At 36.8% G+C, this 144179-nt stretch overlaps 1 protein-coding gene across 1 annotated transcript; it reads right to left on the minus strand.

Moving 5' to 3' along the window:
* Positions 1 to 11589: 11589 nt before the first annotated feature.
* Positions 11590 to 85426, minus strand: LOC131147650 (nicotianamine aminotransferase 1-like). The gene is made up of 7 exons (XM_058097162.1): positions 84909 to 85426; positions 59944 to 60283; positions 59635 to 59853; positions 59237 to 59296; positions 44956 to 45111; positions 44776 to 44869; positions 11590 to 12095 (listed from the first exon to the last, which is right to left on the minus strand). The coding sequence occupies exons 1-7, from the start codon at positions 85175 to 85177 to the stop codon at positions 11977 to 11979; spliced, it is 1257 nt and encodes a 418-aa protein (XP_057953145.1). The 5' UTR covers positions 85178 to 85426; the 3' UTR covers positions 11590 to 11976.
* Between the last annotated feature and the right edge of the window lie 58753 nt (positions 85427 to 144179).

A 144179-nucleotide genomic window follows, 5' to 3' on the forward strand; every position in this document is an offset into this window, starting at 1 on the left:
CCGAGTGTAGGGATCTATTCCCGAGTGTAGGGATCTATTCCCGAGTGTAGGGATTTGTTCTCGAGTTGTAAGGCTTGCTCCGGTGATGAAGGAGTATTTTAGTGGATTATGGAATCCTTAACTTGGTGCTAAGGCGTGGATGTAGGCTTGGTGCCGAACCACGTAAAAATACAAGGGTTGATTTTCTCTCCACATACTCTTTGCTTTTGTTTTGTGCATGATTTAAATTTCATATATTATGATATAATTGCTTGCATCTTTCCAAGACTTTTGTTTTGTTGAGAAAATCTTGATTACACGAAAAGAGTCCATTCACCCCTCCCCCTTTGATTCTATATACTCCCGACTGGGATAATTAACACTCCTACTCTTGTTTTGAAAATATTTTTGGAGAAATCATTTTTTGAATCTTTGTGCATTTATTATATATTCTTTTTCACATCAAAGATCAACTACTCTCATCTAGTCTCATTTATTTTAAAAATATTTTTGAGAGAAATACCCAAACTCCTTGAGCTTCATTCTTATCTTGTGAGAGTGCATTAAGTTCTTTCATTGTACTAACTAACTTTTGAAGAAGCATTTCATTGTACATAAAATATTCATTCTCATTTTTATTTTTGTTGTTTGGGTTTTGAACCGTGCCAAACGAGGGTGTTGACTTTTTGAGTCCAATCCCTATTTTGATGCTGACAAAGCATAAGTATCTTACCTGTGCACTGAGCTTATGAACAGGGTTAATTCTTCGCACGCATGGATGGTAAGGACAAAAGGAAGCCATAAGGACTACAAAGATCATACTTCATGATGGCTTAACAAGAGGCAAAAATAATAAAGACATTTTTGTGTTGTATTATAATGCATTTAATTTTATTTGATTTGTAATTTATTATGGTCTGTAATAACTGCATCATGCATGATAGGTTTATAAGCTCAACATGACCGTAGATTGACCATAGGGAAACAAATGACCATAGAAAAACTTTGGTTTACCTTTGGTTGACCGACGCAAGGTTTTTAGGCTTAATTGAAAAGCCTAGACTGTAGACTGACCCTAGGTCCTTACACTTACACTTAGGATAGTCCCCATTATCACATATAATATCAGAGAAACCTATTGAATTGAAACAGGACTTAAAGAACTAAAATTGTAAGGTTTCGGGCGACCAAACCTTTATGTTCAAAACACTTCGATCGACCGAACCGTTAAATGGTCAAAAAGTTGACCTGACTTCGGGCAACCGAAATCAGACTGAACTGAGTGTCCACGGCCGACCGAACTCAAGTCCTTACTTTTTTCACTAACTCAGGCACCCGAACTTGTAGTTCATTTTTATCTCAAGTGACTGAACTTCGAGTCAGGTGACTGAACCTCGAACAGTTTAGAAATCACCTTAGACTCAGCCACTCGAACATTTCACCAAGCACCAGAACTTCAAATATACCTTTTCTTTATGTGTTTGTTCGTACGACTGAACCTATAGCTCGGTCGACCGAAACTCTTAGACTGCATAACTTTTACCGCGGGTAATTGCGATTAATTAAGGGTAAATTGATTTTAAAATTCATTAAACAAATTTAATAATACCCTTTGTGTCCTAACGGTTATGTTTTTTGTGAAAGCTATATAGAAGGGCTCATTTGCAAAAAATAGTGAGTGATTAGGGATTTTGATTAAGGAAATTTTCTCTAAAAATTTTGAGAGCACCCTCTTCATATACAAAACCAAATACTCTTTCTTTTATCATTCATTTGCAAAATCTATTTGAGTAAGAGTATTCTAAAACCATCCTACATTGTTTACCAAAGCTATAACTCTTTTTGTTTTGATTGTTTGATTATTGTTTGATTCCTTTGCAAAATCATATTGATTGTTGTATTCCAGGTATGGTCTGAGGGGGTTTAATCTAGCTCGAAAGGATTAGGTTAAGGTCAGCCCTGTGAATTCGACCTAGGGCCTTCTCCACCCCGCAAGGAGAGTTTGTAAAGGTTGAGGTCAGCCCTAGGAATTTAACCTAGTTGTAATCGGTGTCGCTCCACCTGTTAAGTGAGCAATAGTGATAATCATTGGGCTTGCAAGCTGAGGTGGGGACGTAGGCACAGTTGGTCAAACCCTGTAACATATCGTGTGTGCCCTGTTTTACATTTTCGTAACTTATTTATTGCACATGTATGTTATATTATGAATGTTACGCATGATTTAATTTTCGTATCTTACATTTATCTGCGCATTTTGGTTTATAAGTATATAGACAGACCCTTGTTTGTGGAACTGAAATTAACATAGGAAGTTTTAAATGCCCAATTCACCCCCCTCTTGGGAATACACCAATTCCAACAGAGGGCATATTGCTTAGAGAGGTCGCTCCACCTACAACGAGTGTTGTAATAGGTATCTCCGCCTGAGTGAAGGAGTGTTATATGAGGTGGATCCACCTTGGTTGAAGGAGTGGTTAGCGGAAATCCTCAAGCGGTTGTCTTGAGGCGATGACATAGGCGGGAATAGCCGAACCTTGTAAAAATCGTTGTATTTGTTTTTTCTATCCCTTATCTCATTTAAATTTCTACACTTGTATGTTTGAATATTTAGAGCATTTGAGATTGATTGAGAAACCCTATGCTTGAGATATTGTTTGTTTGAAAAATTAGGTAAAATAGTTAACCTAGATTTTTTAAATATCCAATTCACCTCCCCCCTCTTGGGATTTCACCAAAACTATCATATTATATTTGTGTTCACAAGTATTTTTGTTAAATGTATAGAATGAAATTTTGTTTTCTAAATTTTATGTTTGAAATTCTCATTGAATTTTAGTATGCTTTATATTTGCATTTCATTATTTTAAATTAATTTCGTATTTAAGTTATTCCACATTGAAGCATAGTCCTGCTTAGTAATATTTTTTTAGTGGTAATTGACTTTAACAAGTGGTGCACAATTCATATTATACTAGTAGAAACTACCCCGTGCTTCATAGTGAAATGATACAATAAAAATGAAAGGTCAAATACATATGAGGTAAGTTAAAAAAAGAAAGATTACAAATTTAAATTATATTTAGGTGACATTTGAATAATTAAGTCTATATTTGGGAGAATAAATCAAGGATAACAAACAACTTTGAGTTTTGAACTTTGATAATGGAAACTGATTATGAGAGAATCCAAATATTAAAATCAATCCTAAGAATATAAAATTACAACAATATATCATTTTGCATGGAAGTTGAACGTAAATACAACCTTATTATTAGTAAAGGTGCATAGGAAAAATATATTCAGAACATACTATTTCATTAAACATTACCTTTAAAATACATAATACAAACAATATTTAGGTATAACTTTTTTTGTGTTTTTAGTGAGATTAATTGTCACATATATGTATTTCGATAATTAAATTTATAATAATATCATAATTGAACAAATTATATATATATTATTTATTCAATATAACTGACAAATATTGATAAATTTATATAAATAATATAATATTTATTAAAATTACATGTAGTGTGTAAAACTTTAAAAATATTATGGAGTATACATATGACATAAATTTATTTGCGGCGGATCAATTTAATGTAAAATTAATTTAAAAAAATACAGATATAAACCATACTAATATTGAATGAGGATTTAAAATGTAAAATTTGAGTAAAATTTGAATATTTTATTTTATAACATATGGAAAGTTGAACACTTATTAAATTACATGTGTTTATGTATTTATATATAAATATATTTATATATAATTGTAATGTTTTGACATTAGAACTTTTTAGTGGAAGGTAAGTGAGAAAAAAATAACTTATATATTTCTATATTTTTTAATAATATTAATTACAATTAATTCTATAATTTTAGTGGAGAAACATTGTATTGTACTGTATATATTATATTGAATATTTTAAAAATATTTTCAATCATTTATGTTAGTTTAATGTATATAATGTATGTAATGTTAGGGTAAAAGGGGATGATCCAAAAACACAAACACAACATGGAGAACATAGAAAACACAAAAGAAATACGTGGTTCGGCCAAACTCGGCCTACGACCATGGGAGAGTGGTAATCTCACTATATGATAAATAAGAGAGATAGAAAAGAGGAATAACACAACTCAACTTAACTCTCCGCACTAACCTCTCTGCCACACACACTTAGCTCACTCGGTTCTACTCTCTGTATATTATTCACATTCACTCACAACTTATATATATTAGAGAGGAGCATTGAGATGGAGCAGCAATAAAGGAATTATGCATGCTCGAGTCTGCGCATGCACAACAATGCTGCAACTTCCCAAGTAGAAAATAATTGCACCCACATAGGTGGGTCAACAAATCACCCCCTCCAAACATGTGGGGGCAACCAAGTGTCCGCTACTCTGATGTTGCAACATTGTGACCTCACCCAAGTCTCTAGGCATCCGCACCCCGTCGAGAGAGTGCTCGCATCCCTTTGCTGAGGTGCACATGCAGGGATCAACTTCTGGATGATTTCAATAGATCTAGGAGACCCATTGAATTTGAGCATAACTCTAATTTCTCTCTAATTACTGTCTTTGTCAACATATCTTCTGGGTTTTGATTGCCAAGGATCTTCTCAACTGCTAATACCCCTTCGTCTAGAAGAGATCTGATGAAGTGATAACAGAGTCCAATGTGCTTGGTCTTTGAGTGGTATGCTGAATTCTTCACCAAGTGTATAGCGCTCTGACTGTCACTATAAAAACACTCTTCACCTGCTTGAAACCCAACTCTATCAACAAACCCTATAACCATATCATCTCTTTGCTAGCTTTTGTCATGGCTACATACTTTGTCTTTGTAGTGGATAGAGCATCATTTTTCTGTATCTATGATACCCAACTAATGGCAGTAACACCTACTATGAATATATGTCCAGTAGTGCTTCTTCTGTGATCTATCTCACCAGCAAAGTCTGCATCTACGTATCCCTGCAATGTTAGATCACTTTTGCAAAGCATAAACATTTGTTAATTGTACCTCAGAGATATCAAAATATCCATTTTACCGCTTCCTAGTGAATTTTTCCTGGATTTGACGTGAATCTACTAACGGTTCCCACTGCATGACTGAGATCTGGTCTTGTGCAAACCATGGCGTACATTAAGCTTCCTATAGCTTAAGCATATGGCATTTTGTACATTTCTTTCTTCTCTTCCTTTGACTCTGGATACTGAGTCTTTGATAACTTGAAATGACCAGCTAATGGTGTGCTAACTGCCTTAGCATCACTCATGTTGAACCTTCTAAGAATCTACCTAATGTACTCGGCCTGAGACAACAGCAAGGTTCCCTCATTTCTATCTCTAGTGATTCTTATCTCGAGCATCTACTTTGCAGGACCCAAGTATTTCATTTCAAATTCAGTGGACAACTTCCTTTTCAATTTTCTGATCTCGTCCATGTCTGATCCTACAACTAGCATATCATCAACATAAAGTAAAAGAATTACGTAAATTGATTTATACCTATTGAAACAGCAACAATGATCGGCGTTGCATTTGCAATAGTCATTCTTTCGCATGAAGCTGTTAAATTTCTTATACCACTGCCTTGGAGCCTATTTCAAACCATACACTCTTATTCGACCTACAAACAAGTTTTTCTTTACCTTTCTCTACAAAACCTTCAGGTTGGTGTATGTATATCTCCTCCTCTAGATCACCATGGAGGAAAGCAGTTTTTACATCTAACTTCTGGAGGTGTAAATTCTCTGCTACAACAATGCTCAAATTTGTCTAAATGGTTGTGTGTTTCATGAATAGTGAGAAAACTTCTGAGTAGTCAATACCTTCTATTTTTTGGAAACCTTTGACCACGAGTCTTGCTTTGTATCTTATCGAACCATCATACTCTTCTTTTATGCGGTACACCCATTTATTTTGAAGAGCTTCTTTTTCCTTAGGTAATCTAGCTAGCTCCCAAGTCCTGTTGTTGATGAGGGATTTCATCTCATCTTTCATGGCAAGTTCCTACTTGCTAGCCTCATCCATCTGACATGCTTTATCATAGCACTCTGGTTCACTTGCATCAGTTAGTAACAAGTAATCCAAATATCTCCTATTCGGTACATGCAATTGGGAAGACCTCCTCAGTGTTGGAGTAGGAGTTGGAGTTGGAGTCTATGGTGCTTCAGAGCACACCTCTATGATAGATTCTCCTGTCTGAGAATTATCAATAGTCTATTGTGCCATGTTGTTGTTAGTGCAATCATTCAACTCTACAATATCAGGGTTATATAGTACGAGATTACTTGATGATGTCGCGTCTTTGTACATAACCTTTTCATTGAAAACAACATCTCGACTTTTGATTATTTTCTTGTTTTGATCATCCCAGATGCGGTAACCAAACTCATATTCACCATATCCAAGAAGTGTGCATTTTTTAGATTTTGGATCAAGCTTGCCCCTAGCCTGATCACTAATATGTACATAAGCAACACAATCGAAAACTTTTAAATGTAAAAGTTTTACCTCCTTTTTGCTCCATACCTCCTCTGGTAACTGGAACTGCAATGGTTCTAATGGACTTCAGTTGATTAGATAAGTAGCTGTGTTGATTACTTTTGCCCAAAACTGCTTTGGTAAACCTACTTGTAATCACATACTTCTGGCTCTCTCAATCAAGGTTATGTTCATTCGTTCTGCTACACCGTCGTGTTGGGGTATACTTGGCACAATTCTTTCAAGTCGGATCCCACGATCATAGAAAAACCTTTTAAATTATCTATCTTCATATTCACCACCATTGTCTGATCTCAGCTTTTTGATTTTCAAGCTTGTTTCATTTTCCACCATGGTCTTCCATTTCCTGAAAACATCATACACTTTAGATTTATGTCTTAAGAAATAAACCTTTATCTTAATGGAATGGTCATCAATAAAGGTGACAAAATAGGATTTCCCGCCAATGGATGAAACTGGGATCGGTCCCCAAACATCAATGTGCACCAGCTTTATTTTTTCTTTCTTTAGAGTTCTGACGAATGTTTGAAAGCTGACTCTTTTCTGTTTGCCGAGGATGCAGCTCTCACATTGGTTATTATTAGCTTACTAGAAACCTCGTATTTTGCCTTCTGAGTTCATGCTTTTCAAACCTTTTTCACTCATGTGACTGAGTATCTGGTGCCATAGGTTTGAATCTTCATTCCCTGCAGCAACGGAAATTGACATGCAAGCACTTGTGGTCATATAAAGAGTACCAGTTTTCTTACACGCAAACATGTCATTGCACCTTTGGAAATTTTTGAACTATCGCTACCGAAGGTTGTAGTGTAACCTTCACTTGCAAGTTGTCCAACAAATATTAAATTTTTCTTGAGATCAGGGATATATCTGACATCAGTCAAACTCCAGGTGGCACCTGTCAAATTTATTTTTGCTTCTACTTTTCTTGCAATTTCACAAGGTTTGTCATAACCAGGATAAACATTGCCAAGATTTCCGAGTATATGCCTATTAAGCATTTCATTGTTGCCTGTTGTGTGAAACGAGGCTCCAGAGTCTAATACTCAAGACTCTCCCTTCCTTTCCAAAGAGCATAATAATGCATCTCCTTCTCCTGAAGAAGAGGTGACATTTGCTTCGATCTTATTTTTTGGCTCCTTTTTCGAGGATTGACATTGATTTTTGTAGTGGCCAATCTTGCCACAATTCCAACACTCAATCTGCTTTTTGTTGTGAGTGTTGTTGAAATTTCCTGGAGCTCTTGATTTGGATCATCTGCTTCTTGATCCTCCACAGTTTTGAACTCTGTTTTGATTTCTGCCCTTGGTCTGTTTCTCACCTTGTGAGACCAAGGCACTCCCTTGGAGGTTAACGGTTAGCTTTCTCAGGGTGTCAGTATCCTGTAGTGAAGCCATCACTTCTTCCAAATTCAAGGTTTCCTTACCAACAAGTAATGTTGTGACAAGACTATCATAAAAAAGTGGTAAAGATGCCAGGAGAAGAAGTGCTTTATCTTCTTCTTCAACTTTTACACCAAGACTCATTAACTCAATCATGATCTTGTTTTAGTCATTTATATGGTCAAAAATATTTACCCCTTTCTCCATTTTTTGTTGATAGAGTTTCTTCTTTAGAAATAGCTTGTTTGTTAAAGATTTTGACATGCATTTCTGTTCTAATTTTTTTCCATAACTGAACAGGTGATGATTCATCTAGCACAAAATATTTAACTTCATTTGATAGGCATAAACAAATAGTACTAACTGTTTTCATTTCCATCTCTGCCCAATCATCATCTTTGATATTTTCTGGCTTCTTCGCGATTAGAGGCTTGATCAAGTCATGCTGAATCAAGATATCCTTGACTGTACTCTGCCGTAAACTGAAATTGTTCCGACCGTCAAATTTCTCCACGCCGAACTTGGATAAATTGTCATCCATTATAAAATAGCAACTTAGAGGATGATTTAAAAAAAAAAGGAGTGAAAAGACCACACCTTTTTTATTTAATAATAATAAAAGACCTCTCCTTGTGACTTGCTGGGGAAGATTTCTCCCTTCCTGTTTTCACCTTTCTCTGTCTCTGCACAAAGAACACTCTGCTCCGCCTCTGCACAGAAGAAAAAATGGAGAACTTCGCAAGCCCTCACCAGATGCTGCAATCACTCGTAGTTGAGAGATTCGACACAATCAACACGATCAGCAGCTACACGCAATCTTCGCGAAGAAGCAACTCATGGAGCTCGTATGGCGGCGCTTGAAGTCACCGTTCACGCCCATGCAACTATTGTCCCAGCTTCATCTCAACAACGCCGAACCTGAAGGTAAGCACAATTTTTTTAATCATGCTTCTCACCTTCTCCAAGCTCTAATACCAGCTATTAGGGTGAAAGGGGATGATCCAAGAACACAAACACAACACAAAGAACATAGAAAACACAAAAGAAATACATGGTTTGGCCAAACTTGGCCTACGTCCATGGGAGAGAGGTAATCTTACTATATGATCAATATAAGAGATACAAAAGAGGAGTAACACAACTCAATTCAACTCTCAGCACTAACCTCTCTCCCACACACACTCAGCTCACTCGGCTTTGCTCTTTGTATATTATTCACACACACTTACAACTTTACAAAGCAGTGTACATATATATATATCAGAGAGGAGCATTGAGATGGAGCAGCAATAAAAGAATGATGCATGCTCGAGGTTGCGAATGCACAACGACGCTGCAACTTCCCAACAAGAAAATAAATGCACCCACATGGGTGGGTCAACATGTGAACAAAAATATAACACGGTATATATATTTTTATGTTTTCAAACAATATGAATTAAAATTAATTCTATATTTTTAGTAGATGTAAATATAAACAAATGATAAAGAAAGTAGGAACTGATAATTTAAATTTATTTTGTAATATAAAAGTATTAAGAAAGAAAGCAATAGAAAATTGTTAAGTTGAGATCATTTTTCAAAAAATTATTTAGTGGAATTTTCATTAATGTTGGAATTTTTAAATTTTGTTGATTTTAAAAGGAAAAGATTTTTAGAAATCATTTTAAAAATTTAGTGGGGCTTGGGGACCAAAGAGAAAAGGAAAGTTTAAGAAAATTATTAAAAATAATTTAAAAAATTGGTGGGGCTCACGTAGGGCCCCTCAGCTTCTGCTGAGAGAGAGGAGAAACAAATCAAAATGCTAAAAAAATTATGACAAATTTAATGAGCTCAACATTTTGATAATTGTAAGATTCTTTTAAGGCATGTTTAGAAGTTGGAAAAAACTATGCAGAAAAAAATCCAGTCGATAAAAATTTGATTATGTAGCATTTGACTCTTCTTAGTTTTTAATTGTATTATACTAAATTTTATTTTTGATAGTAGTTGATGTAAAAAGAAAATACAAAAGAAAACAATTTTTTTTTTTGTTTTCTTTTTCTCAAATAAATTTCTTTTTATAAAGTGACATTTAGATGCCACCTGAAACTAGATGACATGAAGGAAAAAAGAGATAATTAAAAAAATTATTTTTTTATATTTAATTATCAAGAAAAATAAAAAAATAATAATACCAAATCAATTAACAAAGTAATTTTATACATCATTTCCGGAGTATAACAATATTAATAAACACCATCTTTGGACTATAAATAAAATGCCTTTCTGTGAAGTTCACCAGCCAAAATATAAATTAATGTATGTTGATTGATTGAATATTTTAATAATAGGATGGTCATAATAAAATAATTTATATATATATACACACATGTACTTGTCATGTTAAAGCAAAATAACACTAATATTTTTTTTGCATGATTGACTTCTTTATGAAAAATTACAGTGTCACATCCTTGAAAGATTTTTATAACATTCACACCTCATTTTATTTACTTCATAGAAATGCTCATTTTCATTTCGTGATCTAATTCCATATTTGGGAGATTAAAATTCAAAATTTTCATTTGAATTTGTCTAAATTTGAATAAAATGTAATACAAAATTTAATAAAACTTTGATCTTGAATATATTTTTATGTGCATTTGAAAAAATGATAGCATAAAATTTTATTTAGTCTCATTTAAATCTATATAAATCCAAATTAAATGCACGAATTTGTGGAATGCCTATTCCTATGAACAGATTAGTTTTAATATGTTAGTTACAATTAGTTATACAAGAAATTATATTGTTGCTATAAAACAAATAATAATGTGAAACATTTTATGAGTCTAATAAAGAATAGACAAGACCCTCAGGGTGTGGTTCAGGTGGTAGTGCGGGCTGCGGAAATGTCTCTCACGAGGTCAGGTGTTTAAATCCTCCCGGACTCGTTTCCGTCCCTGGACTCCTGAATTTACCCTCTCTTTGGAGTTATGGGATCAACTTCAAGGGGCGCAGGATTATTCACGTGGACTGTAAAATGAACGCGTGGATACCTGGTGCATAATCCAAAAAAAAAAATAGACGAGGAATAGCCATTCTCAAATTTCATCATGGAGATGAACCAAACGAGGTGTTAAGCTGCATTTGGGAGCATGAATTAGGTCTTAGCGTATGGATTTGAACAAAATTCAATATAACTTTGCATGCCAACTTTTTCAAATCCATATAGACCCAAATTCAAGACCTCTCCCATAGATTTAGTTTTATGTAAACAAACACAAATCCAAATCCAAATCCATACCTTGAAATCTAATACTAGGGTTATGTTCCAAAGCATAGAATTTGGGTCTAAATTTTTAGCCGTGTTTCCCTCGACCAACGTGCAAACTAATACCAATATACACATGCACACCTACCAATAAAAATTTTCTCAGAAGGCTTTAAAAATCTCTGTACTTTGCATATAGCGTTTTAGAAAATTTCAAATCATTTGATAATTTATGCAAATTTCGCTTGATTTTCTGAAAAATAAATAAATAAAATAAAAGGAAACAAAAGCCCACAAATTTCATATCATTTGATAATTTGACACCTTCATGGCTTTTGGCTCAAATCTCAGGAATAAGTGCAGAGTCCAGGAAGAGGGAGGAACAACTCCAGTTGTTGAGCCTGGGTCTAATGGATAACAATAGGGGGGGAAAACTGATAACAATTCCTGTTACTAAAAGAAATCATGGATATATGCATATTTATTTTACCAACATTACAGGAACCAAGGAAGAAAACCAAGTAAGATCTTAAGAACTATGCCAGTAATTCAAATAAAATGTCCAACCATGGACGAACAAACACATTGTTATCCAACACAATAACTTCGAGATCAACGAGCAGTTGTTGATCACCATCTTATCATTCCAACAAAGAACTTTCGGATCAACGTACATTTGTTGATCACCATCTCATTATTCCAACACAAGGACTTTGAGATCAACGTGCAGTTGTTGATCACCATCTTGTTATTCCAACACAGAACTGTGAGATCAATGTGCAGTCTTGAATCTTGATCGCCACCACATGCTTCTTTTATTTGAATGAAGAATAGGTCTTACTGCCTCTTGGCATGCCTTTGGTAGAAGGACTTTATCCTCTCAAGTCCCTCTTTAAGAGATGATGGCTCAATGGCAAAAGTTATTCGAAGCCAATTCTTCATTCCCATAGCACATCCTGCAAACAACCATACAAGAGGAAATGGGATCAGGGATGCACATCAACCATTACACCAAGGGCCGGACCAAGAGGACATTATTAATGGTAAAAACCCAAGGGAAATTAAGGGCCAGTGGAACTTTTTCCAAATAGATGACAGTAATGGAGTAATAAACTGGAATTACGAGGGATGACCACTATTTTAGTTTGCTTTTATTTTATTTTATTGTTTTTGAAAACTTTTGCCTAGGAAGGGAGGAAGGGGAGGGGGTGTCAGGGATCAAGGATAACCTCAGTACACAAAAAAAGAGGATTGAAATTGAATTACTGGGAAAACGAGAAGGACCCCTACTTGAGAAGGGCTTTGTAGCATAATGATAAGAGCTTCATTAGATTTTTTTTTTTTTTTTTCTAAACACTGAAATATCTGACTCAAACCAGTTGGACACTATTACCATTCTTTCTGAAAATTGCATAAGTTCAATACATTCCCTTAAGAGGACTTTTTCACTTGGGTGAGTGAAATTTATGGACTTGAATCTCAGCCATAACCATGGTAAAATTGAGATGAAATTGTCCAAATTTCTGCTTTCTACCACACCCTCAAAATCAAAATGGTAGAAGATTTCCATTTGACAATTTCCATCGGATTTGTTTTCCATGAATATTTGAAATTTTTCAAAATTTCAAAATTTCAGTGAAATTTGTCGAAATTTTGGCTAGAGTGAAGAGAGTCAAGAAATTTCTCTCTTATTTTTTCTTTTCTTTTTCTATTCAAACTATAGGATCATTACAACAACGTTTTGAATTATGGCTTTAAAATTTTTGAAAATATATGAAAAACCAATCATAGGTATATGCTAACATTTAATTTGACCATTTGTCTCTACAATAAATAATATTTAATTGATTTACAAATTTCATTTAAAATAATTTAATATGTTTAATATGATTATTATATTATTGTTATTGCACCGTATACACCACGTAACTGTCTTAATGTATTTTATTTATAACATTCTAGCTCTAAATCTTACATTGTTATGTCTACTAACTGTTTCTAAAGCTTCATAGAAGAATTCCATGCTTTGCTACTGTTTCCATCATTCTTCATAAACTCGAAATCAAAAACATCAACATTGAAATTTCCATCGAAATTTCCATACTTTTGAAGCCTTGAAATTTTAGTTGAAATTGAAATTTAAGACCTTGGAACTAGGTTAGTGTGTACTTGCTTGTGTTTCAAGGTAATCCTTCAGAGCTACTCATATATTAATTTAGATCAAAAGACATTTGTAAAGTTCAACTACAACTACACATATTTTTGCTATCCCACTAACCCAATTTATAGTCTTCAAATGGACTGGCATTGTTCCCTCAGCTACATGATAACATGGAACACAGAAGTAATTACTGATACAATAGAAAATCAAGAACAACATCAACTGCATGTTTGATAAGTAGAAATGGACTGTATTGAAATTGTCACTTGAATTTTGCTTGTTCTTCATTCAATTTTTTATTCCATTTGATTTTCACCTGATTCTATTACACAAATCAAACATGATTTCAATGTCTTTTTGAGAACATTGCTATATGATCAGAAGAAGCCCTAAATTTATGAAAACAAAACAGCAACAATATGCATAGGGATCGATGCAATACTAATTAACACAAGAAAAAATAACAAATAATTGAAAGAAAACAATGAAAATTAAATCTAAAAAGAAATAAAAAATTAAAGAAGAGGAAAAATTAGGGAAAACACAATTAGGTTCTCAATTTCAATAATGCAAGTTATCTTCAACATTACATGATGGTGTTTTACTAGGATTTTCTCCTAAAAACTAAATAAGAAAATAAAATACGGAAAAAATTAAAATATTTTAAACCTGAAAATTGTAGAATAAAATCTGACAAAAAAATCTAAATCATGCTCATGCCTATGCTAAACACGAAAATCCTGCTGAGTGTGATCCCCATCATTTCCTTAAGGCTGAAGAAAGCTCGCCTCTTGCAAGGAAAGACAGATGTATTGCTCTAAGATATCTAGGTGCGCAATATGCTCGTTATCTAAAATACTCTCAACATCATTTGTTAACAATACCTCTTTGGCAGAAGAGACAGAAAAACAGGACGATCGAATGGAGAAACTGCTTCCCAAGAAGAGATGTACAGTGCACAAAAGGAGGCTCGAATGTGCCTTAATGAGGTGTTGAGTCCTCAATATTGAAGATAGGGCTTATTATCATTTCAACTAGTTTAAGTACAAAAGCATTAGGGCCAACACAATGGATAATGTGAAAAGGACTAGATGTGCGGGCATGCAATTTCTTTAAATATTGCTAGGGGCAATGTTCAAGTGTACAAATACTATCATAGCCACCCTCGTGCCTATGGGGGGATCAACAACTTATATTGTGCCTACAAAAGCATCAACAACTTATCTTGTGCCTATGTATAATCTTTCGCGAAACATCAACATGAAGTTTGTGTTGAGTGGAAGTGTTGAGAATACCACTTGTGAGTTTGTCCCACATTAGAAAAACTAAGTAGACAATGTGTGTTTTATACACATGGTTGGGCCCAAGACCTAATAGGCTTAAACTTTTGGGTCAAGTTGGTGCTCACCCATGTATATCAAGCACACTCATGGACTTCCCCAATCCTAATAGTTTGCAATTGGGCTTATGAATGCAATTGGCTAAAATGGACAAATAGATGCAATGGGACAAAGCCATAGATGCAATGGGACAAAGCCAACATCATGGGAAAAATGGACAATCTCAAAAGGACTCTTGAGACTGATTCACTAAGTTATTATTGTCAATTGGATTAAATGCCTTCTCATATTATATAGCAAATAGAAATGTCAGTTACAAGGCTAAAAATCAGCAATTACAGCCATGTAGGAGACTAATTAAGGCAATTACAATCAGCCTATTAATTATAGAATATCAACTACAATCAGCCTACTAATCACAAAATATCTACAACAATAATATAAAATCATGCCATAATTAGAGAGACTAATTATGGCACCGTATCTGACTGACATCCCCCTTCAAATTGATGCTGGCCAATCAAGAGGCATCAATTTGCCCACAAGGAACTGATGGCGCTGTCATGTCATAGCCTTCGTGAAGGCATTTGGTATCTTGAGGTGCGTAGAAACATGAGGCAGAGATATAATCCGAGTGTCCAAGGCTTCTCAAATAGAATGACAGTCTACTTCAATGTGCTTTGTACGCTCATGATAAATAAGATTAGCAGCTATTTGAATGGCACTAGTATTATCAGCATGAAGAGGAGTAGAATCAGATTGAGAAAAACCAAGCTCAGCTAGAAGCCCACGAAGCCAAACAATCTCAGAACATGCAGCAGACATTGCCCAGTATTCAAATTCAGTAAAGGATTTAGAAACACGAGCTTGTTTCTTACTTTACCAAGAGATCAAGGAATCACCAAGAAACATGCACCAACACGTGACAAACCGCCGAGTATCAGGACATCCGGCCCAATCCGCATCACTATAAGCGACAAGGAGAAGCAGAGAGCCAGTTGGAATGAATAACCCAAGGCTAGCTAACCCTCGAAGATATCGAATAATACAGCGAACAACAACTAAATGAAGGTGGCAGGGAGTTTGCATAAACTGACTAACTTGGTGGACAGCGAAGGAAATATCAGGCCGAGTAATAGTCAAATAGTTCAAGCTCCCTACCAACTGTCGAAACACAGTGGGATCAAAAAGAAGATCACCCTCCTCAGTTCGATATTTCACATTGACCTCCATAGGAGTATCCACCAAAGGCGAATCCTGAAGACCGGCTAGCCCAATCAAATCTTGGGTATATTTGCGTTGATTCAAGAATATACCTAAAGAACCCGTGTGCACTTCCAAACCCAAAAAACACGTATGAGGACCAAGATCTTTCATATGAAAAGAAGCCTGAAGATTCTGCTTAAGATGATCAATCAAGTTTGAGTCGGCTCCAGTAATGACAATATCATCCACATAGACAAGTAAGACAACGAGACCAATCGGAGTCTTGCACAAAAACAAAGAAGAATCATATTGGCTTGAACAAAGGAGAGACAAAGCAAAGTAGACCTTAAATTTTCAAACCACGCTCAGGGAGCCTGTTTTAAGCCATAGAGAGGTCACTTTAACTTACATACCGCGGAAGACGGAGAAGAAAACAAACTCGGAGGACTAATGTAAATATCCTCTTTGAGATCACCATGAATAAAAGCATTTTTTACGCCCATCTGGTGAAGTGGCTAGCCTTGGGAGGCGGCAATCGAAAGAATTGTACGCACTATAGTCATCTTCACCATAGGAGCAAATGTCTCCTCATAGTGCACCCCATATTCTTGCCTGTTCCCAAGTGCAACTAAGCATGCCTTGTACCTGTCTAGAGTCCCATTAGAGCGGAGCTTAATCATGAAAACCCATTTACAACCAATGGCTTTAACAGTAAAGGGGCAAGGAACAATATCCCAAGTATGATTGTCCTGGAGATAACTCCGCCTATGATGCACTTAATGTCTTAATTCTTTCACACATAGCCGGTCCCAAATCCGGGTAAAGGAGGAGGGCTGCGTCAGGTAGCTGACAGCCAGCGTAAATTTTGTTAGATCACTATGATATGAATCCTTACCGAATATTTGCTAAGGCATCCCCTACCAACGAGGTGTTGCACTTAAACCACCTGAGCATAGCAAAAAGTGGGCGAGGGTGGGCTAGGTTGTCAGCCCGAAGCGACGCGCCGTGTCGGAGCCCGGGCACGGTGTCAAATATGCGAGGTTCCTGCATCATTCTGGCCATGGGTAGGTAAAACTTTAGTTCAGGAAACTAGAATTAGAATAGCAACTTGGAATATAGGGACACTTACGGGTAAAAGCATGGAAGTTGTGGATACAATGATTAGAAGAAGAACTAATATAATTTGCCTTCAAGAAACTAAGTGGATGGGGGAGAAGGCTAGAAAAATCGATAAATCAGGATTTAAACTTGGGTACACTGGAAAAGAAAAAAATAAGAATGTAGTAGACATTATTATAGACAAAAACTTAAAAGAAAACGTTGTGGATGTAACTAGAGTAAGGGATAGAATTATAAAAATCAAGATGATATTAGGACAAGAGATAATAAATATCATTAGTGCTTATGCTCTTCAAGTTGGCTTAGCAGAAAATCTTAAGAGACAATTTTGGGAAGATATGGATAGTATTATACAAGGCATACCAGGGACTGAGAAAATATTTATAAGAGGAGATTTGAATGGACACGTTAGAAGAGATAATAAAAATAATGAGAGGATACATAGAGGATATGGATATGGAGACAAAAATGAGTCTGGGGAGATGATCTTAGACTTTGCCATATCATATGATTTTAGTATAATGAATACTTGCTTTAAGAAGAGAGAACACTTAATAATCTTTAAAAGTGGACAAAATAGAAGTCAAATAGATTTTTTTTTTTTTTTTCAACTAGGAGGGTAGATCGTTTATCATGCAAGGATTGTAAAGTTATTCCAGACAAAAGCCTAACCACACAACATAGAGTCTTAGTGTTAGATATATGTATTAAAAAATGGAAGAAAAAAGATAAAATAAACCTGTGTAGGAGAACTAGATGGTGGAACCTAAAAAGAGAAAATATAATAAAATTTAAAGATAAAATGATCAAAGATGGGGATTGGACCATAGAGGATGGGATAGATACAAATACTCTTTGGAATAGATTAGCTAGCTCTCTTAAAAAGATAGCAAAAGGTGAATCAAGGGGAAAATTCTCGAATAGCAAAGAGAGTTAGTGGTGTGATAAAGATGTACAAAAAATCATAGAGACAAAAAGAATTTGGTATAAAACATGACAAAAATATAGAAACAGAGATAACTTTGAAAAATATAAGGAGGCAAGAAAAGATACAAAAAGGGTCGTTAGTGAAGCTAAATATAGATCTTTTAATAGTTTGTATGATAGATTAAGTACAAAATAAGGGGAAAGAGATATATTTAAACTTGCTAAAGTTAGAGAAAGGAAGAGTAAGGACTTAGGAAATATAAATGTATAAAAAGTGAGGATGATATTGTCTTGGTTAAGGAAGAAGATATTAAAGAAAGATGGCAAAGTTACTTTAGTAAGTTGTTTAACGAAAACCAAATAGAAGGCTTAAACTTAGAATTGTCAAATGAAGAAAAGACTAAAAATATAAGATTTATTCACAAAATTAGAGTTAACGAAGTTAAGTTTGCACTAAAAAGATGAAAAATGGGAAAGCTATGGGACCAAATAACATCCCAATTGAAGTTTGGAAATGCTTGGGTGATAACAATATTATATGGTTAACTAATTTATTTAATACAATTTTAAAAACTAAGAAAATGCTAGATGAATGGAGGAAAAATACTTTAATACCTATATACAAAAATAAAGGAGATATTCAAAATTGTAATAACTATCGTGGAATTAAACTTATGAGTCATACGATGAAACTATGGGAAAGGGTAGTTAAACAAAGATTAAGGTTAGAAACAACGATCTCAAAAAATCAATTTGGTTTTATGCCTGAGAGATCTACCACAGAAGTTATTTATCTTTTAAGAAGATTAATGGAAAAGTTTAGGGAAAAGAAGAGGGACTTGCATATGATATTTATTGACCTTGAGAAAGCATATGATAGGATACCTAGGAAAGTTCTATGGTGGGTTTTAGAAAAAAAAGGGTGTATGTTGTAGGTATACCGATGCCATTAAGGATATGTACGATGGAGTAATGATTAGTATAAGGACTATAGATGGAGAAACTAGAGAATTTCCAATTACCATAGGTGTACATCAAGGATCTGCTTTGAGTCTTTATCTTTTTGCTTTAGTGATGGACCAATTGATTAGGAGTTCCATGGTATATGTTGTTTGCAGATGATATTGTATTAATTGACAAAACTAGGTACGAAGTAGAGGCTGAGTTAGAATTATGGAGAGAAGCTTTGGAATCTAGAGGCTTTAGGATAAGTAGAAATAAAACAGAATATATGAAATGAAATTTTAGTAATGATAGGAGGAATATTGGAGACAAAGTTAAACTTGATGATGAAGAAATAAACAACACTTGTAGATTTCAATACCTTGGATCTATTATGCAAGTTGGAGGAAAAATTAAAGATGATGTAATGCATAGAGTTAAAGTAGGTTGGGTTAAATGGAGAAGTGTTTCAAGTGTGCTATGTGATCGTAGAATACCCTTAAAATTGAAAGGGAAGTTTTATAGGACAGCTATAAGACCATCTATGCTATATGGATCAGAATGTTGGGCGACGAAGAAACATAATATCCAAAAAGTAAAAGATGCCGAGATGAGAATGTTTAGATGGATGAGTGGTATAACATTAAAAGATAAATTAAGAAATGAACATATTCGTGGTAAGTTAGATGTAGCTCTTATAGCAGATAAGATAAGGGAGATACGACTCAGATGGTATGGACACTTGCAACGTAGGTCACACAGTGCACCTGTGAGGAAGAGTGAATTACCGTGGGGGGCAGTAAAAGGGTAGGGGTAGACCTAAAATAACTTGGGAAGAGATAGTGAGTGAAGATTTAATATCCTTGAATCTATCAAAAGAAATGGACAATGATCGCATAAATTGGCGGAAAAGGATCCATATAGCCAACCCCACTTAGTGGGACAAGGGCTTGGTTTTGTTGTTGTTGTTGTTGTGGTTGTTGTTTATGATTGTCTTGGAGATCCTAAAGTTCCTCATCCATCACTTTTTGCCAACATTCATGTTTAACAGCCTCTGAAAAAGCATGTAGGAATGGAAATATACGACAAAGTAGTGTTAAAAGAAGTGTGGTAATCATTATACCGATAAGGAGGACGTGATACCTGGGTAGATCGTCGAGGACTAGGCATGGAAGAACTCATCAGACTTGTCTCGGATGTCATGTCAATCTCAGAAGAAGTCATCGAAACAGTTTCAGATGAAGGGTTAGTCTCAGGAAGAGGCAGAGTTGGTCGACATTAAGTATACACAAGTCTAGGTTTGAACCGGTCAAGAAGAGATGACAATCAATCAAAACAAGGTAGAATACTAATCTCAGGCAACGACTCAACATGTGTAGGAAAGAACATTGATTCTCAAAGAAAACAACATTATGAGACATATGAAATTTGTTAGCACAAGAATCATAGAAAACATAACCTTTGTGGAAAATACTATAACCCATAAAGGCATATTTAACAGATTGAGCAGAGAGTTTGTGACGTTCATGATGAGGTAAATGAACAAAACAAACACATCCAAAACTATGCAGATTAAGATAGCTAGGATGCTGATGGTACAAACAATAATAAGGACAATCAAAATTCAAGACCTAAAAGGGCAGTCTATTAATTAAGTAAACTGCAGTAGATAATGCCTCAACCCAGAATTTAGACGAGATAGATGATTCAAGAAATAAGGTGCGAACAACATCCAAGAGGTGTCAGTTCTTTCGTTCCGCCGCCGCCCCATTTTGCATAGGAGTATGAGGAGAAGAACGCTAAGAGACAATTCCTTTGTGACGTAAGAAATCATGAAACTCGTGGGACATGTACTCTCCACCATAATCAGGCCTCAACATCTTAATACATGTAAAATATTGGTTCTCAATATATGATCCTCTTAAATTTGTGCTCAATTTAATGGCCTAGTTTATGCCATACTTCACTCAAAGTATTAACGGCCATAAAAGGCAAAGATAAACTACTAGGAATAGAAAACTACAGTGAAAAGAGTCTGCCAACTTTAGGCCCCTTCGCGAGTATCTTCCCCGACACTTGATCCTGCACAAGAAAACCATCACGAGAAAAATGGACATAACAGTTTTTCTCAACTAACTCGCCAACCGAAATAAGACTATTAGATAGTCCAGGAGATACATAAACATCTTTGAATGAAGGATTGATATCTCCTATTTCATTAATAGCTAAATGACTCCCATAAGCTACCAGAATTTGCGACAAACCATGATATGGATGAACATTGCACAATGCATTAGATGATTTGGTCATATGATTGGATGCAGCAGAATCAATAAGCCAAGACTTATGCGAAGTATTACCTTGAAGCCCAAGGCGGAAAAAGTTGACATAATCATTTGCTGGACCATTTTAGGGGTAAAACTAGAGGATCCAGTGGCAGATGAAGAAGCTGAGGACATCCCTGGAGTAGAAGAGGTGTTTACTGTAGCCTGATAAGCAGTGGCGTGACGATTTGGAGGCCGAGTGGGGCATTCTCTGATAAAGTGGCCTTGTTTCTTACAATAGTTCCACACTTTCTTTGCATAGTTGGCCACAATATGACCATACTCCTAGCCGAAACAGTGGACCTTGCACATATCCTTTCCATTCCCTCCCCTGTAGGCTGCATAGGCAATGGGATTCAGGCTAGCATCCTTCTAGAACTCAGCTTGTGTGAGAAGGCGCTGCTCCTCACGAAGTAGTTTTCCAAAACAAACATCCAAAGAAGGTGAAGGATCTCGGTTCATTAAATTTAAGCAAGTAGCCTCAAATTCAGGGCACAATTTCATCACAAATTGATCTCTTTTGCTTTGCTCATGAACAACTTGAATAGTAGAGGTAGATGCAGCAGGTACCTTCGCATAAACCACATCAAAAAAATCTCCCCATAAATTATGAAAACTAGAAAAATACTCCTGAACAGAGAGATTGCCGTGAGTGTAACTAGCTATCTCATATTCAAACTAAAATCGACGTGCAGTATTATCCTGGTGATAAACCTTTAGCAAGTACTCCCACATAGTTTTCGCAGTCTTTTAGGCCATTAAATTGAGCAAAATAAGAGGATCAACCGACCCTAAAATCTAGGACATCACACATGCATCTTTGACCTTCCACTTGGCCAACTCCTTAGGCTCCATAGGTGCAGGATCAATACCATCAATTTGGCCCCACAATTCTTTCCCCGTAACAAATAAACGAAACTAGAATTCCCAGGCAGAGTAATTTTTTCTAGTAAAACACACACCAAAGGAATCACTAGAAGACCTGATGATACCCCCAAAGGAATCGCTAGAAGACATGATGAAACCCAACAAAAAATTGAATCACAAAAAATAAAACCTGATCCATGTGTCAATAGCCTTCGATGGGACCTCTAGAAACTTGAATCGGCAAAGATATGCACGAGAAACTCTCCACAAATCAACACCACCAAAGATTTGTGACGAACCAGAAAACCGACAGCCACCAGAAAGGATAACAGAACACCACTGATCGACAACCACCAAAGATTCTAAAGCAAATAGAATCAACTGCCCAATCCCAACCCAACAGAAACTGCTGAATAGCAGTTTAAAACCCACCTACGACCCAACAAAAACTGCCGACAACCCAAAAATTGCCGCTACCCACAAAAAAGACCCAAAAAAAATAATTAGAACAACCCTAAATGAGATAATGCTCTGATACCATGTCAATTGGATTGAATGCCTCTCACTATGAGGGTTCTCGTATTATATAGCAAATACAAACATCAGTTATAAGGCTAAAAATCAGCAATTACAGCCATCTAGGAGACTAATTAAGGCAATTACAATCAGACTATTAATTACAAAATATCAACTACAATCAGCCTACTAATCACAGAATATCTACAACTATAATATAAAATCATGCCATAATTAGAGACTAAATATGGTACCTTATCTGACTGACAATTATATGCAATAATAATCTCAAAACCTAGTCCTAGGTTCTAGGTTTATATCCCATTATGCATCTAAGCAAGTCCTCCTCGCATCCACCATAGTTTGCCCATTGCTTTGAGGATTATCCACCTCAACCTTTGGATGGAAAGCAATTGAAAATATTAGTTGGATGTCAAAACCTCCACAAAGCCTTCAAGAACTAGCTAATTAACTTCACATCCGTATTAAATTATTGAAATGAGTACGGAATCAAGACAAACATTGGGATCCTCTTTCTCAAAGTCCTAGGAATCACATGGATCTAAAGGCTCATATATGTAAGCGTGGCCATTGTGTTGAGTTCCTCACCTTTAGGCTCTATGATTAGGGTACATTGAGGGCACTATGCAGGTTGTGTCCTTTAGCATGATAAGGATGACATTCAATGGATGGACCGGCTGGCCAAGATATAATAGGGGCCAAGGTATAGAAAAAGAGAATAAAAATATTGCATATTCAATTGTGTATTCTTTACATACTCGGGTCCCGATTTAACATGTACACAGAGAATAAAATATGGAAATATAAAACTCAACCCATACAATTAGCCTAAATATCGAATCTAATTAGGGCCTTAATCTTCTACCACAATCTCCTCCATATCCCTTCCAAATCATTCAGGATTTCCACACTCCCCCTCAAGTTGGATCATAGATATTGATCATGTCCAACTTGCAAAAAACTCTTCAAAGCTAGATTTCTGTAATCCCTTAGTGTAAATATCTGCTAATTGTTCTCTTGTAGGGATATAGGTCATGCAACTTGTCCCTTTCTCAATTTTATCCTTTTTAAAATGCTTGTCCACTTCTATATGTTTAGTCCTATCGTGCTGAACAGGATTATGAGAAATACTAATGGCGACTTTGTTGTCGCAATAGAGTTTGATGGGGAGCTCTACTGTGATGTGTAGTTCTTCCAAAAGTTTTTGTAACCATAGCCCTTCACACATCCCTTGTGCAACAACTCTGAATTCAGCCTCGGCACTGCTTCTGGCTACCACACTCTGCTTCTTACTCCTCCATGTTGCTAGATTTCCCAAAACACAAGTACAATAGTCGGTAGTAGACCTTCTATCTTCTGCTGATCCTGCCCAATCCGCATCTGTGTAAATCTCTACCTTCTTACTGTCACCTTTCTTAAAGAATAGTCCTCGCCTTGGAGAGCCTTTTAGATATCTGAGAATCTAATATACTGCTTCTAGGTGACTCTCCTTTGGTGAGTGCATGTGCTGACTGACCACACTTACAGCACAAGCAATGTCAGGTCTTGTGTGAGAGAGGTAGATCAATCTACGTACTTGTCTCTGATATCTCTCTCTATCCACAGGCTTTCCTACGTCTTCCGTTCTTTTTCCTGCCTCGATAGGAGTATCACTTGGTTTACAACCAAGCATGCCAGTCTCGGTCAAAAGGTCAAGTACATACTTTCTCTAGGAGACACTAATTCCCTTTCTTGATCTGGCGACCTTCATTCCCTAAAAATATCGCATTTGATCTAGGTCTTTTATTTCAAACTCTGGGGCTAAGACCTCCTTCAATCTCTCCACCTCTCCTATGTCATCTCCAGTGAGAATGATGTCATCGACGTACACAATCAGGATGGTCCTTCTTCCCTCATTGGACTGTTTGAAGAACATAGTGTGATCTAACCGCCCCTGTCGGTATCCTTGATTCTTTATCACCTTTGCAAATCTATCAAACCATGCCCTCAGTGATTGCTTAAGTCCATACAGGGATTTCTTCAATCTACACACTCTGGTTTCTTCTCCCTCCTTGCAAAATCCTAGTGGTAGCATCATGAACACTTCTTCTTCTAGCTCACCATTCAGAAAAGCATTCTTGATGTCAAACTGATGGAGTGGCCAGTCCAGGTTTGCTGCCAAGGACAAGAGAACCCGTATAGTGTTCAGCTTTGCTACAGGTGCAAACGTCTCGGTGTAGTCAATACTGTATGTATGAGTGAACCCCGTTGCCACAAGGCGGGCTTTGTATCGTTCTACTGTGCCATCAGCCTTGTATTTTACTATGAACACCCACTTACAGCCCACTAGTTTCTTCCCCCTTGGCAAAGTCATCACCTCCCAAGTTCCATTCTTTTCTAGTGCCCTTATCTCTTCCAGCACTGCCTCTCTCCACTCAGGAATCTCCAAGGCTTCTTGAATGTTTTTAGGAATCTAGATTCTGTCAAGGTTAAAAATAAAAACACGACACTTGGCAAAAAGAGCATTGTAAGATACAAATTTTGAGATAGAATGGAGAGTACATGAACGAGGATGTTTTCTAAGAGCAATGGGTAAGTCATCTTTTACCTGGTCAGGATTGGAGTCAGACTCATGAGGAGTTGGAACTATCACCGGTTCCGACTCTTTTGGTGCTTTGGAAGTGAGTGTCTCATTGGACTTTGATTTTGGCCTCCTTGAGTAGACAAGTGTTTCCCTATTTGTTTGTATTTCCGCATCTCCCCCTGAGTTCAAGTTTCCTTCTGTACTAGGCGAAGAAGCGGATATAGGGTATGGAGTGGTCTCGAAAACAGTAATATCGAAGTAAACTGAGTTTGAGGGTCAAGCTTTACTCAAGGACTCCCCCTGAAGCGAACAGTAGGGTGTATGTTTGAAGGTGATATCCAGGCTAACATAGAGTTTTTGGGAGATCCGGTCATAGCATTTGTAACCCTTCTATGTGGGAGAGGAACCAAGAAATATACATTTAAGTGCCCGGGGATCCAATCTTTTTCGCTTGGGCATGTGAATGTGGACAAATACAGTGGACCCAAAGGCACGAAGTAGAAGATGTGAGCCGAGCCTAGAATTGGGAAAAGTCTCTTGGAGTTTTTGGAACAGAGTTGCAAAGGATAGGACTCTACAAGGCATTCGGTTAATGAGGTATCTGGCTGTCAAAATTGAGTCACCCCAAAATTTTGTTGGCATGTGAAAGGTGAACAACAAGGCATGAGCAACTTCAAGGATATGTCGATTTTTCCATTCAGCAACCCCTTTTTGTTGAGGGGTGTCAACGCAAGAGCTTTGATGGATAATACCATTCTCTTGAAAATACGTGCCCCAGGAGTGATTGAAATACTCAATACCATTATCAATACGAAGGATTTGGATTTTTGTGTGAAACTGGGTTTGTATCATAGAGTGAAAATTCATGAAGACTATCAGTCAATAAATATACCCAACACAGACGAGTGTGATCATCAATAAAAGTAATAAACCATTTTGTATAGGTCCTATTAGGAGTACGAGAAGGGGCCCATAGATCATTGTGAATCAAACTAAATGGCATGGATGGTTTATACTGAGATCTAAGAAAAGTAGTACGATGGTGTTTGGCAAGTTCACACACTTCACACTGAAAATCTAAGGCAATTTTATTCGAACATATTGAAGGAAATAAGTGTTGCAAATACTGAAAACTAGGATGTCCCATCCTTTGTGCCATAACAAAAGTTCACTTTCCCTAGGACTACATGTAGAATTACAAATAGTAGGAGGACATGGTCCATTCACATTAGCTTTGTTGAAGTAGTAGGGCCTGTCACATTCCTTAGCATTGCCAATCGTCTTCCCCGATGATAGGTCTTGAAAGACACAATGAGAGGGTAGGAATTTAGTTGAACAATAAGATTGTTTCATTAACTGACTAATAGACAGCAAATTGCACAATAAATTAGGAACGTGGAGGACAGATTCAAGAGTAATAGATTCAGAAATACGAATACTCCCTTTGCCAGCGACAGGGGATAGAGTCCTATTTGCAATTTTGACTTTTAAATTACCGGCACAAGGTGAGTCTGTTGAAAATAAATGATGAGCATCGGTCATATGGTCAGATGCACCAGAGTCAATAATCCAAGGGGTAAAATGAGAAATGGTACTAAGGGCTATCGAAAAAGTACCTTTGTGGACTAAAGAACTAGATGACATAGCATTAGAGGACTGAGCCGAGGCTTGGAAATTGGAAAATAGCTCATATATTTTTGCAAGTTGGTAGGAATTAAATCCCCCACTAGAAGCTGTTGGGCCGTGGGCTTTTGTGGGTATGTTTTTTTCCTCGGTTTCAGTGGAGGCCTGATGACCATGGGCTTTATTGGGCTGTCTAGGATTCCAATCCGCGGGCTTGCCATGTAAAGTCTAGCAGGTGTCTTTAGTATGGCCCCTTTTTTTGCAATGCTCACAATAGGACCTTCTGGACTGTTTTGGGCTAAATCTAGTATGAGGCCCACGGATTACAAGAGCTGATGCCTCGGGCCTAGACTGGTTTTGCTCCTTCAACATCACATTCCTCCTACTTTCCTCACGCCAAACCTCAGAGAAGACTTCTCGGATGGAGGGCGGTGGCCAGCAACCTAGAATCTTGCTCCTCACATCGTCAAGCTCTTAGTTCAGCCCTTCCAGAAACTCGAATACTCTCTCATTCTCCATCTTCTTCTTGAAACGTGCACTGTCACCAGTGCATTCCCATTCCTCTTCACAGCTGAGATCGAGTTCTTGCCAAAGTCCAAGCATCTTGGTGTAGTATTCCGTGACTTCCCGATCTCCTTGCTTTGTCTGTCATAGCTGCGTCTTCAACTCGAAAATTTGGAAAGCATTTTCAACATCAGAGTATTGTCTCACACACCGCATCCCACACGTCCTTTGCCGTCAGGAGAAACAGGTATGTTTGCCAATGGCTGGCTTCATAGAGTTTATCAAGCATAATGTTATCAAGGAGTTCTCAAACCGCCACTTCTGGGATGCCACTACATCGGTAGGAGGTGGTCGCCGAGTCTCGCCAGTAAGAAAGCCGAGTTTTCCTTTACCGCCGATAACGAGCTTGATTGACTGTGCCCATTCTCTGTAATTCTTACCATTGAATTTTTCAACAATAAAATGAAGTGGGGAATTCTCGAATACACTGGTCGAGCCCATGGAGGAGGTTATCTCCGACACTCCTTCTTGGGTTGCCGACTGGTTGGACTCATGGCTGTCTCCTTTTTGGGCAACCACGAATTGCTTAGGGTTTCATAGTAACCCGAGCTCTGATACCATGTAAAAAAAAGAGAATAAAAATATTGTATATTCAATTGTGTATTCTTTACATACTTGGCTCCATATTTAACATCTACACGGAGAATAAAATATGGAAATATAAAAGTCAACCCATACAATCAACCTAAATATCATATCTAATTAGGGCCTTAATCTTCTACCACAATATCCTCTAAATCCCTTCCAAATCATTTGGGATTTCCACACAAGGTCTTAAATTTTGATTTCGACTAAAATCTCGAAGCTTCAAAAGCATAGGAATTTTGATGGAAATTTCAATTTCAAGGCCAATTTTGAATTCGATTTAAAAAGAGAGAATTAGTAGTAAGGCATGGAATTCTTTCAATAAATTTTATAAATGGTTAAAAGCCATGGTAATACAAGTTATAAAATGAAAATATTATAAATTAAATACATCAATAATTAATATGTTGTGTATGAGGTGTTGTTGCTATAATATTCTATTCAGATTAAACTTATTTATGTAATATAAATGAATGACATAAATCAACTAGATATTATTCATTATACAAATAAAGATAATTTAAACATAAATATAGGGTGGGGGTGGGGGGGGGGGGGGGAGGGGGTAGAGCCCAATGCACAAAGCTCCCACATAGGGAAGGGGCGGACACCGCGGACCACTATAGGTCTATAATACGCAATCTTACCTTACATTTTTACAAAAGGTTGTTTCCACACCTTGAACCCTTGGAGGTCATGGGTTCAAATTTAGACATAAATGGTTAAATAAAAGATTGTTGCTAATAACTACGTTTAATTTTTCATATATTTCAAAAGCCCTTATAACAATTTTTTATTTCAATTTTTATTTTAAAAAAAAGGATAAATCAAGATAGAAATTTCACTTTGCATTTAAATCTCACATTTGAATTCCGAGAAATTATCATTCGATGGTTAAAACTTTGACAAGTATCACAAAAATTTCAAGATTTCGACAAATTTTGGCTGATTTGTTGAATTTCAATGGAAATTATGTCAGATGGAAATCAATTGCCATTTTGATTTCGAGGGTGATGGAAAGCGGAATTTTCAACAGAAACTTTGACAATTTCATGGAAATTTAAGACATGATAAGGGCTAACCCTAGTAGAAGTCACGAGGCATTGATCAACACTTTGACTAGCTTTTCGGGTAGATGGAGTAGGGAAGTAAGAGTTTCTAGAGAAGAGTCATACCACGGGGTCCTATCAAAGAACACACATTGATTGACCAAATACTCCAGCATAAGGAGTGACTCTACCCACAGAGAATTCCTATAACATTGCTCTAACTCCACATGCCTCCAAAGACTCGGGGAAGTGCAATGAAACCTTTCTCTTCAACTTGTTCCTCAACCCACTTAACAAACTTACGCACAAGACAAGTAATTTAATCACCTGCCCAAGGTTAGTAACTCATCTAGTAGTTAACCACTATAATTCGTAGGAACATAATTCTCTCAGAGTCTAACCTTTATCTCCTCCCACCATTGTTTTAAATTTCATTAATTTCGTACAATTTCAATCGAAAGTTAAGATATATTGGTCATAATTTTGGATTTTTACACATAAAATTTGGGGCTGTTCATTTTTGTTATAAATTATCACATATATTTTGATATTTCCTAAAGTTTCATTCATAATTTCACAATTTATTACAATTTTATGACGTTTCTATAAATTGAAATTTAATTTTCATTGATATTTCCATAAATTGAGACCCTCGAAACAAGGTCTTAAATTTCGATTTCGACTCAAATTTTGAAGCTCCAAAAGAACGGAAATTTTCTATGTCAATTTCAATTTTGATTTGAAAAAATAACGGAAACTAGTAGTTAAGCATGAAATTCTTTGTGAAACCTTAGAAATGGTTAACAAATATAATAATATAAGTTTTAAGACTAATATATTACAAATTAAATACATCTATGTTTTGTATAGGGTGGAAAAGTTGTAAAATAGTATGTGTATCAAACATGTTTGTAAGATAATGTACATTAAATAGATTCAATTAATGCAAATGAAATTCATAATTCATTTAAATATTATTTATTATACAAATATTGATAATTTAGACATGAATGGTTAAATAAAATATTACTTTAAGTTTATTTTTTCATATAATTTCAAAAGCACTTGTGGTAACCTTTTGGTTCAATAAAATAAATTAAAAGAGAAATTTCACTTCACTCTTGAATCTCTCGTTTGAATTTCGACAAAATTTCATTGTATAGTTAAAATTTTGACAAATTTCGCTAAAATTTCAAGGTTTCGATAAATTTCAGATGATTCGTTGAGATTTCGACGGAAATTATGCAAGAAAGAAATCGACTGCCATTTTGATTTCGAGGGTGACGGAAATTTCAACAATTTCGTGGAAATTTAAGACCATGCCTCGAAATTTGCCCCAAAATTGAATGTTAGTCCTTGACACGCACTCAAAGCAGTTCTCCAACCCCTATAACCAATCTAGGAAGGCAGCAGGATCTAGCCTAGTGTCATAGGAAGCTGCATCAACTTCAACCTCATTGATGAAATCATCTAGCCTAGGTGAGGGTTGAGCATAAACCATAGGTTGGGGTATATCCAGCCAAACCCATTGATGATGGTGCCCTACAGCTACGATATTGTCAATGGGAAATTCATCACTATTGACCCCAGTACATCCTCAAGTTGAACTCAAAATGTAGTAACTCTGGAGGGAGGAAAGGCTGAAGTCCGACCAAGTTCCACATGATGATTTTTGAAAATTCTCTAGTTCAAGCTCACACATGGTGCCTCCACAGGGGCATTGGGGTGTACAGTGTACAAGACCAGGAGGTTATAAGAATGCAAAAAGTGGTGAGCAAACTGGGCAAACTCAAAAACCTGCATCATTTGAATTTGTTCAAAATAAGCTTCAATCTTTTTGCCTATTAAATATATCATGTACATACCCTTGAGCGAAAGTAGCTGAACGAAAAAATAGACATATACTTGACAAGTATGGTTTTAAATTTTCATAAGCATGTTCCCAAAACTTACTGGATTCATGCTCTCTTTACTACGCAATATGCCCTCCAATGCCACATCTATTTTGAGCCCATCCATGATATTTGGTTCCTGCTCCAATTCCTACTCTTATTCCTTTAGAGAACAATTCCACACCTCTTCCTAATCCATCAATTATGGAACTAGAGATACAAAGTTGAAATGCAAGCCAAAGGAAAGGTTTTGGGATAAGTAGAAATAAGACAAAATATATGAAATGTAATTTCAATCATGGTAGGCGGAACATTGGAGAAAAGATTAAACTTGATGGTCAACAAATTAGCACTAGTAGATTTACCTTGGATCTATTATGCAAACTAAAGGAGAAAGCAAAGAAGATGTAATAAGTAGGTTAAAGTACGTTGGGTAAAATGAAGAAGTTCTTTGGGCATGTTGTGTGATCGTAGAATGCCCTTAAAATTAAAAAGAAAGTTTTATAGCACGTCTATAAGACTAGCCATGCTATATGAATTAGAATATCAAGTAACTAAGAAAAACATATCCAAAAAGTAAGAGCTGCTAAAATGTGAATGCTTAAGGTAGATGAGTGATATAACACTAAAAGATGAATTAAGGGGTGAACATATTCACGATAAGTAGGCATAGCACCTATAGAAGATAAGATAAGGGAGGGGCAGATTAGATGGTTTTTGCCATCTGCAACGCAGGCAAAATAGTGTTTGAGTCAAGAGTGAGCTGCTTACAACCAGCGGTAGTAGAAGGAGAAGGGGTAGACCTAAAATAACTTAGAATGAGATGTTGGGAATTAAGAACAAATTCCCGAAACTTGTGAGAAACAAAATAGAGAAAGAATACACGCCAAAGAAAAATTAATCACACGCACAAGACAGTATTTACGTGGTTCAGCAATTTTGCCTACGTCCACGAAGTTGCAGGGATTTTACTATTATCAAGAAGAAAACACAAAGAGTGCGGCGGTACAATGCTCTCCCTCTCGCTCTCTCGCGAAGTGTGACCGCATACCCTAATCACCTCAAAAACAATCATTTTATACGCTGCGCACAAGGTTCTGAATGAGCTACAAAATAGGCCCAAAAATTTTTCCCTCCCCCGAACCCCCATGAGTACGGCTTGGGCCGTTTAGTCCATGGAGCGAAGGCTTGGGCCATAAAAGCCCAAAAGCCCAAAAAATCTCTTATTAAAGAAATCTCTTATTAAAGAAAGATCGGGTCATCATCCAAATTTAACGCAACTAGGCTCCACAAAAGCCCAACATGAGATTGTGAGGAAGGATTGAATAGCCCTTAAGTTGTCTAAAGAAAATGCCCTTGATTGTGTGAATTGACAAAAAATGATTCATGTAGTCGACCCCACTTAATAGGACTTAAGTCTTGGTTTATTGTTGTGCTGAAAAATTGGTGGAAACATCATTACCACCATGCAGCCACTGCTTTTGCCCCATGCTATCTCCCTTCTCGGCTCTAGAGATCTATCTCAACTTGACTTGGACTTCCCAATTGCTTACCAAAAAGGTACCAAAACTTGTACTCAACAATCATTAGTAGCTTATCATATGGTTAATTATGTTTAAGTTCTTCAACTTTCTGTTACCTTGCATTTTTTCTCATCTATTTCTTTTGTTTATATCCCATCTTCACATGTTGAAGCTCTTGTGAACCCTAAGCGGAAGCATGCCATGGATGTAGAAATGGGCGTCTTGACTACTCAAGGAACAAGGGACTTGGTGGATTTTCCTCATGTCTACGCCGTCAAATATCTTCCTAATGGTTTTATTAATGGCTTAAAGCTGGATCAGTTTCCAAGGAGTATAGCACACCACGTTTTTTTTTTTTTTTAAATTTATTTTTGAGAAAAATGAAATGCATTAAGGAAGAAATACAAAGCAATTAAAACCTAAGAGAGTACAAGAAATTCTTAAAATGAACAAAAATGTAAAAGAAAAAAAAAAGGAACGATAAATAACTAATTGAGAAAGCCCCTCTTTAAACCTCTTCCATCATAATTCATGTAACACTGTAAGCTTGCAAATTCATTGAGGCAAGCTTTGTTTTCTCTTGGACCAAACAGCCATAAACCCATCTCATCCAAAAGTTGTTGTGCCACTAAATATTTTCCATTAATCTCCTCCAATAGCAGAGGCAAATTCCCATTTGTACATTGTGCTCTTTACCCAATCCATCTTCCTCAAAATTGGCATTCCCTCCAAACCTTTCATTACGGATGGTGGCAATGGGACATATGATAAATCTCCAAGTCAATCAAAAGATTTAAACACATACATGCATTGTTCCTAAAACTCAACTATGAATAGACTGTCATCAAACTCACCGGCCACATCACTATCCATCATCTGACATATCTTCCCATTGCTTTTCTCCTTACCTTGCTAATTGTTCATCTATCCCCCCCTTTTAAACATTAACACCCTCCTAACCTCCTTCACTACCATCTGACCAGAACTAATCTTACCACCCCTTGTCTTGCCACAGCTATTTCCCTTATAGTATACAGTTCATCCACAACATCTAGCTTACCTTGAACCCCATCCCCACAAGCTTCCTTTTCCTTCAGTCCTTCCCCATTGATGCAAATTGAAGGATGCAAACTGGGCACTTTCTGATCAAAACCATGGTTTTCACCCACTAAGGAATCAAATACATCACTTAAATGCCCAGAATTGCCTGAGCCATATCTGACGTTTACTAGAATCTGACACCAAGCTCCATAGACCCAATACCCCTTGCAGTAAAGATTTATCTTACCACTTCTTCTAAGTGGAATAATCCTATTCGGTTGACTGTTTCTATCACTCATATGCAAGCATTGAGAAACACTGATGACACAATCTTTTTGAATAGGTAGACTCTCTTTAACTTCAGAAGAGCCACCATTGGGCTCAAACCTTGAGTCACCGACTTGGGCATATTATGGGCCTAATTACTAGTAGAAAGAAATGGCCAGTGTCTGACTTTCATTTTTTTATAATAAAAGAAAATTTCTTTAATAGAATGAGAATGTACATCTAGGAGAATAAGACATCTCCTTAACAAAGTCTAATCCACAGAGAGAGAAAAAAAAACACAAAAAATGGCAATTGCACTGAATATTAGAAAAACACACCCCCCTTAAAATTCCATTGTCCCACACACCAAAGAGAAGCCAAATAATGTATCTTTTAGCAAACCAACACATGAGCCGACTTCTTCCCTAGAAAAGTTCGCACATTAGGCTCCATCCACAAGCCCCAAAACAATGCGAAAAAAAAACACATTTCCAAAGCGCTGCCCTTTCCCTTTTTCTGCCAAATCCAGCAAAAGCCACTGCTAAAAAGTGCTCTGCTGTCTTCGAACTCACCCAACATTTTCCTAAAATACCAAATGGCTTATTCCAAACACTCCAAGCATAATCACAATGAATGAACAAAATGCAATGATGATTCTGAACAATTCAAGCAGAGAACACACATGTCTAGAGATATAGCCTTCAAAGGTCTCCTAACCTGCAGCAAACTATTGGTACTAATTCTATCAAGCGCAACCAACCAAATAAAAGCCTTAATTTTAAAGGGGACTGAGGCCTTCCATATAAAACTATAGAGTGGAAGAGAAAAATTCAACCTATGCAAAAAATCACAAAAAGATTTGCACAAATAAACCCATGAAGGATCCAGAGACCAAGACTGCCTATCCACCTGTAAAGAAAAACAACAGTTATTTAACAAGACTAGCAAAGAGGATAGCTCTCCCATCTCCCTATCATTTAACGATCTGCAGAAATGGAAATCCCAAGAAGGCAAAAGACCACCTGAATCAACAACAAAAGAAGAAATGGACTCAACCTACCTGAGCTTAAGTGAAAAGGGCGTGGAAAAGAGGTGGACAAAACACATTCCCCAACCAAAGATCTTTCCAAAACCAGATATTACTACCTCTACCCACCAAAAATTAGTATGGGAATGAAGAGGGAATAAATCTGAGAGAGAGCTTTCCATGGACTCTCTGAGGAACATCTAAATCTCAAATTAGCATCCCTACTATTCTCGTCTAATCCACACTTACTTTCAGCAGCCAAATGCCACAAAAAGAAATTCTCTAGTGGAAACCACTAAAGCCATCTAGCCAAAAGGGCTGTGTTTTTGGACATCAGATTTCCAATACCCAAACCACCCTCCTGTTTAGACCTACGCACCACTCCCCAACTAACCAGATGATCCTTACTACCCCCTAACCCAAGCACAAAAAATTTAAAGGGATACTAGAAAGGCCTGGATAAGAGTAATTCTACCACCAAGAGAAAAAAAGTACCTTTTCACCCATCCAATCTCTTAGAAACTCTTTCCCCAACAGGATCCTAAAAGCTAACAGATCTAGGATTACCCCCCAAAGGAATCCCAAGATAGGACAACGTCCAATCCAAAACACTACACCCCACCTCCACAGATTGCTCCAACATTCTCAACAGCCATATTCATAGTTGTGATACCACTCTTACCCATATTAATCTTAAGCCCAGAAAGCTTCTCAAAAACATGAAGGAGACCCAAAATATTCTTAAAGGATGGTTTATGATCCTCTAGAAAAAAGATAGTACCATCAGCAAACAGAAGGTGCAAAACCTTGACCCTCTCTCTGCCCACTTCCAAGCCTTTCACTAAACCTCTATCCACTGCCCCATCCACTATCCTACTCAAAGAATCAGCCACTAAAACAAACAAGAATGAGGAACGAGGGTGTTCTTGCCTAATCCCTCTCATAGTCATAAATGAATAAACCAAGATTTAGACTCACCATTTACTAATACCGAGTAGCTCACATTAATCAAACAGCCTCTAATCCAACACTGCCATCTCTCCCCAAACCCCTTCCTCACAAAGACCTTACCTAGGCACTCCTCCCACTTCACTCTATTATAAGCTTGACATCCACAATTTACCTCCCCCCCCCCCACAAAAGCATTTTGAGCATTAGAAATAATCCTATCGAGCACCATACTCAGCCTATTAGCTAACACTTGAGGGATGATTTTATAAAAATTGGAAACTAAGCTAATAGGTTTATAGTCTGATATTTTAATAGATTTATTCTTGTTCAGCACGAGAATTATCAAAGTGGAACTGATACTCTTGCTTAAAATATCATTCCTGTAAAATTCATTCAAGACCTTAAGAAAATCATCCTTAACCACCTTCCAACAATCTTGGAAGAAAGTCATATCAAAATCATCCAGTCCTGGAGCTTTATCCCTCTCCCTCCCAAAAACCGTGGCCCACACTTCCTCTTCTACAAAAAGTCTTTCCAACCAACCCACCTCCTCGTCAAATAAAGGGTCCCATTCTGATCCTTCAATCATAGGTCTACTAGCATCCTCCTTGTACGTAATTGATTTTTTCCGAACCTACTTTGAATCAAAGGCACCTTTTAGGGTGTCCCTGCCCCTTTTAAGGGGTCGGTGAGCCCTATTCTCTAAAGACGGCCTCTCAGCCATTTTCATTCCTTATTCCTTGCATTTTGCATTGTGTTTCTTTCTTGTAGTTTAGTTTCTTTTCAGTTGAATAAAACTTTCGAAACTCCCTTATCTATTTTTGTTTAAGTGTCGAGAGATTAAAAGACCAAGAAGTTCTATTCATTGAGCACCAAAATACAAAACATTCCTTCTTTTCTTCTAATTTCCCTTGTTCCCTCTGCATTAGCGGTTTCTCAGCTTCTTTCCATACTTACCCTCACTCAAAGCCTCACTTTCTTCACTCATCCTCCATTTCTCCAAAAATCAAAAACAAAGGGGTGCGGTTCTCCACTGTGTGCACATTTTACTCCTTTGCCTTCTCAAATGTCATTTTCACAACTCAAAACATCCATGTTTTGTCTAAACACCATAAAATCAATACAAAATCAATCAACTCCTCCTTCATGACATGTTCACTTGTATAACACAGAAAATCATCAAATTTCAATCACAAAACCTCACATAGAACACAAAACATGGAAAATTCACACAAACATCAAACTCAAACCATAAAACTTGACTTTCATTGAATTTGATTCAATTTTTTCAAATTGAGATTCAATTAAGTTCCAAATTTCAAATTTAGCCCAATTGAACCTCAATTCTCACAATTAGGGCTCTATTGACCATTTAAATGCAAAATTAGGGTCAAATTGAACCCCAATTTCAAAAATTTAGGCCCAATTGAACTTCAATTTTTCAAATTAAGCTCAATTGAATCTTCAATCCCAAAAATCAAACCCTGAACTAAATCCGCATTGCAAACTCGCCCATTGAACGCAAATTAACACCATATTTGTCAAATTAAAATCTAATTCACCCATTTTTCACACACTACGCACCCATGATTCATCACACAATTCACACAATTTCAAAGATATAATCCCCAATTTCACCCAATTCCATTTTTAACACATTTAATCACCTAAAAGTCCTTAAATCACTCCCTTAACCTCCTATATCACTGTTTAATCACGTACACAAACACTAAAATGCACGTTCACACACCCAATTTTCCCCTTGAGCTCACATCCAAACTCTCATACACTCGCCCACACCATATTCCCCACCTTTAACCATAATATACTCCATCTAAACTCCTTGCCACATGGCACCATCTCATTTGTCTCTCTCAAAACAATCAAGAAATAATTATAAAATAAAATTCCATTTGGAGATTCGCTCCAACCAACTTTTGATAATAAAAATCAAATGAAAAAGAAAAGGGGAATTTGAAGTCTCAGGGGGGGAAATTGAGGGGGGCTCATTTTGGAATTTAGGAGATCCACGTAGAAAACCATTCCCTCTCTCTCTCCCTTCCTCACTCTAAAATTCCATCTCTCCATTGAAGGGAAGCTTAAAGATGATCCAAGAAGAAGAGCAAGAAGGAGAAGAAGAAGAAGAAGACCCAGCTTGCAAGAGGAATTAATTTACAGCAGTGTATGAAGGTTTGAATTATAGTCTTCACTCTTCATTTCTTGCTTTTATTATTAAGATTATATGGAATGAGTTTTGAATTGGTGCAATTTGCGATGATTGTAAAAAATAATGCATACGTAATTGGAGTTTGTGATAAAATTACGCCTACAAGTTGAATTCAAGACTTATATGATTCCTATGCATGTATGTTGTTTTGGTTGGAAAATGAAATTAATTCGAGGTTCATTTTTGAAGTGCAAATCATTGCCATATTGTAGAATACAGCAGAGGGAAAAGAATAGAAATTAGAAAGAAAGAATAGAAGAGAGAAATGAGAGAGACAGAGAGAGTAAGAAAGTGAAGGAGAGAGAAAACAAAAATGAGAGAGAAGAGATGAGAGAGCAAGACAGACTCTTAAAGAGAGAATGAGCTGAGACAGATGGAAATTAACATGAAAATACAGAAGAGAGAGAGCTAGACAGAAGCGAGAGAATACAGACAGCAATGAAAAAAACAGAGATAAAGAGAGCTGAGATGAGAGAGAGAAGAGAGAGGGAGAAAGAAAGGAGAGAGGGAGCAATCAGTTGCAGGAATAACAGAAGGAAAGAGAACTAAGATGAGAAAGAAAATTAAGAGGAAGTGAGAGAAGAAGAGAAAGAGAGGAGCGAGAGAAACAGCCAGAAAATAAAATGACCACCAGAGCTCCTGCAGTGGCCAGCAGGGGGGTCGGCAATGCTGAGGCGGAGGCCGGTGGTGGCCCGCTGCTGGGACATGGCAGCAATGGCACCCCACCCCCCTGTTTCTCATGCATGGAACGAAGAGAGGAAGGGGAAGATACAGTTAGGTGACACATGGCACTTGCCACGTGTCACCATGTGTCACCATTCAATTCATCCATCAAAAAAATGTTTTCCCATTTTTTTGTCCGAGTTGACCCAGTGTTGACTAGGTTGACCCATTGACCAGTTTGACCAGGTCAACCCATTTGACTCTTTTTTTGAAAAAAATAATTATTTTTGATTACTAAAAAAAATTTAAAAATTGATTAAAAATCATAAAAATTTGAAAAAAAATAATAACAAATGCAGAGAAAATTTTAGGGATTTTTGAGTCTCAAAAAATTAAAAATATTTAATTCATTTTAATTTAGGAAAAATAGGTAAAAATTGAGAGGAAAATCCTTTAAATTCATAAAAATAATTTTAAAATACAGAAAATTGCATAAAAATTCAGGGAGTTTTCAAATTAAAGAAAATAAAAAAAAAATCATAAATTTAAAATTTAAAAATAAGAAAATTTGGAAAATCCATTTAAAAATCATTAAAAATTGTAGAAAAAATCCTAAAAAAAATAGATAAAATTAAGAGAAAATTTTCTAGGACCTTTCTTGTCTATTCTTGATCATTTTTCATTATATTTCGTTTTTGGATGGTTTTTTTTCCATACATGTTTTAGTGTGTTTCTTGATGTTTGAATGCATGATTGCATGTATTTGTTTGCTTGCATGTGTGCACACCCATATGAGGAGGAACCTAATAAAACGGGGTTATGTAGTCCTCCATCATCTCCTGAGGGGTAGACGGTCTAGCAGAATCATTTTGGGTTGGCTCGATGGTGATTCTATTAGAGTCTTTGATTTTTGTGCACACTATTCATGCATGCCTTGCATGTATGCTTGCATGTGTGATTGTATGCATATTTGCATGTGTGTATTGCATGTTTACTTGTAGCTATGATTGTATGTGTGATTAATTGTATGTTTGTTTGATTATGTTACCTCTGTATCTTGCAGTTGTGCTTGTATGTTTGCTTGCATGTCTCTTTGGTCTTCGCATATGTTAGTATGCTATTTAATTTGAATAAACCAACATCCATAATGAACTTTCCCCTGCCCTTGGGGGTTATGTCTTTGAATGCCTTTGAGAAGTTGGAGGTTGGGGGGGGGGGGGGGGGTGTGTTGTCTTATGCAAGGCCTCCCAATATCTAAAGGTCAAGTAAATAAGACATTTGAAATGGAAAACCACACAATAAACAATCAATCCTCGTGGGGATCGTTGGGAGTTGTATCTTCGCACATCTTTAGGGATCATGAGGTGAGCGTCGTTTCTATCTTTCGTAGGGCTATCCAATACTTAAATACTTCGTAATTGAATAAAATGAAAGAATCAAAAGTCTTGATTAGTTGAATTTGAAGGCAATCTAAGTCCAATCAGGTATCATTTGATGAACACGTGCTTAGGGGGTGTTAGTACCTTCCCCTCGCATAACAGACTCCCGAACTCGATTCTGGTGAAGCAAACCTTAATTATTGGTTCTTTTTGCCTTAGGTTTGACTTAGAGACCAATTAACTAGTAGTAATTAGGTGATCTAACCACACTTAGGTAAATAAATGGTTAGTGGCGACTCCTTGGACTTTATTGACCCTATTTATCGCAGTTACCATCGTACCCTACACTTTTGCCCCATACTTTGATACCTTCCTCCATTCCATTATACATTTTTTTCATTTTTCACGATCGCCATCCCTCTACGTCGAGGTTTCTGCAAAACTTATTGACACTCCTCACAATACAAAATAGAATAAAACTCAGTGATTTCAGCAACAATTTGACTCTAATTAGTTATAATGACCCTCCTTATCCACTTCCAACTCCCTAGTCAAATTCTCCCTCATTTTCCCTATCGCTTGTCCTATGAAAAAATCTAGAATTACAATCACCATCTCTAATCCATTTAAACTTCATTTTTCTACCTCCAACTTCTCATTTCCTTGAAAATCACTTCTTCCAACTCATTCTTCAAAGAAACTCTTCTCATCTCTTCCTCTCCCGATAGAGTATTAGCTTCTTCCTTCCTAACTCAACCAACTCCACTAAGATACTCATCTTTCTAGACCTCAAGTCTCCAAACACCTCCCTATTCCAATCTTTCAATTTAAGACTTAATACTACCCAAGAGCTAGTGCAAATACTGCATTGTTAAGAGTACATGGCCCACCCACATCATTCCCCTTGGATCTATAAGCTTATTTCACTCCATCTCCTCTACATGACCATCCTTCAATGAAACAATAGCCGCATCTAAATGCAGATAACTAACAGTTGACAAAGCATGACCAAGCATCACAACCTGGAACTCACCCCAATTGTAAATCTTGTTACTTCCTGGCTTCCTGCCATCCAAACTTTACTTCCCAAGCAACTATGTTCAATAGACATTCAACATTACAAGCAACCATCGCATTAAATTCATTTGCCATTGCAAGAAACTCTTGCACAAATCCTAGCCGCCTATTTCCTTTAGATTCTTCGAGAATAAAAACCGAAAATGCAGACCTTTCCATCCCAGCCCTAACTTCAAGAACTTTCCCATCTTGGTAGTTCAAACTATCAATTAATACATGACACTAACAATTTGCATACTCTAGTATCTCTGCCCCAACCTTCCAAACCACCAATGAAAAGCCCTCCTAGACCGCTTCACTGATGAGAGAGATAATATTACCCATCCATTAACATTAGGGTTACGTTCAAGCACAAATAAAAATTTTCCCTTTCCCACTTTATTGAGTCTCAGATCGAAGGTTTCCCTTTCAATCTTAACTAATCTTCTATGAAGCCAGCCCCTCATGGCCTATAGCTGCCACAAAATCAAACTAAACCAACAATGAGTGTAGGGAGAAGAGGGGTGGAGCGGCTACAAAGGGAAAGGTCTCATAAAGGCATCCTCAATTTGAGCTACATATTCCTTCAAAACCTCTACCATATTTTTCATTGCTCAATTAAATTTTTTTGGTATGTTGATTTAGTTGAACATTTAATTTTGATTGGCCTATATACCATTGGATACAAAGAATGCCTTCTTATATTTGGATTTGCATGAAAAGGTGTTCATGGAGCAACCTCCAAGGTTGTTGCTCAGGTAGAGAGCAATAAGCTATATAGGTTTCATAGAACTATTTATGGTCCTAAGTAGCCTCCTTGGGCCTATGGTGACTTCTGCTAGTACTTCCACTAGTTTACCATCATCATCACTAGCAGTGTCAAGCAATAGCTTCGAGAAAATTTTCAAATCAAGGGCTTGGGTACTCAACATAACTTTCTAGGCATTGAAATTATATTGTGTAAGAAAGGGTGGAACTTATCTTAGTGAAAATATATCTTGAACGAGCTAAGTGAGACTTGTGTATTGGCAGACACTCCTATGGATCACAACATGAAATTGTGAAGATAAACATCAACAGTTGGTTGGCAAATTGATTTACTTTAGTGTCATTAGCTCTAACATATCATTTTTTGTGAGGTTCTGAGTCAATAATGGAGGATCCTAAGCAGCCATACTAAGGATGTTGTCTGTAGGATTCCCGAAATCTAAAAAGCTCTCCTAGAAAAGGTTGATATGCAAATGTTATTGAAACTATGACATTGTGGGATGCTATAATGCAGATTGGGCTGGTCGAAGGCCTATTAAGATACTACCTATTTGTAGATGGTAGGTTTGTTACGTAGCATTTCAAGAAACAAATTACTGTAGCGGGATCATTAGTAAAGAATAATACTAAGCTATGATTCATTCAATTAGTAAGCTTATATTGTGCAATCTCTTATATCAGGTGTTTCTTTATATGGAAGCCTATACATATGTTTTCTAATAATCAAGATGTCATTTAAATTACTAACAACCTCATGTTTCTTGAAAGGACAAAGCACATTGAATTTGATTGTCATTTTGTAAGGGATGTTGTGATAAAAAAAAGGTTATGAGGGCTCCATTTGTAAAATTTGAGAATACACTTCCACAAAGGCTTTGTTTAACAAAGCTCGGGTAAAGTGATATTTATACAACTACAGCTTTAGGGGCACTATTAGAAAGGAATATATTATCTTCTAAATTGGGAGGTGTGTACAAGCATATTTTTGTCCTTCGTATTTTTTTTATTGTTAATATAAGGAGGGCTGACTCGTAGATGAACATTTTTACGAGGACTGGTTGTCTCTCTCTCACAAAACAAAAAGAAAATAAATGCAATCAGGCTACAGTGCTGATATTGTACTAAGGACAACTGAAGTACTAGGTGCTAACAACATTCACTGCTATCGATGCTCCGAGCAAGTATGCAAAACAATGAGGCCCTATGTTCAAGTGCTCACAGTTAGGTTCGGTGTAGTGCTAACAAGTACAGTCAGGCTGTGACTACAAAAATAATTGAGCAATAATCACAATTATCAAGGTTAACTCTTTTTTTCCTTTTGTTGATAAATCTAAAGTAGATCAAAGATGGCAAAACTGTCTTGTTATGGATAATTTGGGCCTAGCTCATGGTTGGGCTTGGGTTACATAGGAAATTGGCCAGTATGGGTATCAGCTTATATGGGTAGGGATAATGGTTTGGGCATGGGCTGGGGGAGAGTAGATTAAGATTAATATAAAATCTAGGCAGAACGTTCTGGGCTACATTCGGTTTGAATGTAGATGAGGAAAAACAAAGAGCTTACTGTGGAGGTGCGTAGTGAGTGGCTGACAGTGCAGCTGCTCATTCTGGCAAGGTGAACACAAATCAAACATAACAATAGCGGCACGACACAGATGAGTTTTGATTTCTGGTGGAGAAAATATAGCAGTGACTGGCAAAGATCTGCTAGTGAAGATCTGAGTTGGCTTCTCGTTTGAAGAGAAGAACAGCAGCTATAGAGTTTGTGTTCTGACCAACCACAGAGATCTGACAGCAGCAGGAGCAAGTTTCTTTTTCTTCCCCGTCCACCTGCTACCTATCTGTTCTAGCAGCATTTTTTTTTTTTTTTTTTTTTTTTTGCAGAGGTTCTTTTTCTTCCTTTTGGTGTGTGTGTGGGGGGGGGGGGGGGGGGGGCAGCAGTTTGCGTCTTGGCTTCCTTCTTCACTAGAAGTGTTGTGAATCAAATGAGCTTTCTGTGTTTTTGGATTTGTTGGGCGTTTAAAGTTTTATTGCTGATGCATGCAGGTGGATGGTGACTGTAAACAGTGGCACCGGTGAAGCAGTAATGATGGATCAGAACAAGACTCTTAACTACATGTTTGGTAAAGAGGAATGGAAAGGAATCGAATTTATAACTTGATTTTGTCATGCTTACCATTCAAATTTTCATTGCGTTCCTTTCCTACTCCCATTCCATCCGCAAACCAAACATGATGTGATAGTACCAATTTGATGCAAGACTAATTGGAACAAGAGAAAATAACATAAAAAAGAAAGAAAATAAAGAAATTTATCAGGAAAAAAAATTTAAGGAAAAGGGAAAATTAGGCAAAATCAAAGTTCATAATTTCAAATAGCATAATTATCTCAAATATTACATATTGGAACCTTTATATAGTCTTTTCTCCTTTAAGGTTACAAAATTAGGAAATAATATCAAACCCATAAAAGATTGAAAATAACATAATAAATCCGACAAATAAAATCCTATATTATGTCTACACCTATGGTAAACACAAAAATCATACCAAGTGTGATGCCCATCAGTGCCCCTCCCCCAACACATGACAAGGAGGAGAAAGAGACTGGGGGGAACACTAATTTGTTAGCAAGTAACTAGGAGAAAAAGGAAATAAACAACTAAATTGTTATTATTATTTCTTTAAAAAAAAAAAGCATCCCCAGGCCACAAGGCTTCCCGCTTTGCGAGGGTAAGGGGAGGGTCATCACAGTGTATGCAGTCTTACACTACTTCTAAGCAGAGAAACTGTTTCCTTGACTCAAACCAATGACCAATCGGTCACAAAGGAGCAACCTTACCATTGATCAAAGCCCACCATCATAAACAAAGAACTAAATTAACAAATAAATAATGCTGCTACCAATGAATGCATCCAAAATTCAGGCCTCCATTTTCATGGATTTGAAAAGGCAGAACAAAAGAAGTGGATAGAAGCAGATGACTTCTGTGCTTGACAACCTACTTTCAATAATGTATATTATGGATTCCTTACCAGGCATAACAATCACAGATTCCTCCTTAGCCAACTTAAGACAGAAATTCATATCATCATTGATGTCTTCTAGTAGCGAAAGGTTTAACTTCACCTACAATGAATCGCTGTTATTGAGAATATATTTTAACTACTTTTTTTGGAGCTCCAAATATTTCTAACTCAATGTTCAATATTTACCATAACAAACATGGATCCTTCTGGTTTGTGCGGGCAAGTGATGCAAGGGATTTCCTGGATCCTATCATAACAGATATCTGAATCCTCCCTTAGTAAAGCAATAATTTTCGAAAAGAAATCTTCCTGTGTCATCTCAAGAATTTGAGGAACTGCCCCCTGTCAAAAAAACCACATCTGTGCTTTGAAAAGAGAAGGCAAGATAAGAAGTTATAATCAGCATGCTTCATAATACACACAAGGAATCATATACACTACTGCCAAGAAAACACTTCAATATTTTGTTACAAGGTCAGAGCCAGACCAATTACATCCAAATGATGTAGATAGATACCTTTTTATCTATATATTACATGCCATACTACAATCACCATGTCTACTGTCTTTCATTCTCATCAAAAGATTCAACTTTTTTTCCAATAATTACATTGTAGCTTGCATTGGAAATTAAAACCCTGATTACCCCACAGTTTTGGATATTACTGAAAGTTCTCTGCATATATGATTGATGCAGTTTTTCTGGAAAATTCTAGTACGTTTGCAAATGAAAAGCGTGGAGGGAAGGGCTGTTCAATAATGATTAAGGTCCCATATGAAACTTGGAAAACATTAGGGTGAGTAAATGAAAATATGAAAAGTGAGAAAATGTAAGCAGAAGCTATGAATCTCTTCTACATTAATTTGTTCATATGTACATCCCAATATATAATACGATTACCTATTCTAAACAAGGAAACAATTCCCTTACTGATTAATATCAATCCCCCCATACTTACCCACTTTCCTAATTTGTGTATTATTTACAATGATACTTGGGATTAGGATTTTAACACTCCCCCTCAAGTTGGATCATAAATATTAATCATCTCCAACTTGCTAATAAGATCATCAAAGCTCTGTCGTCCCAACCCTTTAGTGAAATATCTGCAGTTTGTTCCTTGGTAGATACATAAGTCATACAGATAATTCCTTCTTCAATTTTCTCTTTGATGAAGTGTCTGTCTACTTCCACATGTTTAGTCCTATCGTGTTGAACTGGATTGAGAGAGATGCTGATAGCTGCCTTATTGTCACTATAGAGTTTGATAGGAAAGTTCACAGGACCTGTAATTCTTCCAAGAGTTTCCATAACCACAATCCTTCACATATCCCTTGAGCGACTGCCCTGAATTCAGCCTCAGCACTACTACGAGCCACCACATTCTGTTTTTTGCTTCTCCAAGTTACCAGATTTCCCCAAACGAATGTACAATAACCTGTGGTGGACCTTCTATCTTCCACTGATCCTGCCCAATCTGCATCTGTAAAGATCTCTACTTCCTTGCTTTCACATTTCTTAAAGAAGAGTCCTCTTCCCGGGGATCCCTTGAGATATCTAAGGATCTTGTACACAGCATCTAAGTGGGCATCTTTTGGTGAATGCATGTGTTGACTTACTACACTAACTACAAATGCAATATCTGGTCTAGTATGTGATAGGTAGATTAGCTTGCCAACCAATCTCTGATACATATCCTTTTCTACTGGTTTTCCACAGTCTTCAACCCTCTTTACTGCTTCCATCGGGGTTTCGCTGGGTTTGCATCCCAGCATGCCAATTTCAATTAGGAGGTCAGTAACATACTTTCGCTGATAAACACTAATTCCCTTTTTTGTTCTCACCACTTCCATGCCCAAAAAATACCGCATCTGTCCCAAGTCTTTAACTTCAAATTCAGTAGCTAGAACTTTCTTCAATCTCTCCATCTCGACAGTATCATCACCAGTAAGGATTATATCATCAACATACACTATTAGAATTGTTCTCTTACCTCTTTCAGACTGTTGGAAGAACAGTGTATGGTCTGATTGCCCTTGTCGATAACCTTAATTCTTTAGTACTTTTGTGAATCTGTCAAACCATGCTCTAGGAGATTGTTTGAGGCCATACGAGGATTTCTTGAGTTTACACACTCTGTTTTCTTCACCTGTTTCACTAAATCCTAGTGGTATAGTCATGTATACTTCCTCTTCTAATTCTCCATTTAAAAAAGCATTTTTAATATCAAGTTGTTGTAGTGGCCAGTCTAAATTGACTGCCAAGGACAAGAGAACCCGAACTGTATTTAAGTTTGTCACTGGTGCAAATGTTTCCGTATAGTCAATGTCGTAAGTCTATGTAAAATCCTTTGCAACAAGTCTGGCTTTATATCTTTCAATTGTTCCATCAAATTTATATTTCACTGTGAAGACCCATTTACAACCCACTGGCTTCTTCCCTTTCAGTAGATTTGTCAACTCCCAAGTTCCATTTTTTTCTAGGGCTCGCATTTCTTCCATGACTGCCTCTCTCCATTTAGGTATTTCTAGAGCTTCCTGAATGTTCTTTGGCATTTTCATCCTGTCAAGATTAGAGACAAACGCACGATATCCTATAGACAAGCTTTTATAAGACATGTATTTAGACCAAGGGCATTGAGTACATGACCAGGTTTGTTTTCTGATTGCAATAGGTAAATTGATATCATCAAGTATAGGATTATCAGAAGAAGACTCAATTACCAGATCGGGATTGGACATGGGCTCATGGTTATTCGGAGCCATCACCGGTTCCAACGCTCTTGGTGCCTCAGGTATGAGATTCTCCCTATCCTTTAATTTCGGCTTTCTTGAGTAAACAAGTATGTCTGTGTTGTTTTGCTCTCCTGTATCTCCTATGTCTGCGTTGTTTTGCTCTCCTGTATCTCCCCCCGAGGTTAAGTGTTCTGTTGTGTTTGGCAGGTCATGAAGAAATGCAATGGAAGACTTGATAGATGGGTTAGGGAATGAAGCAACAGGAGGGAATGACTGGACAGGAGGCTCAATAGGTGGTTTAGATGACGCAAATTCAGTAGTAAAGAGGTCAAAGAACTGATCTTCACTCCATTTCTCCCCCTGAAGAGAGGGCTTCGGGAAATAAGGAGTGGTTTTAAAGAAAATGACATCAAGACTAACAAATAGTCATTTTGAGACTGAATCATAGCATTTGTAGCCTTTCTGGGTAGGCAAATAACCAAGGAAGAAACATTTAATGGCACGAGGATCCAATTTATCGCGATGGTGTGCATGAACATGAACAAAAGCAGTACACCAAAGATTTTCAGCGGGAGACTGGAGGGGAGTTGAGAGGTAGGAAAGTGTTCCTGGAATTTCTGAAGAGGGGTGACAAAGGAAAGTGCTCGACTTGGCATTCGATTAATGAGATGTGAGGCTGTTAAGATGGCATCGCCCCAAAAATAATGTTTCATATTGGTAGTAAACATTAATGCCCGGGCTACTTCAAGTATATGTCTATTTTTTCGTTCAACAACCTCAGTTTGTTGAGGGGTATCCACACAAGAACTCTGATGAACAATCCCATTTTCTTGAAGATAAGTTCCCAGAATAGTATTAAAATATTTCGTACCATTATCAGTACATAAAATTTGAATATGAGTCTAAAACTGTGTATGAATCATGGAATGAAAACTGATGAAAATGGAGCAAACTTCAGTTTTGTATTTCAATAAGTAGACCCAACAAAGACGAGTATGGTCATCAATAAAGGTAACGAACCATTTTGTATTGGTGCGATTGAGGGAACGTGAGGGACCCCATACATCACTGTGAAACATAGTAAATGGGCAAGATGGTTTGTATATGGATGATGGGAAAGAAGTATGATGATGTTTTGCAAGCTCACACACTTCACATTGAAACTCAAAAGACATTTTATTTGAACAAATAGAAGGAAACAAACATTTTAAATATTGGAAATTGGGATGACCTATCCTTGAATGCTATAACAAAAGTTCACTATTTCTAGAAGTAGATGCAGAATCACAAATTGCAGTACTACATAGTTCACTCAAGCTTGCCTCCTAAAAGTAGTAGAGTCCCTAATACGCTTTAGCAGTGCCAATCGTCTTCCCCGATGACAAGTCCTGAAAAACACAACGAGAGGAAACAAATTTAGCAGAACAATTTGAGTCTTTTGTTAACTGACTGATGGATAACAGGTTGCAAGATAACTTGGGAACATGTAGGACAGATTGTAAAGTTATAGAATTAGATATGTGAATACTTCCTTTTCCAGCAACTGGTGAGAGAGAGCCATCTGCAATTTTTACCCTCAAATTCCCGACATATGGTGAGTGAGATGAAAAACATTGATAAGACCCCGTCATATGATCAGATGCACCCGAATCAATTATCCATGGAGATTTGTAACAGGATGCAGTATTTAAAGCTAACAGATAATTACCTCGGTGAGCCAAGGAACCAGAGGAAGACTGACCCGATGTTTGAATTGCCGAAATCATTTTATACAGCTGATCCAACTGTTCAGGACTGAATGCACTACTTGAAGAGGTATTGGTGTTTTCTCCTTGTAATCTTTCAGTTGACCCGTTAGTGCTAGCCTGGTACCCACGATTTTTTTGGTATTGTCTCAGCTTCCAATCTGCCGGTTTTCCATGTATCTCCCAGCAGGTATTTTTTAAATGACCTATTTTTCGGCAATGTTCGCACCATAATTTACCTTTTTGTGGTCGTTGACTAGGCCCCCCTAGGCCTTTTGATACAAGGGCCGAAACATCCGGCCCAGCGTGCCCATCTAATTTTTGGGCGAATACAGGTACGAGGAGGTCCAGCCCAACACGATCATTTTTGGGCCTCAGCATTACACGCCTCCTGTTCTCCTCCTTCCAGGAATAAATAGTGCTCTACCCATTGTGACAGTTGGTGATGTATCTTCTTCCTTTAAGGATGTTCTTGTATCACCTAATCTCTCTGTCAATTAAGTTTCTGTTGGCCAGCTTGTGGACAAAAATTATGATGTACAATTTACTCATGGTGGTTGTGTTGTTGAGGATCAGATGTCAGGGCAGTTGATAGCGAAGGGGCCTAAGCATGGACGTCTCTTTTTTCTTCATCTACCTGTTCCACGAAGCCTACCTTCTTTCTCTGTACTGTCTTTGTTGTGTTATTATTCTAGAGCATCAAATGAAGCCTGGCATAAGTCCCTTGGTCATCCTAATTCTAGGGTTCTATCTTATTTGTTGAAATCAGGTATATTGAATAATAAAGAGCATTCTTCTTTCACAATGTTTCCTAATTGTGCAACTTGTAAACTTGGCAAAAGTAAGACTATACCCTTTCCTTCTGAAGGAAGTAGAGCCACCCACAATTTTGAGATCTTTCATAGTGATGTCTGGGGTATTAGTCCTATTATTTAGCATGCCCAATACAAATATTTTGTGACATTTATCGATGACTACAGCAGATATACATGGGTGTATTTCTTGCCGCACAAATCAGAAGTTTTTCATATGTTTAAACTGTTGTTAGTTCTTGTTGACACTCAATTTTCAGCTGCTGTTAAAATTCTTCAGTCCAAATCGGGTGGAGAATATGTCTCATGAGTTCCAATCTTTCTTGCAATCTAAAGGTATTATCTCTCAACATTCTTGTCCATATACTCCACAACCAAATGGAGTAGCTGAACGAAAGAATCATCATCTTTTAGATGTTGTCCAGACCATGCTCATTGAGTCTTTGGTTCCACCTACATTTTGGGTAGAAGCACTTACCAAAGAAACCTTTCTTATAAATAGACTTCCTTCCCAAGTTTTGGATTTTGAGTCTCCATACTTCAGGCTTTATCATCACAATCCTACCTATACAAATCTTCACATTTTTGGGTGTGTATGCTTTATGCATCTTCCCCCACCGGACAGAAACAAACTTTCTGCCCCATCCATTTTTGTGCCTTCATGGGATATAGTGTCACACAAAAGGGTTATTTATGCTATTATCCAAACTCTAATCGGGTTCGTGTTTCAAAGAATGTGCTTTTTTTTTAAAATCAATGGTTCTTTCCTATGTCATCCTCACCGGAGTCTTCCGTTGCTTTCTTGCCTTCTTTTGATGACACTTTTAGTGCTCCTAGTACTCATGTTGAAAGGTTCCAGCCAGGCATGATATACCAGCGGAGACCTCCAGTACTGCCCACTTCTGCTCCTGTCTTGCCATCTACTCCTTTGCGCCGCTCTTCTAGAGTAGCTTGTCCTCCTAATTATTATGGATTCCCGTCACATATAGCAGGTACTACTACTTCTGCATTGTCTTCCACTCTATCTTCTATTGCTATTCCTATTGGTTACTCACAGGCAGTCAAAGAGAAATGTTGGCAGCTGACCATGCAGGAGGAACTATGTGCTCTTGAGGCTAATAAGACTTGGGAAGTGGTGGATTTTCTTGCAGGTGTGACTCCACTTGGATGTAAGTGGGTCTATTCTATTAAGGTTAAGTCTGATGGTAGTTTGGACAGGTATAAAGCCCGCTTAGTAGCTCTTGGAACTAATCAAGAATATGGAGTAAACTACGAGGAAACTTTTGCTCCGGTGGCCAAAATGACCACCATCCGCACAATTTTGGCTATTGCCACTTCTCAAAATTGGGGTTTGCACCAAATGGATGTGAAGAACGCCTTTCTTCATGGGGATCTCAAGGAAGATGTTTATATGCGTCCTCCTGCAAGTTTACTTTCCACCCCTACTTCGACAAAGTGCAAGTTACGTCGCTCCTTGTATAGTCTCAAACATGCCCCTCGTGCATGGTATGAGAAATTTACTTCTACCCTATTCAAGTTTGCTTTTCTCAAAAACAAGTATGTTTCATCTTTGTTTCTTTGCACAACTGAGATTGGTGGTGTCATTCTCTTGGTGTATGTTGACGACATAATCATCACAGGTACTGATTCGGTTCTGATCTCCCAATTAAAGCAATATTTACAAGACTCTTTTCATATGAAAGATCTGGGATCTCTTACGTATTTTCTTGGTCTAGAAATTACTGTTGGTTCACATGGTATTTTTCTGTCAGAGCACAAGTATGCCTAGGATTTGGTGGCTTCTATTGGTCTCCGGGACTTTACCCCTCTTGGTACTCCCACAGAAGTTAATCTTAAGCTGCACAAAGAAGAGGGTGACTTGTTATCAAACCATGTAGCTTATCGTATGTTGGTCTATCTTACAATTACTAGACCTGATATTTCTTATGCAGTCCAACAGGTTAGTTAGTTCATGGCTTCTCCTTAACACCTTCATATGGATGCAGTTCAACAAATCATTCGCTATGTCCATGGCACAACTTCGCGGTGACTTTTCTATCCTGCTGGTACTTCACTTGATCTTGTAGCATATAGTGATGTTGATTATGCCGGAGGTAGTGACACTCAACATTCTACTACAGGTTGGTGTATGTTTCTTGGTCCAGCTTTTATTTCTTGGAAAAGCAAGAAACAAGACCGTGTTTCTAAGTCCTCTACTGAGTCCGAATATAGGGCCATGTCCCAAGCTTGCGCTAAGATACATTGGCTCCGAAGGCTATTAGCTGAACTTCGCTTCTCTCTAGGTGGTCCTACTTCTCTTCATGCGGATAATACTAGTGCCATCCACATTTCAGCCAATCCCATCTTCCATGAACGCACTAAACATATCGAGGTTGATTGCCACTTCATCTGTGAGGTGTATAGCAATCTTCAAGTGGCATATATTTTCACCAAGGCTCTCACACGGCAACGGCATAATTTTCTTAGAAACAAATTGATGCTAATGGATAACCCGCATCAATTTGAGGGGGGATGTCAATAGAAGGCCATAAATTATGCTTTGTTAATAGTTATTAATCTAGGTTGCCTATACTTTCATAAATAGGAGAGGAGATTTAACTTAATAATGTATAGCTTCCTAAAATCACTCTATGTAAATTAGCTGGCTTACCATATATAGCTTCCTAAGATCACTCTGTAATTAGCATGTACAGATTTAAGTTTCCTTGTATAACTGGCAATCTTGCCTATACAATGAAAGACCTTCTCAAAAGAGAGGACAATTCGAACCATTTTGTTATTCTTGACAAGACTCAATCAAGATATGACACATAACTCAAAATAGGAACTAGTTGTTCTAACTTCTCTAGTGATGGATCACCAAGATGGCTCTCACACGGCAACGGCATAATTTTCTTAGAAACAAATTGATGCTAATGGATAACCCGCATCAATTTGAGGGGGGATGTCAATAGAAGGCCATAAATTATGCTTTGTTAATAGTTATTAATCTAGGTTGCCTATACTTTCATAAATAGGAGAGGAGATTTAACTTAATAATGTATAGCTTCCTAAAATCACTCTATGTAAATTAGCTGGCTTACCATATATAGCTTCCTAAGATCACTCTGTAATTAGCATGTACAGATTTAAGTTTCCTTGTATAACTGGCAATCTTGCCTATACAATGAAAGACCTTCTCAAAAGAGAGGACAATTCGAACCATTTTGTTATTCTTGACAAGACTCAATCAAGATATGACACATAACTCAAAATAGGAACTAGTTGTTCTAACTTCTCTAGTGATGGATCACCAAGATGGCAATGGATTTGGGGTGGTGTAATAGCAATAGCACAAGTGATAGAATGACGCACGGGCTCAAAGTGGTAAAGTCCACTAGCTTCATGTCCACCACCAAGTGTTCCTCGTCTTCAAATCTTGAAAGACAAAAGAATTAATAAAAAATGATATGGAACAATTCATGGAATTGGTAATCTTGCTAAATGACATTAGATTGAAGGGAAACTTGGGGATATACAAAACATAAGAAAGACACTTAGAAGTGAGATTTATTGTCCCTATTCCTAATAGCAATAGTGGCTCAATTTGCTAGGGTTAGGCTTTCAGAACATTGGAGTGTGGAAAAGAAATTAGTTATGCGTGTTATATGTCTCAATTTATATTCCAAGGACTAGCACAGAGATACTGGATGATAGGCAAGTTTTGGGGTTACCTATCTGAGCATTCAATGGGAAAAGATGCTTGTTGGGATTCTTGATAGTGCTAGAACTTGGATTATCCTCTAAAATAGATACAATGCACTACTCTCGAATTGAGTCTGAAAGTGTGGAATCTATGGTGGCTACATTGGCAATGTGTGGTGGTTTACCATAAAGATGCCAACATTGCTCAATTGAGTGACCTCGTCATCAAATGAGTGCACTAGTAAAGGGGACCTATACCATATCCATCCCTTCCAACACAACCACTAGAACTTTAGTGATTGCTTGGAGAGAAACCAAAATCAACTTGTAATAAAAGCACTCTTCTCAAAGCTAAAAGTTGAAGCACCAAAAGTTGTGGCTAAAGAATGCGTATAAAAGGAAGCATAAAACAAGAGAATAAATATCTTCGAAGGATAATAACTTTGCATTACCAAGAATCTAGGACCAAATTGCCTCAAACTCAGGTTTCAAATCCACCAGGACCCAAAGAGTTGTCATTTGCTTCCTTTGGTTTCGCATCTCACAAACATAGGCGGTTATGGGTTGTACGATGTTAAGTTCCTCATGGATGCGCTTCATCTCAGCAAAGTACTCTATAACACTCCTGTCTCCCTATCATAACTAGAAACACTCCAAGGATGGATTGTACATATGTGTAATGTTACTTGAGTATACAAGCCTGACAAAATCCCAAATCTTCTCACATACATCCAGGTGCATGCACATCCATGCAATCTAGGATTCCATTAAGTTCCATAATAAGGAGACAATCAATGCATCTTCTACAATCCATACTTCTTTCCTTTTGTCATTGCTAGGCCCGAACGGAAACAAGTGTTCAGATTCACTTTGGCCTTTCAAATAGATCTTGACAACCTTAGACCATTGCACATAAATTCTTTCCACCCAACTTCTCATTTGTTATTTGGGGCAGCGACGAAGAAAACATATTCTTGGGATTCATGGACTCCATCCTAAAACTCACAAACTTTGACCAATGATAACAAAGTTAACAACCAAAAGAATGGAACCATGGTCTTAAATTTTGACAAAATTGACGAATCTTTCATCAAAATTTGTGCTTTACATCCCCCTCGAAATCAAAATGGCAATCAATTTTTTTCTTTCAAATTTTCTATTCGAAATTTATATGAATCATTCAAAATTTATCAATTGTTTTAATTGAATGTGTTTAATATGATTATATTATTGCTAGAGCACCTTAAGCACAACATACCTATCATCGATGTATTTAATTTACAATTTAGTTCTAAAACAAGCATTATTATCTCTATCAATCATTTTTAAAATTTCATAATAGAATACATGCTTTACTATATCATTTTTTAAAATCAAACTTAAAAACGATTGCAAAATTGAAATTTTCATATTTTTGAAGCTTCGAAATTTTAGTCAAAATTAAAAATTTAAGACCTTGATTGAAGTAACCACGAACAAGGTGACCCTCACAAACAAGTCACAAATAAACCAGCATAAGACCGCCACAGCCCCAAGAAGCTAACACACAGCCACAAGAAACCAACACATAGCCCTGACGGTACCAAACAACCATTAGCAAAGTGCTAAGGGAGTAAGGGTGGACAATTGAAAAAAGTTGAATCTTTGAACAAAATACATGACAAACAACTTGATAATATAATTTATAGTATGGACGCATTTAGGTGGAAGAAATTGAAGCAAAAATACTTCTCAAAGAACTCTCCTGTGCCAACATGTGGAGTCGGAGCTGCTGGCTTCTGGCCAGTGCGTGGCAGCACATAGGACACTCTCCGTCTGTGACATTTTACAGGGTAGTAGATCAGCATGTTCTGGGGTAGTTATGTGGTTGTTGTTGCAATCTATGAAGGGCTTCTTTGAGTTTCATACAGGACAGCAGTGTCCAGGAATTTTCCAGTTTCCTGGCAACTCCTGGACTTGCTTCTGGTATTTGGAGAAGTGCAGATGATCCTCATACAGCAGCAGGTTACCATAGGATTATGAGGTTTAATATTTGGTTTGGTGGCGTCTATGCACTTATGGTTTAGGTCAGATCTTGCTCTAATACCATGTCGAAGAATTTGGTGAATTGGAAGACCTAACCACAACAATAGGTCTCATCCTCTATTTATAGTATATATCAAGTACATTAAAATGACCACAATACCATCACTAACTCATGCCTGCTAACATAGCAATAGCACATGCTAAATGACCAAAATAACCAGCAAGAACATCATTTGCCTTTCAAAGTGTGATAATTAACATCAATCTGCCTTTTATTGTTCATTTATTTTATTCTTCTGATGGTGTCGATTAACATCCTTCCCTCATCCTTAGATTTATAACACCAGAACCACACATCAGCACTCCTTCGCCAGCACTACAAATGATTATTCAATTAAATACCAAAGAGGATCCCCCCAAAGAACTGGCAATAGGAACGTGACAACCATTTCAATGGAAGGAATGTTTAGAATGGTCCAAGAGGTACAAACATGCAACCTTATCCACTTCTTTCACTCGTCTCTTTCGACTGAGTTCCAAGAAAAATAGAGTTATATCATTCTTTGTTGGGGATTTGAGTAGCCCATTGGTTTCTTGGAATCTCCATTTTAGGAGACCTCTTAACAAAGGGAGTTGATGGAGTTGCCTTCTTTGTTATCTTTATTGAATGGGAGTAATCTTTCTTGAGGGAAGGATGCTCGGTTTTGGTACTTGGATCAGTCGGGAATGTATTCTTGCAAATCTCTTTTTTTGAATTCTTGACTCGCTCCAATTCTTCTTTCCCACTATCATATCATCTAGAAGAAATCAAGGCTTTCACTTGGTTGGTTGTGCTTAATAAAATTAATACTAATAACTTGCTGCAAATCAGGAGAGCTTTAAAGGCTCTCTCTCCTGATGTATGTGTTCTCTGTTACATAAATTCCAAGACTGTTTTTTGCACGGTGAATTTTCTTGGAGGATTTGGAACAAGCTTTTTGGTATTTCAGGGGAGCTGGGTATGCCCTTCTTCTATGGGAGAATTGTTAGCTATTTCTTTCGCAGGCTTTGGAAGAAGGAAGGAAAAGGCGGTTCTATGGAAGTGCGGAATACTTGCAGCTTTATGGGGGTTATGGTTGGAGCGTAATGCATGGATATTCTCTGGGAAGAAATTAACTGGGTGCTGGTTTAGGAAAAAATTCAGTATTTTACCTCACTATGGTGTGCTGGTTTGGGACTTTTTAGAGGAATTGGTTTCCAGGAGTTACAAAGAGATTGGAGGAACCTATTGGCTGTTGATCTTCTCTTTTTTTTTATATTTATTAGTTGTTTTTTCCTGGATTGTTCCAGGCCTTCTTCAGGAGATGTCTCATTCTCCCTAGTGCAAATTATCTTCCTATTCATAAATTTTCTTTTGCTATAAAAAAAAAAAAAAACTTGAGAAAGCGCAGATCCAACAAGGTCAAATGTCTCAAATTCCAATCCAAAACCATCCTACAAATTATTTGACTTAAAAGGGCCCATGGAGATGGAAATTATTTGTTCCATAATAACATTCTTTTGGGTTCTTGATAACGTTACACACTGCTAAATCAGTGGGAAGAAAATCCACAACCATAGCGACCATTTTACGAACCGCTACCATTATGTAACAGCTGCTATAAACTGCTATAGCTGCGTCAGCCTACGACAAAAAAATATTTTTTATTTTTTTTACTTTTTCTTTTTTTTTTTTCCCTCTTTCTTGAGTCATTCTCAATAAGCTACGAGAAGAGGGAGTGGAGAAGTCTATTATCAGAACATAATTCTGCAAAAAATAATTATTATTTTTATTAATATTCACAAAAGATGCATTAATTAACAATTTAGTATGGACACTATTTTGTTAAAAAAAAATTATTTTGATAAAATTAGTATTTTGATTTTGATTTTCCATATTTTTCAACGTCAACCTTCTTTTCGTTCTAGTTTTTGTCGTGTTCAAGTTGTTAGTATTTTATTTATTTCATGATAAATTTAATAAATTTATATATTATTATTTTAAAGCTCAAAGCTACAGTTATACAATATAACTTGTTGGTCTAAATTTATTAGATTTTGGTTACTTTAACAAATAAAATAATACAACTTGTTTAATTTATTGTATTATTTGTATGACTTACGCATCTACTAGATTAATGGACTGTATAATATATTTTATTATATTAATTAATTTATCACACATATGATTAGTGAAAAGTGAAAAAACATATATAATTTTTGTGGCAATAGCAGTTCAAGACAGATCTAAAATTTATTGTCTTTACTAAACAATATAAGTTGAATTGAAGGGCAAAAAATGCAATAAAAATATGCAAATAATTCAATATACATAAGGTTATGTGCGCTTGAAAAACATTCACGGCTATTACACCCACTTTCCACTATGTGAGATCTGCTACACCTGCTTCCTGCTACACCTATTATGTTATGCTATACTACCACTGCAGCTATTTAAAACCACAGTTTCAATTCATGAATTCTGGTTAATAGTTGTTGGACGTCCCACACTATTTTGCTACTATTTGATGTTTTTGATCAATTGAGTAGATGGAACATTTTCTATTTTAACTTTTTAAGCAAATAGATTACCCTTAGGTTTTAAAAAATTGGATCTTCTAAATCTCCCACTATAGATATTTCCCTCTGTTATCTATCACTACTTATGTCAATTAATTTTGCATCATTGACGGTACTTTTTTCATTTTCATGTGTATTGTTTATGGTTAGTTGTAGTTTTGTATCTTAGGTTTAATTGTTTCAGAATTCTAAGGTCTAAATTGTGACATGTTTGTTTAGCAACAATTAGTATTGGAACGTGTTCATGGTTTTCCAGATATTCCAGATATTTAATGATATTTTTGACAAAGATATACAGGTTAAACAGAGTTCCCACTCTATGAGCTCCTGCTGCAGCCTCAATATTTCTTAATTATTTTAAACACCTAACCCAATGACTTTGATTGCTTCCATTTCAAGTATCATACAAAATAGTTCAAAATTTTCACACATGCAAGAGAGAGAGAGAGAGAGAGAGATCCATCAATCAGTTTTGGTATAGCAGCTAATGTGGTAGGCACAGGTGCATGGCTGCAAATGACATTTATACCTTGTCAAATAAGAGTAACTTGCTACTAGTCAAATGGCACTTTCATTCATTCAATTTATTAAATTCCAGCCACTTGTTTATTTTCACTTGTATAGGCATTTTTTTCAACAGAAAAAACTAACCATTCATGTGCCATGCATGTGACAGCAATCCATTAAATTTAACAACTTTTAGCATGGAGTATTTAAAGAAAAATGTTCAGGGAATATAAGGGTCACTTCCAGTAGTTCAGGAAGGGCATTTGTAAAAGAAGGTGTGGTTTGGAGGTGTACAGATATTTTTCCCTTAATTCAACAATAGCTCATTTAATAACAAACCTGAATGAAGGTTGCAGGGTCCACAGAGATATCAAGATAGTCTTTAATACTCTTGACAATCTGTGAAGAAGAAAGTACAGGAAAAACATTTAACTATGTTAAAAGCAATAGGATTGTCATTGCAATTCTTCAACATGTATGTGCACATTTTCAGCATATTAGTCACTATCAGGTTCATGCAGATGACCTACATGGGAATACCGATTTTCATTCCAAAATAAATGGAATTTGTTTTAAGATAAAGCTTGTTAAAAGAAGGAAAATCTCAGGAGTTTTTTGGCATTTAATTGCAGAAAATGAGAAGAACTCAGTTACTGCCATCTGCAATATTTACATGACCAAGGCAGCAAAACCTGAGAATGTAGAAATGAATGTGAAAGATGGAGAAAGGGAGAGACCCCAGAGTTTTTGAGGATGCCATTGGGATCACATGTTGCTAACCAACCAAGGCGCCAACCAGGAACAACCCATCTCTTTGACATAGAACCAAGTGTGAGAACTGGCACAATGGACCCAAACACGCCCATTGGCACAAAAGGATTGCTCCCAAAAGCAATGTGGTCATAAACTTCATCAGCAACAACTAGAATTCCAAGCCTTCTTGCAGTCTCTGCTACCTGTACAATTCAACACACCAACAAACATCATTATTCAAAGCACAAAAACTTCAAATTACAAAGGCCCGTGCAAAGGGAAAAAGAACTTACCTTTTTCAGATGCTGGTATGTAAAGACATTCCCACAAGGATTGCTTGGGTTTATTATAACCATTGCAACAGTGTTCTCATCTGCAAGTGCTTCAACAGCATTAAGATCAACTTCCCAACTTTTTTCTGGGATAAGATCAAAATGACGAACTTCAAGGTTGTTATAAGCTGTGCGAGCTTCATAATATGGGAAGCCCGGCCTTGGAAGCAGAATATTGGCGCCTGGACTAGCAAGCACTGCCAGCACCACTTCAATTGCTTGTGTGCAACCAGTAGTGACATATATGTCATCTGGCGATAATTTGTATGCAAGATCACGAGAAAGATATTCTGCAATAGCGCTGTCACAGAAATGGAAGTATAAGCATCTAGAAAATAGAAAAAACTGAAGTTTTCACTAAGTTCTTTCCCTTATAGTAGAACTAGGCCCACCTCATCTAGTTCATAATGATAACAACCCATGGTTTTAATAATTAAACTTTTCTTATAAGTTCCAATCCATGTGTTACAATGCTGCATGAAATAAATTGGATTGGTTTTATTTCATTTTATATTTTGAAACATTTAAAAATTTGTAACGGTTAATCAAGTTCAAGAATTGATGTTTGTTAAGGTTGGTTGCCATATACATCAAATATAAACCTCCTCATGTAAGAACTTTATACAAAAAAACAAGGTGGCCAGGCTTGGGCTCTGAGAAAACCCTCGAATGCTCAAGTCAGTAAAGATTGCAGGAAAAAAGGCTTATGGAAGACCAAAAGTTAGGTTCAATCTACTTACCTTTTCCTCCTCCATTTCCATCCTATCCTTCTTTTGTCGAGCTTCCCTATAGCTACTTAGAGCTCTACCACTCTTCTACCACTTGTAATCCCTAAAGCCTCCCAAAGGCACACGTGTGCCTCAAAATATTGTCTATTATCAGTTGCCTCCCAACCCACAATTCAATGAATGATTAAGATAACGAGTTTCAATTTCGATATCAACAGCAAAGAACCGACTTCATAATCCCAAGTGGTCCGAATTAAGTGGTGATCAATCCCTTCACTTGTGTCCTCGCTCTGTTGGCTTTATTGGTAACAAAAGTACCTTTTGGGTGCATTTTCTAGGACTAAGAGTTGCGTGGCACTACATCTTTGATGGGTGACACATGGCGCTACCACAAACAATGGTGCTTGACAGGAACTCACAAAAGTCTATACAGTTGTCCTTGGCAATTTGGCAACATTTAGAATCTCAATGCATACGCATTGTTGTGTATAAGAGTGTTATTGTTTGGGATCCCCATGCCTATCAAATACTACACGTGTCTCCTTACGCAAGGCGCTTTTTGGGTACTTAAACCCCAAATAGCTCCATTCGCCATTTTCCATTCACAGTTTCCTCCTTGCATACTTGCTCTCTCAATTCATGTATCATAGGTGCTCCTCCCCATTCATGTTCACCTTAGGCAGTCTCATAACTTTCCTTGGAGTCTTAAGCTCATCTTGCTTCTTCAAATTCTCAAGTTCAAATTTAAGTCTTTCTCTCTTTTCCTCTGTAATTTGGGTTCTACCGATCCTATTTTCGCGCTTTTCATGCATTAAATTCCCATCCTTTTCTTCTTCTCATGGCTAAAACAAAGAAGAGTATGTCATTGATGCCCCTCCACCCTTCCTCTATGGCTTCCCCATCATCAAGCACACCTCCCTATAAAATGGTGTCTTCTAAGGCTAGAGAGTTGCAAGGTCTAAACACATCTTGCCTCTTCCGAGCAGGCCTCCCCTCCTCAACGAGGCTAAGGCCTTTGCAAACCCAAGGGAGCTCTTTCATAGGAGCTTTAGGACCCTTTGTTTGAACCAGGCTTTTTAAGCTCAAAAGTCCTTTTCCACATCACCCCAACACTTCTACGTCTCCTCCATCTTTCTCTTTAGGCTCCCTAAACCCCAAAAGAGAGCTTGCTTTGCTTGATCGAGTGAAATTTTAATCTACAAAGTTGCTTTACAAGTCAGATTCATCTTCTATTCCCCTTTTGAGGATCTCAATCAGCACTTTCAATTTCACTTTTCTGGAGGTCCTCAAATCACAATGACATCACTTGCACTCACCTCCTTTCAAACTCATGGAAAACCTAGGTTGTTATGATTCTTCATGCGTTAGGTAACCTAAAGCTCTTCCACTTCCCCTACTCTCTCAAACAACATCCCACTTTCTTAAGTTAATGATATTTTTCTACCAAGACCAATAAAAAATTTATGACCAACATTGTCTCCTTCCATTCATGACTAGAAGCATCTATTTGCCCTCTATGAGGAAGAGTCGCCAGGACCAAGGGGTGGGAGCCCTTGAAAGATATAAAGTTCATCCACACCGGTCCAAAGCCGACAACTAGAAAATCAAGGGGTTGTCAAAGTAGCGCATCCCCTCTAATGTTCTAATTAAGCCAAATCTTGTCCGAAGTGGGCAAGGTCTATGTAAATCTCTCTATTTTGGTTCATATATTTCTATATTTTTGTATTTTAACATTCCCATTTTCGAGCTCACTTGTCTTATTGTGTTTTTAGGTTCTGTAACCTCCTCCATCTTCCCACTTATTCAAGAGCTCAACAAAAACGAAGAAGAAGATGAGACAAGTGCACTAGAGATGTCTTACAAAAGGTCATCGTAAAGAGGAAGTGGCTGGCTGTAAAATAACAAGAGGGGAGTGGCTTGAATCCTGAGCCTTCTCCAACTAAGAGGCTTTGGAGTCGTATGCCCTTAATCCTAATTGTCAAGGTTGTAAATGTAATTGATGCACTAGCATATTAACATTGCCTTCATTTTGAGCATCACATGTACCCTTCCCCAATAAGGCATAACTAGTTGCCCAATAGGATTTGTAGGTATTTCTCCCGCCAGCTATGCTGCTCTTTTCCTAGTTTCTATTCTAGCTCAATTTACATTCATGTTGATGTCTCTCTTGATTGATTCTAGTTTGTTTTGCAAGTTGAGAGGTCTCTCAAGACCAACGACCACTGTTGAGCCACTTATGGCTGCTAAGCAAAGGATTACTCACGTAATGGGTGTGGGCAACAAGGAGAAAGCAAAGGTTAGTAAATGAAGCAAGGCAAATAAGGACAGCTCTTAAGACCAATGGCCACCGTGAACAGCACACAGCCTCTAAGAAAAGGATTACTTACATAATGGGCGTTGGCACCAAGCCAAAAGTGGATGTCAATAAAGGGATCAAGGCCATGGAGAAGGCTATTGCTACCAAGGTGTAGAAAAAGCAAACGCTTAAGGAGGCATAGCCTCAGTTTAGGAAGTTGGAAGTCCATTTTTGCCTCCCTAAGAGAAGAATCGACCTAGGCAAAATAGGATGGCATTATGAACTCCGAGCTTCCTAGGCCTTCAAGGAGGATGGGGCACAACTGCCTCATTCGGGTTGATGGCTTTGACTTGTGTAAGAAGCCAGTGTAGAATGCCATGTCCTCCGAGGAACATAGTTCAAAGTGCTTTAAGTGCCTTCTCAATGGATCTTAGAGAAGATGTCGAAAACGAGACCACCACAACCAAGGTAGACCTTTTGGTAATGGGTTCAAAGTTTTTTTAGAGCCTAACTTTAAAACCCCTTCTATTTAAATGATTTTTTCCTCTTTTTTTGCATGATATAACTCAACTTTTGAATATCAATTGAAATATATGTGCTTAATCTCTCTTTTATTTTACAAAAGCGCTTGGCCTTGGTGAATTTACAAGTTTCAAGACATCTTAACTAATTTAATTCCCCTTTTGGGCTCATGGCCCTTGGGAATTTACGAGATTCCAAACATCTCAAGTAATTTAATCCTCTCTTCAGGCCCAAGACCCTTGTGAATTTATAAAGTTCAAAACACCTCGAATGATTTAATACCCTCTCAATCTCATCACCCTTGGGAATTTACTGAGATTGAATAACCCCTTATTTACATAATCCCAAGTTTGTGCTCATGGCCCTCACGAATTTACGAAGTTCAAAACACCTCAAATAGTTTATCATTCTAAACACAAATTTTAATGAAGAATAGAGAACAACTATTTACATTAAACTTCCAACATATATCTACATCTAACATGGGTGATTTGCAACCTAGGCATGTTGCTTCACATGAATTCTTCTACTCTATGTCGCTGGAAATACTTGCACAGGTTCTCTGAAGTCCAAGTTCTCAATACCATCTTCCCTCCTAGCATAGTCAACATGTAGGTTCCTTGGTAGAAAGTTTCAAGGACCTTGTACAGTCACTTCCCATTTGCATGAAATTTTCCATCTTCCCTCCAATACAAGATTTCGATACACTGAGACTTCTAAAGCACTAAGTTTCCTTATCAAAATAAGCGATATTTGACTCTCTAGTACCCACTAATTGCAGCTTGGATGGATACCATCTCCTTGGTTTTCTATAAGAGATCTAAGTTTGATCATAGATCTTCATCATTGGTTTCCAAGCCTGAATGCATTGAGATGGCAAACCAATTTCCAACTAGTATGGTGGTACTACTATCTCCATCCTGAAGGCAAGGTTAAAAGGTATCTCCTTGATTGCAATCATATGAAAGAGTATCATAGGGAGCTTATCAACCCATTTCCTAGATGCTTCTTCAATACTAGTCTTCAATGAATGAAGAATCGTTGATTGGTTACTTTAGATTGAAGCTAGCTCACTGATGTTTATGAAATAAAAATATTCAACTCGGAATAGAACTCTTTGAACCTGTCACAACCAAAATGTTTTCCATTGTACATCAAAGTAGCCAACAGAATCCCAAAACCTGCAAACTATAGACTTGCACATAGTTTTGCATGCCCTTTTGAAGGTTGGAACCAAAGCTTCAACTTCTTTTACTTGGTAACGTAGTCCACCACAACCACCAAGAACTATCTCAACTTGGTCAACTTTTTGAGTGGATCGAGTAGGTCTACCCCCATAAAGCATAGGGCCACAAACTCGCAATCGGTGTGGTAGCAAGAGTCCATGATATGCGGGCATGTCATTGGTAAGGACTGCATTTCCGAACAAATTCATGAGCATGTTGTTCAGTTAGCCAATTATACCTTTGAAGAAGGATGTGAAGTCCTTCCTCTGGGATGATTACTGCAAGATCCCTCGTGAACTTCTCATATTACATATTTAGCTTCCTCTAAAAACAGGCTCCGCTCATAAGCGAGAGTGTGTGAGTTTCAATACAACTCTTCCCCACTAGTGTGTATTGAGTTACTCTCCTTACTGTCTTTCCAGCTTCTTCTTTATGAGTAGGAATGCTTCCATCTTTTACAGAAATGGTTATTTGATCTTTCCAGCACAATGATTGTCCTATCTATGCCACATCTTGACCTTCTTCCATGCACCTTCGTAGGCAACTTTCAATTATGACAGACGTTTGGACCACGGATGTGGCTGTTGTTGCCAACTTTGAGAGGGCATCTGCCTTGGTATTATGTCCCTTGGGTATTGCTAACACCTTGAATATCTAAATTGTGTTATCCCTGTAAGGCTAAGGTTGGTAATGCTTTATAAGCTCTTTCGCTTCAAAGTTCCCTAAAAGTTGGTCGACCACTAACCATGAATCACCGTAGACTTCCACAACACGCGCTCTTATCATTCAGGCTAGTTGCAACCCAAAAGAAAGACAAAACATCCTCTACCTTAGTGTTTATGAACTTGAAGTTGAAAGAAAGTGCTAGCTCCAAGGCACATCAATCTAGCACAATAAGAATCACATATATTGCTACTCCATTTATACACAATTTCCAAGCTAGTTGGTTCACACTCTCCTTATCTCCAAGATGGTACACTTGCCAAAAAATAAATAGGAACTTGTGCTTTCATGGCAAGATGAGATTCACGTTGTATATCAAATTGTCAAAATTTCCATCGATATTTTTGCTTTCCATCATCCTTGAAATTGAAATGACAGCTGATTGTCATCTTACAAAATTTCCATCAAAATTCAACAAATCATTCAAAATTTATTTGAAATCTTAAAATTCTAGCAAACTTGACAAAATTTTTACCAAGGAATCAAATTTCCTTGGAATTCAAATGTAATATTTAGATGCAAAGTGAAATTTATCACTTAATTTATCTTCTTTTTTGTATGGAAACAAAAGATTATTACAAGGTCTTTTCAAATATGAAGAATTATACTTATATATTAGCAACAACATTTTATTTAACCATTCATATCTAAATACCTTTATTTGTATAATAAATAATATTGATTTGATTTATGAATTTCATTTTTATTAACCGAATATATTTAATGCACATATTATATTACAACTATTGCACCTTATACACAACATACATGTATTTAATTTATAAAATATTAATCCTAAAACTTACATTATTATGTCTATTAACCATTTCTAAAGTTTCATAAAAAATTCCATGTTTTAATATTAATTTCCATTGTTTTCCAAATTGAAATTGAAATTGACATCAAAATTGAAATTTCCGTACTTTTGGAGCTCCAACATTTTATTTGAGATGAAATTTAAGACCCATTCTATTAACTTCTAACTTCATGCACATTCTGAGGTGCTTTCATGTTGATTAGGACCTGTATTTTCTTTGGATCACCTCAATTCCCTTTTTTTCTCACCACAAATCCAAGGAATTTTTATGACAACGCACCAAAGGTACATTTGGTTGAGGTCAATTTCATCTAATAATTCCTTGAAACTTCGAAAGTTTCAACCAAATTCCCTATATGCTCCTCCAAGCTAGGACTTTTAGTGGGTAGTCATCAACATACACCTCCATATTCTAGCCAATGTGGTCTCTGAAAATGAGTTCTCAAACCTTTGAAAAGTTGCCACGGAATTTTTCAAGTCAAAGGGCGTCACCTTATAACAATATGTTCTCTTCTCAATTACAAATGAGGTATTTTCTTCATCTTCAAGGGCCATTCAAATTTGCTTGTAACCACACAATGCATCAATGAAACTCAATAAGCCACGCCTTGGTGTTGCATCTACCAAGTAATTTATCTTACATAGTAGGAAGCAATCCTTTGGGCAAGTGTTCTTTAGATTAGTAAAATCAACACACATTTACCACTTTCTAAATGCTTTTTTGATCAAGATGACATTAGATAGCAGTTCTAGGTAGTGAAATCAACGCATGTTCTTCCTCATGCAAAGACTACTCACAAATTGTGCCATGTTGATCCCAATTTTTAGGAAAGGCAAGCTTCCTTGCATCATAGCCTTCTCCTTTCCATGTGGTCGGGAGTTTGTCGACTCTAAGCCACTTTTTCTTGATTTGGAGTGTTGTGTGCATGCAATACATGTACATTCTTTGAGAGTAATTTTAGTTGATCTTGCATGGTATCAAATTGTTGTTGTGTGAAAAGGACATATCAGGTATGTAATATGTTTGTTCTTCTTGGTAGAAGGGCTCTCCAAAATGGGAGAAAATTGAGACATGTTCTCATCCATCTTCATGAACAACTTTCCCTATGTTATTCCAACAATATTGTGAATGGACCATGACATTCCCACACCAAAGCCAATCTGTTAAGATGGTTTTTGGTACACATTAGTCTTTGTGATTAAATATGGATCTCCTTGTGTAAAAACATCCTACATACACAAAAAATAGGGTGACCAAAGTTGAACTCTACGAAAACCCTCCAATGCTTAAGTTAGTGAAGGCCAAAAACTAGGTTCAATCTACTAACTTTTTCCTCGTCATTTCCTTTTTATCCTTCCTTTGTTAGGTATTGTGTTGTTTAGAGGTTCAAACCACTCTTATTCTACTAGTAGTGGGGCACTTCATTCAAATTGGGGCAATTGTTTAGAGGTTACCTTTGTAGGTCCCCCAATGCCTCCTAGAGGTACCCAAAATATTGCCCATTATCAATGTTGACTAACACAAAATAATCTTGTCAAAAGTGTTTTTTCCATCTACTTAGGTGGCAGATTGTTTGTAAACATAAGAGTGAGAGAGGCTTGAGCTTGGGCAACTAGTGCCTAAAACATTTCCTTAGTAAGGAAATGGTTAAGCCAATTCCACTTAACCTCCCCCCCCCCCCCAAAAAAAAAAAAATTCTGATCTACGAAATCAGGCCTGGAATGGAATCAAACTTCAGGAATGGAATCCCTTTTCTATGTTTGGTTCGCGAAATGAAGGGTGGAATGCGATTCCACCTAGAATGGTGATACTATCATTTGAGGGAATGCTGATTCCTCCTTAAACTCATGGAAATCACCATTCCATTCCTACTTCAATTTTTATATGACTATTATGACCTTTAACAAATTAAATAATACCAAAAATACCCAAAATCTAAATAAGCCCAATTTCACACCTCTCTTGAAGAACCCTAGCCGCACCCTCCACCATCTCTATCTCCACCACAGCTCTGCTCTGGCCGCAGCCTCCCCCATCGCTAGCCGCAGCTTCCTCCATCTTGTAAGAACTCTCCCTCTCTCTCTCTCTCTCTCCCCTTGAAATCTACATTTTCACCCTTGGCAGCTGATTCTTCTTCTTCTCCTTTATGCTGCGGTGCTTCTTTCTTCTTCTTCTTCTTCTTCTTCTTCTTCTTCTTCTTCTACCTATAATAAAATGTATCACGAGATGCAGTGTTCTGTGATTTTTAGTAATCTTGAGAATGTTTTTTTGATAGTTGTAGTGTAAAAGATAATAAATATAAAAATGGGTGTGACTAATAAATTTATCAATTTGTTAATTCACTTGTCTTAATTTTTTTCATTTTAATTATATAGTTGTGTAAAGACTTGGAATGATATTAGATAGAAATTCAGATTGTAATTTTTCTTACCTTCTATTATACAATCCATGGGCAGTGGGTGGGCAGAAAGCTGTAGGGTAAACACACATTCATTTGTTTTTTTTTTCTCTTGTGGTCCATTGTTCTATTTACTTTTACTGTTGTATCCTTTGGTAATTTCTTTTGGGCAAGAAATTTTGATATATTGTAAGATGAGACAACAATGCTGAAGAATGGTTTGGTTGCTTTTAATTCAAGCTACTTTTGACTAGCTTGATGTTGCTTTTTAATTTCAAACTGTGCATCTCTTATAAGGGTTCTAATTCATGTAATATTTCAATTTTTTATAGATTTATTCCATGAATATTTTATATAATTATCCTTTTTTCTTTTACTTATGAATTTATTCTTAACTGAGAATTTTCCCAACAATGTAGCTGTTGGATTGAGTGTTTATATATTTATTTGGGAAGCCAGAAGAAAGAATTCGAGAACTCTCCCCCCCCCCCCCCACCATTTCCGAAGAAATCGAACAGTTTTTTTTTTTTTGGATTTTATTCCGTAGATTTATTTAGAATTCTGAGGTTTTTGTTGTGCTCCTTTGGTTGGTGGGACAAGTGGGAGAATAGGACAAGAAAATTTTGATTCTCGGAGGCTTTCCGGAGTTGATTTAAAAAATTGTTCTCTTTGTTCAAAAAATAGGGAAGCCAAAATGTGTGTGTTACTTTGTTGGTACGTTTTAGAAAATTATATTGAAAACAAAGACTCTGGTAACAATTCTTTTAAATAAAGGTTAAAATTTTGTTTTAATTTCAAAATGCAAGCACTTTAAACAACTTGAAACAGCCTTAATAGGTGAAATTTTCCACATTTGTTTACCCCCTTCTTTCTTGGAAGTGAAAAGGTACTGATTAAAAGAGAAAAAGAATGTGAAGGTGGTTTACAAAATTATTTTTGTCTAAATCAAACTCATTGTTTAGATATCTTCTATAATTTGATTATGTAATTTGAGTGGAGGTGGTTTTTGGTTTACACTTTTGATTTGATGATTCACCTTAAGAAAAATGCATTTGGCTACCTCAACTTAAGATTAGGAAGAGTGCATTGTGATTGGGTTCATTTTTTTGCATTTCTTTCAATCGGTTTTGGCTAGTTTGACAATCGAGCACATTCCATGATTGTTTTTTTTTTTTATTCCATTAATTTCTTAAAATAAATACTAGGAGACTCATAAATTAAGTATGTCAAAAGAGTAAAATCTTAAAATAATTTGGTCCTCATTTCAACTTATTATAGTAATGAATTGAATCATAAATAAATTAATATTAAGTACAACATACTTTTGCTGCCTAATTATTATCATTAAATTTGGTATGCACAAGTGTGGTTGTGTTCGCCATAATAAGAAAAAATATATGCTAGATAGTAATAAAATTGTTGGTATTTTATGCAGTAGTAATACAACAACAACAACAAAACCAAGCCTTAGTCCCACTAAGTGGGGTCGGTTATATGAATCCTTTTCCGCCAATTCATGCGATCATGGACCATTTCTTTTGATAGATTCAAAGATATTAAATCCTTACTATCTCCTCCCAAGTTATTTTAGGTCTACCCCTACCCCTTCTAGTGCCCCCCACAGTAACTAAGTCACTCTTCCTCACAAGTGCACTATAAGGCCTACGTTGCAAGTGTCCATACCATCTGAGTCGTCCTTCCCTTATCTTATCTTCTATAGAAGTTACACCTAACTTACCACGAATATGTTCATTCCTTAATTTATCTTTCAATGTTATACCACTCATCCATCTAAGCATCCTCATCTCGGCAACTTTTACTTTTTGGATATTATGTTTCTTCGTCGCCCAACATTCTGATCCATATAGCATAGCTGGTCTTATAGCTGTCCTATAAAACTTCCCTTTCAATTTTAAGGGTATTCTACGATCACATAGAACACTTGAAGAACTTCCCCATTTTACCCAACCTGCTTTAACTCTATGCATTACATCATCTTCAATTTCTCTTTCAGCTTGCATGATAGATCCAAGGTATCGAAATCTACAAGTGCTATATTCGGTGAGGATTCATATCATAGTGATCTGACAAATTTTACGCTGGTTGTCAGCTACCTAACGCAACCCTCCTCCTTAACCCGGGCTTGGGACCGGCTGTGTGTGAAACAATTAGGACATTTAAGTGCATCACAGGCGGAGTTTTTATGCAGTAGTAATGGATAGCTTAAATAATGACAACCAAGATTTGGTGAAAATGGAGATGGAAAATGCTACAACATTATATCTGTCCAAAATCTTCAAAGTGGTTAATCTATTATTTCACATTATGCTTCATGTTTATAAAGCAAGCGCACATAGAAATTCCTTAAATAGATGTTATTTTTTAGATTTTGAGTTACACCAAGATTATGTACGCCATTTAGTTTATGAAAGTGACACAAAATGTAGGAACCAACTTCGGTTGAACATACACATGTTCAATGTGTTGTGTCAAATGGTTGAAGGTATGGGCCTCAAACCCACAAAACACATGCTTGTGGATGAGCAAGTAGCTATGTTCTTACACATTCTTGCACACCATCAAAAGAATAGAGTTATTATGCACAATTTTGGGAGGTTGGGTGAGAGTATTAGTAGAAATTTTAATAATGTCTTGAATTGTGTGGTTTGATTGTACAATGACCTCTTAAAAAAGTCAAAGCCAGTTCCAAAAGGCTCAGTAGATGGAAAATGGAGATGGTTAAAGGTAAACTTATAAGTTTAACTCAACGTTATTTTTTAATGTTACAAAATTTTATACAAATAACCAAACTTTATAGTAGAATTGTTTTGGAGCCTTGGATGAGACTTATATCAATGTAAGAGTACCCTTGAACGATAAGGCTAGGCATCAAACAAGAAAGAATCAAATTGCAGCTAACATTTTGGCAATTCGCTCACAAGATGATCAATTTATTTACATGTTGCCTAGTTGGGAGGGTTTAGCAAGCGACAAAAGAGTACTACAAGATGCTTTGTCTAGAAGAAATGGACTAAAAGTTCCTTAGAGTATGCTGTACAACAAAATTATAACAACAACTTTGGATTTTTTTTTTAGCATTCTTCTTTAGCTATATATTACAAGTGGATTTGGATGGAATTATGAGAGAAAATGTATGACTGCAGACAAACCTGTGTGAGATGAATATTTAAAGGTGAGAAGTTAATTTACTTACAATAAAAAAAAATTTTAATTAGTTTAACTTATTAGTACTTTTCTTGTCAAGATTCATGTTCTATAATTTTATTTTACAGGAGCATAGGGAAGCAGGGACGTACAAAAATAAGTCATTTCCATTCTTTGAGGAATTATGCATCATATTTGGCAAGTATCATGCAACCAGAAAAGATGTAGAAGGACCAGCTGATATGGTTAAGAAGATGGATAAAGAACAGGAGCATGGAACCACTATTGGAGAAAATGAAATTAATGCTAAGGATGGAGTAAATGCATCAGCCGCATCTGAAACTTTAAATGGTTATCCAAATATTGCAACTTCAAGGAAGAGGAAAAGGAGAAATAGTATTGGAAGTGATGATGGTGAGTCGAATTTGATTAAAGCTACGACAATTCTAGCTACAGAAGTGAAAGAAAGTTGTGTGGTTTTTTCTAATGCATTAACAAAACACAAAGATGAATTATATGCTAGCAGATGGGAGAGAAATTGAGAAGTATCCAGACTTAACTTTAATGGAGCAATGGAAAGCTGGGAGGATACTTGGTCATGATCCAAAGTCCATTGCCCTTTTCCTTGCCATACCTGATCATAACAAGCTTGACTGGATAAGAGGGATGCTTGGAGGCCAGATATGATGTTTTGGTGGATGGTTTGGATGTTTTAAGTCACTTTTTTTGGAAGTTATTAGTAACTTATATATGAAACTTGGGTCATGGGTGGATGATTTTTAGTCACTTTTTCATGGAAGTTACAACTTATTAATAGATGTTCGAAGTTTAAAACTTGTTATCCTAGATTGTTCTTCTGGATACTATTATGTTTTTTAATTTAATATATTTTCCATGATGATAGCTTACAGTAATTGGCAATAAAGATTTTAGAAGATGTTCATTGTAAGTGATGTTTCATAGTTGATGTTTGTTGTAGGTTTAGATAAAAAATTGTTTGATTAGCAAGATGATAATTTATCATTTACAGGTGGAATATCAATTTTTAAGAGAAGATGTTGTCATTTTTTATAGAAATTATACAATCATGGGTGATAATTTATCATTTACAGGTGGAATATCAATTTTTCAGAGAAGATGTTGTCATTTTTTATAGAAATTATACAATCATGGGTGGGATTAACAAGATGATGTTGTCAAAATTTAAAAGGAGATGTTGCCCATTTTTTTATTAACAAAGATCGTGGCATAATTTACATGTACAATGCTAAAAATTTAAATTAAAATTACATGAAACTAACATGTAACGTATATGTAATATGATAGTTAAACTTTGTGATCAAATCTTTTTTGGAACATAACTCCTTTAAACATTTCAATATAGTCTATACTTATTGTATGAAAAAAAATTAAATTATAATTTAAATTGAAATTATATAATTAAATATTGCCAAAATAAATAATTCTGCACTAGTGGCACTTTTGGAAACTGGCTTATTTTTTATTCCATTCCAATCCTTATTCCAGGAAAAGTAAACATGGGAAAGGAATAAAAAGTGCATTCCAACAATGATTCTATGTGGCTAACCAAACACAGTAATGACATTCCAATACTAATTCCACTCCTACTTTAATTCCATTCCTACCAAAAAATATCTTTTAAGTCTCCTTCTTTCTCTAACATCATGAGACTAAACCCAATTCTAACACCAACTACCGCCCTCTCAAAGCAACTAAAACAAAGCTCAATAGCTAAAACACCTTTTTATTCTTTTTTAACCCAGCTTGAATAAAGGATTAAAGATGTGTTGAGATTGCAGGTGTGGAGTCGTCGACAACCGCACCAACCCAGCCGTGTTCTTTGACATTGGAGACCGGCGGCCACCAACCTCTGCTAACTATGTTGAAATTGCAGCTACCTTCCTTTGAATTTTACTCCCCCATCTGTGTATATATATATATATGTTGGTGGAAGTGTGCAGAGTGTGTGTAGTGTTGTGCGTATAGCTGAGATTGTGCAGAGAGTGTGTTGTGAGAGAGAGAGAGAGAGAAGAGAGTTGGGTTGAAGGCAGTAGCCTCCTTCTCTTTGTATTGTTCTCCCAGTTTATAGTAAAGTGGTGTGCTCCGTGGACGTAAGTCGATTCGACCGAACCACATAAATCCAATGTTCCATTTTGTTTGTTTATTTTCCCGTGTGTGATTGTTGCTTCTAGATCCACCCCATCAATTGGTATCAAAGCAAGGTTGGAGCAAAATCGCCAAATCAGAGAAAAATTCCCGAATTGGAGCCTCTGTCCAGTAGCCCAAAACTCAGTTTTGAGACCACCATCGAGTTCCTCTAGTCGAGACGAAGCCAATGGTGGTAACCGAAGCTCGAAACGAGCTCAGACGGCACTACACGCGCCTACACGCGCCGCCAACGTCCAAACAACGTTTCCACACGCCACCACGCGACTTCACGTGCCAGAAAATTATCAACAAGTCATTCCATGGCAGGCCACACGCCGGCTTTGCCCGGCAAAGCAACGGAAGGAAGAAAACGACATGACGTTAGCACCACGTCACCCGTCCACGACAACGCAAGGTCAGGCAGGACTGCTCGTCAGCGCCCCGGCAACGCGCCGCGTCAGCACCCAATCAGCCCCACATCAGCGCCAAGTCACGCCCTGTCAGTGGCCTAGTCAACCGCCACATCACCTCGGGCCCATGCCACATTAGCTGCCACGTCAACAGCTGAGACCCACAGTGGGCCCCACAATAACGCACCAGCTAGTGGGCCCCACAAGAGTCGTGTCAATTGTGGGCCCCACTCTATCACGTCAGCAAACGGCGTCACTAACGCCGTTAGGAATATTCCGTCGGTCAGAAGAATATTTCGTTATAGTTGACCAGATTTGACCAGGTTTGACCAAATTTTTTACCGGGCTTTTTGGAGCCATTTCGGGTCCGTTTTTCGAAGTTGAACCAGTGCTAAGGTTTTTGACCATTCCGAATCCAACCATGCTATCCGTTTGAGCTAATTCCATCTCTAGATCAGCGAATTGAGATGTCGAACGAAAAGACCTCACAGATCGAGATGTTTGACGACACGAACTTCGATTTCTGGAAAATGCAAATTAAAGACTACTTGTTTGGTAAGGAGTTACACTTATCATTGAAGGAGAAGCCAGAATCCATGAAGGAGAGCAAGTGAGAGTTGCTTGACAAAAAAGCTCTCGGAGCTATCAAAATGACGTTGGCAAAGTCTGTTGCCTTCAACATCAAGCACTTGACAACCACCAAGTCCCTGGATGTGCTATCCAATATATATGAGTAGCATCAGCCGCGAATAAGGTACATTTGATGAAAATATTGTTTACCATGAGTATGTCTGCAGGTGAAAGTTTTAGCAGATACCTGAATAATTTCAACGAGCTGTCGAATCAACTCGCCTCGGTTGGAATTACATTTTACAGTGAGATCCGTGCCCTACTGATTCTCAGTCAACTGCCTGAGAGTTGGAAAGGTATTGCTATTGCGATCAGTAGCTTCGCAGGAAAATTGAAACTAAAATATGACGAGGTCATCAATATGATTTTGACGGAAGAGATCAGAATGCAGTCGAACAATGCCTCCACTTCAAGTTCAGCCTTGAATGTGGAAAGCCGAGGAAAAGGAAGAGGGCATGGACGATCAAACAATCGCGGCAGCTCTAGGACCAAGCGGTCTAGATCCAGAAATCCCAGAGATTCCCAAGGCACAAAGAACGTTGAGTGCTAGAACTGTGGAAAAGCCGGGCATTTCAGAAACCAGTGCAAAAGTCCGAGAAAGGAATCTGAGGCAAAGACAGAAGCAAATCTCGCCTCTTCCTTAGGAGAAAAAGATGCATTGATATGTTCTCTAGAGAGCAAGCACAAGTCTTGGGTCTTAGACTCCGGAGTCTCATTTCATGCCACTTGCAACAGAGATTGCCTAGACGAGTACACACAGGTAATTTTGGTAAGGTGTACCTTGGCAACGATCAACCTTGCGACATAGCCGGCAAGGGAGTTATGAAGATCAAGATAAACGAGTCAGTATGGAAGCTGAAGGATATCAAATATATTCCAGACCTGAGGAAGAACTTGATCTTAGTTGGTCAACTGGCAGATGAGGGATACACGACGACATTCATTGGCGATCAATGGAAGATTTCAAAGGGTGTACTAATGATTGCGCGAGGTAAGAAAAGCGGAACACTTTATCTAACCTCCAATATCTTCATGTCTATTTTAGTTGCTGCAGGAAATGATGACAGCAACATCTGGCACCAACAACTCAGTCACATAAGCGAGAAAGGACTTAGAGCGATGCACTCAAAGGGAAAACTGAGTGGTCTACGGTCAGTCGATATTGACATGTGCAAAGATTGCATATTTGGGAAACAAAAGAGGGTCAGTTTCCAGACAAACACTCGTGCCCCAAAGAAGAAGAGGCTAAAATTAGTCCACTCAGATGTATGGGGACCGACGCCCATATCATCCATAGGCAGAAGGAATTACTTCGTCACGTTCATTGACGATCATTCTCAGAAAATATGGGTTTACTTTCTGAAGTATAAGTCGAAAGTCTTTAATGCTTTCAAAGTATGGAAAGTAATGGTTGAAAACGAAACTGGTTTGAGAATCAAGAAACTGAGAACAGACAATGGTGGTGAGTATCAAGACACTGGGTTCAAGATATTCTGTTAGAGCACGGTATCAGGATGGAAAGAACTGTGTCAGGTACGCCTCAACACAACGGCGTAACAGAGTGGATAAACCGAACATTGACTGAAAGAGCCAGAAACATGCATTTACAGTCGGGCTTACCATTGCAGTTCTAGGCAAAAGTAGTCGGCATAGCAACAAACTTGATTAACAGGGGTCCATCAGTACCTTTGGACCACCATATACCAGAAGAGGTATGGAGCGGAAAAGATATGAGACTTTCATATTTGAAAGTTTTTGGTTGTGTTGCATATGTACATAGCGGTGATCATGTCAGAAACAAGCTTGATCCTAAGTCCCAGAAATGCACCTTCGTCAGTTACGGTGAAGAAGAATATGGGTATCGCATATGGGATAATGAAAACAAGAAGTTGATCAGAAGCAGAGACGTGATTTTCAACGAAAAAGTAATGTACAAAGATAGGCACACAGCAGAATCCACCGAACCAGTTCAAAGAGAGTCAACCTATGTAGATATTAATGATGTCCCAGAAGGTGTCGGGACGCAACAGCAGAATGCCGAGAATCCTTAAGCGAAGGAACCAGTAGCTCCGGAGCTTAGGAGATCTTCTCGGCCCCATTTACCAAATAGAAGGTATAATTTATTATTTACTTCTTATAGATGAAAGAGAGTCTGAATGCTATGATGAAGCAAGTCAGGTGGCAGATGTGAGCAAGTGGAAGCTTGCGATGAAGGACAAGATGAAGTCCCTCACCTCCAACAGAACGTGGGAACTAGCTGAGTTGCCCAAACATAAGAAGACCCTTCACAACAAGTGAGTGTATAGGATCAAAGAGGAGCATGACGGCTCCAGAAAGTACAAGGCTCGATTGGTAGTCAAAGGCTTCAAGTAGAAGGAACAAATTGACTACACCGACATCTTTGCACCAGTTGTGAAACTAACAACCATCAGATCAGTCTTGAACATTGTTGCCTCAGAGGGCCTATATCTCGAGAAGTTAGATGTGAAAATGGCATTTCTTCACGATGATCTTGATGAGGAAATTTACATGCATCAACCAGAAGGATTCTCAAAGAAAGGTAAAGAGAATCTAGTGTGCAGGTAGAAGAAGAACATATACGGTCTCAAACAAGCTCCCAGACAATGGTACCGAAAATTTGATGGCTTTATGCACAAGAATGATTTTCTAAAATGTAACGCCGACCACTGTTGCTACTTCAAGAGGTATCAGTATAGCTATATCATTTTTTTGTTATATGTGGATGACATGCTAATCACAGGACTAGACATAGAAGAAATCAGGAAATTGAAGCAGCAATTGTCAAAAGAGTTTGACATGAAGGACTTAGGCTCAGCGAAGCAGATACTTGGAATACAGATCTCCAGAGATAAGCGACAGGGAACGTTGCAGTTATCTCAGTCGGAGTACATTAGCCGTGTTTTACAGAGGTTTAACATAAGCTGCGCCAAAATGGTAAATATACCATTGGCAGAACACTTTCGCCTCTCTAAGGATCAGATTCCCCAGACAGATGAAGAGAAGGACTTCATGGCTAAGGTATCTTACGCCTCGACCATTGGAAGTCTCATGTATGTCATGGTTTGTACCAGACCAAACATTGGCCAAGCAGTGGGAGCAGTCAGTAGGTTCATGTCAAATCCAGGGAAGACTCGCTAGGAAGCAGTGAAGGAGATCTTCAGGTACCTCAGAGGCACTGCTGATAAGTGCTTATGTTTCAGCAAAGGAGACTTAAAAGTCAAAGGATATGTATAAGCCGATTTTGCTAGTGAAGTTGATCACCGCAGGAGCACGACCAGATATGTGTTCACTGTTGGAACAACAGTTGTTAGTTCGATGTCACAGATACAAAAGATTGTTGCCCTATCCACTCCAGAAGCTGAGTACGTAGCAGTGACAGAAGCCAGTAAAGAGGTGATTTGGCTCAGGGTTTGTTGACAGAGCTTGGATTAAAGCAAAAGAGGAACTTTTTGTACAGTGACAGTCAGAGTGCGATACATCTGGCAAAGAACTCTGCATTTTATTATAGAACCAAACATATTAGACTGCGTTATCACTTCATCAAATCTCTATTAGAGGATAGAGTGCTAGCACTTGAAAAGATTTACGGTAGCAGGAATCCAGCTGACATATTGATGAAGGTGGTGACTACTGAGAAGTTGAAGTTGTGCTCAACTTCAATTGGTCTTCATGCTTGAAGACAGACATGAGCATATCATTTGCCTATACACTGATTGAAATGGTGTCTTCGTCTCCAAGTGGGAGATTGTTGAGATTGCAGGTGTGGAGTCGTCGACAACTGCACCAACCCATCCATGTTCTTTGACATTGGAGACCGGCAGCTACCAACCTCTGCCAACTATGTTGAAATTGCAGCTACCTTCCTTTGAATTTTACTCCCCCATCTGTGTATATATATATATATACATACATGTGGGTGGAAGTGTGCAGAGTGTGTGCAGTGTTGTGCGTAGAGCTGAGATTGGGTAGAGAGTGTGTTGTGAGAAAGAGAGAGAAGAGAGTTGAGTTGAAGGTAGTAGCCTCCTCCTCCCAGTTTATAGTAAAGTGTTTGCGCTCTGTGGACGTAGGTCGATTCGACCGAACCACGTAAATCCAGTGTTCCATTTTGTTTTTTTATTTTCCCATGTGTGATTGTTGCTTCTAGACCCACCCCATCAAGCTAATGGATTGTTATATTATGGACCTAGAGTTGGGAGAGAAATCAATAAACAACCACAGCGGAATAATTCTTCTCCCTATATCCAAGTAAATATAGTGTATCTCTACTTTTATACGTGTTGAAAATAATAAGAAAAATAATCAATCACACCAAGCCACAAGAACACAATCAATTTTTTACGTGAAAAACTTCCCCAGTGTGAGGAAGAAAAACCAAAGGACCTAGTCCAGTTAAAAAACTCCACTATCAATCAAATAATGGGTACACCAAGTCTTCTCTAATCTCAATTAGAGAATACAAATATCTCTCATCAAGATATCAACAATCTTGGCAAATACAAAGAGAATTGGAGAGAATATACCAAATTCGCAGTTACTGTTCATAGGAAAAAATCCTAACTCCCGAGCTCCAAATCCGATCTCCACCGTTCAGATTGTAACTCCTTGAGTCGTGAAACTCTCCTCCAAATTTTAGCTCGATCGGACCACAGACGAAGCAGGATCGGAGTCTTAATGAAATCTGGGCAGCATGAGAAAAATCACTTTTTTCTCTCTTTCTTTTGAGAAGTGACGGCTCTTCCCTTCTCCCCTCTCTTTTTACAACTTCCTTTAAGTTTTTCCCACTAAAAGGTTGGGCTAATAAAGCCCACCTGGGCTTTCCTCCACATGAAAGGAAATAACCCAACAAATCTCCCTCTTTCCAACTATATGGAGGGAATCGCCATCCCGGCGATTGAACAACAAACTTCAAGCTTCTCCCTTGATAGTGACTTTGTCAACATATCAGAATCATTGTCATCAATGTGAACCTTCTCAAGTTCCAATAACTTATCGTTCAACGCATCTCTGATCCAATGGTATCGTACATCAATGTGCTTCGATCTTGCATGGAAACTGGAATTCTTAGCAAGATGAATAGCACTTTGGCTATCACAAAACAACACATACCTCTGCTGCTCGAAACCAAGTTCTCTCAAAAACTTCTTTGCCCATAGCAGTTGTTTAGTCGCTTTCGTTGCTACAATGAACAATGTCTCTGTCGTAGAAAGAGCAAGGCACTTCTGAAGTCTCGATTGCCAAACTATAGCCCCACCTGCAAAAGTTATCAAATAGTCCGAAGTAGACTTACGAGTATCCACATCCTCAGCCATATCTGCATTTGTGTAGCCAACTAACAATGGTTGTCCGTTTCCTAAACCAAGTCTCAAACTGGAAGTGCCTCGAAGATACCTCATGATCCACTCACTGCATTCCAGTGCTCTCTTCCCGGATTTGACAAGAATCGGCTAACTACACCAACTGCATAGGCTATATCTAGTCTTGTGCAAACCATTGCATATATCAAACTTCCTACTGCTGAGACGTAAGGAACTCTTTCCATGTCTTTCTTTTCCTTATCTGTAGAAGAACATTGTTTTGTACTTAGTTTGAAGTGGGTAGCAAGAGGAGAGCTAACCACTTTAGCTTTGTCCATATTGAACCTCTGAAGCACTTTCTCAATGTACTCCTCCTGTGACAAATATAATTTCTTGGCACTCCTATCACGACTGATTCTTATGCCAAAAATTTTCTTTGTTGGCCCCAAATCCTTCATAGCAAATGACTTACTCAATTGCTTCTTCAACTGGTCAATCCTTGAAGCATTCCTGCCAACAATTAGCATGTCATCCACTTAAAACAGTAAGAAAATAAAATCATCATCAGAGAATTTTTGAACAAATACACAGTGATCTGAAGTTGTCTTCTTGTGGCCTTGCTCCCCCATAACAGACTCAAACTTCTTATACCACTGTCTCGGTGTTTGTTTCAAACCATATAGGTTTTTCTTCAGCTTGCACACATAATCCTCTTTCCCTTTCCCTTTCACTCTGAAACCCTCTGGCTGCTTCATATAAATCTCTTCCTCCAAATTACCATGAGGGAAGGCAGTTTTCACATCCATCTGCTCAACTTCCAAGTCAAGACTAGCTGCTAAGCCAAGTACTATACAGATCGATGACATCTTTACAATTGGAGAGAAGATCTCATCAAAATCAATAACTTTTCTTTGACCGAACCCTTTTACAACCAATCTAGCTTTGCACCGTGGCCGTGAAGAGAACTCATTTGGCTTCTTCTTATAAATCCAATTGTTCTCCAAAACTTTTTTTCCTTTAGGTAGCTTCACTAACTCAAAGGTGTAGTTATCATGCAATGACTACATCTCATCTTGCATGGCCTCAACCCACTCTTTCTTGTGTTCATCTTCCATGGCTTCTAAAAAACTCTGGGGCGCTCTCCCCCGTCAATCAATAACACATATTGTTCTGTTGAATACTGAGTGGAAGGATGTCAGTCTCTAGCTAACCTCCTTGATGGAATCTCTGGTGGAATCTATGGCACTGTCAACGGCTCATCAGTCTCAACATCTCCCTGAACCTATAAAGGAACATCCACATCACCTCTACCCTGGTGGTCATCCTGAACATCATTCTCAACCTAAGATGAAAAATTCTTCAAAGGAACTAGATCCACATCAATCAAACTGTCACCCTGCTGAAACATAGATTTCTCTGCCTTCTCAATATCCTGAATCTTCTGATCTTCTACAAACACATCTTTGCTTCTTACAATTTTTTTCTCAACTAGATCATAAAGCTTGTATTAAAATTCATCTTAACCGTAGCCCGTAGCGAAGGAATATACACTGTCGCGTTTTCTCATCAAGTTTGGACCTTTCATCTTTTGGAATATGCACAAATGCTTTGCACCCAAAAACACGCAGATGATTATAGGAAACATCTTTACCTATCCAAACTTGGTCTGGCACATCAAACTGTAGAGAAACACAGGGTGTAAGATTCAACACATGAACAACAGTGCTCAATGCCTCCCCCCAAAAGGATTTTGGCAATCGGGCTTGTGAAAGCAAACATCTCACTCTCTCAAGCAGTGTTCTATTCGTCATTTCTGCTATGCCATTCAATTAAGGAGTTTTCGGAGGAGTCTTTTGATGTCGAATACCCTACTGTCTGCAATACTCATCAAATGAACCAGAATACTCTCCACGGTTATCAGTCCGGATGCACCTTAATTTCTTCCCAGTCTGTCTCTCAACTAGGGCTTGAAATTTCTTGAACTCAACCAACACTTGGTCATTTGACTTCAAGATATATACCCACAACTTCCTTGAATGATCATCTATGAAGGTCACAAAGTATCTGGAGCCACCAAGTGTTCTCGTCTTCATAGGGCCACACACATCCGAATGTACCAAATCCAGTATCTCTGACTTTCTCGAATGAGGGGAATTCTTGAAGGAAACTCTGCTCTGCTTCCCTGACAAACAATGTATACACCTTTTCAGAAGTGTACTTTTCAGTCCACATAGTAGACTTTTCTTCCCCAGTAGAGCTAATCCTTTCTCACTCATGTAAGTCAATCTCTTGTGCCACAACTCTACTGTACCATTATCCTCCATCGCATTAACAATATCATTGGAGATCTTTGCTTGCAAAGTGTACAATGCAAAGTGCTTCATACCTCGAGCCACAACCATAGCACCTCCGGAAAGCTTCCACTGGCCATCACTGAAAGTATTGCAATACCCTTCGTCATCAAGTTTACCTGCAGAAATCAAATTCAAACGAATGTCAGGAATATGTTTCACATCTCTAAGAACTAAACTCGTGTCATTATTTGTCTTCAGATACACATCCCAAATTCCAATGACTTTAAACAAGCCATCATTTCTCATTTTTACTGTTCCAAAGTCACCAGATCTATAGGATGTAAAGAAATCCTTCCGAGATGTAGCATGAATGGAGGCACCACTATCAATCACCCAATTGGTCTCATGATATGCAACATTTATCATCTCATCATCATAAACAATGAGGAATTCTGCAGGAGTGGTAGTAGCAACTCTATCATCACCATCTTTGTCATCTCCATTCTTCGTTCCCTTCCCTTTCTCATTCTTGTTTTCTTTCTTCAATTGCCTGCAATATTTCTTGATGTGTCCATTTTTCCCGCAATGATGACACTCAACAATTGCAAACTTGTTGGACTTGCTTCTGCTGTTATCTCTGTTCTTCGGACCTCTGCTCTAACTTCGCTTCCTATTTTGTGTAACCAAGATCTATGACTGTGAAGAGGATTCGTGTGTTTTTCTTCTCATCTCTTCATTTAGCAAACAGCCCTTGGCCATATCCATCGTAATTACACCTTCTGGAGCGGAGTTAGACAATGAAGTTCTGAGCGTCTCCCATGAGTCCGGCAATGAACCAAGCAATCATAACCCTTGTATCTCATCATCAAACTTAATACCCATTCCAGCCAACTGATTAATAATTCCTTGGAATGTATTCAAGTGATCAAATAAAGGAGTCCCGTCCTGGTACCTCAAAGCCATCATTTGTTTAATCATAAATAACTTATTATTTCCAGTCTTTCTAGCATATAACTGTTCAAACTTATTCCATAGAGAACGTGCATTTATTTCTCCACTAATATGGTTCAAAACATTATCATCTACTCATTGCCTGATATACCCACACACCTGTCGATATAACAAAATCCATTCCACATCAGACTTTTTTTCTAATTTTTCAGCACTAAACACCGGTAGGTAATAATCTTTCACATAAAGAAGATCCTCCATTTTTCCTTTCCATATGTGATAATTTGAACCATTGAGATTAATCATTCTACTAGTATTTGCTTCCATAACTCAAACTACCAACCTAACAATCTATTAACCGGGCTCTGATACCACTTTGTTGAGAGAGATATCAATAAACAACCACAGCAGAATAATTCTTCTCCCTGTATGCAAGCAAATATAATGTATCTCTACTTTTATACGTGCTAAAAATAATAAGAAAATAATCAATCACACCAAACCACAAGAACACAATCAATTTTTTACGTAAAAAACTTTCCCAGTGTGAGGAAGAAAAACTATGAGACCTAGTCCAGTTAAAAACCTCTACTATCAATCAAATAATGGGTACACCAAGTTTTCTCTAATCTCAATTAGAGGATACAAATATCTCTCATCAAGATATCAACAATCTTGGTAAATACAAAGAGAATATACCAAATTCGCAGTTACTGTTCACGGGCAAAAATCTCAACTCCCGAGCTCCAAATCCGATCTCCACCATTCAAATTGTAACTCCTTGAGTCGTGAATTTCTTCTCTAAATTTCAGCTCGATCGGACCATAGATGAAATGGAATCGGAGTCTTGATGAAATCTGGACAGTGTGAGAAAAATCAATTTTTTCTCTCTTTCTTTTGAAAAGTGATGGCTCATCCTTTCTCCCCTCTCTTTAACTTCCTCTAGGTTTTTCCCACTAAAGAACTGGGCTTTGGGCTTTTAATAAAGTTCACTTGGGCTTTCCTCCACATGGAAGAAAATAACCCAGCACCTAACGCTGAACAAAGTGCAAGTGAAAATTTAGAAAGAAAATTTGGGAAATTGATTCAATAAAATTCAAATATTTAATTTTCTTATTTATATATTCCAAAACATTTTAGAAAACTTTTCCACCGTTCAAACAATTTATTCATTTTTATGCTCCAATTGATAACTCCATACAGTATCTGCGATGCTCATGTGACTAACTGTTCAAACAACAGGCAATAAATATATACAGGAACACTTTGCGGGTGAAATACCTCCTAGCGGGAAGAATGCCAACAGTCGGAGCGTAAGAGTTGTACTTAGCAGAGCGAACGGCGTCGACGACGGCGTCTTCGGCTACGTGAGTAGTTCGAAAGCAGGGGAACGCCGAGGGGTCGCCGTGGCCGAGAGGAACAATCGGTCGGCTATCTGCTCCGTCAAGATTCTCCATTAACATGTTGAGGACGCTTCTGATGGAGACCCCTGCTGCCCTGTTCAGCTCCTTGTTCGTTCGGAAACCGCATTTCTTCGACCAGTTCTCCATCTCGTCTGCCCGTTTCTTCTTCAATGGCCTTTCCGGTGGCTCTGGTCTGGAGTTTTTGAGGCGCAACGATGGGTTTTTGAGGCGCAACAATGGCAGACGCTGCGAGGCTGTAGATTACGGTGCATGCTTGAAATGAGTGGCTAAAAGCACTGGCCGCTGGACGAGCCGAGGGCGCCAAACACCCGGCATAACCAAAAAAAAAAAGGAAAAGGGAAACTGCCAAACCATATGGGGAAACGTAAGTCACGTGACAGGCTAAAGACAACTTTATGACATTGGAAAGACGCGTACCTCGTCCTCCTTTTACTAATTTAGTATTAGAGGAGACCCCTCCTTGAAAATAAAGGTTCGTTTGGTATTAAGCAAAGAGTTTTATTCCCAATTTAATTTTTTTTTAAATATATATATTAAATAATATCCTATTCTAGAAAGTATTTTCCATAATAACTCTGACGTAATCTCGCTACTTGGTTCAGCGAAACTTTAACAAATCTTACTGGATCAAGTAGCGAGATTTGGTTGGAAAAGTTGGATGTGTGGCAAATCTCGCTGGTTCATTCAACGAGATTTGTTTCGAAATACTAATGGCTCATCCACCTGCTGTTGGACGCGTGGTAAATCTCGCAAGTTCATCCAGTAAGATTTGCTTCGTCCCTAAAACTACCTTTTCTCGTTCACTTTTGTGCGCAAACAGAACGACCCTACACGCAAAGAGAAGGAGAGGCTTTGCAAGTGCAGCAGAGGCTTTGCAGGTGACCGTTTGGTAGGTTGTCGTTGGTGCAGGTGACCGTTCGAACTCGAGTAACCTATAAAACTCGGAAGAATTTTATTTTCATTGATTCTTCAAATTAATTTTCACTACCTATTCAAGAGTTGTTATTATAGATTCGGAATTTACTATTTTGCTTTCGATTTCTTATTTGGAAGCTGCATCTGAAACCCCATTAAGATAAGACCTTTATTTTATTTTTTGTATTTTATTAACTTACAAAAAAATGAAAAAAAAATACAAATTTGTCTACAAGCTATGTTTATATGATATATATATACACACACACACACACTTTTATGTTAAAAATGATATGTAAGAAGAAAACATAACGTATTACATTACCATCTAACAATAAAATGCATGTAAAAAGCTTTTTTATATTTTATTAAAGTACAAAAAAAACAAAAAAACAAAAAAAAAACCAAGGGCCTATTTGTCTGCATGCTGTGTTTATATGATATATATATATATATATATATATATATATATAGAGAGAGAGAGACACACACACACACACACATATTTTTAGCGATAATCTACTTTGATAAATTTAGCGATGTCGTATTACTTGTGTAATGTAGGTTTTATAACTCAATTTAATTTATATTGTATTGTGTTGTGTAATGTATAAAACAATTATCAAATTGATGAAAATGTTGATAAAATTATTGTTACTGTGTAAACAATTTGTAAAAATGCACAATAATGAAGCAACAACAATAAATGTGTGGAACGATAATGTGTACATTATCTGGCACAAAAGCCAATATAAAAAATAATAAATAACAAATAATGTGAAGGTTATCATTGTCTATTAATAACATAAATAATATTTAGTGTTATGTTTGTTACTATAAGTATGTAATATATAACAATGAAATTAGTATAATAAAAAAAGACACATCAATGTGAGTGTGATGTTATGCAATTAAGTAATAATATTCAATGAAATGTAATAATATTATAAATAATATGCAGAATTATGCAATTTAATAAACAAATGTGAATGATGAATATATGATAATAAAAATAGCATAAAATTAAATATTTGAGCATCATATTTGTGATAAAATGTAAATGAAGAAATAGAAATGCAATTGACGTTCAATAGAATGTTAATTTATCAATAATATGACCTGAAAAAACAGTACAAAAAAAATTATTGAATTAAAATTAATTATGTATAAACAGTGAAAATATATATTTCAAAAATGGGAATAACATTCTAATTAGCATATACAAAATGAATAAATGTAAAAAATAAGAAAAAAACGTAAGATTAATATAATCGTAAATGTGAATATTTATTGTAAATTTGTAAATAATGGATAAGAAAAACATTATTTATTAAGTAATATTAAAAAAATTAAATAAATAAACGTTAAAATGGTGCATAAAGAAAAATTAAAAATGACTTACAAATGATATATGATGCAAAATAGAAAATAAGTTTGAAATAATGCTTTAACAAAATTTAATACACATAATAGTGTTAAATGATCAAACAATAAAAAAAATGTGTAACATATATAATGTAACTTTATCTAAACATGTAAATTTAACCTTGTTTACTGATACAAATGTGGATTAGCAACAAAATGTAGTGATACTATATAACCCTTTTTTTTGTCACTTACTAGTTTATTGCAAGTTCTTTTTTATATTCATCGCTTTGTTTGTTTTTGTATTCACATAGTATTAAATTACATATTTTCACAATTCTTCATCTTTCTTTACTTGCTTTTACACATTGTTTATTATTATAAAATAGGGTTTTTTTCACTATTTTCTTGTTTACTGCTCTATCATTCTCATATTTTCATACTCATTATCGGTTTCAATATCATAGCGGAAATCTGTAACCTGACATTGGAAGTCTAACCTCTGGTTTAACGAAACTATGGTCGTCACTGGCGAAACCATTGCATAATCATTGCATATTTTCATACTCATTATCGGTTTCAATATCATAGCGGATACCCATAACCTGGTGTTGGAGGCCTAACCTCTGGTTTAACGAAGTTATGGTCGTCACTGGCGAAACCATTGCATAATCATTTGCATCTTTTCATACTCATATTCTGATTATATTCTTTCAATTTGATTTACAAACCGAGTGACAATTTGATCTGAATGTCTCCTACATGACTGATATAGTGATGTGAATTGCATGCTAGTAGATATTATAGGTTCTCGCATGCTCAAATTGAATTATTACATTACTTGCAAATGTTTCAGGGACATGGTAAAAATGGACAAATGTTTAAATGATAGATGACATGCTGCCTAAATTTCGATAGAACTTTTCCTAGAAAAGTAACTATGTATTAAGATGAAAACAATTAAATACATGCAAATATGTTTTTGAAAGGATGAGTGAAACATATAAGAAAGATTGCATGCTCATGAACGTATAGAGAAGATTGCACTAGTGAGTTGATAAAATCAGAATAATAGATAACTAGTGCAGTTGCGTTAAAAGGATGTTTATACTGTCTCGTATACTTAGTGAAATTAATTCTTGATTACTATAAGTAACACATATCATTTATACATACAATTTTGTTTTGTGTAGATCTTTTTTATTTTCCAAGCACCGATCAAAATAACAGGAAGCTCAAGTCGTGCTTCGGTGACGGTATTGTTGTATATAGGGGGGACATTATAACCGGAGCAGATGGTGTTAGTTATAGTGGTCCGCCAGTTCGACCAATTTGAATTGGACATAGGTATAAATTAAATAAATTATATACGAAGATATACAAATATTTGCATATTGATCCAGATCAATATGCATTGCGAGTGACTATAAGATACCCTTTGCGAGGGTTTAATAATACAGTCCTCTATGAGGCTATTCCCATATCTGATGACCATGGTCTGCGCATTGTGTTGGACGCACATTGCGTAGGTCTGACATATTTAACTGTGCAATTATATGTCGAACCATTCCTCAAATGGGTGTAACCGCGGCTAAGCAGCCAAAGGCAGCTGCCGAGCATTTGGATAAAGTGGAGGAAGATAGCCAACAAACATTTCATATCAATATGAGTGTGGAGGTTGGTGGTATACCTACTGTGGATTTTAACGAATATCCGGGATTGTCGTTTGAGCCGCCGACATACGAAACACCTGTTCCTAACACGTATCCGCGGGGAGGTTGCAAAGAAGTCCTGACAGAGGGTCCAGGATCATTGTTCGCCATTGCGAATGACACATTGACGAGGGAATGAACATTACGAATGATGTTCATCTTCAAGATGAAGACACGTACGAGTAGGAAACGGGGAAAACGTTAAATGAGTTCCCCGATATTGTGAACCCACCCCCCCCCGTGAAACGGATGATGCCACGTTCGACGCCTAGTTCATGGACGAGCCTCCGATGCACGGTCATATTGACCTAGATGCCGCAAATTTAACTGCGGTGGATAAGCTTCCTACATACGTGGCTTGTTGGGATGAATCCTCTAAGCTGAGTAGGGGGGTGCTCTTCAAGTTGAAAGATCAGTTGATCATGGCAGTGCAAATGTATCACGCTCGAACCCACCATGACTTTCACGTTGTAAGATCTACCCCAGATTTATGGGTTGCTAGGTGTGAGGAGCACGATTTTGGATGGAGATTGCTTGCAATGTATTGGATGAAATACCGATTATTCGAAATCACCCAATATGGTGGTCCGCACACGTGTCTGAATGAACTTCTCTCACAGGACCATAACCAAATCACATCGTTCTTCGTTACTAGGGAGATAGTGAATATGATAAGGGGAGATGCGTCGACATTGATCACCACATTGAAGGAGTTCATAGATCGACGCTTTAGCTATTTGATCTCGTATAAGAAGGTTTGGTTGGGCTAACAGAAAGCAATTGCCCAAGTATTCAGCGATTGGGAGAAGTTCTATCAAATGTTGCCAAAGTGGATGGAAGCGATGTGCGCGTACAATCCTGGGACAATAGTCAGGTGGAGGTGGAATCCTGTTCCAGGTAGCGAGAACACCATAACCTTTGTATCTATATTTTGGTCATTTGTAACATCTATTCAGGATTTTCGTCACTACCCTCCCGTCATATGTGTGGACGGGACACACTTGTACGGTAAGTATAAGGGAAAACTCCTAATTGCAACATAAATGCAAATAGGCAAATATTTCCCTTTGCATTCACTATTGTCCAAGAGGAAAGCCTGGACACATGGAATTGATTTCTGTGTTGTCTTCGTTCCATTACCGATAGGGATGACATTTGCCTTATATTAGATTGGCATCTAGGAATTCTCGTTACAGTGCAACGCAATCTTGATTAGCAACCACCATGTGCCCACCACCGATTATGCCTTCAACACGTGGTTAGCAACTTTAATACGAAAGTACGGAGTGTCAATCTTAAGCGTATTGTGATGACCCAAAGAATAATAGTATTTAAATAATGATTAAGAGGGTGGAAAATGACATTACACTTTGGAAGGAATAATCGAGAGAAATTTTCAAGACCTCGTCGACGAACACAAGGAATTCGTCAACGAGGGTATAAGCGGACCTCGTTGACAAAGGTAAGATTTGTTGACGAGGAAATACCGAGAGAGGTTTTGAGCAGTTTGAATTTTGTCGACGAGGAGTGGGTTTCGTCGACGAAATTATTGAAGGACTCGTCGACGAGATGACGTGTCTCATCGACAAATCTAACCCTATAAATAGTAGAAATCCAAATTAAACGAGAAAATTAAGAAAAAATCTCACTCTCTCTCTCTCTTTCTCCCTACGATCTCTCTCTCGTCTCTCTTCGATTTCGGGTCGGATTTCCGCTGGTTCGACGATCTGAAGCTACCACAACGCTCATGGGGAAGTTCTCTCGAAATCTGCCGGAGCGGATAGTTGGTGAAGCAAGTTGGAATTCATCCCTAAGTTGAGGTAAGACTTTTTAAGCCAAGTTTGGTCTTACGGTAGTTATAGGAAATGATATACATGTGAAAATACTAATGTTTAATTCTGGGGGTTGTCGTTTTTAGGGCATTGATCAAGAAACCCTACGGGTGTTAAACCGAGATTTTTAAGGGTTTTCTAAGTAGTCAGGTAAGGGAATAAACTAAAACAGTTATTTTCCATGCAAATTATTATTATGTATGAGTAAATTTACTTTCAGAAAAGCATGTATCATATCTGTATATTACGAAAGAATTGTACATTTAGGAAAATACTGCTAATATGTTGAAATGAATATGTATGTATGAGATGTCAAAAACTATGATTTTAGAATACAACGTACGGTTTTATACAGCAAATGTGTGACATGAATATTATTTTACGTGGGAAAATATCATGATATGACAATGATATGAATGAAATATGTTTTGAAAAATTATGGAAGAATACAGTACATTATGATGTTGAAAATATATGATAAATTGATTATTTTCATAATGATATACATGTATGAAATGATTTCGGTGTGAGACTGTATTTATGTATGATTTCAGCGTGAGACCGTATTTATGTATGATTTTGGCGCGAGGGCGTATTTATGAAATGTTCGGCACGAGGCCGTATTTATGAAATGATTTCGGCGCGAGGCCGTATATATTATCATGTATTATATGTTATCAGAACCCAGATGTTAATTTAGTTCAATTTAGGAGCACAGTACCGTAGCTTATAGATAAGATATCTATGATCAGATTGGTACAAACCACCCCACGAAGGGGTGGGAGATGGATAGTTGATGTGGCTTTCAGTGGAATGTGGACATCCACCTAGCAGTCCGGACCAGGGTGTGGCAGGCCCATTGTACTTACAAACATTTTTGACTCTGTAGTGGTCGGCCAGCCATTGTCGGGTCCTGCGTTTGGGTTACACAACCTGTCATGGGGGGTAATATATGACATCAGCTAGCTATTCATCTTGGGTATGTTTTCAGTATTATCAGTTATAATATATGTTTTATGTATGATATGATTTATTAGCAAAAATGAAAGTATGTGATTATTCAATACAATATTATGAACGTTTACGGAAATATGAAATGTACTGTATATGTATAATTGCCTTAAATGTTCATGTTACCACACAACTGTTTTTAGTTTATTTTCCCTTACTGAGAAGTGTCTCACCCCCGAATATTAAATGATTTTCAGGAGACCTTGAGAGATCGGCGGGTTGTGGCCGCCGTTGAGTGAGTTGAACTTCCCTGCTAAAAAGGTAAGCTTTGATCTAAGATCAGGAGATTTTTGTTGTGAGATCCTAGGTCTATTTTGATGTTTTGGTGATTGTATTCAAATACTGTATTTTGGGAGTGTAGTGGACTTTGGTATTATGTAACTCATGGTTTGATGGATGTAAATTATTTTTACTGCTGCTTAGATTTTCGCTGTTTTATGTGTAGTAATCGGAAAAATTTTTTTTTTTAAATAATAATAATAAAATAATAAAATAAAATTAATTAATTAAATTAACAAGTAAAATGAATAGTATGATAAGGAAAATATATATATATATAAATATTGAAGCATGTATATATATATATATATATATATATATATATATATATAAGTAAGTTATTATGATATGCATTTAATATATAGGTTAAAGGTATATATATATATAGAAAGTGTGAAAGCTTCTTCAAGAAGCTTTACTTTAATTAATGATTACTCTATATAAAATATAACTCAAGCTTCTTCAAGAAGCTTGTTTAGATTTTTTGGAAGTGCTCTCTCTCTCTCTCTCTTCTCTCTCTCTCCTACGATTCTCTCTCTCTCTCTTCGATTTCGGGTTAGTTTCACGCCGGATCGACAAACCGAAGCCATCACGACGCTCTTGGTAAAGTTCTCTACAAGTCTGCCAGAGCGGATTGTCAGGGAAACGAAGTTGGATTTCATCCCAAATCCAAGGTAAGATTTTATATTCAATATTTGGATTTTTGACAGTTGAAGAAAGTGATATACGCGTAAAAATACTAAACTTTAATACTGAAAATTTTCAGTTCCAGGGGTGTTGATTGGGAACGTTGAGAATCATCCCTAAGTTGAGGTAAGACTTTTTAAATTGAATTTGACTTAGTGGTAGTTATAGAAAATGTTGTACGTAAGAAAATACTAAACTTTAATTCTGCGAGTTTTCATTTTCAGGATATTGAGTTGATAACCTTGTGGGTACGGGGAAGATTTTCTTAGGGGCTTTTTAGGAATCAGGTAGGGGATCAACTAAGCTAGTTTTGTTTTGAGAAAATACATGTATATATATGTAGCATCTAGTTTCAGGAAAAAAATAAAAATATTTATATATATGATTTATATTTGAAAAATACTGTTTAAATGATGATATGTTGAATACGTAGAAAATTTGTTTTGTGTGGCATGAGTATAAAAATGTTGTGAAATACTGTTTTATGGGAATGGGGACAATATGGATTTCTATGATGAAAAATCGGAGTACAGGCCGAGATATATATATATATATATATATGTGTGTGTGTGATTTGCCGGCGTACGGGTCGTGCTATGTGGATATGTTTGCCGGCGTACGGGCCGTGCTATGTGGATGAGATTTGCCAGCGTACGGGCTGTGCTACGTGATTTGCCGGCATACGAGCCGAGCTATGTGATTTGCCAGCGTACGGGCTATGCTATGTGATTTGCCGGCGTACGGGTCGAGCTATGATAAAATGTGTAATTCCGGCGTACGGGCCGATGATTTTCATGAAATATGTATATGTGAAAAATGATATGATTGATTTGATAATTATTGATATGAGATATCCATGTATCACGATTTTAGTATATGTATATGATATCAGAACCTGGTTGGCTTGGTCTAGGCTAGCACTTGCACGGTACCATTGCTATATGTCCAAGGTCCTCGTGATCATGATATCTGTGCTAACGCCGCTGTATGAAGTGGTGTGAGATTGGATGGTTGATGTGGTTATTTTCAAGAAGTGTGCTGTTATCGCCCCTAGTGTACGGACCAGTCTGGGTAGACCCATCGGACCTACAGACTACTATTTGACTTGGTAGTGGTCGGCCAACCATTGTTAAGTCCCGCCTTTGGGCCACACAACCCAGTCATGTGGGGGTAATACATGACAACAGCCAGCTAACCTACCAGGATTGTTTTATGTTATTATTATTATGATATGAGATGAGAAATGTTTATGAAAATGCAGTATGTTCTGCCATGTTTTGATATGCATATGTTTTCCCAGATTTGATAAACAGTATTGAATATGTTATGTATGGTATATGTAGAACACAAAATACTCATGTTGCCACACACTGGTATTAGTTTATTTCCCTTACTGAAAGGTGTCTCACCCCTAAATCTTATACATTTTTCAGGAGCCCTTGATAGGAGAGCAGGAAAAGCCCCGCTGATCTAGATCAGTTGTTTACCCTCTTTGGAAGGGTAAGTTTTTTGTAGGGACAGTTAGGTTTTGTGGGGATTGTCCCTAGATTTCATTTTTGAGATGTATATACTGTGAGATAGTAATTGTAGTGACTCTAGTATGTGTTATGCACATTATGATGAGATGTATATGATTTTATACTTTCTGCTGCGTAGGCTTCTGCTGTATGTTTTGTTATATCCTTGGTGCCCACGGGCCCAGGTGGATTGTGACCTGCTGAGCCAGAATGTATGATGTGATGATAATTTATTTATATAAAAAAAAATGTGTGAAAAAGGAGCAGGTCGTTACATTATGTCAGGTTATTCCCCCTACCCATAGGTTCGAGTTGATGTTATTATTATTTATGTTTATTATGTGATAAGAGAAGCAGGTCGTTACACGTATGACGAGCGAGCGAGAAGGCAGCATCAGGTGAGAAAATTTGACATGTGGATGGAGAGGATATTTGATGAGGGTGGGGAACCAAAGAAGTCATTTTTCAATCAGATCCCTCCTCATATGTGGATTCAGTGCCACGACGGTGGAAGAAGGTATGGGAATATGACCACTAACCTTGTGAAATGTTTCAACACTGTCCAGAAAGGCGCTTGTAGCCTTCTAATAATAGCCCTTGTGCAACTAACATTTTATTGCATTGCACATTATTTCAATAGCCGACGGGAGGCTGCTCGTAATGCAATATCTGGAGGAAATGCATTCACTCTGCATATATTGCTAGCGATGGAATGTGTGCAATGAATTTGGGAAAATTTTGATAGCAATTCATCTAAAACTATAGCTTTTTTCTAATGATAAAACTACTTATGTCTTATGAATCTCAATAATTTTGCATCAATCAGATGTCATTCAAGTCCAATGATCAGTAAAAGGTTTAAAACACATGCATAAGCTCCAGATGTTTCAAGTTAATTTGAGCTAAGAGCAAGTAATTTGAATTCAAGCTAAATTATCCATGCACATTCATCAATATTTTAGCAAAAATTTGAATGTTTTAGGAAATGTCAGACGAAAATCCGGTAGCATGTCGTCTGTAAATAGGACATTTCCCATAAAACCTGCATTAAAAAAGTTCAAGTAACTAGTATATCATCCAGTTTGAGCATGCAAGAACCTAAAATTTCTACCAACAGACAATTCTCATCAACTACATCTGCCATGTAGAAAGCATCAATCAGGCAAACAGAATAATCAATGACATTTAAAAAACATGCAAGCCATCATATATAAACTAAAATCAATCACCACAAAATAGTAAGTATTAGTATCTGTGTGTGAGTGTGGTGAAAGTGAAAAGCAAAAAGCAAAAATGAAAGTAGTATAGTTACTACATACCCAAATGTATATAAAACAGATAAGATAAATGAAATAAACTATATGAGCCGCATATCCTCAGGCATCCTCTAGGCCTTTTCATCATCAGGCCCTTCCTCGTTGTAGCTCATATCCATCTGCTCCTCACCATCATCCTCATTATTCATCTTCCTCAGGCGCTCACCAAGGATGTGGAAGTTCACCTTTACAATAGACTAGAACTCTAAGAACTCGGCATAAAACTCAAAATGCCTCACCTAGGATGAGGATGTCTACTCCCTGATCTCCCTCTAGATATAAGTCCTAAACTCACCAAAGGACGCAGTGAGACCAGTGATGGCTGCCATAATCAGAGCATTGGATGGCATGTGGGGCTACATTTGAGGAACCTCCTGTGGCCCTGGTCCTCTCTCGGGTACAGTTGGCAACCACATGTTGCCGGTCAGCTCATAACCTATCAGCTTTAGGGTCGTGGAGGAGAAGGTATCAGTGCCTTTTATCTTTTTTAGTACTGCATACGGAGTCCTGGTGACTCTCTCTCTGACAAAAATCTTAGTTAGGATGCCCCCGTATGGTAGAATAATCCTCTTGCCCACAGTCTTCACAAACATCCACTTTATGATCAACCTAGGAAATTCCAGCTTCTTTCTTGAAAAGAGGTACCACATCACGAAGCAATCTAGGTATGAAACATAATCCCCATACCCAAATTTTGGCAGAATGTTATAGGAGATCAAGTGGTGCACAACTTTAGCCTCAAGTGTCAGAGACCTGTAGCTGGGGGTGTGACTAAGATCAACCACATGGTTAGTCATAACCAAATTAATGAAAGTACTCACAGTGAATTCTTGCTCGTTAATCCAAGTCGAGACCGAGTTGGGGTAGTTAAAATCTCCTATCTAGATATCGAAAGTGTCGACCAGATATCTGTCGTCAAACTGTACATCGATCTCAAACACCTGGGAGTAGTATCCCTAGTTATCCTATCTTTGGTTTGCATAAAATAGATAGACAAGAATGGGATATATCCCTCTAGGATAATAGCTAATGAATTCGTACCATCCTTGATATTTGAACATCTCGAGCATATTATTAAAATAAGTCTACATGAATTCTATGTCGAGAACTTTACCTAGAATGGACTCTTTGAGCCTAAAGACTCTCTCGTATTTTATCCTCCTTTCTGCAGAAGTGAACCATTGCTCAAGAGCAATGTCGGATTCAGCTCTCCTTTGATCTCTAAACATGGTTGGAAGAGGTATTCTGAGGCAAACTAGGCTTGGAGTGACTGTAAGGGATGGCCAGAAGAAATAAAAACTGAAGTGCTCTCAAGGAATATAAAAAAATGAACTAATTTCATGCTGCCAACATATATATATATATATATATATATATATATATTGCGGTTCGGTCGCCCGATCCATTGTTCATTCGCCTGAGCCATAATAATTACCCCAGAAGCTGAGTTTGTTCAGTTGGCTGAACATTGGTCGGTTGGATGAATTTCAGATGTTGTTTCATATTCCAACCCTTGGTAGCCCGAATGAAATTAGTTCATTTTGATTCGGTTGGCTAAATCTCTCTAATAAAGTACTTCGGTTGCCCGAAGTTCAAATCGGTTTTGCGGAACCATGTTCGGTGGCTCGAACCTGTTTTGAACAGAAAAGGTCAAGCACCCGAATGAGCTCAATGAGTTGGTCAACTCACATGTTTGGTCGATCGAATGGTCTAGGCTGAAACGGGTTTAGCCGATCGAACCTAGTCAACTCTTCTCCCTTTGACTTTTTCTCAGTTGACATAACTTCCTATGATTTAGTTGCTTGACCTAAGGATTATTAAGGGCACTAATGCTAATATTTTGACACTTAGATCATTTTCAGGTCAAGGAGAGATGGATTAATGTTTTTCTTTGACTCTCAACATTTGCTTCATTTTTACCCATTTCCGTTTGAATGGACAATCAAACTTTGTGTGCCCCTTCTTTTTACATAATGTGCAGTAAGTATGAGTATAAGGACTGGATAAGGTACTATCATAATGTTTGGACTCTCTCATGAAGTACCCCATGTACAAATTTTTCTTCTTTCTATTTCTAACTCCGTTATATCCTATACCTTCCTTATCTAAGGTAAGCTTTTGTGAACCTAACAACTTGTTAAAGTTGTGTAATGACCTGCTACTTATATCATTTTTTTCCATTATATATATAAAACATATAACATAAAGTCAATCTGCCTGTAATACTTCTGAAAACATCTCAGGCCCAAAGGAGCACTAAGGAAACTCTGCACTCCATACATTCCTAAACAGCGGTGTACACAAAACTATAAACATCTATATACAATACCAGGAAACTGTGAATCCTAAAATACATATATATCACAAAATGCCAAGTGACATCATCAAAACCTTGAATCTACCCCAAACCACTAGCACCAAAGAACACCTACCCTTTCCAATAAGGGCAGCGTAAGCAGTCCTCTACCCGCGAGCCTGATCCGCTCGCCTAACTGGATCTCCTGAAAAATAGTAAGTCACTGGGATGAGACAACGCTCAGTAAGAGGAAATATGCTATTACTAGTGTGTAGCAGCTGAGTTATACATTTAATATATAGATATAATACTGATACTGTAAAATAAATATGTTGGTATGCTGTACAAAACTCTTGTAATATAATTTAAAATACAACTGTGTATCTGAGTTTTCTATTCATACATACTGCTAATATTATAATATAATTGCTGTTGTGTGATATATCTGTATATATGAACTTCTGAGATAATACCCTGGGATCTGTATGTCATGATTTAACCCCTCATGACAGGGTTGTGCGGCCCGTAGGCGGGACTTACTTTGGTTGGCCTACCAGGCAAGTCAATCTATATCTCTATCAACTGACAATCTAGCCCACTGCAATCTCTCTGGGCAATCTCCAAATCTATCTCGTCTAACCGGCCACCTCAACCCAACTTGCTGGGGAGACTGTAATCTCTTCTAGCGCGGTTAGACGGAATCCACATACTCTCTGAGATATGTGGTTGCACTCTATCTGAAATAGCAACGGTATCGTGCTCTACTGTCTGTATCTGTCTGAAATTTCCTTAGGGATATGATACTATGTAATACTAATATATATATATATATATATATATATATATATATATATATATATATACTTATCTTGCTATTTTGACATGATTTCAAAATAATCATAACACTACAAATCTGAACTGAAATATCTAAAATATCTAACTGAAATATCAATAATATATGTCTGAAATATCTATAATATCTGTCTGAAATATCTGTAATATCTGTCTGCAACATCTATAATATCTATCTGAAATATCTATAATATATGTCTGAGTGTTATGGTTTTAGAAATCATGTCATTCTGAAAACTACAATAAATCATACTTTCTGTTAATATTTGTATAACTGGGTATTTGTAAAGTTATTTAATCATCATACAAAATTGTAGTAAACTCATGCCACACATTTGAGTAATCAAAATCTCATGCTCAATTTATGTAATTCTACTATCATACTAATAACAATAATATTCTGGAAAACTGATCAATAAGCTGATATATATATATATATATATATATATATATATATATACATAAACATAATCTTTTCACATACATTCTAAAATCCCTAGCATAGCATATTTCCCTTACCTGACTATTAGAAAGCCCCTAGTATAACTGGTCCTACACCCGCAGGGTTCCTCGCTCAACACCCTAAAAATAACATCCCCCAGAACAAAATTTCAATATTTCTCTGTGTACAACATTTCTTATAACTGTGGTAAAACCAAATATTGAATAAAAGGTCTTACCTTGAATTTGGGATGAAATTCAAGGCAGCCTCACCAACGATCCTCTGGCAGACTTGTAGAGAACTTCCCTAGGAGTGTCGTGGTGACCTCGAATCGTCAAACTAGCAAGAATCCAACCTGAAACTTAAAGAGAAGATGGGAGAGATGAACAGGGGGGAGAGAGAGAGAGAGAGAGAGAGAGAGAGAGAGAGAGAGAGAGAGAGAGAGATAGATAGATAGATAGAGAGAGAGAGAGAGGATTTTGCGCATGAATTTCAGCTGAAAAATGAGGTTTAAGCTATTTATACACTAGCTTTCGTCGATGAGCCACCTCACTTTGTCGACGAGATCAAGAAGGATATTTGTTGATGAATGCTTATCCTCGTCAACGAAATTTAGAGTTGAAATATATCATTTCGGTATCTTCTCATTGACAAGACACACCCCCGTCGACGTGCCCGTCATGCGTGCTCATCAACGAAACCTATGTGTTCGTCGACGAGACCCTATTTAATTTTTCAATTTTAAATTTCTTTTCTCTTATTCTCCTATTATTAAATTATGAAAATTATTCGGGTCTCTACAAGTTGTCCTTGCCTCTAGTGAACGTGTAGATGATCTTAGCTTGGTCTCGTATTTTATTTTCCATATCTTGAATTTTTATGTTCTTTAGGTCTTTGGAAACATCCTGTAATTTCAGAAATTCTTTAGACATGTTGTTTGCTTCAAGTTCTTCAATGAGAAGATCTTTATCATTATCACTTGAAGTTTGAGATCTTACTACATTCAACTCTTTTTCCAACTTTTCATTCTTGTTTACTAACTGTTTGATTTTGAAATCATTTTCCCTTTCAACAAGAACTTTTGACTCACATTCTTTCAAAGATGCCTCATATTTATTTTTCAATGCAGTATATCTTTTGTTAGCTTTAACAAAGTGACTTATGAATCCTAAGATATTCAACTTGCAATTCTTCATAAGTAAGCATGCTTTCACTACCAGAACTATCACATGAATCAGTATTAGATGCATCATTAGAATTATCACATAAATCATTACCAGGATTATTTGATAAAGTAGAAGGCGACGAATTTACCCCATCTTCGGTTAAAGTTATAAAACACCATTTTTCTCCTTCAAGATCCTTTGAGCTTGAGTCACAAGGAGTGATCGCATTTTCTTGCTTAGTTATTCCATATCTCTTTTCAAGTTCCTCCCATATCTCTTTAGCACTATTACATGCCATAACTTCACAAATAATGTTAGAATCTAAAGCATGCATTAAGGTATTCATGACATCAAAATTTATTTGCAATAAGTTCCTATCATTATAATTCAACTCAATTTCAGACTTGGGAACATCAACACAATCAATAACTTTAATTAGTATACTATCTCCCTAGGTAATAACTTTCCAAAACCTCCAATTCAAGGCTTTAACAAATATAGTCATTGTAAATTTCCATACGATGAAATTTTCATCGCAAAACACTGGAGGGTTCGTCGATAACCTTCCCTCACAAGATGGGGATGCACCAACATGAGCCATCATGATCTTTTTACAAAATAACGTTTAAATCTAGGTAAAAATGCTCTGATACCAATTGTTGACTTTGGTGCAATCCCAAGAGGGGGGTGAATTGGAGATTTAAAATTTTTTTCCTAAGTCAACCAGTCTAGCAACAGTATTACGCAACCTAGGGGCAGTCTAAGTGTGTATGATGCTGCAGATATGATATATTAATCAATTTCAGTATATGCAACACAATTCTAGTATCTCTCAATTTCAAACAATACCGTGTCAATAAGATATGCAGTATATTCAATAGGGAAATTAAATCAAGCACAAAGAAGAATATAATGTAAGAAATGTAAAAGTGACACCGAATATGATATCGAGGTTCGGCCATTACTACCTATGTCCCCGCTATAGCTCACTTAACGGGTGGAGCGGCACCGTTTACAACACCTTACCAGGATGATGCACCTACCTTTCCTAACTGGGTCAAAGCCAATCAGGGACTTTTCATAGGACAAGTCTCCCTCTTCAGGCCCATGCTTGGAATACAATCAAATAGGAAATTTTGCGTACAAATAAAGTGCTTTTAAAGAAGCAAATATGTATCACAATATAGTCCAGATAAATATGCACACATAGATGATAGTAATTATGTTCAGTGCAAATGAAGTGTGCTAACACTCAATCTGATGTAAATATACAATTAAGTCCTAGAGTGTATTTTCAAACAATCTTTGAAACAAAGTATCAATATTAATAAATCAGAACAAGTTTCAAAGAGTTCCAAGCAGAGTATTCAAAAATATATCAAAGATAATTTTCTCAAAATAATAGCTCAAGAGATATTTGAAAAATATGTTTGAAAAAGATTTTGCACAACCAAAAACCACAAGCTTAATGATTCTTGCAATATTGATGCAAAGACTCACTAGCTACGAAGGTTTTCCTACACAAAGATTATTAGTTAAACCGGGGGAAAAACCTTAACTAAAACTCTCAAACGAAAATGATAAATCAGAACGAACAAGGAGAGTTTAAGTAAGTGCAAACAATGTAGATTAACTCAAATGCACTCTCACCAAACTTGAGTTAGCAAAGGAATATCAAAGGGTGAGTATTTGGCTTTAGTATAGGAAGAATGAGCTCTCAAAATTTCAAAGAAATTTTTTATTAATGATTATGCTAATCACTCATAAATTGTGCAAATGAACCCATATATATAGAAAAGGCCAAAATTATAACAGTTGAGGACACTCAGGGAATTACTAAAATTATTTTAAATGTGTTTAAGAAATTAACCTTGATTTACCCTAATTAACCGTGGTTAAAATTTGGCCAACCCGAGAGTTTTGGTTGACCGAGCCATAGGTTCAGTCGCCCAAACTGACACAATAGAAAAAGTAAAATTTGAACTTCAGGTGCCTGAATGAGGGTTCGATTTGCTGACGGAGATGATTTTCCATTTTTTCTTAGGTTCGATCACCTGGTCTCAAGTTCGGTTTGCCAAACTTCGACATTCGGTTGCCCAGGGGCATTTTGAACGTGAAGTTTGGGTGCCCGAGTTGTAGGAAAAAGTAAGAGTATGCATTCGGTCGACCGTGGACACTCAAGTCATTTGAGTTCGATAGCCCGAAATCAGGTCAACTTTTTGACCATTCAATGGTTCGGTCGATCGAGGCAATTTGACCTGCCTGGTTCGGTTGCCCGAAGCCGTTATGATTTTAGGCTTAAGGTCCATACTTTAATTTAATTTTACCCCTAATGACATGTGAATTTAGTGGGGTCCTGTGCACTTAAAGTGTGTGAACCTAAAGGTCAATCTAAGGTCATCTGGGCATACAGTCTTATCATGCATGATTCAATTATTATAGACCATGCTAAATTACAATCTAGAATGAAGAATATAAAAATACAAATACAAATTAAGCATAATATTCTTCAATCTTCCTTGGAGGTCACCATACGCCATCATAATATAGAAATCTTTTCAACTTCATGTCATTATCAAAACGGGATATGACCAATTAGGTCAACGGGAGACTCTAAAGATAATTTAGATGGAGAAGGTCTAACAAGTAGTTTTCCTTGAGCACAAGAAGTACAAAAATAATCACCAGGTAAAAGAACTTTCTGATCCTTTAATGGATGTCCATGTGTATTTTCAATGATTCGTCGCATCATAGTTGAACCAAGATGGCGAATACGATCATGCCAAAGTATAAAACTTCTAGGCTCGGAGCACTTCCAGTGCATAAAATTTGATCCAACCATCCTTATTTTTGTGAAATATAGGCCAGATGAAAAACTCTAAAATTTTTCTAATATGATCTTCTAGTTTGAAACAGTATATGTAATAAAAAGATATTCCATATCTCCTTCATTTTTGGTTTCAACATTATATCCATTGTGACGTATATCTTTAAAACTTAGTAGATTTCTTCAGGATCTACTAGAATACAATGCATCATCAATATACAATTTTGTCCCAGTAGGAAACATAATGTGAACTCTTCCAGAGTCCTCTATTACATTCGTAGAGCCAGATATTGTATTAACATTAATTTAAGCTAATGTTAATTGTAAGAAATATTTTTTAACACGAAGAATTGTGTGAGTCATGGTATTGTCCACCAAACACATGTCATCCTTCATTTTATCAAGTTTATTTTGCACGATCTAGTAAATAAAAAGTAAAATTTAAGAATTAGGAAAGATAACAAAATATTACCAAGCATATTATATGTAAAACTTTTAAAAATGCCATAAATTAATTTTTTTTCAAAATAACATAAACATGAAGATAATTTAATAGCAGACATTTCCATCCCCAATCAAATGATCAATTTTGCCACTAGGATCCTAAAAGAAAAAAAATCGGAAAACATCAAAATCAACATCCAAAGGAGACTTATTGTTAGCTTTACCGTGATCCCAAGAGTGGGGGTGAATTGGTATTTTTAAAATCTATCCCCTAGGTATTCCTCCAAACAGCAGTATGTTCACAATCCTATGGTCAATTTAGTGCGAGTAATATCAGAAATTAAATAAAGTAGTTTAATCAATTACACAAGCACCAGAGAGCAGTAAAGAGAAGGGTGACACACAGATATGTTATCGAGGTTCGGCCAACTGCCTACATCCCTGCCTTGGCTAACCAGCACAAGGATTATCACAATAACTTGCTATGTGTAGCGGCCCTTATACAAACCAGGTCAATTAGCACAGGGCTGACCTCAACCTTTACACCAATCCTTACCAGACTAGATTATCGCCCCCTCAGGCCACTCCTGGAATCTCTCAGATATACAATCAAATGGTACAATATAAAGGTGCTTTCACGTAAAGAAGATTTGTACCCAAATGCATTCAATCACATACACCACAGATGATTTAAAATGTAAGCTCAGTGTGGTCTAGATAGTTCAACTCTCAAAGATATTTTCTATTAGTGTAGTGAGTATGTGAGAGTATCAATAACAATCTGTGTATTTCAAAATGTTTCAATCAAATGTGTTCACACAGAATACCAAGCAAGCCTTAAGAATATCAATCAGTAGAATATCTCAATCACATGAATATGTATATGCTTGGATTGCAAAATAGATAGTCTTTGTATTCAGCAAATGATATATATACTTGAATAAATATTGCCACAAAGATTAATGTAACAAACACAAATATTTTTTCACAAATAATTCGATAAAGACTCCACAGGATATTTGAGTAAGTTTGAAAGTGTTTTTACAAACCAAAAACAAATACAAACTTCCAAAGGTATTGCAATGAGAATGCAACACTCGGAAGTTCACCACAAGCCTTCTTAGGGTAGGCTTATTAGAAAAGCCTCCTAAGAATGCTTAGGTTATGCTCTTATGAAAATCGATTCAAGCACTCATGAAATGAGAGAGCAAACCTTTAAATGAACACACTCAATACACTTACAAATGATTCAAAGAAGTAAAGAAGGTAAGTTTGAGTGGATTTGGAAATAGTATAAGCAATAGGAAGTATTTAGCTTGAGAGAGAAATATGATTTTTGTTTTTGCTAATCAATCGATCTAATTTTCCCAAATGAAGGGGTATATATAGACATCCCATGATTTTTGACCGTTGGGGACCTATTTGGAATTTATTAAAAAAGTTTAATGACATTTAAACCATTTTAACTCTGTTTAAAAATATTTAATCGCGGTAAAAATCAGGGCAACCCGAGAGGTCCGGTCGACCAGGTCTCATATGGTTCGATCGACTAAGGGGATTTTGAACTAAGGGCTCGGTTGATTAGGAGAAGGCGATTTTTCAAATCTTCGAGGTTCAGTCGACCGGGCCGTTTTGAACTGGCTAGTTCAATCGACCAGACCGCTGGGAATTTTCCTGAGGACCCTCGGTCGACCAGGTAATTGGAGTACAAAAATGGTTCGGTCGATCAGATGGTCAAAATTTTGACCAAAGAGGGTTTCAGTCGACCGGGGAGTTTTGAAATACATAGGGTCGGTCGACCAGGGTCTTGGTCAACTGTTGACCCAACCCTTGTTCGATCGACTAGGGCAGAATGAACTGCCTGGTTTGGTCGACCAAAAGTGCACAAAGTGTGCATTTCGGTCTCGTTTTAATACACACAAATCCTAATGAAGTGCCTTACAAATATAGATGCAAATGTGTGTGTCTTAGGGTCATTTATATCCAATTATGAATACACCGAAAAAGTCCGGTGTCGGTCGATCGGAGGTCGACCGAAGGGAAAGCCCTAAGGTCATTTTATAGTCACTTTTTGGTTTGAGCAAACAAAATAAACCATGCATGTGTTGGGTGTGCTTATTACAAACCAAATAACCTAATTACTATTACAGACAAATTTGATCACTAAATATATATTACAATTTAGAGCATAAATTTGTCTTCAAGCTTTAAGCCTTCACGTGCCATCAATGTATCTGCTAATATAGACCTACACATGAACTAGATATTTATTAAATACAGGAGTATTTGTCATTATCAAAATCGGGCGTGACCTATAGGGTCAACACTTATACTTAGCATCAATGGGTTCAGACAAATTCACTTCAGCATTTTTCCCTTTTCCTTTTAACGATGCCTTGTAAAGATCAATTAGGTGTTTAGGAGTGCGACATATTTGAGACCAATGACCTTTTTGTTCCACACCTGTAGCAAAAATTGTCATTATTTTTCACTTTGTTATTTTGTTCAGAGCTTTCTTTATTCTTTGCCCAATACCTTTGAGTCTTTATAGCACATTTTCTTTCAAACTTCGAAGGATGATCATCACGGGTCCAACAATTTTTCCTACCATGACCCCTTCTACCACCACGACCTCGTCCACGATCATGAGAAAAAGCCACATTCACTTCAGGGAATGATGTTGAGCCAGTTGGATGAGATTGATAATTTTTCAACAAAATCTAATTATTTTGTTCAGCCACAAGTAAACAAGAAATTAGCTCACAATATTTTGTAAATCTACGCTCTTGATATTGCTACTGTAGGAGTACATTTGAGGCATGAAAAGTCGAATATGTTTTTTCTAACATATCATCATTGGTAATTTTTTCTCCACGTAACTTCAATTGAGAGCTAATTTTGAACAAGGCAGAATTATATTCACTTACAGTTTTAAAATCTTGCAGTCATAAGTGTATCCAATCATATTGAGCTTTTGGAAGAATTACCATTTTTTGGTGTTCATATCTCTCCTTTAAGTTGTTCCAAAGGACTAATGGATCCTTAATAGGAAGGTACTCAATTTTCAATTCTTCGTGTAAATGGTATCGTAGGAAAATCATTGCATTTGTGTGATTTTGCAAGGATGCTTGATTTTCTTCTTCAATTGTAGTTCCAAGATTCATAGCATTAAGGTGAATCTCAGCATCAAGTACCCATGGTAGATAATTTTTTTTAGTAATATCAAGGGCAACAAATTCAAGTTTTGTGAGTTTTGACATCATAAAGTCACTTTGAAAACTGAAAAACGAAGGTGTAGTCCTTAGAAGGGGGTGAATTGGGTTTATAAAATATTTCTCTTAATTCCTTTTATAAATTCCCAATTTATTTTATATTTAGCAATTACTCAAGAATAATTTGATATTCAATGTTTGTATAGGCCAATCACAAATCACAGTCAATTAATGAATTGATTAATACCAACACAAAGTAATGATTCTTAATGAAAATCAACGAATTGATTTACCAAACACAAGTTAATGTATGAATTGCTGCACTATCAAGATTTGGTGATTAACTAGCAAATTTGAATATGAATGCTTGTAGAGATTATACCCTGTATTAATGAAATTGATCTTTCAAAATGATAAGTAATATAACATCCAACACTCTTTCCAAAATTCAAATTTCAAATAAACCTTCAGTTAATAGGTTTTGAGTGTTAACCAATCAACGTTGTAACGCCCCAAACCCTTAAACCCGGGTCCAACGCGTTATACCTAACAAAATCTCTGATAATGCATAATCAACATATACGCAGCGGAAAACATAAATATAATCTCCACAAATATAGTACCAGAGTTTTCTAAAATCTATCTACATACCGTAATAAACCATGCTTCCACCTGTATTCAACATATATATATATATATATATATATATATATCCCCCAAAAAAAAACATCCAGTATTCACAATCATTCCTTTCTTACCATCCTTAAAACATAAGACATAAAATATAAAATATTTACATTCCCTAAAATTAACATAGAAACATACCATTTTCTTTTTCTATTTTCTAATAATGCTATAAAACCTCGAGCTTTCTAAGCTCGACCTCGAGGAGGTCCTGAAAAAAAATATACATTTATATTCGGGTGAGACACATCTCAGTAAGGGAAGAAACAATATATTAAATACAGCGTGTGGCTAACATGAGTTTATATATGACATATTATTTAACATTTGAAAATCGTTAACATAATTTATGAAATCATTTTCTGATCCTATTCAAACACATGCAAGATATTTAACCCACGAGATTACCCGAGGATAGGGGTGATTACCCGCCCATACAAGTAGCACTCCTCTACTATGATATTTAGGTAATCCTAAGGTCGCAACTAAAGCATACCAAGGCACTCACCTTACTCAGTAAGCCCTTAAGTGATAAATTAATCTCGTACTCACACCGTTCAACAATAGCTTACCGACAAAGGCCCTAAAGATAGGAAAATTTACCACCATACAAGTAGGTTCTCTCTGCCCTAGTACGTTATGTGGCTACTGCCACATCTGTAGCTACTAGTGCACTCACCTTACTCAGCAAGCCCTCAGACGAAAGGTACGCCTCGCCCAATCGTAACATGTTCTACGTACATACATACTTCTAATATCATAATACATCATTCTTTCTATCATTATTCAATCATACACATCTATTCATATTCATGGCTTAACATTGCATTGTATTTCACTTTAAGTGACTCTTTCCCATTTTACATTGTTCACATTCCACATTTCATTTCCATTTCATTCATTTCCCTTTTCGTTTCATTTCATTTCATACCCAGCATCATTCAGCTGTTTTACCCAACATCTTTCAACTATTTTACCCAACATTTTTCAGCTGTCATACATTTACCCAACATCTTTCAGCTGTTTTACCTAGCATATTTCGGCTGTCATACATTTACCCAACATCTTTCAGCTGTTTTACCCAGCATATTTCGGCCGTCATACATTTACCCAACATCTTTCAACTGTTTTACCTAGTATATTTCAACAGTTTACCCATCATATTTTAGCAATTTTACCCAACATATTTCAACTGTTTACCCAGCATATTTCAGCTGTTTACATGGTTGCATTAACACACACAAACAACATAGTTCATGTCATGTTTTATTCACAATGCATTACTTACTTAACCTGCATCTCATACATTTAACATATATTTTCACACAACATTCTATTTACTCATTCCACACAATTTAGCAATAAAATTCATACATTGGCTGTAAAATAAGCCAACCAACATTTAATGTTTATATACCGAAAATATCTTTCATTCCTTACATATTTACCCTGAAAATATTTTTCCACTCTCATCAGTTCATTTTCGCATATATATATATATATATATATATATATATATATATCTAATAAATAGTCCAAAACTGGGAAAAAACATAATTTAAATAGTTAGCATTTTAAACCCATACAGAAACATATACACGCACATATAACACAATTTATTTTTCATTAAATTCATAAAAATTCTGATTTAATATATATTTTTTTCCTTACCTGGTTTCTTGAACTACGCTAACAGGGACTCCGAAAAATACCTGCGGCGCTCACCCGGACCCTGAATCAAAAATCATAATTCCATGTAATTAATCCTGAATAAAATATTATTTTAATATTTCCTAAACCTATAAATTCTAAATAAATAGATATACCCTTAAATATAGCCAAATTACCAAAATTTCCAAATTAATTAATTCATTTCCCCAAAATATTACCCATCTAGCCTTCCCTAGGCTCCACACACCTCAAATTAACATTTAAACTAATATTTAACACTCTCACTTAATTTTTTAAATTATGCCTGCGGGGCCCAAAATTACACTCGCGGCGCTCTTCCGGGCCGAAAATTCTGAAAATTCTACTTCAACTCAAGATGCTCAACATTTTAGTATTTCTAAATTAATCCTAATTAATTAAAAATAAGCCCCTTAATAACCCTCGTACCCCAAATTTGGGGTTTTACTCACGACGACCCCACGAGAATTTTGTCCCGCTAGACTTGTAGAGAATCATCCCTAGATTCTCGTGGTGGTCTCCGTTCGTCAATCAGGCTTATAATTTACAAGAAATTAAAGAAAAAAGGAAAAATTGGTTTACCCCAGGAGATACGTTTAAGCCGCTCCTACCCTTGATCCGCTCTGGTAGAAATGACGACAGCGGAGAATAAAGTCTTGCGGTATCTTCCAATTTTCGATTGGACGAAAATCCGCCATGAAATCGAGGAGAGAGGGAGAGAGAATGACAGGAGTGAGAGAGAGTTCAGTGGGGTGGGGTGGGGGGGCTCTGGACCTGCGCAGAGCCTGAAAAGGAGAAAAAATTTCCTTCCGTGATCCTTCCTTCAGGAAGGATTCTTGAAGGATCTTTAATAATAATAATAATAATAATAATATATTTAATTAATATTAATAATAATATATTTTATTAATAAAAATAAAAATAAATTTTAATTAATTTTTTTCTTTTTTTAAATCCAATTAATTAATTAATTAATTATTTATTATTTATTATTTATTTTTTTGGGTTATTACAAACGTACTCCCTTATGGTTTCCGTAATTTATATTGATCAACCAATGTACTTCCTTCCAGTTTCCGCAAGTCCCAAAAACAAATTAATCTTTAATTTATTTAAAATCCAATCTACGTAGTATTTATGATCAAGAAATTTAAATTAACTATGCAATTAATAAGTATGCTGGAAATTAAAGAGTAAGGGAAAGAGAGTGAGATCGAGTATTTATGAGGTTCGGCATATACCTAGCCTACGTCCTCGCCTTAAGCCAATACCACCTAAGGATTCCACTATACCGTTCCTTTCCGGGCGGAACAAACCATTACAATCCCTCATTTAGCGTGGAGCCCCCTGACTCACTCTAAAAATGAGCAGTTCGGAAGTTATTCCAAGTATAGGAGTTCAGTCATGTAATAATTAGCCCAAGGGACAGATCATCTCCTTAGGGAATGCATTTTAATTTCAAACTCGTATAATTCCAAAAGAAATTAAGAAAAGAAAAATTTATTGAATACAGTTCAGATTGGGGTTCTTGGGATTTTTGAGATTTTTTAATGAAACTTAAACTTTAACTAAAAATTAAACATGCATAAAATAACTAAATAAACAGTAGATTCAATACCAGAATAACGAAAAAAATAACCTTTCAATTATTCAACTAAATAAAAATTCTAACTTTAAACGTAAACCCAAGCAAGAATATACTCTAAATAAAAACACCAACTTTAATAATAAAAACACCCAAAGAAAATAATTAAATCCCTATAAAAACTTTAAATAAGAAGAGAAATTGAAATTAATAATAATAATGCTCAAATAAGAATTTAAATACAAGAGAGAGAGAGAGAGAGAGAGAGAGAGGAGAGAGAGAGAGAGAGAGAGAGAGAGATTTAAACAGAAATTTATCTAGTAAAAAAAAATTCTTAAATTAAACAAACTATTTTTAAACAAAAATTAATCCAAACTTTGAATAAATTAAAAACTTAACTATAAAATTAATTTTAATGAAAACGAGTTCAAAGAAAGAGAGAGAAGAGAGAAGAGAGAAGAGAGAAAGAGATAGCTGAAAATCTGAGGGAAGCCGAGAGTCTTTTGTTGTCCTGCGCATCGCTGCCTCCCGCTGCCCCCTTTTCCCCAATAAACCCTCCTCCTCCATAAAATATCCTATTCCCCCTCTAATATTTTTCCCTAGCCATGTCTCCTCTCGAGATAGGCACATGGGCCATTTTTTGGTGGCCCAAAACTCATTTTTTCCTTAAGCACTTCACACGGCCTAGCGCAGCAACTTCACTTTCAAGCCCAATTTTGACCTAGTAAACGTTCGAATTAGCAAATGGTTATTTCGAAATGAATTGTAGATATCTTAGTAAGATTTCCAATGCCACTTGAATAACACCAATCCAATCTCACATGAAAGAGTTATGATTAAAATACTGAAATATGTTCAGGTTGTCTCCTAGCAAATTTTGGACTTGGATTGTTGCCCACTTTTCATTGCATGACACAGATTCATGTACATGAAGCCCACATAGTATTCTCACACGACACCCGGTTCTCTTTTATGTCTCCTTTAATTTCGAAAATTATCACATTGCATAGCACAGATTCTTCAATTTTTACACACGCACACGGCTTCAAACAACTGCGTGCATGGCTTGTCATTTGCAGGCATGTCGCTCACGATCTGATCTTCGATATTTGGCTTCATGCACAGGAACTTGATTTGAAATCTAACTTAAGTACACACACGTACATTTTTAATCTCGGTTTTAATGTCCAAAAATTATCCTGCAATAATAAGTTACCAAAAATTAGTAAATTATCGAGTAATGATCCAAATATTGTAATTCGAGCTCAATGTGAAATTATTGAACATAATTAAACGTTTAATTAAAAATATAATCTTTAATGCATGATTTTAAACACCTAATTACGCAATTTAGACGCGTAATCACCCCTTCTCCAAGCCATACCCCACGCTCGGTCACTCCTTCAATAGGATAAAACTTTCTTATCCAAGAAATACCCCACGCTTGGTCCAATGATCCAATCAACGTTGAACCGTCAAAAACTACAAGAACAAGAACAAGAACTTGTGTACAAAAAATGCTCTCAGATAGAGCTGATTAGTACAATTTAAATCACTAATATACTTCAAAATAAATATCAATATAAAGAAATTAAAGCTCAATGTAAATCTATCACCGGTATAATCTTTCTATGATTCAAATATTCATACTTGATGTTCAATTTCAGTGTGAGAAGTTCAGAAAAAACTTAGTTGAAAGATCATCAAGATGTGAGCAAGATAGCCTTTGTGAATTGAGAGCACTTGAGAGTATGTTGATTGCTGAAAAATATTTCTTGTTATGAAAATCTTTGCCTTAGGGGATATATATAGATTTAAAAAAGTGAATTCCTTGTTCCCGAATTTTACTTGGAGTTTTTCTCAAGTTTGCACGAAGTTTGGAGTCCAAGAAACTGGATTTTTAAAATTTCCCACATTGTATTTTTTTAAAAGCTTTCGAATAGCAGTCGCCTATCTAAAGTGGTCAAGCGCCTGTCTCAGTTCAATTTTAAAAGTCAGTGTACTGGCAAGCTCCTGTCCAAACAAGGTCAGTCGCCTCAGGTGGCAAGGGCAGGTGGTTGTTTGGCTAAGTTGAGGCACTTGTCACCATTCTATTTGCCAATCTTAAAAAACATAAAAATGTCAGTCACCTGATGGCTTTAGGGCAGACGCTTGATCATTTTAAAACACTTGTTTTTCAAGCTTTTTATTTAAAAAAAAACTCTTTTTATCTTGGGACCTTTATAATTTATAACTTTGAAAATTATATTTCAAGGTCTTTTAAAAAAATGGTTTCTAGGGCTTTGATTATCCCCAAGGAGTTTCAATGCATTTATATTGACTTTTACTTGAAGTACTTACATAAGACTCCCTTAAGACTCTAAATCCTTCAATTCTTGAAGTCTTCATGTATGTCCTTGCTTTGAGTCCATCTTGTCTTGAGCTTCAACACTCTTTGAGCTTCCATGATATTTGTCAAACTTGAGCTTTCATAGTATTTGTCAAACTTTGAGCTTTGTCACACTTTGATACGAGCTTTACTTGAATCACTTGTTTGAATGTTTTCATTGTACTCTTGTGATTACTTGATCTTTGAGCTTTCTAATATTTGATTCCTGAAACATTACCAATTTGAAACATATTAAATTTCCTTGATTTGTTATCATCAAAATAAAAGTCGTAAGCCTTGTTAGGCCAACAATCTCCCCCTTTTTGATGATGACAAATTCGGAGCAAAAGAGACTGAACCTTAAAAAGGCTCCCCCTTACAATAAGCACGTATGTAATAATAAAATTTTAGTACTCAAACTTAGATTGCAAAATCCATGTAACAGTACAGGCTTATGCTCATGATGTTATCAACTTAGGCTCATTATATGTTCAATGTCAAATATTCATTGTGAGTCAAACAAAGTTAAACAACGTTTCAATCATTCAATATGGGTCAAACAATTTTATCTTGTATATTTCTTTTGCTCTCACATTATTCTCCCCCTTTTGACATCATTCAAAAAGTGAAAGAAAATCAACAAGTATAGGCATATCAGAGTATACAAAAGAAGAATATCATATTCATCCAGATTGATACACGCATAAACAAGAGTATATATCAAGTGAAGGCACAAAATAGAAACTTTACATTCATCATGCACAAAAAGATAGACAATAAGTTCCCAAAATAGCATGAAAAAGATTGTATATCATAGTTTTCAATGATTTTTAGCAATGAACATACTATTTAACAAGTTTAATTCCCCCTAAATGAAATGTATTTCATATTCAATAAATTCAGAATTTCATTCTTGAAGTATAAACTTTGTATTCATGAAGGTGCCAAGATTACCAATCATGCTTTTAAATTTATCATGTCATGCTCAAATATTAATTAATTTCATGTAAGTGCTCATGGATACCTATATCAAGAATAATACCAATATCATATCAATATCATAAATATCATATCAATATCATCAATATCATAACAAGCTTATGTTTAGCAAGTTATTTCAATTTTGCAACTCAATCTCTCTCCTCCTTTTTATATCAACAAAAGGATAGACTGAAATAAATATTATGCAAAAGTACTAAGGACCACAATTTTTTTTCACATTTAGATTGCAATAACAAGGTCCATAAGCCAGCATATATTTTAATCATAATATGGTCATCCATTATTCATCATGCAAAAAAATATATAACTTAATCCAACATCAGCATGTGAACCGAGATGTTCAAGGGAGACAAATAAAAGAGCAAAAAATAAAAAACAAAAAAATAGTAGCATCAAACATTTCAACCTATCTTAGTGTTTTTGACTTTTTTGCTATCTTCAAGCACTTATCCTTAATTCTTATTCAAAATTCTTATGCAATAAACTCAATTTGCTTCAAATTTTATTTCTTTTGATTTCACATAATTCTTTTGCATATGGATACCCAAAATTCATATGGCTTTCCAAATCTCAATACTTTCTAAATTAAGCCTTGTATAATTCATCCTTTGATTGTGACCAACAATATCATTCTCGTTTTCATTTGTTTCAATATGATAAGCATCGATAAGCTCAAAAATTTATCCTTATGGCCCATTTTAACTTGTTCAATATCCTTGTATTTTTAAATGATATTTCATAGATTGAATAAGGAGAATTTTCTTCTTGAATCAGCCATATGCTGTGAGTATAGAATAATTTCATTGCACCTATAATATTTTAATTAGCTGTATTTCATATTTTTCACTTGTGAGCTTCGTTAGTGATTGATCTTCTAAATCTCAAGAATGTGCAAATAATATCATATGTCGTGCTCTTAAATTTTTTTTTTTTAACCTTAAGTAATTATAACAGTCCAACTAAGGTTATGCTTTTTCATCCCTTTAGCTATAACTGAGATATTTATCATGATATGCATAGTTAATATAGACTTTCAGATTATGCATTAGATCTTTAAAGTAGACATCTATTTATATTTTATGAGTTAAACATGTCTATTATCAGAGCACATTTATATTAATCACTTTATTTCTTTTAGGATTGGCTAACTTAAATTCTATAGGCTGTTGAGTCATTATTAATCCATTTCATTTTAGCATAATTTTAGCTTTCTTAACTCCTAATAAGAGAATACCTATACCTAAAATTTATGGAGTCATTGGTTTATAAACTAGTATTTCATCTTGGTACCCATACTTTCTTGGATCCGGATGGTTTAATAGGAGATGTTTCTTTTACTTCGCAAACTTGTTTAATTTTCACACCCTTCCTCTTTAATGGACACTCAAACTTAATGTGTCATTTTTTCTTATATAGAGACATGTGGCATGTGTGTAAGCATTTGAGGAGGTGCTAGCGTAATCTTTGGAGGATTTTGTAAAGTATCTCATGTAAAGATTCTTTTTCCTTGTATTTTCAACTTCATTGAATCCTATGCCTTCTTTATTCAAGGACATTCTTTGGGCGCCAATCATTTTATCAAAGTTCTCATTTCCTCTAGTAAAATTATAGATAATTTTAGCTTGATCCTCAATTTTACTTTTAAGATCACATATTTCTAAGTCTTGTGTAAGTTTAACCTTTTCTAAGACTTGTGTAAGTTTACCCTTTTCTTTTGAAAAAGGGTTTGATTCATCAAAGTTTATGTGAATTGATTCAATGATGGTTAGTGTTCTTTTGTTATAGATCCTATAGGCCTTACTATTTGTAGAATATCCTAGGAAAATTCCCTCATCTGATTTAGTATCAAATTTTCCTAAGTCATCTTTGTTATTGAGAACAAAACACTTACACCCAAAAACATGGAAGTAAGTTATGTTAGACCTTCTTCCTTTCCATAATTCATAAGGTGTCTTGTTTAGGCTTGTTCTAATAGAAACCCTATTATATAGCAAGCCATATTTACAACTTCGGCCCAAAAATACTTGGGTAAGTTATTTTCATTTAGCATAGTTCTTACCATTTCTTGAAGGGTTCTATTTTTCCTCTCAACAACTCCATTTTGTTGTGGGGTTCTAGGTGCTGAAAAGTTATGGCTTATACCATGATCATTGCAAAATTTTTCAACGTTCTTATTTTTAAACTCTCTTCCTTGGTCACTTCTTAGGTTTGAAATATTGTAACCTATCTCATTTTGAAGTTTCTTGCATAGGGTTATTAGCAAATCACAAGCTTCATCTTTGTTAGCTAAAAACCGTACCCATGTGTATCTAGAGTAGTCATCAACAATCACGAAGGCATATTATTTTTCTCCTAAACTTTGAGTTCTAGTAGGTCCAAATAAGTCTAAGTGTATGAGTTCTAGGGGTCTACTAGTTGATATATGTTTCTTCTTTTTAAAACTTGTCTTGATTTGTTTTCCTAGTTGGCAAGCATCACAAATTTTATCTTTGATAAACTTAGTATTAGGCAAGCCCTTTACTAAATTCTTTTTAGAAAGCTTGTATATAAGGTCCATGCTAGCATGTCCTAATCTTCTATGCCAAAGCCAACTGTTTTCACTCATGGCAGCCAAGCAAGTTACATCTTGAGAAATTAGGCTATCAAGGTTTATGCAATACACATTATTCATTCTATGTGTTGTGAATAGTATTTCATGATCTTTAGGATTTTGTATTGTACTTTTGTCTTTTTAAAAGATTATTTCAAATCCTTTGTCACTAAGTTGACTAATACTTAATAGATTATGCTTTAGACCGTCCACTAGCAAAACATCATCAATAGTGAGTGAGGAATCTTTACCTATTTTACCAATTCTGATAATTTTGCCTTTTGTGTTGTCATCAAAGGTTACATATCCTCCATCCTTTTGAGTGAGAGAAGTGAACTTTGATTTATCTTCCATTTATTTTTTATTTTGATGTATTTTTTTTCTTGAGTGGACAATTAAACATTATATGTCATTTATTTTTACACATGTAGCAAGTAGTATGCTCATAAATGTTTGTCGATGAAGTACTTGCACAATGTTTAGATTGATTTACAAAATATCCCATAAACAAGTTTTTCTTTCTTTTGTTTGGTGTTCCATTGTGACCAATTCCTTCTCTATTGTTAGCCATCCTTTTATTGTCCTACCATTTTTTCAAATTTTTCTTTATCTTTGGTAAAGTTGTAAATAATCTTTTCCTTATCTTGAATTGAGTTTTTAAGATCAATTATTTCTAGTTATTTCTTGCCATCTTCATTCACTTGAGACTTTGCTAATTTTTGAGATATGTCATTTACTTTCTTCTCAAGCTCATCAATTTTTAAGTCTTTTTCTTTTTCAACAATCTTTGAAGATTCAAGCTGATTTCTAAGTGATTCATTTTGTTGTTTCAAGATTATGTTCCTTTTTGAGACCTTGATAAACTTATTATGAAGAGAGAATAATTCAGCTTGAAGTTCTTTATAAGAGGGTACTTTCATATGAATCATTACATGATTCATCACATGAATCTTCCGAGAAGGAGTAATAAGAGTTTACCTCTTCGTTATGTGCCATGAAGCACATGTTTGCCACTTCTTGTTTGCTGGATTGACTCACTGATTCAATTGAACTTGTGTCATCCTATGTTGCTTTTAGTGCAGACTTCTTTTTCTTCTTTTTCTTCTTTTCCTTCTTGAGCCGAGGTGTGATGACCCAAAAATATATATACGATTAAAGCATAATTATAATAAAATAAAAATGGTCATTAAGTTAATATCAATATAGAAGTGTTTTTCTGTAGGGTCCTTGATTCCATGTTTGATGCCTAAGAAAGACCTTATCTTAGCGAGTGCTCAGAGACCATTGCGGCTCAGTCGCTCCCTGGAGGTCGGCCTGGTCAAAATGGAATTTCATAGGATAAACAGGATAGACACTGTTTGTACACGTAAATAAGTATATATATACATAAAATAATGTTTTGACTAACATAATTTGCAGGAATATATGATACAATAATAATAATATAGGTATCATATGTGGGGCCCACAAGACTATGTGGGGTCTACTTGAGTCCCGGAGCCACAAGACACTATTTATATACGTAAATAAGTACATAAAATAATGTTTTGACTGATATAATTTGTAAAAATATATGATAAAATAATAATAATATAGGTATCCTATGCAGGGCCCACAAGACTGTGTGGGGCCCACATGAGTCCCGAAGCCGTATGGAGGTTTACACGAGTCTCAAAGTTATGTAGGATACATAAAATCGTATAAGAGTTATTGGAGTTACGTACGATCCATTTTGGTCTCGAAGTTGTGTGGGGCCCACAAGACCATGTGGGGCCCACATGAGTTTTCAAAATTTAAATTTAATTCTTATTCAAAAATAAATAATAAAATAAATGATTACTAAAAATAGTTTAAAAGTAATAATAATAAGAATAATAATGATAATAATGATAAAGAAAAATAATAAAATAATAAAATAATAAAATAATTAATTAACTAATTGATTAATTAATTAGGTAAGTAATTAATTAAAAATTTATTGGGAATGGTGGCAAGCACTCCCACATGGCCTCCATTCCCATCCCACACTCAACCCATACCTTACCCATACCTTGCCCATTCTTTAATTTTTAAAATTTTAATTTCACCCCATCTCCCCACACTTTTATAAATTTCATTTCTTCCCCAAAATTTTCCTATAAATAGGGAGCTCTCAACTTTCATTTTTCACAACAATTTTCCAAGGAAGAGAAGGATTAGTGAGTGAAAGAAATTGTGGTGGAGAGAGAATTTTTAAATAAGTTCTCAATCACCCACTCTTTCCGATCTCATTTTTAAAGATAGTTATTGTGTTCGTAGCACGCGGTAAAAGAAGAAGGTAAGTAAATTTTGATTATGTTAGTTTCTTTTTATTTTAAATTCATACCCGAGTTTATTTTGTACGTAAATTTTAATTATGTTACTTAGTTCCACAAAATTTCTATGAGTTTATTTTTACGCATATTTAATTATACCAGTTCTATCTTTAATATACTTGCATCTATATTTGGGTTAAGAAATGTTCTAATCCCCTCGGGTAAATTTTTAGCATTTATTTCTATTCAAAAATAAAATTATATATATTTTTAACACAAAAATTGTGTGGCATGAGTTTATTTATACGTTGCATTTTTATGAAAATTTTAGTAAAGATGAGATTTTCACGATATTATTTTAAATTGCATAAATTATAATAAGATGATTTTAAAACCCCTTATGGCAACGAAAGTTTAAAGTTACAGATGCTCGGTACCGCAGCTTAAAGTTTATACGGATCAGAGTGCACCCACACTGTTTACAGAGTGGTTATTTATGTTAGTGGATTTCTCCTGAGTGCACACCTGGTTCCGGACCAGGACTTAATAAGGAAAATCTCACTTAAAGTTTACGTACATTGATTTAGTTTGGTCGGCCAGCCAGCTAAGTCCAGTCTTCGGACCGCACAACCCAGTCATGGGGGTAAACATGACTTACGGCAAACAGGCCTAAGGGTGGTTTTTTTTTATAATATATGTTTATACATATTTAATTACGTATACAAGTTACTGATGATTTAAAGGAAAAGTATAAGTTTACGTGAAAAGGATCATTCTGGTGCTTAAATGACGATTTAAGGAAAACGTATAAGGAAAAGTATATGTATGTTTATCATTAAATGTTTTTACAGTTTTAAAGTTAAAAGTTTAATTTAACAGTTATAATATATGATTATAAAAATTTACTGTTGAAATTGATGACAAAAGTTTTATGCAGAAAATTTTAAATTTATATCTATTCTAAAAGCAGTCTTGAAGTTATAGTATTAAATATTGTTTTACGAAATTCTTTAAAAGCTCATTTTAGCCACACACTAATAATAATCTTATTTACTTACTGAGCGTCGTCTCACCCCAATCATATTTTATTTCAGATAACTCTGAAGGACATGTCAGAAATCAGGCTTAGCAAGCATGCGGGTGGGGATTAGAAAAAAAATAAAGATTTATTAGAAATATTAGTATGGTTTCAGATATTTATATTTGTGTAATTTATCTTCTTTTGAAATAAATGATTGTAATATGGAATATTAGTGCTCTGGTGTAATAAAAATTGAGTGTATTTTGCTTCCGCTGTAAATCAGTAGTAAAAAGTTAATATCACAGGCCCCTCGGGGTCGGGGTGTTACACGAGGGCAGTCCGACTTGATGTGTCCGACCTCTTTACAGTGATAACAAGTGGGAGGTTCATTTTTGATCTTATATTCCTTTTTACTATTTTCACCTTTTTCAGTTTTTGACCCTTTGAATTTTCTAGTGTATTTCTTATTTCTTTTGAAGAATTTTCCAAGTCTTCTAGTTATGAAAGCTAATTCTTCATCGTCTAATTCACTGGAGTCATTATCTTCTTCACTTGAATGTTCTTTCGAGGCTTTTAAAACTATAGACTTCTTATTTTTATTTTCAGTGTTTCTTTCTTTTATAGTTGTTTCATAGGATAAAAGTGATTATATGAGTTCATCTAATGAGGTTGTTTTGAGGTTTCTATCTTCCGTTATGACTATGGCTTTTGGTTCCCAAGTAGATGGAAGTGCTCTTAGAATTTTGCGAATCATCTCATAGGTGGAGTATGTTTTTCCTAAGGCACTTAGTAAGTTAATGATATGTGTGAACCTAGTGTACATGCTTGTGATGGTTTCATCGGAATTCATCTTAAAAGCTTTGTATTCACTAGTCAACATATCAATTCTACTGTCTCTAACATCTACTGTGCCTTCATAGGTTACTTCTAATTTATCCCAAATTTCTTTTGCAGTTTTACATGCCATCACTCTATTGAATTCATTAGCATCAAGTGCACAATATAGAGCGTTTATTGCACTAGAGTTAACTTGCAGCATTTTGTGATCTGTTTCAGTCATCTCCTTTTCTTCCTTAGGTACTTCTTTTCCATCCACTAGTTTAGTAGGGATTAGGTCACCATTTGTGACAACCTTCCATGCCTTCCAATCCATTGTTTGAAGGTAGATTCTTATACGTTATTTCCAAAAGGTGTAGTTGAGTCCACAAAAAATGGGTGGTCTAGTTGAGGATTGACTCTTACCAAAGGGAGCTACTCATATTTGTGCCATCTAGATCTTTATATAGCTTCTTATTAGGATTTACTATAACGAGGCCCTGATACCAATTGAAAACTAAGGTGCAACCCCAAGAGGGGGGGGGGGGGTGAATTGAGTTATTAAAATATCTTTTAAATCCTTTTATGAATTCTTAACCTTTTATAATTATTTCAAAGATTTCTTGACTTCTTGTTGATTTAGCAATCACACAAAGGCTTAAGTATTTTATTCACTCCACAACCACAACACAAATAAACAATCAATCAACTACTCAAACCAATCAACCATAATATAAGTAACCAATCAATATATGCTTTGCAATTCTTTTGGCAATATTCAACTTGATTGTTTGCAGCCCTGTGTGTATGAATTTGTAAGCCTAGTAGAGAATGTAGTTGGTCTTTTACTTGATAATCAAAATAACATCCAATCACTCTTTCCAAAATCAGAATTCAAATAAACCTTTAGTTAATTGGTTTTGGGTTGTTAACCAATCAACGTACTCCTTTACGGTTTCCACAAAGTATTGATTAATCAACGTACTCCCTTTCGGTTTCTGCAAGCTCAAGAACAAATTAAACTTTGGTTTATTTAATTTCCAACACATATTATTTTTATGATTGAGAGAATTACAACATCCACACAATTTATATTTTTTCTGGAATTTAAAGAGAATAAGAGAAAGAGAGTGACACCGGTGTTTTTATGAGGTTCGGCTTATCCCCAGACTACGTCCTCGTCTTAGGCTAATCACCTAAGGATTCCACTATACCTGTTCCTTTCCGAGTGGAACAAAACCGTTACAAATAACCTCTTTTTCAAGAAGAGAAACCTTTCCAAGCGACAACCCACGCTTGGTCTAACGATCCAAATCAATCTTGAATCGTCAAAGAACTGCTATGTAGAAATAAGAATCCGCATACAAGAACACTCTCAAAACAGAGCAAATTTGTACAAGTTAGAGCACTTAATATACTTCAAAACAAATACTAAACGGAAAATATGAAGCTCAAGATTTAGATATCACCAAAGGTTTTTTTTTTTTTAATAGATAGAGAAAATTTATTTGCAAATCAGAACCAAGGCTTTTGATCAATCAACAATTTCGTAGAGTTCTCCCAGCAAGGATATGAGCAAGTATGGATTTTTGGAGAGTATGAATGTAAGATGCTTGTCTTGCTTGAGCAATTTGCTTCATGAGTCCAAAGAGGTATTTATAGAGTTTTTTATGAAAGAGTTTCCTTATTTACCAAGTTGACTTGGAGTGTTTGGTCAACTTTGCAAAAGATTTGAAATCCTAGAATTAATTTTGAAAATCTTCTCGTTAAGTTTGAATTTCAAAATCTCTGTGGAGTCAATTGGCTGACTCACTCGATTGGGTCATTTTTGTGCAGGTCAGTCAGCTAGACAGGTGGCTAAAGTCATTCTGTCTATTCAAAAATTTATTCCAATAAATAGTCAACCAGCTAACTCAACCATGTTCAAAATGGTCAGTTAGCTAGATAGATTTATTCAGTCTTTATATTTGTCAGTCAGCTGACCAATCTTAGTGTGTTCTGGTTAGTCGGCTAACCAGTCCATTTTTTTTTCAAAATATTTTCATTTTTGATTTTTAAACTCTTGTTTATTTGAAAGACTCAATTATAACTTTTCAAAGTCATTTTCAAGGATATATATTTTTTTTAAGAACTGGTCTCTAAGTTTTTGTATCCTAAAGAGCTTCATATTTCTAAATAGTATTGAGTTGAAGTACTTGCAAATGTCTTTCTAAACATGAACTCATTAAGCACTAAGTCTTTAAGTCTCTTGAGACTCAGCTTGACTTCAAGTCCCACTTAGCCATTAAGCTTTTCATTTGTCTTTTATTGCTTCAATACTCTGAGAAGTTTTCACTTGATTGACTTTGATTTCTAGCTCAAACATAAGTGTAGTTTTACTTAATCCTGAAATAAAGTCAGTTAACAACACATGTTAAAATATCTTTCATTTGTTATCATCAAAACAAGATTGAAAAGCGTAGTTAGGCCAACAGTAGGGATAAGATCACCATGTGTGACAACCCTGCATGCTTTCCAATATTCTCATTCTTTGTTTCCAAAAAGTATAGTTTATACCACAAAAGATGGGAGACCTAGTTCAGGATTGACCCTCAGCAAAGGGAGCTACGCCTAGGTGTGCCATGGAAATCTTTATATAGCTTCTAATTAAGATTTACTATAACCTCGCTTTGATACCAATTGAAAAACTAAGGTGTAGTCCTAAGAGGGGGGGGGGGGTGAATTGGGTTTATAAAACTTTTCTTTTAATTCTTTTTATAAATTCCCAACTTATTTTATATTTAGCAATCACTCAAAAATAATTTGATATTCAATGCTTGTATAGGTCAATTACAAATCACACTCAATTAATGAATTGATTTAATATCAACACAAAGTAATGTTTCCTAATGAAAATCAACCAATTGATTTACCAAAAACAAGTTAATGTATGAACTACTGCAATATCAAGATTTGGTGATTAAATTGCAAATTTTGAATATGAATGCTTGCAGAGATTAAGCCCTATATTAATGAAAATGATCTTTCAAAATGATAAGCAATATAACATCCAATACTCTTTCCAAAATTCATATTTCAAATAAACCTTCAGTTAATAGGTTTTGGGTGTTAACTAATCAACGTACTCCTTTATGGTTTCCACAATTTATATTGATCAACCAACGTACTTCCTTTTGATTTTCGAAAGTCCTAAAAACAATTTAATCTTTAGTTTATTTAAAATCCTATCTACGTAGTATTTATGATCAAGAAATTTAAATCAACACATAAGTATGCTGGAAATTAAAGAGTAAGGAAAAGAGAGTGAGACAAAGTTTTTACGAGGTTCGGCTTATACCCAGCCTACATTATCGCCTTAGGCCAATACCACCTAAGGATTCCACTATACCGTTCCTATTCAGGCGGAACAAACCGTTACAATCTCTCCTTTAGGGTGGAGCCCCCTCTCCTAGTGATACCCCTCGCTCGGTCACTCCTTCAATAGGATAGAGCTTTCCTCTCCAAGTGATACCCCACGCTTGGTCCAATGGTCCAATCAACCTTGAACCATAAAAAACTACAAGAACAAGAACAAGAACTTGTGTACAAAAAATGCTCTCAAATAAAGCTGATTAGTATAATTTAAATTACTAATATACTTCAAAATAAATGTCAATATAATGAAATTAAAGCTCAATGTAAATCTATCACCGGTATAATATTTCTATGATTGAAAGATTCATACTTGATGTTCAATTTCAGTGTGAGAAGTTCAACAAAAACTCATTTGAAAGATCAGCAAGATGTGAGCAAGATAGCCTTTGAAAATTGAAAGCACTTGAGAGTATGTTGATTACTGAAAAATATTTCTTGTTATGAAAATCTTTGCCTTGGGGGATATATATAGATTTAAAAAAGTGAACTCTTTGTTCCCGAAGTTTACTTGGAGTGTTTCTCAAGTTTACACCAAGTTTGGAGTCCAAGAAACCAGATTTTAAAACTTTCCCACATTGTATTTTTTTAAAAGCTTTCAAATAGCAGTCGCCTGTCTAAAGGGGCCAGGCACCTGTTTGAGTTCAATTTTAAAAGTCAGTGTACTCACAAGCTCCTATCCAAATGAGGTCAGTCGCCTCAAGTGGCAAAGGCAGGTGCCTGTTTGGCTAAGCCGAGGCACCTGTCACTATTCTATTTGCCAATCTTAAAAAACATAAAAAGGTCAATCGTCAGATGGTTTTAGGGCAAGCATCTGATCATTTTAAAACACTTGTTTTTCAAGATTTTTTATTTTAGAAAACTCTTTTCTCTTGGGACCTTTATAATTTATAGCTTTGGAAATTATATTTCAAGGTCTTTAAAAAAATGGTTTCTAGGTCTTTGAATATCCTAAGGAGCTTCAATGCATTTATATTGACTTTTACTTGAAGTACTTACATAAGACTTCCTTAAGACTCTAAATCCTTCAATTCTTGAAGTCTTCATGTATGTCCTTGCTTTGAGTCCATCTTGTCTTGAGCTTCAACACTCTTTGAGCTTCCATGATATTTGTCAAACTTGAGCTTTCATAGAATTTGTCAAACTTTGAGCTTTGTCACACTTTGATATGAGCTTGGCTTGAATCACTTGTTTGAATGTTTTCATTGTACTCTTGTGATTGCTTGATCTTTGAGCTTTCTAATATTTGATTCTTGAAACATTACCACTTTGAAACATATTAAATTCCCTTGATTTGTTATCATCAAAATAAGAGTCGTAAGCCTTGTTAGTCCAACAAAAATAAATAAAAATTCAAAGTTAGGTAAATATTAAATGGAAATATTATTCACACATATATCCCAACATAAAAAAAATATTTAAGGACACGTACTCAAGATAGGAGATATAGTTAACATATAAATATAGTTTAACGAAAAACTAAAGTTATATAGATAACAAATGTTAAAGGAAACAAGATTCTTACCTTAGAATAATCCCAACGAAACTTGCTATACCATTGGAGACTTGATTGTATTGATAACGCATTATAAATAAAATAAAAGAGGAACACAAAAAGTTTTGAAGTATAGAAATTCAACAGTCTAGTTCTTCAGAAACTAGATATTACTAATCATCTTATTATCTCATTTTGTTGTAAAGCATGTCCTTGTATAGGAAAATATATATGCATCCCAAAGGTTAACCACATTATGAACCATTATGTGGGCATACCAAATGTTGTAACCTATTATCTAGATAGTTATCCACATAAATATACATGTTTTACAATAGTTTGTTTATGTTGTCAGTTTTCTATTTTTGTTACCAGTTTTAACTATTTTCCAAAAAGCTAAAAATCAATATTTATACTTTTTCAGTTGTTTTGTCAACCTTTTGTGAAAAATTTAATATCCAAAACAAGATTTTTTTGAACTAAATTATTCATTTTATACACTTTTAATTAAACTCAAAATTAAATGATGATATGAATTTAAATATAATTAAAAGAAAATACATAAATTTCAAATAATAATAATAAAACCAATTACAAAATACCTTTACAATTTTTTCAATTATCATTTCCAATAAAAATTATATTTTAAAGTAAATCTTGAAAGTAGAACAATTAAGTAAAATAATTATAATAAATTTTATTTTTATTATAGCAATTTTTTAATGTGTATTATTTGTAATTTTATTATTTTAATCATATTTTTATAATATTATTTAATTTAAATATGAAACTGAGAATTTTTTTAATTAATTTTTAAATTTGTATTAGTTTTATAAATGTTAAACAAACAGGTTATTGTTTTCTGGTTTTTAATTTTTGTTTCTGGTTTTGATTTTCATTTTTCTAATTTTTGACAGTGATACCAAACGACCCCTCAACAAGCTCTCTACATTGCCACCGATCTACAAGGTCATTAAATTTTATTTCTATGTTTCGTAGTCAGCGGAGGCATAACAAAGACATCCAAAGACTCAAAGATGGTCGTATTTAGGTGGGGTATCGTATAACTTCTCATAGGGAGATTTCTCATCCAAAAGAGGAGTGGGTGTTCTATTAATCAAATGAATTGCAATGAGAAGAGCATGATCTGAAAAATGTTTAGGCATATTGGCATGAAGAAGAAGGGCTCGAGAAACATTTAAAAGATGACAATGTTTACGTTCCACAACTCCATTTTGTTGAGGAGTGGATGCCCAAATTGTTTGTTGAATGATGCCTTTTTCTAAATAGGAGGAAAGGTCAAATTCTGGCCCATTATCACTACGGACAATTTTGATCGTAGTGGAATGTTGGTTTTCAATGAGCTAAATAAAAGAAAGAAGAAGGTGTCGGGTATCCGACTTATGACGCATTAAGTATACCCAAGTACATCTGGTGTAATCGGTGACAATAGTTAAAAAATATTGAGCCCTGGTGAGTGATGGGACACGGTATGTCACGCCTCGAACCCTGAAATGGGACCCAGGGGTCAATTAAGTAACCTAACCTGTCTCTGTATCAATATAAAACATACATGATACCATATACAAGAGAGTCTGACCCCGTGGGATAACAGATGCCTTATATACATACATACAATACATGTCTATACTCATCAATATACGCAGCGGAATACAGTCTTTCTTTAATCCAACTGTACCATACCAGAGTCCATACCATAGAAGGTTAAACATACCTACAAATACTATACATACCACGGTTGTCTACAAAATCCATCAAGACAACCCGGTTACAAAATTCGTACCTATCAGGTACTAACAATAGCTAAACACACCCCCCGCTTCCAGATGCTAGGATGCTAGTTTCGGCTACCCGAAGGACCTGAAAAACATTTGTATATATTTGGGGTGAGACACCTCTCAGTAAGGGAGAAAACATGTTATATCAGTGTGTGGCATATCAGTGTCATTTTCATACTTTATAACACATTCATACTATACAGTTTGAAACACATACGTACAGTTTCAAAACAAGTTCCATACATTCCCATACAATTCCATACAGTTCCAGTATTTCCACAAAATCCATTATAGTTCATACGATACTCAAATACATACATACATACATATGGTCAGTGTCGTCACACTACTCACAACTGCACAAGTCACCTAGTCTCACAGCGGTTACGTTCCAACACATTAAACTACAAAGATTTCCGACTCAGGCCCACTGTGAATCCATTGCTACACATGCAACTACACAAGGTCACCTGGTCTAACCCCAATTACGTTACCATGTGCAAACTACGCTGCGTCAACCTAGGCCCACTGTGGTCCGTTGCTACATTCGATGACCAGCCGAATCATACTGGTGATATTTCGCACCCTAGATATAGAGCCGGCCACTCTTGCCCATGGTAGCTAGCCGTTACAGGGCACATCGTACGGTAGTTAGCCGCCTCTAGCCGTTTCACAAAACCTGGAATCACTTTCGAACTCACGTCCCTATAAATTTCAGCGTACGGTGTTAAGCCGCCACATAGCTATTTTTCACAAATACCTGGAACATTTACAAACATACACACATACCACATTTATTTGGTTTATGGCAAATCATATCATTTACCATTTTCAAGTATACAGTTTATGCAAATATGGATTACGGTCACCTCAATAATACAGTTTAAACAACATAAACGATTTTCCAATCAAATAAGAGATGACACCTGAAATCCCCAATTTTCCCGAAAACTATAACCCAAAAATCTCGTGTTTTCACCCAATAGATTTCCCCAAATAAGTAGTCAAAACATACATATGATCATAGCCTATAGGCTTATCGATCCTGATTTCGAAAATGAACTGATATAAACAAAATCCCCTTACCTGAACCCGAAACCAAACCACGAACTCTACGGCCCTCAAAACTACGAACCAAGACTCCGAAATCAACAATTCACAGTACTAAACATGCTTATAATCCATACTACTGCACATATACCGAATCAGAAACAAAACCGAGCCTTACCTCGATTTTTGCCTGAAACCCAAAAACGCTCGAACCGAGATTCTGATCCACAGAAGTTGTAGTGAATCCCTCCACGATCGTCCTGGTAACCTTAGATTTCCGATTCTGTTAATGACCGACGAGGAAATCTAGAGAGAGAGAGAGTTTAGAGAGAGAGAGAGAGAGAAACTTAGTGAAGAAGAAACCCAAATATCCCTTTTCATAAGCCTTTGATCCGCCCGGTTTTCCTCGACGAAAAGTACCTTCGTCGACGAAAAGTCAAGCATTTCTTTGCAGATGTCAGTAGCCTCGTCGACGAAGTCTGATATTTAAAATTTTTCAGACCTCTCGGCTTCTCTTCGTCGACGAACCTCTGAATTTCGTCGACGAAAAGTCTACTGCCTTCGTCGACGAAATATAGCTTCATCGACGAATCTGCAGAAACCATTTTATATTTTCCGGGTTCTTACAATCTCCCCTCCTTACAAAAATTTCGTCCTCGAAATTTGCAACTCTCATTACAATACATTCATACTACTACATACATACTCACTCTGAAGCGAAACCCAATTGTCACGCTAGACACATACGTATTCTAGAGGATACCAAACTGTCACAATACATACATACTGATACCAAGCGGTCACCATCCATACATACATTCTCTAGAGGACACGGCGGCCATTTATATGCAGCCTCATTACAATACATACATACACACTCTAGAGAATACGGTGGCCATGATACCAAGCTATTACGATACATACATACTCTACGAATACGGCGGCCATTTATATGCAGCCCCATCACAATACATACATACATACATTCCCTCCCTTATGGTGGAGGAAGAACCGTGGTTACATACATACAAAGTCTCGGGAGTTCACAATACAACAAGATCCACCCAAAGACTAACCACTAGATACAATACGATAACAGAGGAATACATACATACTTCTACTACCCTGCTATCAAAATACTACTCAAACAGCTGTGGATACTTTTGACGCATATTCTTTTCTAGTTCCCAAGAAGCCTCCTCTACCTCGTGGTTTCGCCACAATACCTTCACTAATGGTATCTCTTTGGTACGGAGCTTCTGAACTTTATGGTCCAGAACCTGAATCGGTATCTCCTCATACGCTAAAGTATCCTCAAGCCCCAACTCATCGTAACTGATAACATGAGACAGATCCAACACGTACCTCCTTAACATGGAGACGTGAAACACATCATGGACCCTCAAAAGTTCTGGAGGTAATGCAACTCTGTAGGCTACCGGACCCACTCACTCAAGTACCTCAAATGGTCCGATATACCTCGGGCTCAACTTGCCTTTCTTGCCGAATCTCATTACTCCTTTCATCGGAGCAATACGCAGAAATACCTTACCTCCCACTTCGAACTCTAACTCATGGCGACGAACATCCACGTAACTCTTCTGTCTACTCTGAGCTGATCTAATCCTTTCCTAGATCAAACCCACCTTTTCAGATGCCTGCTGCACAAGTTCAGGTCCTAAAACCCGACATTCACCGACCTCATCCCAATACAAAGGAGATCGACACCTTCGACCATACAAAGCCTCGAACGGTGTCATCCCTATACTAGCCTGGAAGCTGTTGTTATAGGCAAACTCCACTAGTGACAGAAACTGAATCCAACTACCACCAAAGTTTAATACACAAGCCCGTAACATATCTTCCAAGATCTGTATTGTCCTCTCCGACTATCCATCAGTCTGGGGGTGGAACGCTGTACTGAAAGTAAGCTTCATCCCCAATGCTTCCTGCAAACTCTTCCAAAATTGAGAAGTAAATCTCGTATCCCGATCTAAGAAAATGGACACCAGTACCCTGTGCATTCTTACAATCTCACGCACGTACATCTCAGCTAGTCTACCCAAAGGGTAGTTAACCTTCATCGGTATAAAGTGAGCAGATTTCGTCAACCTGTCCACAATTACCCAAATAGCATTCTGCCCATGAAGCGCTGTTGGTAATCCAGTAACAAAATCCATGAAAATATGTTCCCATTTCCATATCGGAATAGGCAAAGGCTGCAACGGCCCTGCCGGCCTTTGATGTTCAGCTTTCACCTGCTGACACGTTAGACACTGCTCCACAAACCGGGCAATATCCCTCTTCATACCACTCCACCAGAAGGATTCGCGCAAATCCCGATACATCTTCGTACTACCCGGATGTACCGTATATAGAGAATGATGAGCTTCTTCCATAATCGTCCTTCTGATCTCATCGTCATTTGGAACACACAGTCTGGTCCCAAATTCCAACACATCTCTGTCAGAGATGTTGAAATCCGCAGCCAAACCTTGCTGCACTTTCCCCTCAATCTCAACTAATTCTGCATCATTAGCCTGTGCGGCTTTAATACGCTCAAACAAAGTCGGCTGAATCACCAAGCTAGCAATGAAAGCCTGATGATCACCGAACACCATTTCCATGCCAATACTTTTTAGATCCCGTCTGACATGATGCTGAGCTACAACTGTAGATACTACTGCATGTTCTGATTTACGACTCAACGCATCAGCTACCACGTTAGCCTTTCTTGGATGATAACTAATTGTGCAATCGTAGTCCTTGATCAATTCTAGCCACCGCCTTTGCCTCATATTCAGCTCCTTCTGCGTGAAAAAGTACCTGAGGCTTTTATGGTTCGTGAAGATCTCACACTACACCCCGTACAGATAGTGTCGCCAGATCTTCAGTATATATACCACGGTAGCTAGCTCTAAATCATGCATAGGGTAATTCTTCTCATATTCTTTCAATTGTCTAGAAGCATACGCCACTACCTTACCCTGTTGCATAAGCACACATCCCAAACCCTTCAAAGACGCGTCGCTATAAATCACATATCCACCATTCCTCGAGGGAATAGTTAACACTAGAGTAGTAACCAGCCGGTGCTTCAACTCTTGAAAGCACTGCTCGCAATCACTAGTCCACTCAAACTGAACTCCCTTCCAGGTTAATCGTGTCAAAGGTCCAGACAGTTTTGAGAAACCCTCTACGAATCGACGATAATAACCCGCCAGTCCCAGAAAACTTTGAACCTCCTGCACACTCTTCGGTCTAACCCAGTTAACCACAACTTCGATCTTGCTAGGATCAAAAGAGATACCGCCCTCAGACACCACATGGCCTAAGAACGCGACCTGATTCAACCAGAACTCACAGTTCTTTAGTTTAGCATATAGCTTCTTCTTCCGTAGAATCTGTAATACTAACCTCAAATGTTCCACATGCTCTTCCGTACTCTTCGAATATACCAGAATGTCATCGATAAACACCACCATGAATTGATCCAAGTACTCACGGAAAACCCTGTTCATCAGATCCATGAACACTGCCCGCGCATTCGTCGACCCAAAAGGCATGACTAAGAACTTGTAGTGGCCATATCTGGTTCGAAAGGCAATTTTCGCTACATCCTCTACTCTAACCCTCACCTGATGATATCCTGGCCACAAATTGATCTTCAAAAAGACCTGCATTCCCTGCAACTGGTCAAAGAGATCATCTATACGAGGCAAAGTGTAACGGTTCTTCACCGTCACTTTGTTAATCTCACGGTAATCAATGCACATCCGCATCGACCTGTCCTTCTTCTTCATAAATAATACTGGAGCTCCCCAGGGTGAAACACTAGGTCGAATGAATCCCCTGTCCAGTAATTCCTGCAACTGCTCCTTCAACTCACAAAGTTCTGCTGGAACCATCCAGTACGGAGCTTTAGAGATTGGTGGCTCGCCAGGCAGTAACTTTATTGCAAACTCTACCTCACGATCCGGAGCTGAACCGGGTAAGTCATCTGGAAACACATCCAGGAATTCGCTGACCAATCGAATATCCTCAAGTCTCAACTCATCCTATGGCAGTTCCTGCACACAAGTTAAGTAACCCTGACATCCGTCCAAGAGTAGCCTCCTTGCCTATAGTGCCGATAAGATCTGTGGCGCCGGACGCACACACGATCCTACGAACTTATACTCCTGCTTCCCAGGAGGTCTGAGCTCTACTACCTTCTTACGACAGTCGATCACAGCATAACTGGAGAACAACCAATCCATCCCCAGAATGACGTCAAAACCCGACATGTCGTATACCACCAGATTTGCCGGTAGCAGTCTTTCCTGAATCACAACTAGACAGTTTCCTATTATCTTACTACAAACCGTTACACTCCCAGTTGGCGTAATCACAGACAACAACTCACTCATCACACAAGTTTCTGCCCCACACAACTTCACAAAACTAGCAGATATGAACGAATGGGTTGCCCCCGAATCAAATAAAACAACAGCTCTATTCGAAAACAATAACATGGTACCTGTCACCATGTTCCCAACGTGTTCCGCATCTACTGGAGTAAGTGAATATACTCTCGCCGGAGCCGTTTCCGGAGCCATGGTTGCCTGATAATTTCCCTGAGGCACCTGATTACTCCCACGGTTCTGGCTCTGTGCAGGCATAATCTTTCTCTGTTCCGGACAATACTTTGCCATGTGGCCCAATTGGCCACAGTTGAAGCAAACACCCCTGAATGGCTGACACTCGCCTTCGTGCCATTTATGGCACTTCGCGCACGGTGTAGAGAATGGATCCCCCTGAGAACTCAGCCGCTCGGTGTTCTATCGATACCCAGAACTATAACTCTTCTTCTTTTTCCACAGTCCTTGCCGAAAACCACTCTGAGAACCAGAAGATACTGGCCGCTTCCCCTGTGCCCGTACAACCTCATCTCTTTAAAGGTCGGTCTCAACTATGGTGGCTTTATCCACCAGAACAGAAAACTCACGGATCTGCAGCATCCCCACAAGACGGCGGATGTCTTTCCTCAGACCCTTCTTGAACCTCCGAGACTTCTTGTGCTCATTCGGAACTAAGTATGGTGCAAATCGAGTTAACTCGATGTATCTGGAAGCATATCTCTGCATCGACAAAGTCCCCTACATCAGGCTTGAAAACACATCAGCCTTTGCATCTCGAGTGGAGACCGAAAAGTATCTCTCGAAGAATACCTCCTTGAAGTGGCCCCACGTCATATCAGATGAACCAGCTCCCTGCCTCTCAAGCAGACTCACCGCTGTCCACCATCTCCCTGCCTCCCTAGCCAACTGGAAGGTAGCGTACAAGACGTTCTGCTTCTCAGTGCAGTGAAGGACTCCTAAAATCCTCTCGGTCTTCTCAATCCAATCTTCCACCACAATCAGATCCGGTCCTCCCGTAAGTGTCGGAGGGTGCATGTGTGTGAACCTCTCAATGGTACACTCCGCATTAGTAAGAGAGCTCTCGCATCTCCTAACACTCTGCCCAATTTCCCGGATCACCTATCTCGCCATACTACGAGACACAGAAGGAGACTCATCACTTGCCGTCTCCTCGGAGCCACTTTCCAAGTTATTATCCTTGGGCTCCATGTTGTAAACAGAATAGGATTCGGTTAGAATCCCTACAACACATACAGTTAACACAATGGTCCACACTAATTATGTTAACTACTCCCTGCCAGGTCTAGGTCTGTCCTATCGCACCAACGCGAAAGCCATCAATGATATGCCCTACTTTTACTGGAATCGTCATCCCAGGAAAAACACGGAATACCGTCGACAATTCCCGGTCTAACAACCGAACAACCCACAACCAACTTTACCCATATCCACATACTATACTCTGGTATGTACACATCAATACTCCTAACCAACTCTACAATACCTGACAACCTGGTTAGCTCTGATACCAAGCTGTCACGCTCCGAACCCTGAAATGGGACCCAAGGGTGAATTAAGTAACCTAACCTGTCTCTGTATCAATATAAAACATACATGATACCATATACAAGGAGTCCGACCCCGTGGGGTAACAGATGCCTTATATAAATACATACAATACATGTCCATACTCATCAATATACGCAGCGAAATACGGTCTTTCTTTACATCCAACTGTACCATACCAGAGTCCATACCATAGAAGGTTAAACATACCTACAAATACTATACATACCACGGTTGTCTACAAAATCCATCAAGACAACCCGGTTATAAAATTCGTACCTATCTGGTACTAACAGTAGCTAAACACACCTCCCGCTTTCGGATGCTAGGATGCTAGTTTCGGCTACCCGAAGGACTTGAAAAACATTTGTATATATTTGGGGTGAGACACCTCTCAGTAAGGGAGAAAACAGGTTATATCAGTGTGTGGCATATCAGTGTCATTTTCATACTTTATAACACATTCATACTATACAGTTTGAAACACATACGTACAGTTTCAAAACAAGTTCCATACATTCCCATACAATTCCATACAGTTCCAGTATTTCCACAAAATCCATTCCAGTTCATACGATACTCAAATACATACATACATACATATGGTCAGTGTCGTCACACTACTCACAACTGCACAAGTCACCTAGTCTCACAGCGGTTACGTTCCAACACATTAAACTACGAAGGTTTCCGACTCAGGCCCACTGTGAATCCATTGCTACACATGCAACTACACAAGGTCACCTGGTCTAACCCCGATTACGTTACCATGTGCAAACTACGCTGCGGCCAACCTGGGCCCACTGTGGTCCGTTGCTACATTCTATGACCAGCCGAATCATACTCGTGATATTTAGCACCCTAGATATAGAGCCGGCCACTCTTGCCCATGGTAGCTAGCCATTACAGGGCACATCGTACGGTAGTTAGCCGCCTCTAGCCGTTTCACAAAACCTGGAATCACTTTGGAACTCACATCCCTATAAATTTCGGTGTACGGTATTAAGCCGCCACATAGCTGTTTTTCACAAATACCTGGAACATTTACAAACATACACACATGCCACACTTATTTGGTTTATGACAAATCATATCGTTTACCATTTTCAAGTATACAGTTTATGCAAATATGGATTACGGTCACCTCAATAATACAGTTTAAACAACATAAACGATTTTCCAATCAAATAAGAGATGATACCCGAAATCCCCAATTTTCCCAAAAACTATAACCCAAAAATCCCATGTTTTCACCAGATAGATTTTCCCAAATAAGTAGTCAAAACATACATACGATCGTAGCCTATAGGCTTACCGATCTTGATTTCGAAAATGAACTGATATAAACAAAATCCCCTTACCTCAACCTGAAACCAAACCACGAACTCTAGGGCCCTCAAAACTACGAACAGAGACTTTGAAATCTACAATTCGTAGTACTAAACATGCTTATAATCCATACTACTGCATATATACTGAATCAGAAACGAAAACCGAGCCTTACCTCGATTTTGGCCCGAAACCCGAAAACGCTCGAACCGAGATTTCGATCCACAGAAGTTGTAGTGAATCCCTCCACGATCCTCCTGGTAACCTCAGATTTCCGATTCTATTAACGACCGGTGAGGAAATCTAGAGAGAGAGAGTTTAGAGAGAGAGAGAGAGAAACATAGTGAAGAAGAAGCCCAAATATCCCTTTTCATAAGCCTTTGACCCGCCCGGTTTTCATCGACGAAAAGTACCTTCGTCGAAGAAAAGTCAAGGATTTCGTTGCGGATGTCGGCAGCCTCGTCGACGAAGTTTGATATTTAAAATTTTCCAGACCTCTCGGTTTCTCTTCGTCGACGAACCTCTGAATTTCGTTGACGAAAAGTTTACTGCCTTCGTCGACGAAATCTGGCTTCATCGACGAAATCTGCAGAAACCATTTTATATTTTTCGGGTTCTTACATGGTAACCTCCTCCCCCCCCCCCCCCCCCGGCGAATGTGTACATATATTAAATGAAAAGGTGTAGGAGAAGAAATAGAACTAGAAGGAAATTCAAGACGGGTTTGTTTAGCCAAAGGGAAAATATAACATGGTTCGAAATTGGAACATATTACAAAAACATTACTCGAAAGTAAAGACAAAACTTTATTGAATAAATGGCCAAGTTGGTGATGCCAAAGTTGGGAATTTGATTTAGCCACCTAACAATGAGCAGGATTCGTTCTAGGGAAGTAGTACAAGCCATCCCGCTCAATGCCCAGTCCAATCATCCTCATCAAGCGTAGGTCTTGAATTAGGCATATATGAGCAGAAAAAAATGATTAGACAATTGAGAGTGTGTCATAGCATACGAAGGGAAATAAGGTTAAAATGAAAGGAATGGACACAAAGGACATTCTTCAAAATGAGGGAGGAAGAGAAAACGATAGAACCATTATGAGTTACCATAGCATGAGAGCCATTAGAGAGTTGTGCAATACGACCATGAACAGGAATGGAGTAGGTTCAATCAGAGGGAGAACACACCATTTGATCAGTGGCTCCACTATCAAGATCCAAAGTCTTTTAACAGTGTTGAGCATGGCTAGGAGTTGTTGGTATTAATCAAGGGTAAATAGGAAACTTCTAGTGGATGGGTTGTTGTTAGCGGAGGAGACTTGGTGTGCACTTGGTTTCGAACCTGAGCTATGCTTGTGAGATCTAGGTGGGAACCCATGGATAAAGTAACAACACTCGATGGTATGACCTTCCTTGTGGTAGTGCGTGCATTTTGATCGTGGCTTGTGAAAATTCTTCCCATCTTTTGGAGTGAGGAGGATACCATTGGAGGCTAAGGCAACGCCGTCGATGGGTGAAGGAGTTTGAATGCTCCTTTGGCATTCCTCCTTAAGAACCAAGTTGTAGATGCGACTGATTGTGGGGAGAGGGCCTATCAAAAAAATTTGGGCACAAATGGCTCCAAAAGACTCATTAAGGCCCATGAGGAACTTCATGGTGCGCTGGTACTTTTGGTATTGAGCAATGTTTTCTTGGAAAAAATGGGATTGAAGTGATTCAAGATCATCCTATAATAGCTTCGTCTTGTTAAAATGTGTAGCCACCGATGTATTACCTTAAACAAGATTATGAATTTCTTGTTCAAGGTGATACATGTGAGGGCCATTGACTTGGGAAAAATGATCCTTCAAATCTACCCAAATATCTCAAGCAAGATTAGAGAAAATAACACTAGCAGAAATGTCTTGAGAAATAGAATTGATTAACCAAGCTTTTACCATGTTGTTGTAGCGGGACCACTGACGGTATTCTGTAGGGGAAGATTTAGAAGGCTTGGGAACAGTGCAATCGATGAAGCCAATCTTGTTTTTGGTTTCAAGGGCAATGGGCATAGATTGACTCCATGTGGTGTAATTGGTTTTCGTCAATGGTTGAGAAACCAAAACAATACCGGGATTTTCAGTGCTGCTGAGAAACAGGTGGTGACTGAGATCATCAAATTTTTCGGAAGGTTGGGTGCTTTCAACATTGGAAGCCATAATGTAGGAAGTGGTGCAGATAGTAATCTCGAAAGACAACTAGGTAACCTCCCAGGAAAGTGAGGGGAGTCATAGTGGACTGCTTAAAACCCAAGACTTTCCTTAGCCAGAGCTTGCCTAGACATTGTATTGGTTGATAATACCGTAAATCTCACTAACAAAAGTGGCAGCCTTTGTAGAAAGGAAAAAAAAAATTTTGAGAGTTTTTTTTTTTTCTGCAAACTTACAGTAATTGAAATTTGTTGTAGCTTACTGACAATTTGTTGCAAAGAAATAGTGGAGAATATAGGGCTGACCAACGTGTGATAATCATGTTGAGAAGCCTGGAAAAGAAAAACAGAGAGTGCTCTATTTTGTGACCGAGAAGAAGAAATTGAGAAGATAAGATTATGCCCTTCGGAATCCTAACGCTTTGATATCATGAAGAAATTCAGAGTCTAGAAATTCAAAGAGGGAAGACAAAGGGAGAAGGATAATTGAGAAATATTAGAGATACATATATACTTTCTATTTTTCATTTATTGTGTATTTATTATAGAGCAGATATTTAGGAATAATTTGGGATCCTTGACTCATGTATAAATGTCCTCCATGGGTTCTCGTCGCCTCATTTCCCTCATAGGCTCAAGTGGGAGTATTAATGTTTGTCCAGTCCCATATCGTCTCTGTGAGTAGTTCCCAAACCAGTATAAGATCCTCTTTGCTCTCTCTCCTTAACACCTAGGTTTTGAGGATGAGTTCTCTAACAACATTCATATATTATAAATATTATATTATAAAATATGTTTGGTGATAATAATTTATTACCTATTTGTTCAAATCGAGTCATGCTACTTCAAATCGGATTGGTCGGATTAATGTTGGTTCAGACCCAATTCGATTTTTGGCTATTGATTGGACCAACTTCGTAATAAGTTCCAATTGAATTGGACAGTTTGATTCAAGCTGAGATTTTTCTAATACTTAGATTATTGGAATAAGTGATAGTTTAAGGAGAGAAATTTAAGTTGCTATTTTTATTACACCTCATCTTCCCCCTCCCCTATAGTTATCTTTGTTAGCTTATATGTTTGGGTTTCTAGGGCTAGTGATGGAACCTGATCAATCATTAAGTGCTCGTCATTGCGATAAAGAGTTAGTTATCCATAAATTCCCTTATGATGTTATATGGCTCATAAAATATTTTAGTTATGTCTAGAGATAAGATTCCAAGTTGACTAACTACGACGATGAATCTTGTGAAACTACAAAATGCCTTTGGATTCTTTAATATACGTTAAGCTCAATTCCACATCTTTCCTAGTTATCTTGTTGCCTCAAGTAGCACTTAAAAGCTAAGGTTGCACATCAATTCAGATAGATTAGTTGTGAGGGTGCTCAATGGTGATTGACGTAACATAGGGATGCTCTTATAAGGTTTGGCTGCCTAATGACCTAACCCAGACATACCCTATGTGGGATATGGCTTCATACTAACCTATCCTATGTTTAACGATGTAGGGATACAATTTTGTACCAAGCTAGAGTGCTTGTGAATAGTTTACTTGTTGGCCAACTTGACCTGGACATACTCATATATAGTATTGTTTCCTACTAACATAACAGGCATTTTGGGCTTGGGTTTCTCTAATAGACGCCCCTCAGTCCCTCACTAATGTTCGTCACCTCAACAATTTGACTATAATATTAGGATATTATAGTGATAATTTTTCACAAAATTTATTTAACAATTTAGCACTAAAGTGAAATATCCATGAACTACAATCAAATAATTTTCATGAATTATGCTTAATTTGATTATGTAATAATTGAATTAATATTTTTCATGATCTCTATTAATTATTAAATTGATAATTTTAGTAATCATAAATAAATTGATTAATTTTTAATATAAATTAATTGAATTTTTAAAGACTATTAGTAATGAATTAGTAATTTAGTAGTGATTGAATTTATAATTTCTATATCCGCTTTAATAAATGAATTAATTTATAAGGTAATAGAAAAATAATTAATCTTTTAAAAAATCTCTATAAATAAACTAGCTAGTATTTCGATACTTCCCAATAATTTTAATTTTTTTAACAACTAAAAGTAATTGATTAATATTTCATTAACTACTAATTAGTATTAACTGCAATTTAAAAAAAAAACATTATAAACTTTCAAAAAACACAAAATTCAACTATGGAAGTTAGTTAAGTGTTGTTGTTGCCAAAGTTTGTCTAGGAGAATTTGGATTAATCACAACTCCATTCACTTGCCAAGAATAAAAGAAAAGTGACTTAGAGGACTTAGGGTGTACTCTGGGAGACCACTCTGATGCCTAAGTTATAAAATTTGAAAGGATTATTGCCACGCCCTGAACCCGCCAGGTGGGGCCCAGGGTATGATGAGACCAATCACCGTCTCTAATACCATATTTAACATACACGTAGCCGAAAATAAAGAACAATCTCAAATAAAATATCAGAGTACTATATACAACCCAAAAGAAAAATCCATCCACATATATTACATAATCAGAAATTCTAACACATCATTACAAATATTTCAATTCTACTACTACTCACAAGTCTCCAAAATTCTAAACCCTGCACCGGGTTTCATAAGCTCAATCTCCTGAAGGACCTGAAAAGTCAATAATTCCTCCGGATGGGACACCTCTCAATAAGGAAGAAATATATTATAGTAGTGTGTGGCAGAAGAGTTTCAATACATATATAAAATATAACTTCATCAATTAATCAACAACCACTGGCTAGGCACTTACATACTGTAGTCACACAAACAAAACCAATATTTATAGTGTAAGTTCCTGAGGATTGGGAAGATTACATGCCCATACATGTACCTTCCCTTTACTCTAATACCTTTATAGCTACCAGGGCACTTACCTTACTCAGTAAGCCCTCGGGGTTATATTCATAAGAAAAGTCTCCGAGAATAGGGAAATTTGCATGCCCATACATGTAACTTCCCTCTACTCTGGTACCAGACTATAATTACCAGGGCACTCCCCTTTCTCAGCAAGCCCTGGAGCGAAGAGATTTACTTTACCATAAATATTTATACAATTAAATTCACATACCAATATACACCCACATTCACATCAATCATTCCAGATAGTCTACAAACATATACACCATAGTTCATTCACATAGGATACAACACAATCCATTAAAGTCAGTATGTGGCCCACCTAGGGCAACTGCATACCTACCAATACGTGACCCACGTAGGGTAGTTGCGTACCTCGCTGTACATGGCCTACGTAGGGCAGCTTCGTATATCACAATACATGGCCTAGGTAGGACAACATCGTATTTCACTGTACGTGGCCCACGTAGGGCAACTGTGTACTTCAGTATACGTGGCTCACGTAGGGCAGCTATGTATTTCACTACACATTTACACTTATAACAGATAGTATTCACAATCAACTCATATTCACCATCAAGCAATAATCACAGCCAAGCAGTACTCACAACTAGGCAGTATTCACAATAGATCAGATTTTTTTACAAGCAGTCAGTATTCTCAACCAACAGTATTCTCAAGCAAACAATATTCTCAATCAATTAATTATAAAGTATTATATTCATGCCACATAGTTTTTTTCCAAATTATAAATTATAATCAAATCATTATTTAAAATTGCTTGAGCCGTCCGAAAAATCATACTATAATTATACGGTTCCTATACTTGAATATAACCGATTCAATTTTAAATAAAAACCTAGTATAATTTTATTTCCCTTTACCAACTCCTCAAAATTCTGCCCAAATTGAATTGAAAACAAAACCCCGTATTCTAAAAATCCTAACGTAATTAGGTCAACCCTAGGATATTTGTCATTTAACATCTCTTAGGTCCACACACTCCCAATAATTAATTTAATATTCAAAATATCCTACTTACCCTGGTTTTAAAGTGGTGCCCAAGAACTCCAAATCAAGTTTTTGCTCCGACTAACTTGAAGAGAAACTCCCCAGGAACCTCGTGAGAACCGAACCTAGAGAGAGAAAACAAAATTGGAGAGAGAATTCACGAAAGAAATAGTCCAGGGCCTTTTTATAACCCGGTTTTCGTCAACGAATTTAAAAGGTTCATCGACGAGCCAAAGAAGGACATTCGTTGATGAGGTAATTAGGTTCGTCGATGAATCCATTAAAAATATGAATTTTCCCTGCTTTCGGTAATTCTTCGTTGATGAGACACGTGTCTTTGTCGACGAGACCAAGAAGGGTGTTCGTCGATGAGGAAAACTAATTCGTCAATGAATCCCAGCTTGACGCCCTTTTTTTAAATTTCTTTTCCCTTTCTTTTATTTTCCATTTTTCCTTTTATTCATTTTCTTTTATTTTTCCAAAATCGGATTATTACATTATTCCCCCCCTTAAAAAATTTTGTCCTAGAAATTCGTTATACAACATATATTCTATCACACATTTCACACATTTCAATCTATGCTAGCGTGTGAATAATTGTATCACCTAGAATCAAATAAAACTTATTATTTATCTCAAACATAATCATGTTACCTGTGCCTCTAGTAGTGTCTGTCCCAGCTAGGGCAAGTTTGTAGACACTCCCTGATCCACCGCGTAGCATCGAGTTATTTCCCTGATTCTGATATAAAACAGGTGTGTTCCTCAGTGGTTTTTGGTTTTGACCCAGTGGCTCGTGACAATCCTGAGCTATGTGGTCGTGCTTGCCACACTGATAGCACATAGGACCCCTTCCCCAGCATTCTCCCCAATGCCTCCAATTACATCTCGTAGAGTATGAGGGTGTTGAATTACCCTGATGGCCTTGATCACTCCTAATTGGCCTCTACCCCTAGTGTCTCTGTCTCCCCTCCATGGACCCTATCTGGCACTAAGATGAGAGTTGGGAGACATAGGTCTCTTCCTTTGCTCTGACATCCCTACACCTCCCTACTGAATCAATTTTGCAACGGTGGCTTTATCCACCAGTTCTAAAAAGTTCTGTATCTGTAAGCATGCCACATGCTCGTGGACCCTCTGTTTCAGGCCCTTCTCAAACCACCTCATTTTTTGATATTCATCTGGAAACATAAAAGGGGTGAAGTGAGAAAGCTCCACGAATCTAGCAATGTACTGTTGCATAATGAGATTCCCTTGTGTCAAGTTGAAAAACTCTTTAGCCTTTGCATTCCTGGTGGTGGTAGGAAAATACCGGTTGTAGAAGACTTTCTTGAAAAGCTTCCACGTCATGATAGTAGGTGCTGCCTGTTGCTATTCTAACAGCTTCACTGCCAACCACCACCACTCGACCTCTTATGTTAGTTTGAAAGTAGCGAAGAGGACCTTTTATTTCTCAATGCAATCCAGCAATGTCACTATTTTCTCAATCTCCCGCACCCAATTCTTAGCTACAATTGGGTTAGTACCTCCCACAAAAGAATAGGGTTTCAGTTGGGTGAATTGATCAATCGAACAACCTTGGTTCACTGGTGGGTAGCTCGATCCCTTGAGATCCCACCTCATCTCTTCCCTGACCTGCCAAGCTATACCTTGCAACAGTCGGGAGGTTTCAATCTCATCTCCACTAGAAGCCCTCAACTCATTTCCGCCTCCATCATCCACGCCTTTACCTTTGGGATCCATCCTGAAGATATGACAGAGGTAAGTTTAAAATTTCTACATCTTAACATAAATGACATAGTCATAAAACAAGAAACCAGGTTAATATTCAAATTCTCCATTAAACATCCAACACTCAATTAATCACAAACATCTTAAACTTCAAGTTCTAATTCCAAGTTTCAGTCTCTTTACTTGGAAACATCACCGTTGATGGATTTATCGTGGTTTTCTAAAACCATCGACTAATTCAGAAAATCACAAAAGTTCGTTAAGGGATTTCTGCCTCCAGGCTACTAAAAAAAACTCAAATTCCTATCAATGCCTTAATCTACCCGTTCCTATACTC

The sequence above is a fragment of the Malania oleifera genome, chromosome 2 (genome assembly GCF_029873635.1).
Source record: "Malania oleifera isolate guangnan ecotype guangnan chromosome 2, ASM2987363v1, whole genome shotgun sequence".
Lineage (NCBI taxonomy): Eukaryota > Viridiplantae > Streptophyta > Magnoliopsida > Santalales > Ximeniaceae > Malania > Malania oleifera.

Excerpts from the sequence above, each read along its gene's own strand:
- LOC131147650 (XM_058097162.1), bottom strand. The coding sequence starts at position 85,177 with ATGGAGAACTGGTCGAAGAAATGCGGTTTCCGAACGAACAAGGAGCTG. Across the intron at positions 45,112-59,236 it reads ACCCTGCAACCTTCATTCAG|GGGGCAGTTCCTCAAATTCT; the intron begins GTTTGTTATTAA and ends TTTTTTTGACAG. Across the intron at positions 44,870-44,955 it reads AAGGATCCATGTTTGTTATG|GTGAAGTTAAACCTTTCGCT; the intron begins GTAAATATTGAA and ends GATTCATTGTAG.